General features: G+C 28.3%; 17 protein-coding genes across 38 annotated transcripts; 9 read left to right on the top strand and 8 right to left on the bottom strand.

The window, feature by feature from the left end:
• Positions 1–9,121: 9,121 nt before the first annotated feature.
• On the top strand, positions 9,122–12,817 carry LOC111039294. Of its 2 annotated transcripts, XM_022322746.1 has the most exons (7): positions 9,122–9,780; positions 9,845–10,021; positions 10,086–10,261; positions 10,327–10,497; positions 11,059–11,256; positions 12,154–12,289; positions 12,566–12,817. In XM_022322746.1, exons 1-7 carry the CDS (start codon positions 9,687–9,689, stop codon positions 12,658–12,660), a joined length of 1,047 nt encoding a protein of 348 aa, XP_022178438.1. In that variant the 5' UTR covers positions 9,122–9,686; the 3' UTR covers positions 12,661–12,817. The 2 variants fall into 2 exon arrangements, with proteins under 2 accessions (XP_022178438.1, XP_022178440.1); XM_022322748.1 differs by lacking the exon at positions 11,059–11,256 and having other exon boundaries at positions 9,123–9,780.
• LOC111039295 (probable U3 small nucleolar RNA-associated protein 11) lies at positions 12,663–13,730 on the bottom strand. Its single transcript, XM_022322749.1, has 2 exons — positions 13,595–13,730; positions 12,663–13,530 (listed from the first exon to the last, which is right to left on the bottom strand). Exon 2 carries the CDS (start codon positions 13,521–13,523, stop codon positions 12,768–12,770), a length of 756 nt encoding a protein of 251 aa, XP_022178441.1. The 5' UTR covers positions 13,524–13,530; positions 13,595–13,730; the 3' UTR covers positions 12,663–12,767.
• A 2,301-nt stretch (positions 13,731–16,031) lies between these two features.
• On the bottom strand, positions 16,032–16,933 carry LOC111039286 (U6 snRNA-associated Sm-like protein LSm5). The gene is made up of 3 exons (XM_022322733.1): positions 16,678–16,933; positions 16,298–16,494; positions 16,032–16,206 (listed from the first exon to the last, which is right to left on the bottom strand). The coding sequence occupies exons 1-3, from the start codon at positions 16,721–16,723 to the stop codon at positions 16,174–16,176; spliced, it is 276 nt and encodes a 91-aa protein (XP_022178425.1). The 5' UTR covers positions 16,724–16,933; the 3' UTR covers positions 16,032–16,173.
• A 1,707-nt stretch (positions 16,934–18,640) lies between these two features.
• On the top strand, positions 18,641–23,464 carry LOC111039293 (ATP-dependent RNA helicase vasa-like). 2 transcript variants are annotated; one of them, XM_022322745.1, is made up of 9 exons: positions 18,641–18,871; positions 18,945–19,490; positions 20,160–20,381; positions 21,006–21,182; positions 21,258–21,453; positions 21,768–21,959; positions 22,213–22,385; positions 22,457–22,561; positions 23,356–23,464. In XM_022322745.1, exons 1-9 carry the CDS (start codon positions 18,869–18,871, stop codon positions 23,389–23,391), a joined length of 1,650 nt encoding a protein of 549 aa, XP_022178437.1. In that variant the 5' UTR covers positions 18,641–18,868; the 3' UTR covers positions 23,392–23,464. The 2 variants fall into 2 exon arrangements, with proteins under 2 accessions (XP_022178437.1, XP_022178436.1); XM_022322744.1 differs by having other exon boundaries at positions 18,643–18,871; positions 21,762–21,959.
• A 4,032-nt stretch (positions 23,465–27,496) lies between these two features.
• LOC111039281 (cell division cycle 5-like protein) lies at positions 27,497–34,085 on the bottom strand. Its single transcript, XM_022322719.1, has 13 exons — positions 33,858–34,085; positions 32,153–32,418; positions 31,878–32,008; positions 31,140–31,255; positions 30,866–31,078; positions 30,678–30,812; positions 30,419–30,595; positions 29,445–29,934; positions 28,808–28,926; positions 28,540–28,731; positions 28,147–28,428; positions 27,932–28,060; positions 27,497–27,764 (listed from the first exon to the last, which is right to left on the bottom strand). Exons 1-13 carry the CDS (start codon positions 33,900–33,902, stop codon positions 27,657–27,659), a joined length of 2,403 nt encoding a protein of 800 aa, XP_022178411.1. The 5' UTR covers positions 33,903–34,085; the 3' UTR covers positions 27,497–27,656.
• Positions 34,086–34,559: 474 nt separating this feature from the next.
• LOC111039283 (serine/arginine repetitive matrix protein 1) lies at positions 34,560–46,174 on the top strand. Of its 8 annotated transcripts, none has more exons than XR_002605077.1 (20): positions 34,560–34,798; positions 36,420–36,509; positions 36,613–36,738; positions 36,796–36,966; positions 37,388–37,476; positions 38,103–38,249; positions 39,873–40,007; positions 40,867–41,024; positions 41,099–41,223; positions 41,310–41,563; positions 41,632–41,701; positions 41,812–41,907; positions 42,412–42,497; positions 43,221–43,307; positions 43,399–43,459; positions 43,946–44,209; positions 44,273–44,371; positions 44,452–44,582; positions 45,100–45,617; positions 45,693–45,726. XR_002605077.1 is itself a non-coding variant. In XM_022322726.1 (19 exons), the coding sequence occupies exons 1-18, from the start codon at positions 34,790–34,792 to the stop codon at positions 44,572–44,574; spliced, it is 2,199 nt and encodes a 732-aa protein (XP_022178418.1). In that variant the 5' UTR covers positions 34,560–34,789; the 3' UTR covers positions 44,575–44,582; positions 45,866–46,174. The 8 variants fall into 8 exon arrangements, 2 of the variants coding, with proteins under 2 accessions (XP_022178418.1, XP_022178419.1); XR_002605076.1 differs by having other exon boundaries at positions 43,212–43,307; positions 45,117–45,617; XR_002605075.1 differs by having other exon boundaries at positions 43,212–43,307.
• A 763-nt stretch (positions 46,175–46,937) lies between these two features.
• Positions 46,938–53,210, bottom strand: LOC111039284. 3 transcript variants are annotated; one of them, XM_022322730.1, is made up of 11 exons: positions 52,694–53,210; positions 52,460–52,589; positions 52,053–52,213; positions 51,947–51,983; positions 51,497–51,639; positions 51,176–51,428; positions 50,969–51,106; positions 50,407–50,538; positions 50,207–50,342; positions 49,995–50,143; positions 46,938–48,242 (listed from the first exon to the last, which is right to left on the bottom strand). In XM_022322730.1, the coding sequence occupies exons 2-11, from the start codon at positions 52,578–52,580 to the stop codon at positions 48,040–48,042; spliced, it is 1,473 nt and encodes a 490-aa protein (XP_022178422.1). In that variant the 5' UTR covers positions 52,581–52,589; positions 52,694–53,210; the 3' UTR covers positions 46,938–48,039. The 3 variants fall into 3 exon arrangements, with proteins under 3 accessions (XP_022178422.1, XP_022178420.1, XP_022178421.1); XM_022322728.1 differs by having other exon boundaries at positions 51,947–52,213; XM_022322729.1 differs by having other exon boundaries at positions 51,947–52,213; positions 53,018–53,210.
• Positions 53,211–53,223: 13 nt separating this feature from the next.
• On the top strand, positions 53,224–55,727 carry LOC111039292. The gene is made up of 2 exons (XM_022322743.1): positions 53,224–53,309; positions 53,376–55,727. The coding sequence occupies exons 1-2, from the start codon at positions 53,273–53,275 to the stop codon at positions 55,466–55,468; spliced, it is 2,130 nt and encodes a 709-aa protein (XP_022178435.1). The 5' UTR covers positions 53,224–53,272; the 3' UTR covers positions 55,469–55,727.
• Positions 55,728–59,062: 3,335 nt separating this feature from the next.
• On the top strand, positions 59,063–61,001 carry LOC111039285. The gene is made up of 5 exons (XM_022322732.1): positions 59,063–59,521; positions 59,626–59,736; positions 59,806–60,106; positions 60,184–60,245; positions 60,306–61,001. The coding sequence occupies exons 1-5, from the start codon at positions 59,327–59,329 to the stop codon at positions 60,852–60,854; spliced, it is 1,218 nt and encodes a 405-aa protein (XP_022178424.1). The 5' UTR covers positions 59,063–59,326; the 3' UTR covers positions 60,855–61,001.
• A 644-nt stretch (positions 61,002–61,645) lies between these two features.
• LOC111039282 (DNA repair and recombination protein RAD54-like) lies at positions 61,646–69,609 on the top strand. Of its 5 annotated transcripts, none has more exons than XM_022322721.1 (16): positions 61,646–61,773; positions 61,857–62,022; positions 62,128–62,252; positions 62,366–62,515; positions 62,584–62,780; positions 62,837–62,906; positions 63,539–63,733; positions 63,828–64,049; positions 64,115–64,538; positions 64,633–64,795; positions 64,940–65,141; positions 66,418–66,624; positions 66,689–66,852; positions 67,146–67,335; positions 68,292–68,387; positions 68,637–69,609. In XM_022322721.1, exons 3-15 carry the CDS (start codon positions 62,250–62,252, stop codon positions 68,364–68,366), a joined length of 2,262 nt encoding a protein of 753 aa, XP_022178413.1. In that variant the 5' UTR covers positions 61,646–61,773; positions 61,857–62,022; positions 62,128–62,249; the 3' UTR covers positions 68,367–68,387; positions 68,637–69,609. The 5 variants fall into 5 exon arrangements, with proteins under 5 accessions (XP_022178413.1, XP_022178414.1, XP_022178412.1 ...); XM_022322722.1 differs by having other exon boundaries at positions 61,652–61,773; positions 61,944–62,022; XM_022322720.1 differs by having other exon boundaries at positions 61,652–62,022.
• A 207-nt stretch (positions 69,610–69,816) lies between these two features.
• LOC111039280 (TBC1 domain family member 4) lies at positions 69,817–80,145 on the bottom strand. 4 transcript variants are annotated; one of them, XM_022322717.1, is made up of 22 exons: positions 80,062–80,145; positions 79,550–79,778; positions 78,450–78,656; positions 76,344–76,478; positions 75,999–76,148; positions 75,780–75,901; positions 75,668–75,725; positions 75,459–75,599; positions 75,273–75,390; positions 75,098–75,214; positions 74,833–75,043; positions 74,586–74,757; positions 73,961–74,100; positions 73,751–73,893; positions 73,570–73,686; positions 72,798–72,950; positions 72,533–72,703; positions 72,195–72,346; positions 71,875–72,127; positions 71,622–71,791; positions 71,394–71,561; positions 69,817–71,243 (listed from the first exon to the last, which is right to left on the bottom strand). In XM_022322717.1, exons 2-22 carry the CDS (start codon positions 79,661–79,663, stop codon positions 70,599–70,601), a joined length of 3,657 nt encoding a protein of 1,218 aa, XP_022178409.1. In that variant the 5' UTR covers positions 79,664–79,778; positions 80,062–80,145; the 3' UTR covers positions 69,817–70,598. The 4 variants fall into 4 exon arrangements, with proteins under 4 accessions (XP_022178409.1, XP_022178406.1, XP_022178408.1 ...); XM_022322714.1 differs by having other exon boundaries at positions 79,833–80,104; XM_022322716.1 differs by having other exon boundaries at positions 79,550–80,104.
• A 5,940-nt stretch (positions 80,146–86,085) lies between these two features.
• Positions 86,086–88,997, bottom strand: LOC111039290 (syntaxin-5). Of its 3 annotated transcripts, none has more exons than XM_022322739.1 (6): positions 88,641–88,997; positions 88,245–88,571; positions 87,085–87,341; positions 86,815–87,024; positions 86,541–86,662; positions 86,086–86,451 (listed from the first exon to the last, which is right to left on the bottom strand). In XM_022322739.1, exons 2-6 carry the CDS (start codon positions 88,552–88,554, stop codon positions 86,292–86,294), a joined length of 1,059 nt encoding a protein of 352 aa, XP_022178431.1. In that variant the 5' UTR covers positions 88,555–88,571; positions 88,641–88,997; the 3' UTR covers positions 86,086–86,291. The 3 variants fall into 3 exon arrangements, with proteins under 3 accessions (XP_022178431.1, XP_022178433.1, XP_022178432.1); XM_022322741.1 differs by having other exon boundaries at positions 88,698–88,997; XM_022322740.1 differs by having other exon boundaries at positions 88,754–88,997.
• A 540-nt stretch (positions 88,998–89,537) lies between these two features.
• LOC111039289 (putative E3 ubiquitin-protein ligase UBR7) lies at positions 89,538–93,964 on the top strand. The gene is made up of 11 exons (XM_022322737.1): positions 89,538–89,687; positions 89,757–89,890; positions 90,661–90,718; positions 91,205–91,348; positions 91,405–91,507; positions 92,082–92,128; positions 92,422–92,458; positions 92,518–92,558; positions 92,648–92,788; positions 92,857–93,028; positions 93,100–93,964. The coding sequence occupies exons 1-11, from the start codon at positions 89,538–89,540 to the stop codon at positions 93,255–93,257; spliced, it is 1,185 nt and encodes a 394-aa protein (XP_022178429.1). The 3' UTR covers positions 93,258–93,964.
• Positions 93,965–95,711: 1,747 nt separating this feature from the next.
• Positions 95,712–101,722, bottom strand: LOC111039288 (translocation protein SEC63 homolog). Its single transcript, XM_022322736.1, has 15 exons — positions 101,599–101,722; positions 101,419–101,521; positions 100,907–101,021; positions 100,736–100,841; positions 100,052–100,182; positions 99,692–99,784; positions 99,458–99,619; positions 98,720–98,951; positions 98,492–98,637; positions 98,286–98,433; positions 97,810–98,207; positions 97,287–97,466; positions 96,709–96,840; positions 96,441–96,644; positions 95,712–95,921 (listed from the first exon to the last, which is right to left on the bottom strand). The coding sequence occupies exons 1-15, from the start codon at positions 101,720–101,722 to the stop codon at positions 95,784–95,786; spliced, it is 2,412 nt and encodes an 803-aa protein (XP_022178428.1). The 3' UTR covers positions 95,712–95,783.
• Positions 101,723–102,397: 675 nt separating this feature from the next.
• On the top strand, positions 102,398–110,046 carry LOC111039291 (akirin-like). The gene is made up of 4 exons (XM_022322742.1): positions 102,398–102,859; positions 106,207–106,376; positions 107,718–107,880; positions 109,296–110,046. The coding sequence occupies exons 1-4, from the start codon at positions 102,682–102,684 to the stop codon at positions 109,304–109,306; spliced, it is 522 nt and encodes a 173-aa protein (XP_022178434.1). The 5' UTR covers positions 102,398–102,681; the 3' UTR covers positions 109,307–110,046.
• A 1,236-nt stretch (positions 110,047–111,282) lies between these two features.
• LOC111039296 (peptide deformylase, mitochondrial-like) lies at positions 111,283–112,564 on the top strand. Its single transcript, XM_022322750.1, has 5 exons — positions 111,283–111,456; positions 111,557–111,725; positions 111,814–111,981; positions 112,063–112,183; positions 112,246–112,564. Exons 2-5 carry the CDS (start codon positions 111,564–111,566, stop codon positions 112,434–112,436), a joined length of 642 nt encoding a protein of 213 aa, XP_022178442.1. The 5' UTR covers positions 111,283–111,456; positions 111,557–111,563; the 3' UTR covers positions 112,437–112,564.
• Positions 112,565–113,369: 805 nt separating this feature from the next.
• Positions 113,370–126,556, bottom strand: LOC111039287 (arrestin domain-containing protein 17). Of its 2 annotated transcripts, none has more exons than XM_022322734.1 (6): positions 126,104–126,556; positions 119,790–119,906; positions 118,330–118,550; positions 117,444–117,629; positions 113,965–114,150; positions 113,370–113,664 (listed from the first exon to the last, which is right to left on the bottom strand). In XM_022322734.1, exons 1-6 carry the CDS (start codon positions 126,222–126,224, stop codon positions 113,491–113,493), a joined length of 1,005 nt encoding a protein of 334 aa, XP_022178426.1. In that variant the 5' UTR covers positions 126,225–126,556; the 3' UTR covers positions 113,370–113,490. The 2 variants fall into 2 exon arrangements, with proteins under 2 accessions (XP_022178426.1, XP_022178427.1); XM_022322735.1 differs by having other exon boundaries at positions 118,333–118,550; positions 126,104–126,555.
• Positions 126,557–130,981: the final 4,425 nt, after the last annotated feature.

Genomic DNA, 130,981 nt, shown 5'->3' with positions numbered 1-130,981 from the left:
ACTGTATAACTTTTATTTAGTATAATCATAATTATAGTAGGTATATTATTCGAGATCCGAGGCGGCCGTGATGCCTATACGGAGTTGCGATCGACACACGCAATAATCGTCGACTGACTTATCTACTGCAGATAGCCGCTATAATATTATTGTCGCTTAATCGCTATCAAATATTTATCTATAAACCTTATTGGTCATTAAGTACACGACACCGACAACTAAAAGAGAAATGTGCGTGGAATTAAAACACAACACGGCAATTTATTTGAAGTTTTCTTAGTGTAACAATATAATTTAACTTATTAAAATACTAGACAATGATGATTATCATTCATCACTCATCAGCAATACATTTAGTCAATTTTAGTTATAATTATAATTTGATATTAATCATTATGTAAAAATGATAGACACCCGTAAACTTAATTGGTAATTATAAGGTAGCTTTCCTATCAAGAAAAACCATAGTTCAGTTTAATCGCCTTCGTTCAGGTCACACACTTCTACCTGCCCATGCATACAAATTAGATTTAAATGAAGTCCCTTTCTGCACCTTACATTTAACAGAATGTCTTTGTGATATATCTCACATTTTGTTCGAGTGCCCTTCCTTGCACTTAAAACGCACTATCTTGTTTAACTCCTTAATAGCTTTTAATATTACCCCTAACCTTTCTTCTATCCTTAACTCTACATCTATAATAGTCATTGCTCAAATCCTAGCCTTTATTTCGGAGGCTGGCTTTTGTATATAATTTTGTTCTTCTATTTTAAAAAAAAAATTATTTTTCTGTATTATGTAATAGATGTTGTAAATTGTTATTATCCGTAATTGTTTTTATCTATATTGTTTAATATAATAATTGTAGAGTTATAATTGTATATACAAGAAGCTAATAAAATAAAAACAAAAAAGGTAGCTTTATATAAGGTACCTATAGCCATAGACTTCAGAATTTCTTAACTGCGTGAGGGCAATTATGTGGCCATAGATACCTTATTTTGGTTAAACATATTTAGGGCTCCAAACCCCCTAGCTTAAAGGATCAGTTACACCTATGAATAATATAATAACAGCGTTTTTCGTGGGAATCTCGTACAGATAATTTAAGATTGCTATATAAGTATAGTAGTATTGATCGATCTGTGCAGTTTGATATTATCTCTCGTAAGTGCATATCATACTACCTATTAATATTCAAGATTTTCAAGAAGAAAAATTGGATACGTATCGATACGTACCACCTCGTATCGAAGTCTGAGTCCGATACGGGTCGGTACGTATCGCTTGTATACTGCACGTGTAACTTCTTGAACGCTCAAAATTGCCTCGATACGTATCGATACACTCCAAATTCTTCCTTGAAAATCTTGCTTATTTAAATACACCATATTTCAAGATGTTTATTGCATAATGTATATCTATGACTTTTATTTGGTATGGGTTTGATAAGAAGCTTGCTTTAATTGTTGCCACCTATGTGGGTGATTATATATATCATATCAGTTTAATAACGTATAACTTATAAATTATAATAATAATACTATGAACAATATTACTTATAATAACTTTATAACTACGTCATTTTTTTTTGTGTCGTTTTTGATCTGTCTTTTTTTTACCAATTACCAATGCATTCATAACGTTGAAATGTTATAATAAGACTAAGGAAGTTAGTAAATGTTCCTAAAATATTATACTTACAAAATATAATTTGATAAATTAATGATCGGAACATTATGAGTTTTCTGAGAATTGTGGTCGTTAAATGTTAAAAACGTTCAGCGTAATTGGAAGTAATAAAGTAAAATATAATCTAAATTATTTTTTTTTGATATAGCTCATCCGGTTCAAATTCCAAACATAACTACATTTCTTATAGCATAAATGTATTTAGATAAGACTATATTATATAGACAATACGATTAAATACTACAAAGAAATTACAATGTTTAATTGAGAGAAAATAAAAACAGGCTGACCTGGAATTATACTTTTAAAACTTAAAAAAAATAGTGAAGAGTAATGTAAAATTGTTATTCCAATGAAATAACTGGTACCTACGTGTTAAATAGGATAAACAGGCCAAAAGTCCGGGAAAAAAATTAAGTGAAAAATTGACCGAAATACGTTTTCATGCTTGTCATATACATCATATATTTGTTATCTACCATAATAACTAGAGCTGGGATTTTGATGTAAAGGCATATTTTTTGTCTGGTGTTTTGAAACGTTGGTCTGACGTATTAGATTTTTTAACTATCATAAGTCACAATATAAGAAAGAGGTGTGATCAGTATATTATTGTATATTATAAATTATATTATTTTATAATTTATTATAATATATTGATTTTATATTGTACATTGAATTATTATAATAATTTAACATTTATGTAATTTATATTTTATATTTATTTATCTGTTATTGACTATTGTATATGATATTTTATTGTAACACTTTATCATTGTATCGATTATTATTATATTTTATTATATTTATTATTACCATATCAATTATATCGAAAGGATTATCAGTATATTGTGTTCGACTGTCAATCGTTAAGTACACAAATAAAAGGTAAAAATTAAAAATGTCTATATTATTATAGGATATTATTGACTTTTTTTTCGTGATTCGTTAAATAAGTACGTTCAAATTACGTGAAAAACAAATGTGCGCTGAACTCGTAGAGGGTGGCAGAACAAAATACTTACATATACTTATATAATACATTATAATATTTTATAAGATTATATTATAATATATTGAGAATGTTAAAATAGATCAATGCGTGCTTTTTGAACACGAAAGAGAATTCTTTGTCAAGCATCGTTCCGAAAACATACAATATATCAACGGTCCAATCGGTCCATGCACGTTTAAATATAAGTCATACCATTGTCAAGTGCAAGATTTTATGGCTTCACAGTAAATCAATTTATAAAAGTGGTATAATAAGAAAATAATATATATACACAGTCATAAAACGTGTCTAAATGAGTCGTACCAGCATATGATATATGAACCACTTGCAATCGGTTGGGCCGGACGGATAACCCCCAGTGGGCGATCATATTGTGTCGAAATATATAGAAAAATATTTATATACATAAAGAAAAAATAACAATAAATGAATGAGACAAAAAAAATGTTCGAAAACCATATTATATACATATACACAGTTTATATTATATATCTTATTTTAGCCTTTAGAGCTCCGGGTGGCTGGGTACAATGTGTAATCTTACAGACGACAGTTAATGATGGTACGGTGCATAGGGGTGTAGAAGACCCTACCCGGGCAGACGGAGCCAACCGACGGGTGGTCGAACACATATGTGAATAGGCTTAAAAAAAATAATGATTTCTATCGCTTTCCACACAAAAAATACACGTTTACACGTATAGAATATAGTTGGCGGCTAAAGGTTGGATGATCAGATATAATACATGTTATTATATTATTTTGTGGAATAATGGTTAGTATATATAGCACAGCTGTGCGGCATAATTTCTGCTTTGTCTGCAGGGACTCTGGACGGTTGATTTTATATTTTACTCATAATAATCCTTATGGACTCAATTCCTATACTATTAGTTTCCTAACCCCGGACTCAATAAGTATGTGTCCCGTTTGTACCCTAGACTCAATTAGTATATTGTTTTTTCCCCTTCAGGTATAGGGGCTCAACTAGTATACAGCGAATGGTTGCAAGCCAACATTACAATCGTAAATTATAAGATAGTATAATATGAATGGTGATTGGTGGGGGAAAGCTCCTCACGGGTCTGCTTACCTTTAATATATTCAGCCCCCCCCCCCCAAGTCAAAAGTTGAAATTTCGCCTATGTCTTTGATATTGAGATATTTAATTACTGTCCGTAAGTAAGTCCTTTAGTAAGTACTTTAGTTACGGCTATTTGAATTAAGATTTTACAACGAATCTATTCAATGTTAATTCATTCTAACCAATATTAAAAAACCAAGTGTTCTACTACTAGATTACGCCCTGATTTGAAACCTAGAAGTGAACCTGCGTATAGCAAAGTAGTAGGTAATAAGATTACTCAAAGGAAATCAGTGATATTATACATTATACATTGCTTTCACTGGATGGCTTCTTCCCTCACGTTTTCATGTACAAAATATTATATCACATATTCTTATTGTGCCCAATGGTACAGATTGTATATTTCTTGTTAAAATAAAAATAAAAATAAATATATATACAATATATGTATATTTATAGCTATAATAGGTAATAGGTATACATATATATATTACTAACAGATTCTTTGCATTTCGTTACCCGTTAAAAATGCCAACTCTATATGAGACTCGCTTGTGATAATGCGATCAGTAAATTGTCATGTACTAGCAATAGGCGCATACTATATATGAATAATATGTTTTATTCTGATTGTGTACACGCCGATGAGAGGCGATAAGCGCAACTAAGTCACTTTGGTAGACTATGCACAAAAAAAATATAGAGACATTCTTTTCAGTTTCTACAGATACTGAAAAAAACGTGCACATCGTTTTAAAACCAATAAGACATTAATCACCCCGCTTTAAGTTTAGATTTAAAATATCTGTATGAGAGTAAATGTTTTTATTTATTTATTCGTTTTATTTTTCAACAATAATTTTTATTATTATTATTATCTGCAGTAAAAAGATTCTGGCCAAACAAAATAATAATGGCAACTTATTTTCAAATATTTATTTGTACATAAACGTGTACTATTAACTACATATAATATCATTTATCTATCGTTTCTCAAGTATCTAGTCGTCTCTGTTACGAATCGCGGACGTTTCGTTCGTCCCCGTCAAAAAACTAGTCCACGGACGTTTCGTTCCTGCCTATCATTAAGATAGGACATTCAGCCCCCGAGAGTTATATAGATTTATTTATACCTTCCCATAGGACGTTTGGCCAGTTAGGTTAGGTTATTGTGTTCTAAATTAATTATCCCAAAAAAATAATATAAGTAAAGTAACAAGTTAACAATTTGATTACTTTTATGACATTATTGATAGATATTTATCAAAGGTATTCTTATCGATGGATGGTATTGCTCGACTATTATTTATTTGTCAGACAATTGAAAAATGTTGGAAACTTTTTCTATTTATATTGTAAAGACTAAATAATATTTTATACCTGCCCTGTATACTATATTTGTACATTAGTCTAGAGGTCGGATTTTTATGATTTTACATATTTGTTTCTATGTTTTGAAACAAATGCGGGTAAGTAGATGGAGCTCTGCTGTTCAGTTTAGATTACAAGTGGAATATTACACTATTACACCATAAAGTATGGTGTTAAATTTGAATTTAATTGTATAAAATCGTTGCACACGAAAAACGATTCTGAGGCTTTGATATTACTTAGAAAATTTCATGATATTATAATACAATCAATATACAATAAATTCTCTGCTGTACGGTACGGTCAAATTTGTGTGCCCTTTCCTGAACACGTACATTCGTATCTATATGGTTTTATCGTATATTATATTATGTTAGTTTCTATAAGCTGCTTGCTGTGACTACAATGAATACGCACGTATGGATGGGTCAAAGGTACTTAAATGGCGACCCACTGTCGGGCGTCGGCAAGTCGGTGCCTGTAACAATAAGGGTAGAAAATACTTATAGGTATTGTTATCAATGTATAAAGCGGATATGGTATTGTATTTTGGGTAGAGTTTCTTTAATGCATTATATTATAATAATATTGTATTTTATGGTTACCGCTCTCTTCTCGGGATATTTTCCAAGAAAATGGTTTAGACCTGTCTTTGGAATAATATATATATATGGCAGGTGGAATTTCTTCAATACATTATAATATAATATTGTATTTTATAAGTCTCTCTTCTCGGTATATTTTCTATGGTTTATATGTATAATAGCATTCTGAGAACTGGACATTCGGCATAATATAATATACAAAATCCGAAACCTTATAGTTTAGCTCAGACACCCTGCTGGCGATCGCCCGTGTCGATACACAGCATATGTTATGCCATCTAAAAGACATTTTATAAGTACATACCCGTGTTAAATCTATAAATGTATAATATACTTCAAGTGTATTTGGTGGTCCAACCCAAGGTCCTCGCATCATTTTTTTTTTGGCCCTTTATAGAATACTTACATTTAACATTTTCGAGAAAGTCGGTCTTATCGCTTCCTAATAATAATAACTGCGAGTGTTCCTGAATAGTGAAAGGCGTCAATACTGTTCACAATATCAAGACATTTCTATTCCTCTATTTAAAATAAAATATAAATAATAGTATCATTTTTTTTATGTTGGCAGCAGGCGGCTCAGGTGATTTTACAAAAATGTAAATTGGCCCTCCAACTACAAACGGTTGGACCCCCTACTATGGTTATCGGTCAAAAAGCCCGGGGACAATAAGTCCATTTTGAAATAAGTTGAACAAAAAGTACGGATGAGTTATTTACTTACATACGTACCTTTTTTTTTACCGTGTAAGAACTTATACTTGTACCTGTTTTTTACTGAGTAGGAACTTACATAGTTACATAATGTACCTTATTCTATCGTGTAGGAACTAACATAGGTATTTATTTTGTTTACCTGTTAGGTCTTGTGTAGGAACTTACACCTAACCCATCGCCCCCCCCCCCCTCAAATACGCCAATGCGTGGTCGCGGCTGTTGAGGTGGTAGTGCAGCAATGTGCGAGGCGGTGGACATCACGCCGGCAAGGGGATCTGAGATAAGGAACAGATTAGGGGATTTGATCGGTTGGCTGAACCCGGGGGGCAAAACCAACTCGCACGAACACCATATTGTGTCTACGTAAAAGTATAGGTACTGCGCCAATTCACAAGGGTCTGACGATCGAATCCGCATCACAAGCTGTCAATTAAGTTGATGATGATTGATGACGATATAAAGAAATAGAAAATTAAAAATACTTATTCAGGGAATGACCAACAAATAGAATAAAAAAGTTCATTAACAGCTCAATACGAGTCAAAATATTTCGAAAAACTATTAAAAAAGAGTATAGGAAATGATAAAATAAACATTTTGTGTAAATTTCAAGTATCTATGGTTATTCGTTTCTTGAATTACATCAAAATTACAAAAATCGTTTTTCCCGATTTAAATATTTACTTTCGTCAAAATTTGAACTTAAAATATATATATAGAAAACGCGGGTAAATGGATGTCGGTCTACTACACATTAGAATATGTCTAAGAGGTCGCTGTAATGGATATAATCAAATCTGAATTCACTGATATCAAATCATTGTATACGAAAAACGATTCTGAGCAGAGACGGTACTTCAGTTTAGGATATTTTATATTGTTATTACTTATTATTAATATGGTAGCTAAGTTGAGTTAATATTATTCTTAAATTATCAGTGATGGAAAAAAAAATACATTTTCCTATGTAAAACTGGGCTGTTTTGGAACCGAATCACAACAAACTGATAACCATTATTCTTTGTGTTAATATGCAATTTTGTCTACATTTGAACTTAAAATGTCTGTAAAAAATAACTGTATTCATAAATTTTATATATTTATAAGGTTTGGAAAAAACTGCTTAAGTGGAACTTTGTTTCAAATTTTCAATCCTTCGCTATAAAAATTGAACATCTTATACATTTTTAACTGCAAAATCATTTACAATTGTCAACATTTGAACTTTAAATGCTTATAAAAAAAATCGTGCCTATATATTAATAATATTTTTCAACTAATATTGTAACAAATTATCAAGAGTCTTGTATTAAATTTCCATGCTCTTTGACCCAACAAATACAATTTTATTGATATTTATAGAAAAAAAAATGAAAAAAAAGGAAAATGGAAATGTCCGTCAGCCTAACACGAGTCAAAATATTTTGATTTTGAAATTTTATCAAGTATATGAATTGATGAAATAAACATTTGGTGTAAATTTCAAGTGTCTACAGTAATTCTTTTTTGAAAAGAAATTGATTCGTAAACTAAAAACTAGTGCGTAAAATAAGTCCATGTGAAACGGACCTTAAAGTCTACAACTTATGATATTTTACATTTTGAATTTGAATTAGTGAGTATCTTAATTAAAATACCGAATTTAAACAGGAGCTGATTAACTTGTCTTCTACAGTATTGATTATGAGTGTTTTTACTCTCAAACTGCTCAAGAGACCATATAATTGGAAATACAACAATTTAATTATCATAGAATTTTTCAATAAGTACTATTCATACCCTTTAATCGCAACAATATCATACGATATACTTAGTAATTTACTAATTTTACTTACTAAAAACAGTCTTCGTTCACAATCGTTATTCGTATTTCGTATACAATGATATTATTGAATTCAAATTTAACACATCTATTACAGACTTACGGTGACTCTCTAGCCTCTAGACACTAAATGTTCGACAGAGCGTTACCCGCAGAGCCGCTTTTTAAAATTAAATCAATAATACATTTTTTTTTTAAGTAACTCACGTTAAATTAATAAATTAATAAAACTTATCTTTCAGCAAAACTCAATATCAACTGTTATGATGGTTTAAAAATCCGAAAATCATTGTGAATTTGTAAATTGTTAGGATTAAAATATTTTGAAAATTGTATAGGTAATATACTTTATTTGATTTAAGTTAATTTATTGATAGTAATTTGGCACCCAATTTATATAACTTAACTTATATTTTTCTCACGTGGCTACATTGGTTCTCAGTGGAATCCAATGTACTGAAATGTTCCGTTCTTATATTCTATAATTATTCTAATATTATAGCTATATTTCTCCATTTGAATTTGTCGTTAAGTCTACATAAAATCGACTTTCCCACATTTTTGATATTATCCCCCAAATTCCTAAAAATGTCATATTAAAAAAGAGCATTTAAAAATTTCAATTTTTGGAGAAGTTAAAATCAAAAAATCATAAATGTGGGAAAGTCGATTTCAAGTAGACTTGACGACAAATTCAAATCTGTTTTTAGAATTCTTATCGCTTCATTAGATCAATTGGTATATTTGGCAAAAAACACGTCTAAATTACTATGTCACGCATGTGTTAGACAAAAACAGAAAATGACGGTATCGAATCCCCTTAAATAAGTATCTAGCTAGTTCTAGCCTTCGAGGCATTTTGTTCCATCTATAAGTTATAAGCACAAAATATCATAAGTATTCTCAAAACATTGTACGGTCATTATAAGTGATTATCTTATTTTATTTTGTTGTAATAGTACATACTTTTAAATCAAAAATAGAATGAAAAAAAATAGAATATTGGTGCAATTCTATTTTAAACTTCACGAGTCGCTATGTTGATAAAATGTTATTTACAGTCTTTAACAAGAGATAGTAATAAATAATATTGCACTGTGTTGGGAGGTTCTTGTTAATTAGTTGAAACTTCTTATTAGTCTTTCGCCGTCTTTAAATTTGTTGATGATTGGTAAATGATTACTGCCAGTTTGGATTAAGTGCTTTGGTGAAACCTAACCGATTTGACGCGAGATTTTCGTTCACCACAATTGTAAACAGTAGACACATCTTACATCCGTGGTCGGTGGTTACTAATTCGCATTATGATGAACGTAGAAACTTGTAACAATTGTTAATAAGGATTAAGAAATTCGGTAAACCGGGATCAGCTCAAGATGAAACTCTACCTGGATGAAACGTGTCGAGTGAACTTCCCAGGCGATGCCATTAACGGTATACTCTGCGTACGAGATTGCCTTGATTTCAGTCGTAAGTACCATTTTTTGAATTTTTTTTTGAAACTCTGATGTTTTCATTGAAACTTTGCGGACAGTTGAGCCAAAGATAAAGGTCACTGGATTCACGTGTATATGGAAAGTGGGTGTCGCAAACACTGTGGGGACCACTGGTGAAACCGAAGAATACTCGGTGTTCTTTAATGGGATGGCAGTGCTACGTAAAGAAGATGACACACTTGTGGATAATCCGTCACTGATCAACGAATTAGAAGGTTACTGATATTGCAATAATATTATTGTCTGTGAATAATTGTCTCATTTATTTCATTAACCTAGGTTATTCCAAAATATTTAAGTTCCACATTGTCTTGCCGAACAATTTGCCACCATCACATGAAGTCCCATTTGGTCACACAAGGTATAAACTAGAAGCTCAATATAACGGCTTAACAACTTTGGACTATTTTAGTGTGAACCAATGGGTTAGTTTAAAAAAACGTAATGATGCTACCGTAAGTAATATACTTAATTGTTTTCATAAATAATTCTATTGTATAATTGCTCACACTTTACATAGGTTAAACGTGCAACATTCTCTGTGCCATTCTACGCGTTTTGTCAATCAATTGAAATGATATTAAATTTAAACCAGTCATATTATTTACCAGGTGAAACTGTTCATGTAATAGCTATGATACAAAACAATTCCAGGACTGATATAATTTTCTCTAAAATACTCATTGTTCAGGTGAGTTGTATTTTTTAAATAATATTTGTTTACTTTACTTTGGTACTTATTTGAACTAAAACCATAGACATTATACATTTATACTAGTAGACGGAACATAACTGTGGTTTCAGCGGTTTTTAGTGAGTTTACTGATCTTGGTGTGCAACATATATCTACAATATCTCTACCTCTAGACTACACCATCCTCTCAGGCCCTGTATAGATGCTATGTCTATTAGTATAATGTCTATGACTGAAACAATGAAAAAAGATGTTTTGATTTTAAAAAAAAAGACCATTTCACTTCAATTTGGTTTATGTTACATTGTTTGTATAAAACATAATTTGTTCGATAATTATGTACCTATTGTAAAATGTGTTTAAAACAAAAATTAAAATGATAAAAAGTAAAATTTGTCATTTTAAACATTTGTTATTAAGGATTTTAATATAATATCAAAATATGTGACTTTAAGTAATAATTTCTTGTGATTAGATGTATTTTGGTTATTTGCAGTATACATTTATTAAAATTATTTTTATACCATTCTTTTATTATATTTGCTATACATACCATAGATTACAAAGTACTGGAAGACTCATCATTTATTATCAATGAAACATGTCAGAGTAATTTCAGAAGGAATACGAGGATATATATCTAGTGGAAATAAACAAATATGGGATAGTCACCCTTTTAATTTACCAGCAATTATTCCGACTACGAATACATCCGACAATCCTTTTAACTATTTTGAAGTCAAGTATAAAATTAAGGTTATTGTTATTAATAATCATTGATAGTTTTCTAATTTATGTTTGTTAATTACATTTAAGTTCTATTCTTTTACGTTTTGGTCTGAGCTGGTAAATATCATTGAAAATATTTTTTTTTTTACACTTAAAATCTTATATAAATATACAATAGTGCATTTGTTCATGGTTTAAATCATTTAATTTTGCTTAGTGTTGGCTAATTTTAATATGATAAATATGTAAGTTCTCTACACAAAGAAACTATGATGTTCCATAAAATATTTCAATGGTTTATTTTCTCATGAAAATTTGTGAATTCAAAAACTTCTTTTTTCGCAATTTCTGATGGTCATAGGTACCCTTGAAGATTATATAGATGCTATTCAAATATGGATATTTATGAAAATAAATACATTTATACATAAATAATATGCTTGTTTTTTTCATCAGTATTCTATATATTTTAACTGATTAGTTTAAGTTATTTCATATACTTTTTATTCAAAAAGATATTTTCAATATGTCAACTAAAACAATAGGTAAATTTAGTACATGGTGAATAATTAAGTTTCACATGGACAATTTGTGGAGGAAGCTGATCACTAACAGCACCTCAGAATTTAAAATTATTAACACTTTTTTTTTTATCTTTATTATTGTTTATGCCCTTTTTTTAATTAAAATTTGGAGCAAATCTCTGGTCCAGTTGCGTTTGAGACGACATTGAATGTTTCTAGAGAGAGAAATGGTGTACACAATCATATATTTATTTTATCAAAAAATACTTATAGATTACATATTATCCATATTTTCATGTGGATGTATGCTTGAATGAGAGTAAACTAAAAGAATAAACTTTTTTAAAACTTAGTACCTCTATCTGCTATAAATTTATACTTATGAAATACTTGTTTTCAGATGCTTATTAAATTGAAAAACTCAAATAAGAAAATAGTGTTGAAACAAAATCTATTTATTGGTAATTGGGATAAAAGTATCGCTACCAACGGGAAACGGTTTATAGATATACTGCAAAGTAATTGCTCGACTTATGGTAAGTGATACCTGATAATGGTTGAAGTCCAATTACTTTTTAATACTGCTATAAAAGTATAAATATTTTAGATTCACAAATCCTCAAATTATGTCTACTTAAAAGCTATAAGATTATAATTTAACAGAAGTTTAAAGGTTATTTGTTTTATTATTTGTGTTTAAACTATCAATATATAGTGATCTTAAATCAAGTAAAATATTTGTAGCATATCATCAACTTCTCCAGTTTATAATAATTACTTCTACCACTATGACCATAATTTATTTTTTTCAGAGGTCGGAGTTAAAGATTGTTCTCTTATTAAAGCGGAAAACAATGACATAGATTTTGTACCAAAGTATATGATTTATGAGAAAAGACAAGAATAAGATAAAGTAAATTTGTTAAATATATTGTATATTATTTATAATAGAAGGACACTATTATGTCAACGCAAATTTTTACATTAATATTGTTATAGAAAAATAAATAAAGATTACTTTTTTCTCTCGTATTTCCATTTATAAATTGGTGCTGCATCTTTTGTTGCGGGTTTTATCTTCTTTGGCTGTTCTTGCTTAGAACCGAGCAAATGAGATTTAATTTCTAATTTCCTCTGTACAACAGATAATTCTTTTTCCCTATTAGTTCTTCGTTCTAGTTCTCTATATGATTTTCTCTTTTCGGATAACATTTGCTTAATAGTCTCTTCGTCTAAATCTGGCAGTTCGATTTTTTCCAAATCTGACATTCTCATACGATTAGTTTTCCTATCAATAAGATCTGGATGCGTGTCGATATTTTCAGCTAAATTGCCAAGACACTGGTCATCATCATTGAAATGTATATGACTGTTATTCGTTTGATTAGCTTGATCTAAGAAATGCAATTGAGATTGTAAACGCTCAATTTTTTTCCTCTCCATAGTAGCACGCATATTGATGTATTTCAAATCTCTAGTTTGCATTAGCTTAATTTGATCTTCAGTGTGTTCATCTTCTTCTCGTATTTCTGTATGACGTCCATCTTCGACTTTCGAATTTGTCATATGGAAATAAAACTCGTCTGGATTACGGTTCTGTGCTCGTTTCTTCAATAATTTCATTACACGTTCACGTTCCTGGTGGTGTCTAGCACGGACTTTGTAATCTTTTTTCTTCTCGAGCAACCCATATTTTTGACGAGCATCGGGCTGGTGACGTTCCCTATGAGTTTTCTGATTAACTTTTGAAGCTTTAATCCACGACGACATTTTCAAACTAAACAAATTTTAAAAAAATGTATATTATTCTATTCGTTTAAATATGTCCACTTCATACTTACCCAATTAATGCGTATTTTTAAATGTAGACAGCCGTACTAGTACTTAACAGTTAGCAATAAACAAATAATTATTTATTAGTAATAAGCACAGATATCGAAGAATAATTCTATGATAATATCTAGTATTTACGACAATAAGTTGTGATAATTCTGTTATCCGAACATCCAATTGTAAATAAGCAAGCACGTGGGTTATAGCAGTGCTGCCCTTGAATAAACCTGAAATATTTGGAGTACAATAAATACACAGTTTTACGGTATTTTATTCATAGACCTTACATCCATAATATTGTGATTAGAGCCCGGAATTAAATTATGCACTTAAAAATTGTCAAATGTGCGTACAAAAAGTGGTTATATATGCAATTATATGCATTATTGTATGCTTTATAAAATATGTTTAAAAAAATTAAAACACCATTTTTTTACTGAGAACTGTAATAATAATAAACTGATAAACTGGTACTAAACTTTTTATTAGAAACCAAATACTCAAATAATTAAAATAGTAAATTAACTGTAAATGGCGGTCAATACCTATTGGAAAATCATTTAATATAGAAAATTACACAAAAAAGACTCAGTAAACCTTACAATAAACTTCCAAACTAATAGAACTGAAATCACTTGCCATGAAAAAACAATTTGAACATAAACAATCTTAACTTTTAGACTTGTCATTATAATATTTAAAATAAAAATAGAAAACAACTTTTAAATATAATAAAACATGAAAAACAATGTTTTATAAATTACAAAATTAAAAAAACTAAAATCTACGGTTTATGTTGCATATTATTTTAAATAATGTGTCTTGAACTCTTGGGAAGCATGACAAATTGACAGTCAAAATTAAAAAACCCACCTATCTTGTCAAATATAACAAAATTCTAACAAAATTCTGAGAAACAATGTCAACCACTTTTTCTACAGTGAAATTGATTTATCATTAAGCACACATTAAATTTGCATGTTGTATACTTTTATGACTTAATGTACAATAATCCTCCTCATATGTAAAATCAAATTTGGTATTTGAATTCAGTGTGATATGAACCTTAGACATTTAAAACCCCCATCGACATGCTTACACTTTGTACACACATGCAAATGCATATAATTCCGTGCTCTAATTATGATACATATTTATTATCCAATATCCATATTATTGACATACTAATATATACTAGGTATAAATAATAAAAGATATGTTCAAATATTACACTATATTTAATAATACTTTTACCTATGTAAAAATATGGTGATTGAAGCCGGTAGCCACATTGGTGCCAACATTTTAAAAATCATTAGGCGCTCTTGGTGAAGAGCACCTTCCTCCCTACAGTTCTAAAATAGCGAGTAAAGGTTTCAACCATCCATTTCTTAATAATAGTAATATGGCCACTCATGAGAAAATATGCGGTAGTGTATTTGGCCACTTATGTTTGCAGCACCGTCGTAACTCATAACACTAAAAGACAGCCTGCTTAATGTTATTGATAGTTTAAATTTAATTAGAACATCAGAAATTAAGGCAAACCTTAAACAGTCAGAGAATTGGGTAATCCTCAATCAAAAAACAGTTCAGAATCTTCAGATACATCTAAATTATCATTGACAATGCAAACACAGAGTTACTGGTATTTGCTACATTTCTATACTTGAATCTAACTTACGTAGCTCATCTTTAATACTATCCATTGATAATAAATAATAAATATTAAATGAAAAACTTTTTCTAATTAATTAATTTTTTTAAGATTTTACTTCTTAACTTCACTTGAGCATCCTGGCCCCTGCATACTTGGTACCTATGCCTGTGGATTTTTAATTTAAAAAACTGATCTAGACTGTGATCAAGACAATTATTAACAAAATTCTTTGTAAAATGTAGGTTTTACTAAAAACAATTTCAAGTAAACACTAATCATTATCCAAAATGTAATATTAAGATACATTTCTAAAAATTTTCCAAGAGGTAAAAGAAATATTAATCAGTTATTTCAATCACTCAACTCCTTTTGATAGAACAAAAGAATTTAGAACAACCATAATTAAAATAAATTACATTTATATTTTGTCTTGTCAACAATGTAATTCTAATGAAATTATCAACATTTTCAATAGAGCCCATCAGATCATTTTGTTTTTTTTTTTTTTGTATAAATTAAAACTCTTTAAAAATAGCTTTGTTTAATAAATAAATAAACTTATGTTACAGAATTGATGTATATAAATAAATAAAATTGAATTTTAGAAGAACTTTTATTTTTATTACAATTTCCATGTTCATTTAACATTTTAATCAGTTAATATACATATTTAAAACCTAGTAAAAATGTATTTTTCATTTTTAATAAATAATAAATGCATTATTATTGATAGAATTGAAATAGGCAATGCCTAGGCATAGTAGTTAGTGATATAAAAAAAAAAATTAATGAGTAACTTATTATATTTCAGACTTGAACATTTAGATAAGCTAAAAATGTACACGTTAAATTTAATATTAATAGTTAAACATATTATGTCTGTTCATGACTTGTTGAATGTTTCAATAAAAATGTTAACATGAAATATTATTCACCGGGCATTTCACCACCAGGAACCAACTAAAAACAAACAATAAATATTTAATTAATATTTGTATCATCATAATTTATAGTAAAAATAACATCAGACTCAATATTAAAAAAAAATTACCATTGTTATGTTATTTCCATTTAACAATATTTGATCCAATTTAGTGACTCGCCTTCCTTCGGGCGTTGATTCATATTCTGTTACATCTTCAAGCAACATATTGACAAAATCATCAAACCCCAATAAAGTACCGACTATTTCCTTATCATTTTTCATAACGATGTGAATTCTAGAGCCAATACATTTGTCTACAAGTTCTGAAATGTATCAAATGTATAAATATTTGTTTCTACGATTGGGTAATGTTCATTTTGTTGTCAAAAAATAAATAAATAAATAAACACACACTATGACAAAAAGTACAAACCATTGAAATAGACTTTTGACTAAACTATGGTAAAAAGTACCTATATAATAGCATAACATAATGGGTCACTTACCAAGTGGAAGTAAAGTCGAAGGGTTAGTCGCAACGGAAGTGGCCATGGTAATGGGCTATCTAAGGTTTTATTTTGATATCAGTTTTCAACGATATAAATACTGAGTACCTAAATAATAATATTAAATATCAATGACGAATACTGACGAATTACGATTGACGAGTAAAAACTAAAAAGCAATAAACAATCATAGCACACGAGTCGGCAACCGCCAGTTTAAGATGTCAGCGAACTTGTGATGACTGAAGTAAGGTTGATAGTAGATATCTTGTCACTTCTGATAAGGCGATAACTGAAATACTGCATATTCTATTGCTTATGCATATCTTTAAAGGGGTATAATAAATATATTATTTATTTTTCTGAGTTTCTGACATATTGAAGATACATAATAATTATTATTACTGAGATGATAGTTGTATCTATTAGGCACAACGTAGAGAGTACATATTCTCTACACCACGCTATTAGTATACTAATAGATTCTTTACCTCCGCCATTTTAATAATTATTAACTGTTTTGTCACTTGTAAAGACAAAAAATAGTATGTACTGTGTTTTTAGAGGTTTTGACGGTGTGTTAAGACTTAAGAGTATTTTTAAAAAGCCGTGGCTGTGGCGATTTTAATTTAAGGGGCCTCGCCATGCCTATGGCATTTATTTAAGGGACAACAGTTAAGCAATTTATAATCTTGTCGTTACCACTATAAGGATTTATGTGTTACTCCCATGAATTAAGATATACTTAGCTGTAAATTATTATTATTATTATTATTATTAAAGTGCGAATACCGACCACGATTTAAGGTAACAGTACTCCAAGTATTTTGTATTTACCTATTTAAAATTATTTAAAGCATGATAATACATTGGGTTAAAAACAGTGTTAAATAATATCAATAATTCTGTTATTCATAGGACAATTGGTAATTTGGAATATTTATAATATAATATTATTGTATGTTTATTGTAAGAAATTGGTAAGCGCTTTTTCCCCCTTAGTTTCACGTAAGAACATAATCTAAGGGTTGCATGTAATGTCTCCTCCAGTTTTTTAGTGTAAGTTCAGCTGGGAAAAAAAATCAGGTAAAATTGATTTTATGTAAACTCCGTACGTGAACAAAATCAAGTATGGAATATAAATAAAAATATATTATGATTAAAAATAATGATTATCTTCCTCAATAATAGTTAGGTATGCGTATGTATGCCAAAAAAAATGTACAGAACTTAAAAATAAAAATAATAATTCGTTCGAACAAATCGTCTAAATTGCTATGTGTATTATGTCAAAAATCATAATAAATAATTGAAATAATCATAAAATACATGGCCATGAAGGTATTACAGGTATGAGTGTATTATGTTACAATATTTTGAAATTTGAACTGTGGACTAAAACTATGTGATACAATTAGTAGACAGTTTAACCTCCGAGCCTTATATAAATTGGTATAGCTATTTATAGCGTTTATATCATTATGCAATTAAAGGTTAAGAAGTATTATTAAATCTTACAAAAGCAAGGCTGGAGTTTCCATATACCCATTATAGGTATGAAAATAAAACTGGTGGAGTTTACAATCGCCACGGGTATATCATGAATCATGATTAAATAAAAATTCTATTTTATTATGTCAAAGTAACTCCGATACGAGTCGGTAGTCGGTACGTACGTAACTATTCCGCATCGGTACGTATCGAATTTTTATTCTTAAAAACTTTGATTGCGTTTAGAACCAAGCTTAGATAGTTATCGATCATATACATGGATATTAGAGAATGTAATTCTGTAATTTTCTAATGTCCATGATCATAATACTTATACTACAATACTACCTAGTATATGATCTAATTGACCATAGAACAATATTTTAATTTCTACATTTCAAGCATATTATTGTTGTTCTGTGATATAAGATAGGAAATGGCCAAATTTTTGTAAAGGCTAAATAAAAAAAGATAAGAAGTGTTTTCACCTCTATTCGCGCCATTTCTTATCATGTTTTGTCGAGTAAAGTAGTCTCCACTCTCCGTTTATTAAAATTATTTATGTTTAAGGCTTTGGCTTTAAGATTTTCACCGTTTAAGGCATGCTGATATTCATTGCTACACTGTCTCTGGCCAATGCTCCACAGTGTACCTTTGCTGAACTTTAATAGTCTAGTGGTCGTTTGAATTTGTTTTTAATATGGTTTGTATTTTGAGAAATGTTTCAATAGTAAATATGTTTTTATTTCACTAAAATTATATTATCATTGATTTAGGATTCTCTCAATGAACCGACCTCAAATGAAACTTCTAACAATGAAGGTATTTTGAATACCCGTGGCCGGGGACGAGGATTTTTAATAAAAAGAATGAGTCAAAGACTCAGTTCTGAAAAATCTCTGAATTTATCATCACCGCCAACATTTCCCACAGAAAAGATGAAGAGCAATGTTGTACGACATAACCAAGACGTTGTTAACAAGTCTTGTTTTCAAGACTGTGTATATAATTATGATGCACCTGTGAGATCAACTTATATTCCACCCGAACCCAATGAAAATGACGAATCAATTTACGATGACGGAATCAGTTCTGGTATACATTTTGAAAAATTCAATGATATCGAAGTGAAGGTGAATGGAAAAAATATACCAGAAGCTATTGAAAGTTTTGAAGCATTGAACAATATACCAGAAAACTTAATGGACAATATAAAAAGATGTAATTTTTTGAAACCAACTCCCATACAAAAATATTCTATCCCGATTATTTTATCTGGTAAAGACTTAATGGCCACAGCACAAACTGGTTCAGGAAAAACGGTAATTAAATAATGAAAACATGAGTATTTATGTTTATCTAATTATTTATAGTAATAACAGAATTGTCTGCTGTGTTTTATTTTTATAGAACAATATACTATGCCGAATAAATTCTATACTAATCCATCGAGCCATAACTAAAGCATTTTGGTGATATGTTTTTACTGTTTATAGTTATTGTATAATACCTATTGTAGCTTATAAAATATTACGTAAACACGTAATATGTATAATATTATAAACTTATTAAAAACAAATGAACTAGGTACAGCAGAGTATTTTAAACTTGTTTGTCAAATTGCTTAGTTGAAATTTTAAAATATTGAAATCATTTTTGTAAAAACTAAAAATTTTCGACTAAAATAAAATAAAAATATATTATACAATTTATAAAAATATAAAAAAACAAGCTTCATCTCAAAGGTTTTTTCATGGTGAAAGACAGCTGTAGTTTGTTTCAATCTATCCCACCAAGGAATTAATTATATACCTTATATTTATCCATCCTTTGCAAATAGTAATATTATTTTATTATAATATTCATTTTTAGCAATTTATTCCCATAAAACTATTTCTTATAATAACATGGGCACATGCGGTCCCCCCTCCCCCCCCCCAATAAATAAATAAAAATAATGCCGCTTATTAATTATTATAAATTTATTTTAGGTTGCTTTTGTTTTACCAATCGTACAAAAATTACTCATGGACCCACAGATATTAGTAAAAGATAGTAATCATAGTGAACCTCAAGTTGTTATAATGGCACCTACAAGAGAATTGGCTGTTCAAATTAAAATGGTTGTATTGAAATTGACAAGAGGTACCGGAATTTCATCATTTGTCTGTTATGGTGGTACTTTAGTCAGTCATCAAAAAAATAAAATTCTCGTAAGTAGAATGTTCTTAAATAATAATTAGAATACTATATGTAGATATATAATGTCATGAGACGCTTTTAAAACTTTGACATCTTACACTCTAAGCTCATGATTGTAATAAAAAATGTGATTGGGCCATCTCTGTTTACACAGATTTTAAGTTGAGGTATGATATACGTTTACAGTTTTTATGTTTGTTCCTATTAGATCTTATTACATAATACCACGACAGTAAAGCCGTAAATATAAAACGTTAAATGATTATAAGAAAGTTTAACACAATTTATGGTTAGAAATACTTTTATTTCATTAAAACAAACATAATTATATGATATTCCTATATGATCTTTGTGATAACTATTTGTCTTTCCGTGTACTATTCTCACACATACTCCTGTCAAACTATATGACAGCGGCAGGACTCTCCTTGCATGGCAGTAGTGTTTATATAACAAAGTATAATGTTCCCTCAGCACAATTTGCTTCTTGGGCCCCACATATGTTGTATGTGACTTACATTTCAAATATAATATATTATAATGTTAATTGCCGTCTATAGTGTATGACAATATGTATTGAATAATTGTGCATGTTATGTAATAATAAAAAACCTAACCAATATTTTGTATATTAGGAAGGTTGTCACATACTTGTAGCTACACCTGGTAGATTAAATGAATTTGTTCAGCATGGCTTCATAACATTTTCGTCCGTAAGATTTTTTGTCTTAGATGAAGTTGATAAGATGTTAGACATTGACTCAAAACCAGATATCGATAAAATCTTAGATCATTTCACAATGCCGTCTGTTGTAAGTTTTCATCAATAAATAAATGTAGAGTAAATGCTTGTAAAGTATTGAATGTCTAGTGTTTATAATTTCCAGATGAACAGACAGACAATTATGTTGTCAGCAACATTACCAGACTCCACTCAGCATTTAGCAAAATTGTATTTAAACAAAAATTATTTATTTTTAGCAGTTGGTATTGTTAGTAGCGCTTCAAAAGATATAAAACAAACCTTTCACATGGTTAATAGATTCAATAAACGTGACATTTTATCCAATATTTTAAGAAAAGGTTTACATTTTATTTAATTGAGTAAAATATCTATAGTTTATTCATGTTATAAGAAGGAACTTCAATGGCATCTACAGACTAAGATATAATATATATGTATTATAGTCCTTGGTAACAATTAACAAATAATTGTTGTCTAGCTATGATCTGTCTGTAATTCTGACCAAGTCATTAATGTGTATGCTTGTCGTGTAGTCAAGTCGTACACATCCATGTGCACAAGTTGGCCACCAGGTTCTTCTAAAATGAATGAATTATAATTTACAAGTTAAAATAAAATAAACATTTGATTAATTGTTATTTTTAAGATTCAGTAGGAACTATAGTATTTGTGAAACAGAAGTGGACAGCAGATTTTCTTGCCACATACTTATGTGAAAAGCATATTCCATCAACAAGCATACATGGTGATCGTTTACAAGATCAGAGAGAAATTGCTTTAAATGATTTTCGTAATAGAAAGATGAATGTAATTGTAGCAACAAATGTAGCTTCAAGAGGATTAGGTAAATTTATTCAACTTTTATAAGTTCAATTTGACAGAAAATTCTGTGATGAATGGTTTTTATAATTAAATAATTGTATTAATTGTATAATTATTTTTAAATTGAATGGACAACAGTCCTTTCCAGTTGACTATTTAAATAAAATAGAATCTATAACAATATTATTTATCAATAGTCGTGTGTAAGCAATAATTTTAACATTTGTATTACTTCATTTATATTTGTTGATAAGTATTAACTCTTGGATCTTTAGATATTAAATGTGTGAACCAGGTCATTAATTATGACATGCCTCAAGAAATTGAAGAATATGTGCAAAGAATTGGACGAACAGGCAGACTAGGAAACCAAGGGGTTGCTATATCTTTCTTTGATCCTGATGAAGATTATCTTTTGATAGATCCAATTATAAAAACTCTTGCATCAGTAATGAATATTATACTTTTATTTATTTTAATCTAATTCATATTTATACATTTTTAAATCGTTTGATTTAGGCAAATCAAGAAATACCTAAATGGATACTTAAACTTGGACGAGAAGCCAAATATAATGATGCTAATGATGATTTTGATAAATTTGGAGGCTCAGATATAAGAATTGTAAATAACATTTATATCGTATATTCATTATTGTTTTCTATATGTAATGGAACCTTTGGAACAACAGGATATGGAAATGTTATGTTTATAGCTCAACATTGTATATTATTAATGTATGTCGGGGATCATATTTTTAATCCTGTAACTATAGATATCGTTACAATGATAAAAATATTAATTTTTTTGTTAATAAATAGTTTCTCATTTATTTATTACAATTTTCATCATTGTTTGCTGCATTTAAGTGAAAGTATACAGAAACAATCAAGTAAAATTCAATGTATTTATCAGATTATGTGCTTTTGATACATTGTTTTTCTTGTTTATTACTGAGTGTCTATTTTCTATTTATGTGTTAAAAAATTATTTCATTTTCTATTATATTCTGAGGCACAACTAAATGGGGTAGTATCTATTGTACAACAACGTACAGTAGCGTGCACATGGGTGAATAATATATATATCCTTCCGACTTTTTGGAATATTTTTGTCATATTAAATATACGATGTAGCAATAAAAGTTAATTTTCCACTATATGACGTGGTCTGAGAAATCAAGAAATAGTTTTCAATTCATAAATTTGATAAATATATTTGAATAGTAATAAAGTATTTTACTTGTATTGTTTTAAAATGTAATATCTATTGGTGTAATTCCAAACTAACTTATCATTTAATATGTTTTGGAATTGTTATCTTCTTTCAAAAATAATAAATTATCAATTTAAGCATATTTAATATAAATAAATGTAAATAATTATTATTTATAAAATTGTATTAATTTGTGTTTACAGATATCAGGCTCAGTTGACGACTGTGAAGAATGGTAAATTTATGCAAATATTTGATAATTATTGTTTTTTTTTCATATTTTTAATAATAAATCAATATAATGAAATGTTATATCTTATTCAATTCCTAATCCAACAAGAATTACTTAATTATCTATAGAGTTGCAATTTTTACCTTCTTGATTTGCAATCAAATAAGTATGGTAATTAGAATAAAAAAATCTGAATTATGAAAACTTCAAGAGTTAGTAGTTAATTTGAAAATAATTAAAACCAGTAAAATCCTTTTAAAACTATTAGGAAATTGACCTTAAAAATCTCGGCCAACGCGCCACTGCTTTCTATTTAGCTTTAAATCTAGGTCAAAATATTAAATTTTAAAAATTTAGAAAAATAATTTTATAAATAAACAAACATTTTGCAAATAATATAAAATACAATTTAAGATTTTGTAAAATAATTCAATCACATGGACTAGTAGATAACACTATATTTTCTAATAAAAATCAGCTGAAATATTTTTAAAATTAAATTAGCTCAAGTATTTAACTACAAAATTGCAAGCAGAGAAAACATTTTTTTAGAAAATAAAAACATAATTTTGTGAGTTAATTTTGTTCGTTTGGTAAACATTAAGTGAACTAGAAGCTTTTACTTCATATCATTAAAAAAGGATATTCTATACGAAATAGATAATGATGAAATCATTATTTGAATACTCAAATTAAAAAGCACAGTATAATATATGATAAATCAGTAAGTGGACCAGTACTATTGTATTCTCCAAGGCCGAAATCTCCCCTAAGCCGCCCATGATTTGAGCTTTTAATTTTTGTTGAAATCTATAATAATAAAAAAAATACCAATGTTTAATAATAATATTATATTATTTGACTATAACGACTAATATGAATAAACTAATATTTATTCCGGACGATACCAAAACTACAAAACAATTGTAGCTATTGGCAGTTTATATGGTGTTTGAAATATATATTATTCGTTTCTGCAGCTGTGTGTGGCTGTGTCGTAGTATCAATTCAGTAGGCTGTTATCTGCTATTATAACGAACACTATAATATATAGGTACGCATAGTTTATGTATATTATTCTAAAACTTTTTTTTTTTATAGCTTTTATTTAAAAATCTAGCTCAACAATTATAATGCATTAAAATATTAACAAAGCAATATAAAAACAAATAGAATAATAAAAAAAAATAATAGTAACAGTAAGATAAAAGTTATAACGTACCTACTTTTTTCATAATATATTATACTGAAGTCGTCATTATTCGTTGCTAATATCGTAAAACTGCAGCTGCAGTTATCGTCCGAAATCGAGATCCGGTCACCGCCCGCGGCCGACTTTGTGCACCAGGTTTTTACCCACGAGCTGCAGACTGCAAATATCTCAACCAAAATATCGAGTTGACAACACGCTAGTGTAAAATTAATTTATGCGATTTGTGAAATTTAAGACCATATAAATTGCACGGATATACTTTTGGTTTATTTTTAACCTGTGCAAAAATCTCAAGAGGAATACCTTCGAAAATAAAATTGTACGTCTTAAAATCGCATAAATGAAATATTCTCAAAAACGTCGGTGTTTTCTGAAATAATTTTGGTGTCTCACGTTAAATGGATCACCCCGTATACACCCTTTAAGCGTTTTAGAAATGTTATCTCTTTGACGAAAGCACATCGTAATAATACAGAACGATATATAACTGTGGTGGGAAGGTCGTCCAATCGTCCCACACATAATATTTTACGTCAACCTCACTTGAAAATTCAAAACCTATTTATTATTTTATAAAGGTAGGCAGAAAAATATTTAAATGTACATATAATTTCTAAACGCGAGTGAATATAAACACAAATATAATATCATATCATCGGAGAATGAAAAGCGCTGTGTTACTAAAAATCATTCTAATATATCAACCACTTCATTACCATCGTCGAGTACCTTATTGACTCTCTCGAAGAGTTAAAAATATGCAATTAGGGAGGTATTAATGTATTATGGACTGTATCAAACACTGCAGTAATGTACCTATTTTGCCTATACAATACGCCGAGCAACACCTAGCCTACTTATGCATAAACCAAAAATTTAATTCAAACGACTATCTGATTAACCTTTGCTCTTTTAGAGGACGTGTCAAACCAGAAAAAAAATACCATGAAACTACACTTTCATAATTCCAATAATATGGCTTACTGAAGGGTTTCACATTAAAAACACCATCATGAAAATTGTAGAAGAAAATGTTTACTAGTAACGTAAGAAGTCCGGTTTTTATATTTTTATCAAATAGTCAAATAATTGGAACGACGAAAAGTTTAAAAAAAAACATAAAGTTCATTGAAAAACATTCGACAATCGAAGTAAGATAAGTTGAAAGATAAGAAAAATTGGGCTTCTTATGACTGTAGATAAAATTCTCCTCTACACTTTTCCAACAGGTTTTTTTTCATGTAAACCCTTCAATAAACCGAATTGTTGGAATTACAAAAGTGTGATTATCGGTAAGACAAATGTTAAATTACATTAGATGTGACTATTGGATCAGCCTTTGAATAGAGCGGAAGTAACCACGGTCACCACATACCAACTAGCAGTAGTGGATTTGATAAGTCTTCTAGAGAGAGAGGAAATATTCTTTTAGTACAAAATTTATATTTGAACTCTTTACCTACTAAGGTCTATACTCTATATATATATACACACAGGGTGTCCCGTGAGGATTTACTCATTCCGATATCTAATATTGACGTTTCAATATTTTAATTTTATTAATCTCCTGATTTTTAATCAATTTTTAGTTAATAGGGAAAACACTAAGAACTAAAAAAGTAAAAAACCGGTTTTTGTACCGGCGGGGAGTTCCCCTCTACGGCTAATGGGTATATCCCTCACGGGACACCCTGTATAGGGAAAACATGTATCCAATACTAAAACGATCATTGACCGCTTACAGTAATCGCTCAACTCTAGGCCGCGATTATAACTTATAAACACTCTGGACTTCTATATACAGATTTCTGAAAGAATTTATTATTTATAGGTAGTTTATAATGTCTAGGGAGGAGGGCATGAGCCCTATGACCCACCCTAAACGCCTCTCCTACCAGCTAGTACAAATCAGACATAATATTATGCAATTTAAAATGTATTAATAAGTAATTTTTGTACCTACACACCGTTCAGGGAGAGAACACCCCGACTTTGAGCCTTCTCTAACGACCTCTTGCCATCGAGAGCAGAGACCAGTTCCATTATGGTAGGGTGTTTCAAGGGGAGGCGGAGGACAAGCGATTTTCGTCGGGTCGTGTTCTGTCGCCGGGCAGAGTACACAGTAGCCCCTAACTTAGATGGATTTATATATTGGTCAAAATTAAATAATATTTTTTATAAAGTTATTATTCAGCAATGAGTTTACTTAGTATTAACAAAAACATTGAATTTCAGGGAATCGCATCAAAGATTTTAAAACACGATTATAAATGCCAACACTTGCCACTTGGCAGTAGATTGGTGGAAAAGTAACGAATATCGGGAAATATTCTAACAGCATAATCATTTTTCTGATCTCCACATTTAAAATTTTGGACACTTCCTTTTGTAGAAGTTATTATGTCTCCAATGGAACAACCTAAGGTTTATAAATAGTCAATAATTTTCTCTTGTTTTTCCCCACCATTAATATGATAATATTAACACAAATTAAACTACCCATTTACTTAGTTGTTTGTCAGACAGATTCTATTAATGGGAATCTGGAGTATCCTCTATGCTTTTGTTTACATCAGTTAAACGAACACAAGACTGAAGAGTGGAAGACTGCTGATTGCATTTACTTTTCATCCTATAGATCATTTTGCTATAAGAGTAAGAGGGACAATTTAGGAGTTAATATTCATATGAAAGGTCAATAAAATATAAACATTTTGATTAACACACACCACTTCAATACAACAAGTTTGTAGTTTGGATCAGATTACGAGTATAACATAACATTTTAAAGGCAGAGCTCAAAAAAGTATATTAAACAGTGTAGGATAGAAAATGTCTAGACTTTGTAGTTTTAAGAAGATTATATGATCAATCTCAAACTATAATAATAGACAAGTTGTTTAAGAAATGTACACATAATGTGACGAGAGTTATATTCATTTTTCCCCACATAATTCTGCACAATTTAAATTCTATTTTAAGAAAATGTAAGATATTTAGTATAAATTGGAAAAAATAATATAAATACAAAGCTTATTGCATTAATAACAATTTGATGGTCAATCATTTCCAATTTGTAATTCTTTCCATCGTGTTTCAAGGTCCAAGAATTTTTGTTGTAGAATTTTTTCTCGTTCTTTTTGACGGTCAACATCGTCAGTTAATGACTGAAATATAGTTCATCATTAAAAAAAAATTTGATTAATATTTTTGAAGTGATTATTATGAAATTGTTGTTTAACATGTTTTTCTAAATTACATAATAAACAGTTAATATTTAACAGCAAATATAGAAGAACTACAAAAAATATAAAAATGGTATATTTAAAATCACCTGTAATCGTTTAGGTATGGCAGATTCTTCCTGTCGTTGTAAAAACAGGAAAGTTGATAATTCTAAATGCCCTTGTTCAATCTCATCTACGCTGGTTATGAACTGTTTGATGAGACCTTGAGAACGAGTCTAAATAAACAAAATTGTTGTGTTAAAACGTAAGACTTGGAATAATAATATTTTTAACATCAGTATCATGTATTAAAATTACATACTTGATATCCCCCGAGAATAATTTTAATTTTCTTTTCCATTTTTCCAGCTTTTTTAGCTTCTTTAGTCATATGACCTCTATTCTGTTCCAGTTTCTTTTCTAGTGATTCAATCCTATCTTTTTTACTAGCTAAATTTGCTCTTGTATAACGATTTTGATTAGGCAGGAATAATACTTGTCCCAAACACTCTCCCCACACTTGAGTAAACGAGTCTAATGACAATTCACCATGATTCATACCTTGTTTGACAATTTCCATTTCTTTTATCAAAACTTGTTTTGCCTTAAAAAATATTACATAACGGTAAATAAATAATGTGTTTGCAAATGTAAACCTAATATTTCATTGTTTGTTTTCTAAATTTGTGAATACATAATATATATTTTTAATTACATTTTCCATTTCTTCTTCAGTAAATTGTTGGTACGGGTGCGCCTGTAAATAAGCCAAATGCTGAGACTCGGTTAGGATTGGCTGTTTTTTGGGACCACTTTGAGTAAGTGTGGCAACTTCTGGCGGTAGAGGGCTACGAACAGCATCGTAATGAAGCATTGTAATCATTTCTTGCTTAATCAATTCTTCAGCCTTCATAAAAAATTTAAAAAATATTACATTACCTAATAAGTAATTAATTAATATTTTTTAAATATAATATAATCACCCTTTGAAGATCTGTAAGAGGTGGCTCTGAATTCAAAGGTCTTAAAACAATATTAGTATCTGGTGGACGAGGTAAACATCGTTGAATTACTTGAGATCGTAACTTCATTTCTAATTTGCCTGGAAGTATACAATTTATGAAGTTAAATGCATTTATATTTTCAACAATAGTATAACAGGGCCAGATCTAAAAGGAGAGGAGTGGAACTGGGGGTAGGTATTCATTGATGTATTTTACTTTTATAATTTTTATATTAAGAATATATTGGCTATAAAGCAAATCAAATCCAAGTACGTTTTACATTTCCGTGTTAAATTGATGAACATATCAGTGAAAATTTCATCATCTACAGTATTTTTTTTTAGAGTTACATATAAAATCTAAATACTTGCTAAGTAGATATGTAAGTCATGAAATGAAACTGTTAGATAACATTTTTTAGAGCATCTACTATCAGCATTTATATACTGAAATTATAATAATGAAATATTTAAGTTAACTAAGTTAATTCAATGAAAATTATCATATTTTAGTATTATACCTGGGGTTTAACTTAAAATTCTTAGGTTCAACCATACCACTAGAACATATTGTATGATAATTATAATAAAAGGTGGCTACTTTTAATCATACTTACGGCGAGCAAGAAGTTCTTCAGCACTACGCATCTCGACATCAGACTGATCTTCTACAAAATCTTTTTGAACAACAGTTTCTTCGTCTTCGGGATGGTCTTCAGGTACAACTATTTCAAAATCATTTTTTGGTTGTGGCAATGTACTTAAGCCTGCTTTCAACTGTTCTTTTACTTGATGGTGGTAGTTTTTCATAGCTTGGGGTGTATTTATAATATCGACTTCCATAGAATCTGAACGATTGATGCTTAACTGATCCCTCAAAGGAGTGGGTGTTAGCATACCAGCTTTGACTAGTGCTCTATCACTTTGTGGAGTTTGAAAACCATCATTAGCAGCTTGTGAAAGTGGAGTACCTAAAATTGTATTAGGTGTTGTAATCAATTGTCGTTGTGGGGTGACACCATTGAAATCAACATTTTGCAATTCTGTATTAAGACCTCCTTTAAGAGGAGTATCTACATGGGTTAGAGCCATAATATTTTGAGCGTCCTATAAAAAGTAAATTCAATTTCACATATTAATATAACATAATGTTTACAAAAGAAAAATCTTAGATGCTAATCTTAACAAGAAGTGTTTTAACAGGGATCACAGCTCTGAATCCTTCATTTTGAGTAGACATTAAACTGCATACTTAAATCTTAATTACCCATAACAAGCAAATGTTATGTTCAGAATAATCAAATTAATTATATTATTTATAATTTTGGATTAAATTGAGTGAACTCTAGGGCAACATGTAAGTTTTTTTCTTCATATTTTAATTATAAAGCAAGGTAAGGGCATTTTATAATTGCTCGTTTCTGTGAAATTTAAATGCAATTTAACATTAAACATAACTTGATTTAAAATTTAAATATTGATAGAAGCCTCCTTGAAGGCACTGGGATGATATGCTACGTATAAGTTATGATAAGATAGAGACACAGCATGAGCATATTACGTCTTATACATAAAATTAATTTCAAATTACTTGTAAAACTTTGTCAGTTGAAACAGATGGGGTTCTTGGAGTGCGGCCAGGAATATTATTGATTGATGGTGTATAATCTGACAATAATGCATCTGAAGCTTGTTGAGGACCATTTTCCATTGCTATTTCTCGTGCCATTTCACTGGCTCGCCCCAATTTAACAACTTGTTGCAATTCCTTTAAAATAAATATAATTTGTAATAATAGATCATTTATATTTAATATTTATATAAAAATGTTAAATATTATAGATAATTACTTGATCAGATATTTGTGGTTCTGGTAGAACAAGTTTACTCATTTTCCTAATAGGTTCTTGATTATTTAACATAGCTAAAGGAACTTCATTTTCCTTACGCTGCTTAAGCTTGGCTTTGTCTTTCTTTCTTTCTCTCTAAAATAAAACACAGTTAAAAATAATTCTTAAAAATATAATTAATCATTTACCTCTTCAATTTCAACACGCAGTTCTCCATCTAAATTTTGCTGTCTCAATTTTCTAAAATCTGGTGCAAGTGGATCAACATCCTCATTGGCAGTATCATAAAACCCTAAAGCTGGTTTTTTCTCAAATGGTATTTCAGCATTATAGTCTATACCACGTTTCCGTTTGTTTCCTCTTCCAACACCAATACCAGCAGCACGCAATTCCCTCCGTTTCTACAAAATTAAAAAATTATTTTCATGTACATAATAATTATGTAAGCATTTTGTAAATTACTTGTAATGCAGCGAGTCTTCTAGCTTCTTCTAATTGCTTCTCACGAGCTTTACGTTTTGCCTTTTTTCCCTGTGTATTAGCTAAACGAGCTCTTGCTTCAGACAACATTTCCAACTCTAGAAAATATTTTAAAATATAACACTTTAAAATAACAAGCAGTATAATAACTTCTATTTGACCATTAACTATAAATAACTTCTATAGATTTTAACCTGAATAAAAATTATATTTTGGTACTTTTTTAATGTGGATATTAGAAATAATATACTATTTAAGCTCTATGACGAGCCTTTAAAACAAGAAGTAATAAGAATGGATGTAAATAAAATATGTATTGTTTAGAGAACATTTTTATAAATTTATATTTTACGAATAGTTAAAATGTACATTTTTAAAAATATACTCACAACTCAATTGATTATGACTTCATTAAGTTCATAAAAAATATATTTTATTTAATATTAGAAGTACCTATATTTTACATACATTTTTGCATGAGTAATATCATCATAACTTTTTATCTTTAGTGACTGTCCTTTTTAAATTCTAATACAGAAACACAATATTTTTAAATATAAATAATGGATATTGAACCAATATTATTAAATAAGTTTTTAAAAATTGGGCGAGCAAGGTAATAAACCTAGTGGTAGTTTATTGTTCTCTTAAATTTAAAATGATCCTTAAAAATAAACTAATACATATATATTCATAATTAGATTATAAATAATTAATCACCATCTTCATCCATATCTTTAGGATCGGGACGAGCTGGTTTTGTTTCGGGATTTGGATCAATTTCACCTGGTTTTAATTTTCTTGGATCATCTCCCACTTCCTCACCATCTTCTTTCCTCTGAGCTTGATCTCTGGAAACATGATAAATAAATTATATCAAACAAATAACATTTGTATATTCAAATAAGCATATACTTAACTTTGCTAACAGCTAATAAATATTTAACTAAATAATCTACATTAAATTTAAATATAAATTAATAATATTTACTTACAATAAATATTCATATCTTTCCAAACACTGTGAAGCTGTACGACCAACAATTGGAGCAATAGTACGCCATTGTGTAGGCATGAGTTTAGCAAGATGTAAAAGCTTTTCATCTTCCTCTCGACTCCATTCAGTTTTTTTAATACTTGGATCAAGCCATTCAAACCAACGTGCCTTACATTGTTTAGCTGATTTACGATGTAATAATGACGCGATACGTGACCATTGATTTTTGCCATATTTCATAACAGCTGCTTTAAGAATTTCATCCTGTAAAAAAAAAATTGATAAAATAAATAAATAAGATTAAATAGTAAAATAATACATGAAGTATCATTCTATATGTAATTTACCCTTATCATTTAAATCTATTAACTTAACATTTATCTTTTTTAACTTTTGATTTATTTTTTGAGTTAAAGTGATGTGATTTGGCAATTCATTGGTTTAATTAACTATTATTTTCATAAAAGTTTTATATTAAATTATATTATGATATTGCCATAAAATATATACAGAATGACTTGATAAATTATAAATAACTATTGTTCTACCTAATCATTTTTTATATATTTTACAGACGCTTGTGCTACACGTAAAAAACATTTTTTTTTTTTTTATAATGATGACGAAAAAAATCTTTTATCCGATATAATTTTTTTTTTTTTTGAAAAATTTGAAGTAGCCAATTTGTAAATCTGGTTTATAGAGAAATATTGATAGTAAAAACATTTATTTGAGTCATGTAGGTTAATTTTGGTAAGTTAAGTTTTAGTAAACTTAGTAAACTTAGTTTACTAGTGCTTATAGTAAAAACATTTTCAATTCAAAAAATATAAAAAAATTAATATGAACTTTAAAAATTGTTTTAACCTACTTGTTAAAATCGTATTATTTCCAAATTAATAAGTTTACTTCAAAAACAATTTAAATTTTAAATAATCATAAAAAATAAACCACTAGACTTAGATAAATGTTTTTCCAATTAATTTTTCAAAACCATATTTATAAATTGGCTATTTTAGTGTTGAAAAATAAAAACATTGATCAGAACAAGTTATTTCATTTATGAGATCTATTTGTTACACCATGTATAGTTATAGCATTATAATAATATATAAAAGTTTTTGCTAGGCTGATAGGTAAACACAAGTCATACTCAATAAAAATGATGATAATTTGAAGATTAAAATCAAGATTAATTCAATTTGTTTAAGTATTTTACAAATTAGTGGGTATATAGAAAAAAACGAGCTAAAGACATAACCTGTTACTGTTGTACAGGCACTCAATTAAAAAATTGCATTAAAATTAAAAAAAAATGTTTGAATCTTATGAGTACTAATCTCGTGTACCTATACACTTTCATAATTAGGTATAGGCGTACAGCATATAGAGTGGCAATATTAAATTGCAAAAATGGTTTTCAATAAAGTTAACTCAATGCATTAAACTCAGCTAGGTATAATCATGTTTAAATTCAGTAGTCAAAGGTTTAACAACAACAGAAAAATGTTTTTATGTTAACACACAAAACATTATATTTTAGAACTTGTCAAAATGAAAGTCGTAATATTATACCGTGTTGGATGTAATATAACTTTGTATACACATCGGTAATATTATAACATTCTATATACCAACTCTGAATCACACACTAAGATGTGCTCTGTTTACGTCGATTTTCGTAAACGTTTTTTTAATCTCACCTCGGTGTTCCGCCAAACGCCGCCTTTTATCATGATTCGCGGCATCTTCGGGAATGTTTTTAGCAGCGGTTATTCAGTATTTACACAATACACGCGCGACGGCTGGCACGAAACTAAAATAAACTACAAACTTATGAATTGAGATACCTGTCACCTGGCAAAGCCTATATTATAGGTCTGCGACGGAAAAATTAAAATGCCGAACGCAGAACGAGACTACGAGCGCTTATCAGTTATCAGTTGAATGCGGAAAATCCAGAAGGACTTGTAGCGCTTTACTAGCCACGGTGGCGTTTAAATAAACTAATAGAGTGTTACCATCACGGACCTTATTACAACCACTGGCTTACATTATTAGTTTTTCTTAGTCCTCGATTACAATTAATCATCCATTAATATCATATTATTATTATTATTATAGCCGAGACGTCAAGCCAGTCGTGCACTTCATATTATTATTGTTTTATAATTATTTTGCGTCGTGCCGTTTCATCTTTCCATGAACACCGCGATAAAAATGCTGTACAATATTTATATCGTACGGTCACATAATATTATTTGAACAGATGGCGTGCCGTACTGTGCCGGCGTGGAAATTGCTCTATGGTGGAACCACTGAATCGGCGAAATTGTAAGATATTGTGTAAATGGTTCGTAATTCGTGGCTTCGTGCGTGTTATAATTCATAACTTACAACACTGATCGAAGCGCGACCAATCAGGAACTTCTCGTTACTTTTTTACCATTGTTTTCGGCCGTGTGAGGTGCCGAGCGTCCGAGGCACTCCGAAGTGTCTGCATTCAATTTTGTTTTAATAATGTTAGTAATTTTTAATTAATATTGTACTGTGAATTGTAGTTGGCATTTTGTTGTTGTTTACCGTCCCGAGTGTTTCAATATTCTGATCTGTTGGTTCTAGAACCGGATTCAAGATGTATACGGTGAGTACATTTTTAAAAATATGTTGACTGTTTGCGTACGTCCAAGACGATCCCGACGTTTCACGTTTTTAAACGTAAAATTGTGCGTTGAAATTGTCCAGCATTTGTAATAGTACGGTGTTACCGGAATTATGTGGAACACCGCGAATAGATACTGTCATTTTGCATTTTATAAAATACGTCCATGTTTACCTCTTTGGTCATCGTCTATATTGTGTTGTTGAAATAAGCTGTACAAAAATAGTTGTATGTTTAACTGCTGTATTACCAATAAGGTTGGCCTAATAATATACAATGCTATTGTAAACCTTACTGATACACAATTGTCATCTTTTAATGTTCATACATACAGGTATTATACAACTATACGAGACAAATATTGTTATTTTTTGTGTATGATACAACCTGTATCTATAAAATAAAGGTAGTAGGTAAGCTTAAATAAATAATATTAGGTAAGACCTGTCATAAAATGTATTAATTAACCTAATAAAGTAGTATTATGTAATGGATATTTCACATGGTATACCTCTTTATATATTTTAGGTACCTACCTTACATACTTAAATTATAAAAATAAATACAGTAGATAACAACCAATTATATATTTTATAACATAGAAATTCTTGATTTTTCTTATTTTTAAATTAAATATAAATATGCAGATACTTAAATAAGCAATATAAAATAGGGTGGTTATTATTAGACTTAAAAGTTTTATTTTATTATTATATAGGTAAACAATTCTCAAAAAGTTTTAACATCTTTTGGAATAATTTTTTTTAGATTATTTGAGAAACAATATTGTTGAAAATTAATTAGGCTATTCCCGTTCATGTTGTGATACCAAGAAAAATTAGGTACCCGTAATTTTGAATGACCGTTCATTTTTATTTTATATAGTTCCAAAATCTTGGATGGATAATGTGTTACTGAAAATGTCCATACATACTAATCAAATTGTTTTTGAAAGACTAGTTGTATTAGTAATAGTTATTTATAATTTAAATGACACACTACTCGCAATACCCCATACAATGTTGGTTCACTTATATCAATGTATATATCCATCAGTGTTGTTTTTAGTTAATATACTTAGTTAGATATTATTGTATAATTTTATTTTGCCCGGTGTGTCATTTATGTGCAGTTTACCCAATGAGTATGTTTTCCTGATAGAGTACCTATATTTCTTTTTCCTGTGCAGTTTGTGGCTCCCATTCTATTATAATATAATATTGATTGTTAAAAACAGGATAAGAAGACTTGGGAAAATTTTTAAATACAAAAGTTTAGTTTTCATTTTTTTAAAATTGTATTAGGTATTTACAAAATAGTAGAAATGTCAAAAATGTTCTTTCAACATACATACTGAGAATGAAAATTTAAAATAATTATATAATTATATGCCATGCCTTAAATTAGTAGATATCTACCTATTTTCAAAAAAATAACTTCATACAACCTACCCAGTTGTGTGTACTTTTCTATTCATTGTCATTTGAATGTATTTTGTATAAGTGCTTGAGACAATTAAATTGTAATGACCAGTAATGAGATTTTAATCATTAGTTAAAAGATCTATTGAAATTTTTATAACATACTATTATTTAATTTATAGGGTACTAGTGCTGACCAGGACACTAGATTCAGTGACAAAGAAAAAAAGCTTTTGAAACAAATGAAATTTAGTGAATCTTTAAACGCTAAGGTATAATAATTAATATCATTTAATTATCCAGGTTTTAAATTTGTTTTTATTTATTTTAATTTTCAAATACTAAAATTATCGAAATATATATGTTCCATAAAAGGTTGATATGAATAAAGTAAAGCTAGATACTATCAAACCTTGGATTGGTAAAAGAATAACAGAATTGCTAGGAATGGAAGACGATGTTGTAGAAGAATTTGTGAACAATCAGCTTGAAGCAGATACTGTATGTAAAATATCTTGTATGTTTTACTTACATATTTTTAATATTGCCATTTTTTAGTGGCCTGATCCAAGAAAAATGCAAATAAATCTCACAGGTTTCTTGAATGGCAAAAATGCTCGAGTATTTATGACGGACTTGTGGGAATTACTTTTGTCTGCACAGGAATCTCCATCGGGAATTCCCCCTAAATTTATTGAGCAAAAAAAAGAAGAATTAAAAAAGAAAATGGTAATATTACTTTTATAGTTGTAATTGTTTGTGTTTTTCTTTAGTTGGTTTTGGTTATAAAAAATGTTTTCATCTAGTTCATTTAGTAAGAACAGTTGTGACATATGCTATCTTATATAAATTAAAGCAGTGATTCTCAAAAAAAAATTGAACTGTATGTCCCAGTATTCTACAAATGATCTTTGCGAATACATAATAAAATTGATTTATTGATTTTGAATAACCTTGCTTGTGAATTACTGTTTGAGGACCGCTGCCTTAAAGTATTTAATAATTAATATACCCTATAATTGATAATAGAAAATCATACCAAAATTATTATGCAATTTATTAGTTTATTTTGGTCATTCAAATTTTTTTTTATTAAAACCTAATTTATTATTTACTCTTGGTGGACTAATGTTGCAACTATATTTTACAGGAAGATCAAGAGCGAGTTGGAGATATGATTAAGAAGTTTGAAAAAGACAAAGAAGACAGAGAAAAAGAAAGAAAAAAAGATAGAGAAAGGTAATATTTTAATTTCAATAATGTATTTATTATGATAAAATTTTTTTTTTTCTTTTACTCTTGAACTTAATATATATTAAATAATAATTTACATTATATAAAAAAATTACCCTTATAAGTAAAATATAATTATGACAAATCCTTTCATATTAGATAAGTATTGAATTTATTAAAATTAAAAATTAATTTTTCCATAATAAAACATCATTGTATTCAACTACTTAGTTGTATACATATGTTATTATATTAAACAACCCTGATAAAGCCAAATGAAATTTGAAACATTCCAATCCAAAGCTAATTATTTTTTGTTGAATTCAAATTCGATACCTCCAAGTGATTTACTGAATGATGAGGTGCACTTGACATCTAATATACAGCCAAATGGTTATTTTATGTATATATTGGTGATTTTATACCCAATGCTATTAAGTTAATACTCAAGTTAATAGCATATACTTTATGTAACCAGACAGTTTGAACAGTTTTTTAGTATAAAATGTATCAACTTCATTCAGAACATACCAAATGTCATGTATAATGATCTACCTATCTATCTTTATCACAGCCAAAACATGAATGTTTTAAAATAGTAATATTAATTTTCTACAATTGTATTGCTTTAGAAGAAAAAGTCGTAGTAGATCACATACACGAGATCGTCGTAGCAGATCTAGAGATCGCCATCGTGATAAACGCGATAAGGAAAAGGAAAGGGATAAATATAAAGATCATGATTCAGATAAAGTACGAGAAAAACATACAAAAAGAGAGTAAGTACTGTTTTTAATCAAATCAATAAATTGTTATTCAACAATTTTTATAATTTTGTTTTATGGGTACTAAATGAAGTTTTGAGTATTGTTGCTTCATACAGTTACGATAGTTTTAGGTTCTGAGTAGAGCGGTTAATGTATTGAGTTTATAATAGTATTATATGTGTTGCTTTTTTGAGCTAAAGATACTTTTTAGACTAGAAAAATATTTTAATCTTCAACTTCAATTTCGTAAAGGGTCTGCAATCATTTATGTACATTTTGGAAACTGTTAGTTGAGTCCCAGGTATATAAAGGTAGTAGTGGGTTAATGAGTCCCGGGCTATAAACCTACATACCTGCTCCGGCCTTACCATATAGCAGTATACCGCCCGGACATCTATTGATTCTAGATATATGAACGAACATTATAAATGATTTTATTACACTGGTCATAGCCAAAAATGAGATATTCTAACGCTGTAACTTTGAACAAGATACATATTTACGGATGTATACACACATACATATAAGTCTGTCTTATTGTGTATCAGTTATCATAAATTTAACTTATAGCACTTAAAATCATTTAAAAAACTTAAATTTAAGCAAAAATATTTATTTAAAAATAAAAACTAAAAAAATTAAACTTTACTTTTGCGATTTTATGGATTTTCTGAAAAATAAAATGTAAAGATATTTAAAAATAATTGAAAAAAAATTAATTAATTAAATACGCAGCAATGTAGATAAGATAAGAATTATTTATAAATTTAATTCTATCAAAAACAACTTTGCAGGAAAATACCATAAAAAAAAACTAGAAAAACTGATCAAAAAAGCAAAAATAATCATAAAAACTAGAAATTAGTATTTTTTTTTGGTTTGAATAAATGGATGAAAAAAAACATAAAAAGCACACTTTTAAATTTTATAATTGATCGTGTTGTAACATGACACACTTTCAAAGCAATCTGCTACATTTTCAGTCAATCTATAAAAATAAGCAAATGCATTAAGTCCCGAATCCTGATAATAACATATAGACACATACCTGGATCATTTCACTTTATTTTTACTGGAGTGCTGTATGACAACTTATGTATGTTTGTGTCTTAAAGCTATACAGTTTTAAAGTTGTTGTGTTTTTCTTACATTTAGACTGACATTTTTGATGATCACAATCACATTAAACATAGCAAACAAAACACTAACCGCCGATAACAAAGTTTTTACCGAGAACATAATATTATAAAAATACGTTTTTTTTAAATTAAAGCATAATATTAAAAATGAAATTTATTTTTTAATTCATATAATTTATACCAAGAACATAATATTATAAAAATATATTTTAATTTATGCCATAATTATAAAATTTGACAAATAATAAAGATATTATATATTTAAAAAATGGGATGAACTATGAACATATATAATTTTATTTCCGGGACCCAGTTTACTAATCCCGTAAGTTGATTACTAGAGATATAAAAAGAATGATTGTTATTAGTTCTAGCTATTTTTGTTATCATTCAAAAATATTACCATATACTCGATATCTACTTAACCCCTTTTTTTTAATATATTGTTTTATGTCTGACTTAATAATATATATAAAATGTATTTTTATGTCCTTAGTTCTCGTTCAAAGTCTAAAGGAAAACTTGTAAGTAATGGACATACTTCGCCAACTACAAAAGAAAAAAGTCGTAGTTGTTCACCTAAAAATGATGTTACCTTAACTGAAGAAAAAACTACCAACTCAAAGACTTCGTAAGTATTATCTTAATACTATTATATCTAATGTACATAATATATTCCCTTAGTTAATGTCTATATACTTAGGTTGTATCAAAAAAATATTATTTTCATATACGTGTCAAATATAAGTTGTCCACAATTTACATTAATTATCGTTTTCTTATGTGTAACTGACGAAAAACATAAAAGTGTCAGAGCTATGGCTACTGAGTCGATGTTATTTGGAGCTTATTTTCTTAGATATAATTTATCCAGAAGAGTAGTCAGGATAAAAAAATGTATTTGTGATACACTATTATTTATTCAAGTTAAATTTTAGATTCTGATTAGAGCAATGAATGTATTGATTTTATAATGATGTATGTTTTTTACTTTTGTGTCGAAGTGTGATGCTTAGATCATCAACTTCTATAAAGGTTTCTGGTTCCAAATGTTGTGGATCTAGTTGTTAATATTTAGAGATCAAAATTTGAAAATTCTCAGCACTTTTTAAAATAATGTTGAATGAGAGAGCTTAAACATTTGTTAAAATTTTTCATCATATGGGTACAATAATTTACTAATGAATTCAAACTTTTCAATAATGGTATATACTCGACTCCACTGTAATAGAGATTTCATTAATAGAATGTCAGATTTTATTTTAGATATATTAAATAAATTGGTCAATTTTGTAATATCTGTATTAATTTGTTTTAAATGTAATTTACCTGTAACCATAACTTATTAATTTATTAATGAACATAACATTTAAATGTCTAAATTTTATCTAAAACATGTATGAAATATTAAAAAAAAATCTTTTGTTTGTTTATGAACAATTAATTACTAATCTATTTTCATATCATCAATTATTTTTTTTCAATTTCAGCGTTTCACCAGCTAAAGAAAAAGTAGAAACAAATAATAAACCTAAACCTAAAGATCGATCAGTATCTAGAGATTCTACTAAACGTAGGGAGAAGAGACGACATCATTCTTCTTCATCAAGTCGTAGTTCATCATCATCTAATTCTTCTCTAAGCCCTGGTATTTATTACAAATTTTAAACTAATTTAACTGGTTCAACTATTTTATAAAATATTGGCTATTTTTTTTTCTAGACCGTAAAAAAGATTTTGAAATTCAGAAAAAAGAAAACAGTATCCAAAAAAAAAGACAATACCGAACAAATAAAGATGACTCTTCTGGTAGTGAATCGGACAAAGATAAATCTACAGATAGAAGAGTAATTATTATGAATAAATTAAATAAGAGTGTACCTGTTTTTATAATGAGCGCTAACTAACAATCAAATGTATATTTATTTTTAAGGATCGCCGTGATCGTTCATCTTCTCGATCAAGGCGTCCATCTAGGCATGCTTTCAATCGTGGCCGCTATCGTGAAAAAAGTCGTGATCGTTACTATAGAGATAGAGAAAGGGAAAGGGCAAGAGAAAGAGAACGTAATCGCCGTGATCGTGAGAGGGAACGTAGAGATAGAGAAAGAGCAATTCGTGAAAGGGACCGTGAACGTGATAGGCGCCGGCAGAGAGAAAGAGAAGAAAAATCATCACCTCGAAGAAGGTAACTTGCAGTAAATACTAAACCTAATGGCTTAAAACAATTCTACAAAATTTATATTTTATGGTTAGGAAATCTAGAAGTCCTGAAAGAAAATCTAGATCGGGCAGCAGGCATACCAGATCTCGTTCAAAATCTAAAGTATGTTATAAATTAATAATAATTTGTTCGTGATACCTGTTTAACAGTATTTGTTAATTGTTATCCATTAAGTTATAAGTTTAAAGGTATATAAGTTATGTATTGTTTAGAGGAGACCAAGTGGAAAATCACGTAGCAGGGAACGTACTGTTAAAGACTCCAGTATTGTTTCTCCGACAAAAAAAGATAACTCTTCAAAATCAAAGGTATTATATGCAGGGCTTCAAAACGTTAAACGGTTCAATAAACAATTGAAATTATTAGTAAAATTTTAGTGAATTATAAACAATTGAAACAGATATCGGTAAACAATCGAAAATGGATAACATAACAGAAACGATAAACATTAATAATTATTAATATCAAATAACATAACAGAAAACAATTAATAATTGAAATATGACATTACCAGAAAAAAGAAATATTTATGAAACTGTAACTCAACTAAAATATTTTTGGTTATTTTTGTAAGACTGACAGACACTTGATCATAATGTTTAACTATCCTATAACAGTAAACGGTATTATTTTTTTTTTTCATTTAAGCACCAAATTATACGTATATTTATTTTTATCATTGTAATTAACATTTTTTAGTATTCATGTATATCACTGTTATCACTGATAATGTTAATGTAATTTATACGTAATCTTATTTCTTCAACATGTTATTGCAATTTTTTTAATTGTTTTTTTTTTTTATGTTATAGGTATCTCAAGAAAGTTTATCTAGAACCCCTTCACCTTTTAAGAAAGCTGAAGACAAGACAGACCGTAAACCGGTAAAAGATAGATTGTACGTATAAGTTAATTTTTACTTTTTTTAGTGATTAAACTCAATTAATTTATAATTATAAAATTGTGTTATATTCATATTCAATTAAAGACAATTCTAATTGAATACATACCATATATTAAAAATATTTGTTATTTTATAGTACAAAAAGCTCTTTTTTGCAATGCAGAAATAACTATTTATCTTAATTTATACTCCATACTAATGATGACGATCTATATTTCTTTAAAAACTAAAGCTTGAATCAATGTTTGTCAAATACTCATTATAGTTAAACCTACTCCATTTCTTAGAGCCAGTGATGTAAATTAAAATGTATTTTGAAGGCGTGGACTAAATTGTGTGCATATGTATATTTATTATACCCACAGTCCATAACACAAGGACAATAAATTTACTAATAATGATAAACAATATATTATTTAATATCTTCACAGAAATAGTTTTTATGTCTATAGCAAACATTTATTTTTATACCTCGTACAAAAAATTAATGTTTTTGTGATTCCATCATAATTGACATAGTTGTTATATTTTATGCAAATACTAAACTTTATACACACATATTTTGAAATAAATTAAGATATAATTTTTTTTATATGAACATATTTGTCCTAAGTAAATCATTGAACAGTACTTTTTAGTTGTTACTAAAGAAATTAATTTGTATAATTTTTTTTGTTAAATTAAATAATTTGATACTTATTTTTTTAGGGGTGTTAGAGATGAACAACATTCTAAATTTTCTCAGCCACAAAGATCAAAAGGACAATCTCCTTCATCAGAAAAGAAAAATAACACAGATAAAAAGTAATTATATTTTTATTTAAAATAAGTACCTAATAACTTATTTACAAATTAAATGTTAAATATATTTATATAAATTTAATACTTGTTTTAGAAATTCATCAAGTTCAAGACGAAAATCATCAACATCTCCTGCTATTAAAAAGAAAGATGAAGTGAGTATTTTTTTCTTACATAGCTTATATTTACTAGGGTTAAAGTAGTATATTATTTTTAGATTTATTTTTATTTTTTTAAAGTAATATTTAAATGATGCATTAGAATTTATTTAGATGACCAATTTTTTTTAAATTAATTTTCTGAGATGTAAAATCCGTTTAACATTTAAAACATTAAGGATTAGATACAGTTTAAAAACATAAATAATTACTATTATTATTTGCTCTCAAGAAAGACGATATCGCTACCTTACTGTTTAGACTTTCAATCTTCAACGACCATCAGAAGGTTACCGATCAGATTTGAAAGAATACCTCTTAGAAACTTAAAAATCTAATTTTAATAATAAACATATCATACATTGTAATTTTCTAATATTATTCTAGACTAACATATACATTTTTTTTAAGTGTATATATTAAATGTATAGTTAGCCCATCTATATAAAATTACCAAGAATTATATGTTTTTTTGGTTTATAGGAAAAAACAGAAAAAGTTAAAAAACCTATAAAAAAATCTGACACTTCTGATGCTGAAAACTCCAAAGTTAAAAAAAAGGAAGAATCAAGTTCATCAGATGAATCTATAAAAAAGACTAAAAAGAAAGTTAAAAGAGATTCTAGCTCAGATGATGATAAAGTAAAAGCTAAAAAACGGAAACTCAAGGATTCTACTTCATCTGATGATGACGATTCTAAGAAAAAAAAGAAACGTAAAAAGAGATCGTCCAGTTCAAGTTCAGATGTATGTGCAATTTTTAATTTAGTTAAAAATTTATATTTTTCTTCATTGTATGTACTATTACAGGAAAGTGATGACAAAAAAAAGAAAAAAGACAAGAAACATAAAAAACATAAGAAGCATAAGAAACACAAAAAACATAAGAAACGCAAGACTGAAGAAAGTGTAAATAACATTTTTTTATAAATTATACTTTCTATGTTTTAAAGATTTAAATAATTGCATTTTCTATTTTAACATTCTAGGGTTCTGATGCCAAATCTGGAGATGAGTCAGAACAACGTCTAAGGGAAAAGGCATTGCGTACCATGAAAAAGAAAAATCAGGCTAAACTTGACGGAACTCCGAATAGTAATAGCAGTGAATAACGAACGAGGTTAGTTTATACTGATGATAAAACCTTAAATATTATTTGACTAGTATAAATCTCAATAATTACTTATAAGATACAATATCTATTAAACTTGCATGTTAAACAAAAAAAATAGGTGTTAGAGGTCTGTAGAAATTAAATATTACACAGAAATTTTTTTTTAAATAAATCGTTAATATTATTTAACACAAAAAAATCTGTATATATATAATACAATTGTATCCTAGATGTTTTTTTTTTTTTTACTTTTATTATTACATTGCTATATTAATATAATAATCAATTAATTTAAATACATAAACGATATAATATAAACATAATTTCATTCTATTTTTATCTTTACTGATCATTTTCAAACAGATAGTTAAAAAAACTTATATTTTTGTATTCAAATAGTTACTGGACAACCTATAACCAATGTATTTGTTTTTTTTTCTTTTTAATTTACTCTTTAGTCTATAAATAATATTTTTAGGTAAGAAATTCTTTCTTTTTGTCATATTGATCGTTGTAATTCTAGCAACGAGAATTTGACAGGTTAGCCTACTGTCCAGTCAACAGGCTGCTGACTTGTTGGCAGAGTTATACTTGCATCGTTTTCATAGCGCTGTCTGATCGTTTTTGAAGCCCCACAATTGTTTTCTTTCAATCAACATTTTTAATGAGCAACTACAGTACACCTATCAACATTCATTCTGCATTTCTCCTATCAACATATCTGCAATCAACATTACTTCTATCAACACACCTGCAATCAACACTCTTTCTATCAACATATCTACGTTCTACATTACTTCTATCAACATATCCATGTTCAACATTCCTTCTATTAACACCAAATCTTCACTGCAATCAACATTTCTGTCATCGTCAAATATTCTTCAATACTCTTTCAAGACCATTTGAGTGTTTTGCGATTTCCAATGATTGAAAACTAGCACTTGTCCACTAATTACTCATATCCGTATGATTAGTATAATCCAGAATAAGATGACTTGTGCAAATTTTAATATCTTAACCAATGATAGTTGTGTTATGGTATGCATCCTAAAATATCATTATTTTATTAAATTAACAATAATTTTTATAAGTTTTTTTTAATTTTAATTTTAGGATAAATACAATACCTACGACCGCTGTTTGAAAATGACCAATTGAAAATCTACAGTTGATCTAAAAAGTTTTGGCTTATGACAAATTACTCTATATAATATAATATAATCTTTATTTGTCTAAAATATTTTGCTTTGAGAAAATCTATTTTAAATTTAATTGTTTTGTTTCAGGGCTTATAGTTGAAGAGAATTTGAAGTATTAGCGAAAATTCTGAAGGATGGTTCTTTGAAGATTTCTTTAATTTTAATAATATTTAAATAATAAACAATTTATAACATTAACGCAATTATACACATCTTACAATAAAAATATTATCAATTTTTTTCAATTTTTTTAAATGTATCATAATTTAAAATACATTGTTTAATTTAATGTTTCACGTAAGCAATACAACATAGTTTACATTTAGTAATGTTTTATTATTAGCTATTACAATTAGATAAAAAATAAATATGACTTATATTTTTACTTAAGTATGAATTGATTTGTTTTCTATTAATTTCAATGTTAATGTTGACCCTGTTAAGTTTTAATGTCCAATACACCCCATGTTTAATTTGAATTAGTAAGAAAAAATTCTATATTTGTATGATTCATTTGATTATTAAGCTTTCCGTACCTACAAGAAAAGTTGGGTTAAATGTTTAAAAACAACAATTCAATATTTATAAATAGTTTTTGAGGTGGACTTTATTATCCTACGTCTATACTATATTATACTAGCTGTCCCGTCACTGTGTTGCCCGTGTATTATATAGCTATATAAAAAAATCCTTTTTACCCCCTTAGAGGTGGAATTTTGAAAAATCCTTTCTTAGTGTGCCCCTACATGGCTTAAAGAACCTCTGTACAAAATTCCAAGTCTCTAGACCCAGCGATTTGGTCCTATGAGTGAATAGGGGTGGTCTCCTGTATGTATAGAGAAATATTTCTTGAAGTAAATGTAATGAATGGGTGTAAAGTCAGAACCGAATGCTTGTCAATTATTCCGACCTGTTACCCGTTATTTGCAGAATTAAACTGTAAGGTTTTTAATTAAAAAGTTATCTACAGAAAATATATTTAAGTATTTACATTTTTATAGTCTGTAGAGGATTAGAAAGTGACAGTAACTTATATGTTGATGCTACTTTTCAAAGGTGGTGGCTCAAACATGCATCAATAGAAGTCATTTCAGTTAAATTTAAAATTAATAATGATAATAAAAAAACACTTACGTTATAGAAAAACATAAGTAACAAGTACAAATCAATGTACAATATATTCTTAAATAATAAATAGTACAAAATATAAATTAGCTATTACCATTATCGATGGTATTACATTGCTTGGTGCCAACTACTAAATAAATGTAACACTTAATTTTAACTTATATTTAAAATAAACAAAAATTCATACTTGTCTTATAATATGAAACACAGGGCAAAAAGTTATCTTCCAAAATATTATTCATTTTTTTTATCCATGCTTATTTTGATTATAGTAAGTATTATTTTTAAAATTATTCTATTATAATATTATTTTGATATCTTGAACAACAATTTAGCTACATTGGAAAAAAAAATGGACCCCAATGTCTGCATCATAATTAATAACTGAGACTAGTATGGGATATTTTTACGGTAAAACCAATAACTTAATAATTTTTATGGAAGACAAAGTTACCGACCAATTACAACACTCCTTTTATTTTAATTTGTCAACTATATTTTCTTTTAATTAATAGTTTATTATACTTGAAATTTGAGATCTCATGTGTATTCAATGGGCCCAACACCAGAGTGAAAACACACATCAATGTAAAACGATCATGAAGAATATCAGGAATTTGAAAATATGGACTTAAGGTACACTTAAAAATTCTAAAAATCAGAATTTGAATAAATGTACATTTAAAGGAAAAAATGAGTGAGCATGCTTAAAAAATCACCTTGCACAAACCTGGTCTTCCAAATTTTGTGTGATAAAAATGGTAAGGACATTATGTTGGTTGTTACATTTATAACATTGTACACGAGTACAATGTACTTACTAGCATGATACACATGAATTAAAAGTTCCAAACCGGTTTTTAAAAAACGGGCGTTTTTAGAATGTAGAAATTTGTGTAGAAGATTTAGGTGGAAACGAAAATATTTAATTTGATTAGTTATTCCAAAATATATATACGATTATCAATAAGTGTAACAAAAAAATAAAGATTAAATTAAGTTAGTTAGAAAATAGAATAATGTTTGGTAAATACTTTGTGTGACATACAAGACTAGTACCAATTTTTTTTTCTTATTACATTTGGTTTTTCGTCAAATAAATAATAATTGCATAATATAACAATTAGTGGTGTTCACATTTTTTCTTTAATTTGTACATTATCTTCCACTGTATTTGATCCAACAATTTCAGATTCATTTAAATCCTCATTAATTGAATAAAGTAATTTTTTTGCTAAAATTTGAATGTCTTCATCAATACTATTACAATGTGTAGTTACTAATTTGATAAAGGTTGAATTTTTGTATAAAACAAGTTGATTTTGACTTATGCCACCTACAAAAGATAAAAATATGATAAATACTTTCCTTTATTATTACCTAAAATTAAACATTATTATTATGCATCAATTCAATACTTAAAAATAATAATTATTACAATTAATCAAATAGCCAATAGTAGACTACCTAAACAGTAATATTAATTCTTTAATTTTTTTAATGCTATTTTGATATGTATTTATTGCAAATACAATTTTAAATACATAAAAAATACCAAGTTCCAATAAACTGATTTTATCAGGTAGTGTCTCATGTGCACGATTCAATTAGCAAATTCAAAGTAAATATACTTGCACATAACCTAACTACATTAGCAGGGCCATATTAGGGGGGAGGGAAATGGTGACATTGACACCGGGGGCCAAATATTGATCTATTTAGGGGGCAGCCAGGCACCGCTGTAACCCGGTGTAGAATTATATCAATAAATATTTTTTTTTTTTTAAGAATTTGTACTATGACACGACCTTTGTGAACTTAGCAGTGCAACGATAACGGTTAAGTACTAGCATAGAATATAATGAATATTATTTTAGCATAACCTCGGTTGTAGATAGACAACCATGACTTAACCATAAAGAACTATAACAAAAAATGTGTTAAGAAAAATCAAAAAAGTAGATCTATTGTTTGGTGGTGGGTGGGGTAAAATTTTGGTTGACCCAGGGTGCAAAAAATTGTAAATACGGTCCTGTACATTAGAGTAAATATTTAGAACAACCGTTATACTTGTAAATTTGTAACTCAATTTGGCCAATACCTATATATTATGTATGTTTCATGCTAACATATCCATTATCCAGTGGTCAAAGTGACTCAAAATAAGTGGAGGGACACCTTCCATAATTTATTTAGTTTTCATATATCACTCAAACAGTTAAAAAATAAATAGAGGCATGGAAAATGTGAATTATAAAAAGTGGAGGGATGCCCCCAACCACTTCCAACTTCAACAACTGAACATACCTAACACTGATAATTCAAACACTTCAACAAGGTTAATCAAACCCATCATAAGAATTCTAGTGAGCTTGATTCATCATTGGTTTAAATATTATTCAATTCATATCGGGTTATTAGTACCTTCAACAGACAAATATCCAAATAAAATGTTGTAAATAAAGGAATTTAATAACTTATTATCAAATGTATATGTATTAGTATCTAAAGGAGTGTCGCTTTCATACAAATGTATATAATGTATCAATAAATAAAATATGCCAGACCATTCAAGCCAAGATCAACAACAAAAACAAACAAAAAGAAAATATGAAAGAAAATTAATGTTTGATACAGTTTTTACAATAATGAGTGTTTATGAAAACTAGCTTCAATTTTTAACTTCAGTCACTTTTCTGGTAGAAACTAATTAATGCATTTGAGAGGTTATAATTCAAATGTCACATATATTTTTAAGGTTCAGAAAAAAAAATTAAGAAAAAACGTGAATTTTTAGGCAAAATTTATTTTGATTTTTGGTGTATTTCTAAAAAAAAAATAACTGTAGATGCATCAAGTTGTCAGCGAATGTTTATTATGATTATATATAATCATTTCTTATATAACAAAAAAATTTAAAAATAATTTGACTCTTTTCAAGCTCAAATTGTTATTTTATTTATATGATTATTGTTGATACAAAATGTTTATACACATTACACAATAATTTTAAATCATTGAATTGAAATTTAACACGTCCATTACAATGACCTACTCAACACCTAATGATATGTTACCACGTACCCACCTTTTTTTATGATGCATCTTATTACATCCATGCCTTTCATTACTATTGAATTAAATGTTGTGTGTTTTAAAACATCAATAGTGGTTTTGATCAATTTATCTGTATGATTCTCATCCATAGACTCAAAACTTGTAACATATAAAAGATTTCTAAAAAAAAATAATTAACTGTGATTAGTTAAGTTAATTTCAAAAAAATATTTTAAAACTCACTTGAACAAACAAAGTATAGATATTTCCATCAGTGAATTGTTATCCTTGATTGATTTATCTAAAGTATTTATAAACCATGTTATATGTTTCATAACAGTTTTTGCAGGACTTATGGTTGTATGATTTGGTTCATATTCTATAGTAATATAATGTATATTAAATAATATCTTAATTTTAACTAAAAATCAATATCAACTTACTATATCTACTAAAATTTGCTAACGACCTTACAGCAGACAACTTAACATATAAATTATTAGAATTCAGTTTTTTAAGTAGCCATTCTACTAAATATAAAACATCAAGTTGTTTATTTTTTTCCATAGAACCATCTAAACAAAAAAATTTAAATTTAAAATTTAACTTTACGATATTTATATTTTGTATTACAGCACTCACTATGATGTACCATAATATTACAAAAATAAAAAATATTTAGTAAATTAATTCAAAATATGATATTGATAATATAAATTATTAACATGTCTCAAAATAAATTTGCAATTTTTATTAGAATCTCATTTTCTAACTATAACAATAATACTGATATTTGCAAGATTAGCTTGGTTCATTAGCAAATTAACTTGTCCGCTGTTATTGACTAGAATAATACTAAAATAACATGAATTTGACAAGTTAACCTACTAACAAACTTAATTTTGTTCAACTCTAGATGTAACAAAGCATGAGCCAAGACAATATATTACAGAGACATACTAATATTAATATATAATAGTTAAAAATTCAATGTGTAATCCATACCATCATTGGAAATTAATATTATGATGTCACATATTTTTTTAACAATACGTTTTGGATCTTCTTCTTGGTTTTCTTCATATGTATCCAATACTTCTATTAATATTTTATATTTTTCTTTTAATATCCAATTATAAACATCTAAAAATATGTTTATTTTTCTTTAATATACTTATATGTTAATTTAAGTTCAGTATTTTATGCATTTACTATAAGTTTTAGAGACTTGTTTAATGAATTTAATACAAATGGAAGTAACATTCATTTGCATATTATATGTTTGCAATAAACGATCAATAAAATAACATTTTTCATAATCTGTTATTGTAGTGTTACTTGAGGACTTTCTAACAATATTGATCATTACTGATACCAAGTTTATATAAAATCTATAGTTATTATTCTTATATTCCATGTATTGAATTCCATAAAAATTTAATTCTTCAATCATGTTATCCTGAAACTGTGAAAAATGTACAATAACAATTTTTCTTACATATTAATAGATTATTATTTATTATTCATATAAACCTTGTAATTGTAGTCATTTAAATGAGTCAAATTTAGTAATAATCCAATGACAACAGGTTGAATGTTTTCATTAATGTTTGTTTTCAAAACTTCCATAGTAATTGAAAGACATCCTTCCTTTAATGCACATTTAGTATTTTCCTCTAAAAATGTTTCGAAACAAATTTATACTAATCCACATTTTATTTAATGATAAGTTATTATAAATAGGCAAATTTGTTTTCATCCAAAAGAAACTTGAACAATAATTTTTTTTAATATTGATTATAAATTGGTAATTACCACGAACAAAGATAATATAATTCTATCTGATGTTTAATTTTAGTAATATATTTATGTATACATATTGAGAGTACTTTATTTTAAATATGACTACATATTTTGTTTTATGCATTATTGAGTATAAAAACTTCCAACTAATCTAAAACTGAGAGTAATGTTATTATTTACCATGGTAATAACAAAGATTCCCAACTGCACGACATGTCTGAAGCAAACATTCTTGAATATATTTATCTTTATTAATACGACTCGTAAGTGATTTTAATATATTTACAGTAGACACAGTTATTTTTTCTCCAAAATAATGTCTCGCTAAGTCATCTGAGCATAATGAAGCTATTACATTACACCCAGCAGCTACAACTTGATTGCCATGAATATTAAGCGATAAAGGCAAATATTTAATTAATTTTTCATAATCATCTGCTGACAAACCTAAAAATAGTCATCATATTTATATTAAGCGTTTAAGTATTCATTGAATCAATTTAATGTTATTAATGTTATCACGAATATTACTTATGCAATACTTGTAATGAACATAAAAATTGAAATAAAGTCAAAATTGATTAATATAGAAAAAAATACCTTCTATTATTACCTGGTAAATTGAAAATCATTAAATTATTTTTGAAACTTGTGAAAAATTTAATACACTAAATATGTGTGTAAGGTACTTACATTTTGGATCAAGTTCAGATAATTCATTCAATAAATCCATAACATTGTTATAATCAATTTCGTTTATTTGTTTGTTTTTAGTATTGATATTAAAAGACTCAAATAGAGAAATTTTTTCCATTTTAAAATTCTAAAAAATATAATATACAAATAGTAAATGAATATTAATCATTTTTATTTATAGTATGTTCTTTTTCATCATCCTCATAAACATTTAATTATTAAACCACTAACCTGGTTTTTTACTTGTATTATTATTTTAATAAATTCCGTGCACCCAATTACCGCTATAAACTCAATGTTTTCGATCGATTTTTTAAATCTTTTTAACTTAATACCATTAGATCATTATAATTTAATGTCATAAATCATAATTAAAAAATAATAATATTATTTCAAATATATTTAAAGATATTATTTTAAGTAAACATTGTAAGCAAATACAGTTGGTGTTCAAAAACTAAACATTTCACGAAGAATAATTTTGTTGTGATAGTAATAAACTACGCTAAAGTTGCAGTTTAGTGTAAATAAGAATGAAAAAAATCAACACTTAACTATTATAGGTACCACGATTATAGATAAGAAACTTATCAGCAACTTCCGAGATTGAACGAGCGGATCACCGCAGCTAGTTCCAAGGTAAATATGCGCATGCGTGCACCTTATCACAATGTTATCACAGAATACAGATATTATCAATTTATCACATATTAAATAGTTATCACTTAGAAGTTAGAATAAAAATATTAAAATTNTTGTACAACATGCTCAAATTTATGTGAACACATTTCCATAGTACACAATGTAGCGATGAAAAAAGAATGTAAGGACTTTGATTCACTCCAAGGTACTTAATATAATAATTTGTAAAATATTATAGATAATTAATACATTAATATTTTTCATATAACAGAATTTAAAATATGGAAAAGAAATGTTGAAAAAGAAGATCTGTCTTTCTTTGTTGTTCAAAGAGTGGTTGGAAATAAAACATATTATGCTTGTCATCGGTCAGGTTCTTCCCGAAAAGAAGGTACAGGTAAGAGAATGAAATGGTCAGAAACTTGTAAAACTGGAAAAATTTGTCCAGCTGGAATGATATTAACAAATAATGAAGGTCAAGTGACAGTAGAATTTAGAAGAACACATGTAGGCCATGCATTAAACATGAAATTTTTATATCTGTCAAAAGAAGAAAGGGATGAACTGGCTGGTAGAATTAAATCTGGAGTGACTTTTGAACGTATTTTGGATGATATTCGAAAATCAGCATCTACAGCAGAAAGTGTTGATCGTTTCCATGCTGTCGACAAACGAGACTTGCATAATATTGTAAGAGATTATGATTTAGACAGAGATATTGTACATACAAATGATGCTTTTAGCACAGAAATATGGGTGCAAGAACAGATGTTACTTAAGGAGAAATCACCAATAATATATTTTAAAAACCAGGGATGTGAAAAAGAAGGTCCACTACTGAAAGAAGATTTTATGATTGTAATTATGACACTTTATCAAAAAGATGTTTTGGTAAAATACGCGACCGATCGAATTTGCATTGACAGCACCCATGGAACAACCAGTCATGACTTTCAGCTTACAACATTGCTTACTGTTGATGAATTTGGAGCAGGTTGTCCAGTAGCATTTTGTATAAGTAATAGAATTGATTCGGTGGCTATGTCAAGATTTTTTTTGTCTGTAAAAGAAAAAGTAGGTTTAATTTCAACAAAAGTATTAATGTCTGATGATACTTCAACATACATAAACGCTTGGTCAAATGTAATGATAGAACCACAACATCATTTGCTTTGTAACTGGCACGTAGATAGAAGTTGGAGAAAAAATCTCAATAAGATTAAATCCCTTACTAAACAGTCAGAAGTATACAAAGCTTGCCGTACATTAATGGAAATTATGGATGTAGACCAGTTCCAAAATTCTATGGAATGCTTTATCGCAATGCTTAAAGACGATGACGAAACAAAAGATTTTGGTAATTATTTTGAAAGTTATTACTCTCATAGACCCAAAGCATGGGCATTCTGTTATAGACATGATTTATCTTTGAACACAAATATGTATTTGGAAGCGATGCACAAGAAAATAAAATATTGTTACATGCAAGGCAAACAAAATAGAAGAGTCGACAAATGTATTAGTTTGCTGATGCGCTTCGCTAGGGATATGATGTTTGAAAGGACAATACGAATGATGAAAAATAAACCTACATATCGGATGGAACAAATTGCACACAGTCATCACCAAAGCGTACATATTGAAGACAGCAAAATAACAAATATTAACACACACACGTGGCTCGTACAATCGGCGACATCAGATAAAAGTCCATACTCTGTTACAATTAATAACACAGAAAATTGTATAGGATGTCCTTTGGCATGTCCTAATTGTCATGTGTGTGTCCATCAATTTACATGCACATGTATTGATTACAAAATCAAAGGAAACTTTTGTAAACATGTACATGCATGCATTCGAGTGTCCAATAAAAAATTTGAAATTTCTATTGACGAAGACCGAGAAACATCAGCCTTTGATGAGCATAATCGTAATGTTGTTGAAGGAGTTCAAATAAATTCGGTACATCCAAATGAATCTGTTTCAATATCAACTCGCTTTACAGCTCTACTTAATGCAGCAGTAGGAGTGGCGAATACTGCAACAGATGAAGCCAAACTAAAAGGCATTAAAAAACTTGAAGACCTTGTGCAAATTTTACAACAGGGTCAAACAAATCCAATCAATTCCGGTTCATTTTTCCCAAAAGTATCTAACTTGCCAAGCCACAAAAATATTGCGACACAACGTTTTCATTCTACGAAAAAAAAACATAAAGCATCAACTAACAAATTGACAAAACCAACAGAGGTACAAAAATCCTCTATTCTGGAAACGATTAATAGTGAAGAGCGATCGAGCCAAACAATACATACTGACTTTGATCATGTTTATTATGATGCCTCTTCAAAACCACAATAACTTGTACTACATATACTTATATACTACATACATATTATAAGACATAGATGTATTAAACATCTTTAATTTATTATTTACTATACATAATTTATTAATATTTTATACTTTTTTATACAATTTTAATATTTTTATTCTAACTTCTAAGTGATAACTATTTAATATGTGATAAATTGATAATATCTGTATTCTGTGATAACATTGTGATAAGGTGCACGCATGCGCATATTTACCTTGGAACTAGCTGCGGTGATCCGCTCGTGAGATTGAAGACTTGTCCTGAAATTTCATGAAAGAAAAAAGTTTGATTAGGTACCGGTATTTTTTTTTTCGTTTTTTTTCAGTTTCAATGTCATAGATATTAAGATGTGATATTACAATGTGTCATTGTCTGCGATTTAAGTGATCCCGACTTCTACAGCTGCGGACGAAATACGAACCTGTACGGCCATACTTCATCGGCAACCCATGTAAATAAAATACGAATAGATGCGAAAAAGAGTTAGAAATTAAACAAATCGGATGACGAAGAAAAATTTTTTTTTGGAATTAAAGTCGGATAGGTAGTCCCAAACGAATTTTAGTTGTATCATTATGTTAATTTGACTGTATTCTATTTATTATGGTAATTGGTAATAAAATAATGGTTGGTTTGTCTAGTTTAATGGTACTTTAACAATGTTGTAGTATCCTTGTCGTGAAATTATAATTTACCTACTGTTATGACTAAAAACAAAATAATAAATTATTACAATGATACATCCTTCATTCAATTTTATCAGTGTGCGGACACTCTTAGGCTCATTATTCTTAGATAGAATAGAAACATGTGATGTATCTTAATTTTTGTAAGGTACATTATTTTTAATCTTCTCTAAGTTACTTTGTACCTAATTTATTCAATTAGTTACATATGTATACAATTATGGAAAGGAATATAGGGCAACAATTTATGATGAAAAAAACAACTAGTTGTTAATATAGTACACTAATATAATCAAATCGATCGACTTTTGTGAATCATAAATTGTACAGAATCTCTATGTTATTAATTATTATATTCCATAATCCACGTTACTTTCGATTATAAAGATAATTCAATTGAAAACAGGTTTTGAAGACAAGATTTTAATTGAAACTAAAAACCTTAAAATATTATTTCATTTTAATAATTTACTCTGTATTATTCCGGTTTGTATTCTTTTTTTTTTAATTAATTATTTAAATTACTAAATAGACGACGAATTTTACAGTCATCTACATCATAAAAGTCTAGCATCAACAAAAACACAAATATAAACAGCATCATTTTATTGATAAGCATTTCATCAAAGTCATGTACCTTGATTGTTTCTTTATTTGTAATTTTCTGGTTCGTGTTGATTTCAATTTGGAAGTGCAGAATATATTTCGTCACATGATGGACAAGACTACTGCAGTTGTGAGTAAGCAATTAAAATAAATACTATTATTCGGTAGGTGATTACTGATTACTAAATTGTTATAAATTTATTTATTTTTCATTATTTTCATTTTATGCGAAGTAACTGACCAAGATTTTAAAATAACTATCATTAAAATTTTATATTTTTATATTTTTATAGTTATTGATTATGAACAGTTGTATCCAACAGGCAACAGTTAAGTATAGTTTTGGGGTTTTTTTTCCTAAATTCCAAAACATTATTACTACTTTTATCGATAAATTAAATCAAACACAACTAGATAAAATCGTTTAGCCATACCCATAGGCGCAAATAGGGAATTACATTGGCGGGGGCTCAAGCCCTTTAATATATTCAACAAAAATCCTCCCCCCCCTTTCACACGTCACACCAAATAAAAATATTACTATTTTTTTTATTAGCTACGATTATAAAATGATTACTTATTAATGCACATAATATTTTATTTATTATTAACTAGATAATTGGTTACAATATTAATTTTATTCTTGTGTTGGATTTGGCAAAGTCAATTAAAACTGAGACGCTATCAATATTGATGTCTTTTTCAATATTAATTATCCCTAAACTGCTAAATCTTTCTTGGAGCATCGTTGATCGCATCCATGTTTTCAACCTCCTCATTGCGGAAAATGACCTTTCACAAGTAGCGGAATTGATTGGCAAAGTTATTGCTGCATTAAATAATTTATAATAATTTGGAAAGATTTGTTTGCTATTCAATGAGTTTAAGTGATTTTGAAGAACTTAAAAATCAACATTAACTTTCAAGACATTTTTGATAACCATCATTTCTGATCTTAAAGAATCTTTGGAAACACCGAATAAATCCTAAAAGTTATTATTTACAAATTAATTTTCAAAAGTATACGGTAAATAAAAAGTAGATTCAAACATTCAATAACATTGTTTAGCACAATTTATTAATATAAATACATTATAAATTAATATTAGATTTAGTGTTTATAAAAATAAATACTTCTATAACCGATAAAGTCATGATGCACATGACTGTTTTCGAAATATCGCGCGATATTTATGTTTTCAATGTTTCATAAATCAATTAATCTATAATTAAAATGTAAAAAACAAAATTAAATTGACCATATTCTACACTTTTACAGTCATAGTTAGTAATCGAAAACAACATTTGATTATTAACAGGGACATTAAATTTTAATATTAGAGTAAATATTGGGGGGGGGCTTAGATGGAATCAGGGGGGGCTTAGCCCCCCAAGCCCCACCCTATTTGCGCCTATGGCCATACCCTTGAAACACATTATATAAAAAAAATGTAATTTATAATACATATTATCTATATTTTATTATGAAATTCATCTGTATCCCTAAGAAATTTGAGAACATTTGTAATACCGGCGTTTAGATTTTCAGCTAGCAAAAAAAAAAAAAAATATCATAACCTTTCCAAAAGTTATGTTCTATGTTTATATATATAGCTATGGACTATGGTACCATTTATGGATCATAATTCATAGTTACTACTTACTAGTTAGTATAGATATCTGAAATATACGACTTTTTACGTATCTACAATACCTACTAATTACTATAACGAGACAGGGCAATACAGTGAGATATGAGTTGTTGTTGTATAGGCTACAGTTACCTTTCCAGTTTATTGTACATTGTATCAGCTGTATATTCTATGACCATAACGCACGAACTAAGATATCTTAGTTCGTTCGTTGAACCCGACATAAAGGAAACGTCCATACTAAAGTTTATCCAACGTGGATGTAACGAATTAAGATAATGTAGACCATAGTCGTATTCGTATAATCCCTATCGTGGACAATCGAATTACTCATTACTTTATTCCGTGTTACTGTCGGCCACAATCTATTATCTTAAATCGTGCTATCAGCTTCGATGGCCAAGCATTCAATACTTTGATATTATTATTCCAAAAAGATACAAATTATTTTATCACGATTACACTGTTGAACCTTAGATCATGTACACAGTACACTGGATAGAGGCTATAGCGGTTATCACGCGTGGTCCGTGTTTGAAGCAGACCTGTTCATGCCCGATCATTGCGCATGCGTGAGAAATGAAATAGATCGCGCGGGACGGCGAAGGACCGATAATGTGTTATAGTGAATAGTGATTAGGACGATTAGGTACTGAATGCTTAGATCATGTACTTTGCTCATGCGCAGTGATGACTTCGGGCACGAACAGCTATGCTTCAAGATTTTAAACCATAGCTCTATCCAGTGTATATGATCTAAGTGTTGAACTATAAGAATTGTTAACTCTTAACTTAGTTCATTGTTGTCAGTTGTCTCGTGAAGATGGTTGTCGCGAGTTGTGTCGTGTATGGAATGTAATTTTTAATGTTTAAAGTTCCTATAACTTATTGATATAAAATGGAGATGAACACAACCTACAGTGTGAATATAATAAGCCAAATTGACAAAGAATATAGATCATTTGTCGCTGTTGAAAGATTTAATAGTGGTTCGACTAAGTACTATCAACATTATTATACTCAACTCCTACGTTTTAACGATTGCACAGAGTGGTTTCAACAATTTGATTATCCTATTATTGAAACTGGAAAGGTTAGTAGCTATGTAATACTTACTGCTGATAAACATATTATTATATATCTTTGATATGTAACATTTATTTTAGTACCTGTTATAACACATTTTTTTATTTGCAGGTAGTAATTGTTGAAGTTGACAAAAACCTCGGGTTATGGGCGCGCGGTATCATATCAAATTGTAATAGTTGCAATAATTTGTGCCCTGAAGTTTATTTAATCGACTCTCAGGTATTGTATATTTTGTTCAGTTGATAATTATTGTTTTATTGATTTCATTTGTTTTATATTGATGTTTAGAGATTTACTGACAAAGGCAGCATATTTGAATTGAGAACATGTCCACCCAAATTGTTGCAGCTTATACTCCCAACTTACTATATTAACATAGATCTTTGTTTAGATGATGATGATTTAAAAACTGCAATTGAAATTTTGATTAAGAAAAATCAGTATGGTGAATTAAGTTTCAATTTTACTCCGGAATCTGTTGAAAACAATGTTTACTCAGGAGAATTAATTGTATACCATAAAGTTAATAATTTGTACATACCATTAAAAAAGTTATTAAAAAATGTCCACACAAAAAAATTGTTTGAAGGTAATTTAATAATAATTATACACTTGTTAAATGTTAACTAAATTTTACTAACTAAACAAATTACATATTTTATTTAGAAATTCCACTGTACAAAAACCATCAATATTCAAATTTCAATCCAATAGAATTAAACTATGTGGTGAGTTAAAATTTGATTTTACATAATTTATGAATTCTAAATTTTGTTTTGTTTCTTTAGAAAAATATTTTTATACCAAGGGAACCAAGTAATTTGGTATTTTTAGAAAGTAATCTAGTTTCAAGTTCCTGCGACTTAAGTTTTATTGATGATTTAAGTACAAATCTATCAGATAATTCTGCCAATGAATTTTCCTCTATCTCCAACTACTCTGAAAACATTTGTTATAGTAATGACTCAGATTTAGAAATTCAAAAATTACAAAATAATTGTATTACTACAATAGCAAAACAAAAAGTTTACTCTTCTAATAGTTCTTTAATGAGTAAGAGCAACTCTTCTTTACAATCAAAAAGTTCTAATAATAGTAATTGCACTATGCCAGAAATAAAACAATTTAACGATTTTATTGTAACAAGAATGTCTGAATTGAAGATAGACACAGGATATCAGCAAAATAACAAGTCAATTTCAACGCTGAAGGTATTAGAAACACCTGAAATACATTTAAAATCAATAACCAATGTACAACCTATGAATATTAATATGGACGATTCAGTGATATGGTGGTCTGATGATGATGATGATGACGATGACAACAAGAACTAATAACCCATTGATTAAACTTAATAAAAGAATTAATTGTTTTTAGTTGTAAGTGAACACAAATAATTATAAAAGACCAATTTTCGTTTTTGTAACATATACTACAAAGAATACACCTAATAATAAACAAATATTTGTTTTGTATTCATATTTTAACTGTGAAGTTATTATTGTTATTAATTAATTAATTAAAATTCTTGAGATTTTTTATACAACTTAAGGAGTGTTTTTTGATGATAAGAACTCATGTTTTTCATATGATTTCCTCTTTTTTTTTTGTAAATTATTTATTGGACATTTTTTCTGAAAATGTTTATGTACTTAATTTGATTGAGTAGTTTTTTCATTTGTTAAAATGATTATACTACGCATACAAGTCCTTAACAATAATTTTACAAAAATATAAAATAGATACAATATTGGATCTAGTGTTTATTCACATTTTAATTATCGTTATATATCATGTTCTTTATGTTGTTCCTATCAACACTACTAATAAATTATGGTAGAAATAATCCTTTGGACTATATGATGTGGTTGGCTAGCTTGAGTACCTTCACCAATACTGATGAAATTAGGTATTAGTATTTTCGGTGATTCTTCTGGTGGCTACTCTGTGTTATTATCTCATATTTATTATCTATGACTTACGGCGCGGGAAAATATAAAATTTATCATTGTAGCAATATAATAATAATAATAAATCTTAATTCGTGATATTAATATTAGACATAAATTATAATTAATTTTTAATTCGAACTTGGTAAATTCTAGTTACTAAAATTAAAATACTTATAAGTTGCTAGTTTATTATAAATTATTTAAAATAATTTATAGGTAGTAGTTACTACTTTACTGGTTTTATAAATTTTAAAAATTTCTCAACCTGTCTTAGATTTGCGTTTTTACTATTATTGAATAGGTAAGTACACAATCGAAAGTTTAGATATCAATTTATCGTTTGGTTCGGTTATTCCGTTTTACAATGTTAAAACTATTTGTCAGGTCAAAACATATTGGAGTAAATTCTACCTTTAAACTTAAATAACATAGGATTAGTCAGACCGGTTCTAAATTCAAGTCATTTTACAGATCTATTATGTTATGGTTATAATATCATGGTCTGTATCAAACTTATTGAATTTTGAATGTCGCTTTTCATTGAACAATGGTAAGTTATTTTCATTCAATTTTAAGTTTAAACCATCTTCAGTATTTCAGCCTGTATCAAAATGTTTGAATTGTATAATTTGCATTTTAACAATTTTACCTACAGATACTGATAAATGGTACACGCCATAATGATTAAACTATTGAAGTGTGATTCAATATATTATTTATTGTCTTGAAATTACATTTTAGTTCTGCATAATTCAATAACCATACTAATCTGCAATCATGGTAGGTATTACATTTTTTAAAACTTCTTATGTAGCAAAATAAAATCTTGCATGTGAATCAAAAATATAATATTATATAGTTTGTTTCATTATATATTTTAATGGCTTATTTAGCGTCGAAGTTTAGCTCCAAGTCAAGTGAATAAACGACCTTTAAGTGATTCAAATCAATCTAAAAGAGCTTGTGTGAAATATAGTGACCAGTCACAAAAAACTGATCAAAATTCAAAAGAAGATGACAAATCTATGACACTTTCTATATACGTTAGTATATAATTATTACTGTAAAAGTAATAAATAAAAGAAGTTATTTTAATTAATATTTTTTTAAGGAACAAAATATAAGAAATATATTATCAAAGCCATTTAAAGTACCAATAGCAAATTGGAGTGGTAGCAGTTTCAGTAGGGCATTAGGTGTTCGCCGTGATGGCATTCGTCGACCTTTACATGACCCTACTGCTCCAGATGCTCTTATTTTATATATTCCTCCACAAATTAGTGCCCATGACATTTTAAAAATGGATAAGTATGGTATTCTTAAACTTAAAATAATTATTTAACTAATTTGTCTTTTTTTTTTAGAGACAAAATATTAGTTAATGTTGTTGTTGATCCAGCGTTATCAAAAATACTTAGGCCCCATCAAAGAGAAGTTAGTATATATTTTAAATATTAAATTAAAAGAATGTTTCTCATGAATTCTTAAGCATTTTCTTCTCTTCAAACAGAAATCTTGAACCATGCTCATGTTTTTCATTGACTAGACCTCTCTCAAACTAGCTGATATTAATCGCCATTGGTAACCATTAACTTGTTAAATAATTAGTATTATTAACCCAATCTGTTGGTTTTTCAATGAGGGTGATATAAAACAAAAGTTGATTTCCCAGAAGAAAGACGTATGCATGTCAAATTGTTTTATATTTGTCAGACACATTAAGCATTATTGTTAAAAATGAAATTGTTATAAAACATTTTGTCTTTTAACTTTGATCATTTTTTTTTTATACACATTTAAATGCAATAACTGTTTTATTTTTCCCAAATAATTGCATCCCCATTTCAGGTACACTTTACTACCCATTGCCTTAATATTTTAGTCTTAACTTCCGGAGAATGTAACCCAACATCATCAATCTTTAAAATAAGAGTTTAAAACTGGTGAACTAAGTTTTGGGGGATGGAAAACTTAAAGCTTTTATAGTGTTTTATTCATTTCATTCATAAAAAGTATTGACTGATTATTTTTGAGTAATTTGTTTTTTAAACTTAATCATTTTTCAGGGTGTTAAGTTTATGTATGAATGTGTTACTGGAGTACGTATAGAAGGTGCATATGGATGCATCATGGCAGATGAAATGGGATTGGGAAAAACTTTGCAATGCATAACCCTAATGTGGACTCTTTTGAAACAAGGACCAGACGCTTCACCAACTATTCACAAAGCTATTATAGTTACACCTAGTTCTTTAGTAAAGGTAAAATTTAACTATAAAGTAATGCAAACCAATTTCGCTATCATGATTGTATATTAATTGTTAATAAACATTAAAATAATATATTTTATTTAAGAACTGGTGTAATGAAATAAAAAAATGGCTTGGTGGTCGAATTGGAGCTTTACCTGTCGATGGAGGAGGCAAAGAACAAGTGGACAAAGTAATAACTGGGTTTGTTCAAGCTAGAGGACGTAGAACTGTTGATCCAATTTTAGTCATATCATATGAAACTTTTCGTAGTCATGCAAGTTTGTTACAAAATGCTGAAGATATAGGCCTTGTGTTATGTGACGAGGTGAATATAATCTTTTTCATCTCGATTTATGAAAAATAATTATAATTATTTTAATACATATTTAGGGACATAGATTAAAAAATTGTGAAAATCAAACTTACCGTTCATTAATGGCTTTAAAAGCAAAACGAAGAGTTCTGTTGTCAGGCACACCAATCCAAAATGATTTACTTGAATATTTTAGTCTTGTTCATTTTGTTAATGAAGGCATCTTAGGGACTGCTCAAGAATTTCGTCGTCAATATGAAACACCTATTGTACGAGGTCAAGATTCCTGTGCTACTGATTCCGAACGCAAAAAAGCAGCAGAGCGTTTAGAACAATTAATATCATTAGTAAATAGGTGTCTAATTAGACGTACCTCAGCATTACTTTCCAAATACTTACCAGTTAAAACTGAACATGTTGTTTGCATAAAATTGACACCACTACAAACTGATTTATACCTTCATCTTCTTAAATCTGATATGGTCACAAAATCAATTAAAGGTATATTAATTATTTTCAATAATTTTTACTTAAAATATTAATATTTTAAAGTTTAAACAAAATGTCAATACTATTAGATTTTTTACATTTACAGGCAATGATGGAAAAGTTACTAGCAATGCATTAGCGGCTATCACATTGCTCAAGAAGTTATGTGCTCATCCAGATCTTATAGTAGATAAAATAACGAATGGAAGTGATGGATTTGAAAATTCAAAACATTTACTACCTCCATCATACATAGCAGCTCAATCCAAGTAATATAACATTTATTATTTTGACCTAAAATCATAAATATAAATTAATAAATCAATAATGTAATTGATTTTTTGATTTCAAATTGTGAAGCTTTACTACCTTTATATGTATTAACTAGTTTTAATTGTGTTATAATTTTTCAGAAAAAAACTCATGATTGAATTATCATCTAAATTAATGGTCCTTGACACAATGTTAGCTGTTATAAAAACTACCACCACTGATCGTGTAGTATTAATTTCTAATTACACTCAAACATTAGAATTATTTGAAAGACTCGCTAAATTAAGGAACTATACATTTGTTAGATTAGATGGATCCATGACTGCTAAGAAAAGAGCAAAAGTATGTACTATTATTCTACCTATGTATTAAAAAACATTATTATTCAAATTATTTAATAGTACCTATACCGGAGATGGCGAACCTATGACACGTGTGTCACAGAGTGACACTCTCACACTATTTTAGTGACACCCACGAATATGTAAGTTTGATAATATTAAAGTTTTTGAAAAAAAAATTGAAGGGTTATCAAACTAGTTGACATGCAGGAAAAACAAAATCCTATCAAAATTTTTATTTGACACGCTGTTACGAAAAAGTTCGCCATCCCTGACCTATACTATTAATTTATTTATAAAAAAAATTTATATATTTTAAGATTTTCTTGTTAATATTATTTTTTAATTTGGAATAATAGTTCAAAATCAGTGCTTTCGGCTCTGTTATATATTAAGGGTAAGTGTACCTCATAATTGAGTTAGTCACTGTAATGGATGTGTTAAATTTGAAGTCAATGATAAATCATTTCATTAAAAAATGATTCTAAGGAAAAGACGGTTCTGAGTATAAAGTATAAAATTTAAGTTATTTTTTTCCAAAAACATTTCTACATCGACTTTATTAATAATATTTAATTATCTTAATAGTTATGATTTCAAAATAAACCTACCATAGAACAGTGTATATAGATTAGTGATATACATAGGCAATAGCTAAAAATTAATCTAAATATTTTGAAAATTTCATTGTGCTACATTTATGCTACATTATGTAAAATAAAATAACAAACTAAAATTTGAATTCTTTGTTCAAATATTTAATTTTGTCAAAATTTGAACTTCAAATGCAATAATTCTTAAATGTTAGTCTTTTGATGAATTTCATAAAAATGTTAACTTTAAAAACATAAAAAACATTGTGTCTATATTATGAATATCTTTGAATAGACATCTTAACAACTTAAAAGGGTTCATTTATTACATTTTCAAAATTTTTATCCAAAAAATAAAAACTGAAAAAAGTTGACAATTAAAATACCTATAAACAGAATAAAAGGATACTGATAGTAAATGCTATGTTAATATGAATATTCTGTGAAAATGTCAAGCCATATGACTGCTTAGAATGTAACAAAGTTTTTTTTAAATAATCTTTAAATACCAGCTACTATTTATATTAAATTTCCAGTATTTAAGTAATCAGTAAAGAACTTCAATTTGAAATAACCAGTAAATCATACTAATGGGTATCTACATTTATTTTTAATGTATCATGGAATTATAATAATAAAATAAAAATTTGTTACTGTAATAACTATTATTTTTATTTTGAACAGGCTGTAGATGATATTAACAACCCTACTAGTGGTGTTTTTTTGTTTATGTTGAGTTCAAAAGCTGGAGGTTGTGGATTAAATTTAATTGGTGCTAATAGGTTAGTAATGTTTGATCCCGATTGGAATCCTGCTAATGATGATCAAGCAATGGCTAGAGTATGGAGGGATGGCCAAAAAAAACCTTGTTTTGTGTATCGATTTTTAGCTGTAAGTTGTAATGAACTATTATTAACAAAATGTATACAAAATAATTAATTTGATACATTTTTAGACTGGAAGTATTGAGGAAAAAATGATGCAAAGACAGGCACACAAAAAAGCCTTAAGTTCTAGTGTAGTTGACTGCGAGGAAGATGTTGCAAGACATTTTACAGTTTCAGAATTACGTACATTATTTAATCTACGGCAAGATACTATTAGTGATACACATGAAAAGTAAAAAAAACTTTTTAACATATAATAATCATTAATTTTTACTTCTATAAATTATAAGTATAAAATCTTAGCTAAAATATAGTGTAGTGTCAATTATTTTTATCTCGGGGTGAGGGTTGGTAGGGTTGGTAAAAAAAACCTTTCCTTGATCTTGATTTTTAAACCTCTAAGAAAAACATTTTTTCAATTGTCCAATAGACTTATTCAATGTTGTTTTTAAAAAAATTAGTTTGTTTATTGACATATACTATATTTTTATATTACTTTAAATTATAATACATTTTTATTTTTAGAATAAAATGCACCCGTTGCATTAATAATATCCAAACAAAACCTCCTCCAGTTGATAGTGATTGTACAAATGATCTTTCTTGTTGGCATCATTGTGCAGATAAACGATGGCTTGTTGATCCAGTACTAAAACAATGTTGGCATGCTGGCATTAGTATGGTGTTTTATCAAAATTCTACAATTCATAAAGAGGTATATTTCATCTTTATATATAATAAATGTAATATGTTTTCTTATATTTATTATTAAATAATAAATACCATTATTAGTTATTACTAGTGTTGGATGTAGTAGCTCAATACAACATTAAAACTAGTATTAAAATTCCTAAAAATGGCACTAAAAACCCTGAAAAAAGGACTAATAATTATTTTTAAAACCTCATTGCTTGATTACCAATTTTGTTTTAATAATTTTACTTAATTTTATCTAATATTTAGTCGAACATATTTATTATAATAAAAAAAAACTATAAAAAATGAATTTTGTTTATTGCATAGCGTATGATAATGTATAGCTGACATACCTTCATATTGAATCAGTAGAAATAAAAATAAAATGTAATTATTAAGTCATAAAATAATTCTATGAAATCTGTGTTAGGATTCTTAATGTATAATATGTATATACATTATAGAGTAATCTGAAGGAAATCTTCGAACAACGCCAAAATCTATCAGAAAAAGTTTGAAATTGCCAATAAAAAAAATGTATAAGTCAATACTGATATTTGAAATATTGTGAGACAGAATGACAAATATCAAAAACATAGGTTATTAATTTAATATGAGCGTTTCTAACAGTCATTATTAGACATAACAAATAAATTGATTTTTACTTAATATTGAGTTCAACTATATTTTAACACTAATAACAAATTGCTTATAAAATTATTTTTGCGAAGAAATGAGTAATAAAATGATTTTTATCACTTGAATTATTAGTGGTGATATTTAAACTATACCAAAAGGCAAAAGTATACATGCTTACCACTTTTAATTTTTTAAAAATTATAAATTGAACATTTATTATTTTTAATTTGTTCATGGCTAACACAAATGTATAACGTATAAACCATTAATGAATTTATGATTTAAACTTTATTCATGTTTGCTTTAACAACTCAAAAATTATATTGTATTTCTTAGAAACCAATTGTTGAAGAGGTTGAAGAGGATAATGATGATTTTGACAAAAAGGAAGAAGAAAATAATATAACTTAAAATATAATATGCTGATCGAAAGTATGTATATTAAATAATTTATGTCAATTATTATATAAACACATGTTTACGTTCTGTTAAAGATAATATATAATAAATATTAAATAATGATATTAGATTCATTATGATAATTAAGTATCTAGTACTTATAGCCTATTTATAAATATACTTTAATATACAAAATATACTGCCTATTTTGTATGTTGTTAGTGGAAGTAATACTGTGAAATAAATTCATATTTAATTAAATGGTATACATTTATAATTTAGGCTTAACAGTTTACATTTGATCATTCTAAAAATATATGGCTGGGTATCGCAAACCAAATGCATGAAGAAACTCATAAAACTATCAGTCTTTTTAAATGTGTGGCAGCAGGACATCTTTAAATTTAGAGCATGAATGATTTGATGGGAGAAAAGAGACATTTGCAAATCAACCAATCAACCCTTTATCTCTCTTTCTCTTTGTTCAGTCTCCTCCATTACCATAACGATCCTATTAAATCTTAGTCATAGATTGTATTCATTAATATTGGAAATTATAATTATAAATATTGATTAAAATAATCATGGTTATTATGTATGTTGCATTTTTTTTGTTCCTATAAGATGGGAAAGAAAGAATCAATGATTTCATTTCCTAATAATGTAGATAACTACACTGCCTGAAAACAGATATTATTTAAAAAAAAAAGCAAATGTGTGGTCTTAAAGCACACTAAACATCAAAAACTCAAGGACAATTTGTAATTCTTTTTACTAATTTGTATTGATACATTTTTTTATACTTTTACCAACTATTCCAAGGTGACCTCTGATCATTCATTCATTATTGAACTTAATATTTTAGGTTTTTGGATTTGCCCATGTGGATTAGTCCCCAACTTCTTCTACAACACATATAATTTTTTTTAAAGATATTTATTTGTGCTGCTTGAAATTGTTTCTGGGGCCAAGCCAAACCATCCAATATAAGACACTTACAAGCGTTTCAGTCCATATGTCTTAAACAAATAACTGGAGCCTCCTGGTATATGACTAACAACACACTACATAAGGATCTAAAAATCTCAACTGTCAATGAAATAGCTACTAAAAACAAAAAGTTTCGCTCCAAACTACACCTAAACCAAAACCCTCTTATTTCTCACATGTCCTATTTAACCATCCTCAGCAACCCTCATAGAAGGTTAAAAATAAAATGGCCAAGAGACACCCTTGCCTAGCACAAAAAAAAAAACAGTCTCCATTGAGAACCCATCATTATTAGGAAGTACTGTTGATGGACGGTTTTCCACCCTCAAGTCATTCAAGTCATGTATTATAGTATTATACTACCTTATTATCAAATTTACTTATTGTATTACTTGTTGTATAGATTGTAAATATTGCTTTAAAAATGAAAAATAAAATTGTTTTACTTGCATGTGCTCCTGACCTCTTCCTATTTTTTATTTTTTTTTTTTGATTCTAATAAGTATGAAATAAGTTCATTAATAATTTCATTTTTTATTTATAACGTGAGTTATTCATTTCTACTTCTTGAAATGCATTTTCTGCGGGAGTCGTTTACTCGTGTTCCCTCCCAACTCATTTTTGTTTCTTTTTAATGATAATATTTTATAATATCATATTGTATCTGTAGCATAAACTGTTCGGCTACTAGTCACCTAATCATGTTATGTAAAAATTTGCTATGAATTTGTGCACTTCTAGGTTTGGATGTCTGAACAAAATTTTTAATTTTGATCATCCTAATTTTCATTTATTTCAATATAAATGAAACTTGGTCAATTTATTTGGAGGGGTTTATTTTTTTATAAGTTTTATAAATTTAATTAATAAAATATAACTTACATAAATAAAATTATAACAGTAGTAATACAATAATTGTTTATACAAAATAAAATAAACGTATCTGCAAATTCAATATAAGCAATAAGAATTTAACAATTTCAATGGAAATAATTTCTTTTTACTACCTATTTGTTAAAAAATTGTTTTACAATGTATCTTAATTAAATAAAATTTGGTTTGATAACATACAGGCAACGTACAGTATTCACAACATACAAAACTATTAAAACAAAACATTTTATATTTAATTGAGAAAAATACTAATAGAAATTATCACAAATAATAAATTAGTATAAATATATTAAATAAATGGACATTTATAGTTACAATAAAGTTGTACACAAAAGTATACAAATGAAAAATGAGAAATGTTTAATTACCATTAATGGTAGAAGTATTTAGTTCGATATTTTCATTTTTGTCTCGTTTACAAAGTGAATCATCTACATCTATTGCAACAATGTTTGGTAAAATAAAATGACCATCGCTATTGCTACGAATCGGTTTAATTGTTCGCAATTTTGTAGTTCCAGAGTAACATACATTCACATCTTCACAGTCCAGCGGATGCAATCCATTATTATTTAAATTACTTTCATTACTAATTAATTCATAGTTACTCTTTGTGCTTTTTAAACAATTTTTCTTATTCACCTCTTCCTGATTTATTTCTTCTTTTATTGATTTTTTCAATATGTTTTTAGAGTCTGATAACGATTTTTCCAATATAGGTTTTATTCTATACGGTATCTCTAACTGAGGCTTACTGAACAAATTATTAATGTTTGTTTGCTTATTATCATTTCGCCGATTTCGGCTCATATTTATTTGAGAAATCAAACCTAATACGTCTGGAGGTATTTCTATGTCCGAATGAGCATAAGCTAGTTCAGATACAAAATTTCCCAACGTTGCCACAGTAAGCTCAAGACTTTTAACTTCACTTTCTAACCGGTTAATAGCTGAAAGATTAGAAGATCTGTTCATCTCCAAGCGTCCATTATTTGTTATTGATATCTATAAAACAAAAACCATGGCATTTTCATCAAACAAATTAATTAAAATTAAGCATAAATATTTTGGTTAAACAAATTCTCAATACTATATATTTTATTATATATTCAGCGATTTTTACATTTATTAAATTATCATAATTATCAAATTTACCTCGAGTTGTTCGTGTAGAATTTTATTTTGTTGCATTAAACTCTTATTCATTTCCTCTAAATGCTTAATTTTTTTAGTTTCAGGATTCGGTGAAGATAATTCTTCTTGCAATACATGATATTCGACTCCATATTCCATTAATTGTTTTGATAAATCAGTTGTAAATACCTTATAAAAATATAAATATACTTATAATTAAAGTAAATTTATATTATTATTTAAACATACTTGTTTAATAATTTTGTCAATGATTTCACTATTTACAACAGGGAAATCATTTTTAATAAAGTTCATTATTTGTTCCATTCCATCGCATGCAAGCAGATTATCTTTGTGATATGTCAATAATGATAATATGATACGAAACAGAACATCAATATTCTCAAAGAATAGTATATCTATAAAAAAAAAACAAAACAAATTTATCAACTTAAACATTTTTAGAGCTTAAATTACTTATAATTAATAAGTTTTATTATACCAAATATACGAGCAACAAATCCTAATGGAAATTGAGAAGCAAACATTGTCAAGAACCAAGGTGCAGCATACAATGTTGGAGGAATATCACAATTGTCAAAATGTGCATAGAGGTCAGGGTGATGATCATGAAGAAGTCTAGATAATTGGTAAAGTTGAACTTGCAGAGCTGCCATATCAGGAAGATATTGTTTTCTTAACGAACGTCTAAACATTAAATGTTTTAGCATCATAAAGGCTTGTTCTTCAGACATCTGTAAAAAAATATTTTTTCTACAAAAATCACACCAACTAAAGTACTTCCGTTAAAGTATCACTCACATGTAATAGTAAGACGCCCGCTACAAAACATAGTCCTTGACAATACCCAACTTCTGGATCTAATAAAGAATATGCTTTGAGCAAATTGTACAAAGCTAGTTGTCCAGGACCAAAAGGTGACATAAAATAAGTGTGATTTGGAAATGTTCTTCCTGCGATTTTCATAAAAATAATATATTCAACATGTAACTAAATATTATAAATAATACAAATATAATATCAACAAACAATTAATTTAAATATTCAATTTTTATTCAAAGTCAAATCATTTAATTTAAAACTTGAAATTCTAATTATAGTATGGAATAGTAAAAAATATATACTTGAACACAACTTACCTAAATCTATAAGAATAGCATGTTGGTACTTAGTTAATTGTTTTAATAATTGTTCATATGGTACATTAAAATTTGGAAACTTTTCCAGATCAATAGGAGAAGGTGCAGTTGTGTTACAATATAATTCAGCAAAAAATATCCAAACATCTCCTCTTTTACTTCTTGGAACTCCTGTTATATTATTGTATAAATGTAGACTTGTTATTTTGATCAATTTCAGTAATATTTATTATTAGATAATATTTTTGTTGAAAAAAGATGTTACCTTGTCTTATAGCTTGACGCAACATTTTTGCATCAAATTTACGATTCTCTTTATTTACTATTGTTTCCCACACACCCAAATATTCTCGAGCAGATGAACCAATATCATCATATTCCAGTTTTATTCTTTTAACTGTTGCTTCTTCTTGTCTTTCTATAATTTTCAAATATAATATTATCATATTACACTTTTTAAAATAAAATAATTTATTGAAACAATACCAAACACTTTCTATATTTAAGATTTGTTTGTGCTGTTATGAACCCCTAATCTATACATATAAAAATGGAGCCAAAAATGTATAACAATTCATCAATTGATAACTGCTGGGCTGATTTGACTCAAATTTTTTTTAATTGTTCCTAATTGCCAGGAGAAGGTTTTTATAAAATTTTTTTGATGATTTATTTTTTGAGTTCCGGAATGTTTTTTCGAATTGAAAAAGCTACAGAAAGCTTAAGCTTATAAATTGTCCATATGACATAATTAATCGTTAAAATGTGGCTGTTGGCTGAGTTACGGCCTCTAATCAGGATGTATACATTCAAAATAGTTAATAAAATTAAAATTAAACATATAGAGTGTGCACCTAGCAGGGTCTGCAATCCACTGCAGAGTACAGATTCATAGCCTACCTGATAATATACTGCTCACATTTTCACATGCGAGTTTTATATAGAGTCTAGGATCAGCTTGAAAAAATATAATATTGATATAATAGATCTTAGTTTCAACACGAAACTACGACAGTTAATTTGTTAATTTTACCAACCTTTTAATTTTGCATTTTCTTTTTCCATTCGAATTAATAACACTTGTTGATTAATTGCTTTTTTCCACAAAGCTCTTAAATCATTGGCATCTAATTTTTTTTTCACATTATCAGTATCTAAAACATCAAGATTAAATAAAAACTCAAATGCCACCGCGATGAATTGAAAAATTCTAAGTACCTTTTGTTTGTTTGTTAGGAGTGACCACATTTTTGAAAATTGCTTGACGCCAACTCCCCGGATTCAGATCATTTTGTTCATCAGAATCATTATCTGAAGTTGAAATCATAGAAGATTTTGGAGACTGACCAACTTTCAAAAACCTAAAATAAATTATTTATAATGTTTGTTACAGAAGCAGTTTTTTTTATTATAATCCTATAAACTAACATATTCATCATTGACGCTGGGCTGCTGTGAGATTTAGTTTCAGCCAAATAAACTTCTGATTTATTAGGATGTGCTTTACTATTAGATATTGATTGTTGTACTAGTAAACGCGAACTTAAATCAGATTTTGGAGAAGGTTCCTAAAATAAAATAAATTATTTTTATATTCAAATTAATAATAATAGTTAATGTTATGTAAATGAGAATTAAATGTTCAATATATCATTTATTATACTATTTCTATAGTATTATGATAAAATCATTAAAATTATAATTTAAAAGTATACAATTTAAATAACATATTTCTACAGAAAAATCGATATTTATTTTTATTGTTCTGCATGGTGGTTAATTTGAATAACTCAAAATATTAATGTTTATAGGACTATTCATAGTACAATAATTAATATTATATTTAAAAACCAAGGGTTTTTAAAAAAAGTTAATTTCATAAGTTATACAATTACTCATTGTAACTAAAATAAACAAGTTAAAAAATAAAAAGATTTTATATTGCCTCAAGAAAAATAGCAACTCAACTTCAGCAATAATAAAATAAAAGTATTTGTCGTGGATTTAAGATCTAAATTTTGTAATTTGAACTTTCCCTTATTAATATATTTACTTTATAAAATGCAATATTATTTGGCAAAGAATTTTCTTTGATTGCAGCTATTGAGCCTACATCATCTTTTGAACTTCTCCTTTTCATAAGTTGATCAAAAGAACTAGTTAATGAACGTTTAGCTTTCATGAAAATTGTACTTCCGCCAAGATATTGATTTAAAAATTCATGTCTAGAAAGAAAAATCACAGTTTATTGAAGAAAATAAATACTATATAATAAAAAATATAAAGTCCCACTTCCATACCTATTTTCAGCTGAATCATGAACATGCCTCATCTGTTTGCTTTCACAGTGTGTTCTTAACAACATTATAAGTAGTTCATTTTGTTCTTTAAGACTTATTTTACTTAATGTTTCTAAGCCGTGTAATTTGGTTAGAACAATTTCTTGATCGTCTTCAGGTAATGTTTCTAACTGTTTAAATATTACAGTTTGAATTTTATGTTCACTAAGATCTGAAAAAAATATTTATTAAAATTGCTAAACTTTTACTAATATTCTAAACATACTTTCAATGTCAGAACATAATTTATGAAACCACACCATAGGACAATGTTCACAAGATACTATTACTTGTTTTTCTTTCTTCAAAGCTTCATTAGTGCTATTGAAAGCCAAATTGATTGCTAAATAGGTAAATTAATATATTAAATTAAGTTAATAACAATATTAAACATTAAAAACCTGTGACTAGTTCCATTGCAACAGACTCCGATTCACATTTAAAAATATATCCAATACAACTTTCACTTGATGAAGAATCTCTACAAGTAAAACCAAAATGTAATTGATTTCTAGAACCCTAAATTAAAATATAATTGCATTATATAATTATTATAATTTCAAATTGGTTAATAATTTATATTAAACCTGCACGCAGTTAATTATGTCTTTCAATTGTTTATGCAAAAGAATTTGTTTGCGATCTGGGCTTATTAATCGTAAGTCGCTTCGACCAATTTGAAAAACCATTGTTCTGTTAATTTCTTCTGCTATATTAGTGTTTTGTCCCTTAAAATAATAAAATTTCATATTGAAGTCTAAAAATAATAATTTGTTATTATAAAAAGTATACATACATTGCTCTCTAGGTTTTTAATTGGATAATTTACAGATCCAGATCTTGTTCGTGTAATCCTATATCAAAAATTACATTCAATACAATTCAAAACAATTTCAAAATTAATTTACTCTAATTCTTTAGTTTGTTTTTCAGCTCCAAATGAATAACCTTGGCTTTCAATCCCAGGCGATAAAACTATCATTGACCCACGTCTTGGATCTGAAAGATATGTTGTGTTTTGATCTAAAGACTATAATCAAAAATATGAAATGCTGTATGTTTTTATACTGAACTATTATTAATTAACAGGAACACTAGTGTTATTAATACTAAAATATTAAATTTACATTTATTTGGGATCCTCGTCTTGAAGTATTAGTACTATTTGACTTTTTACTTTTTTCCAATTCGTGTAAACGAAATTTTTCTAATGCATCATCAATAAATGAATTTGGAACTTTTTTTTGTGACACTCTAATTTTACCAACATATAACACCTAGAACAATAATAATATTTTTTATTTTTTTTTTCACTTAACAAGAAACAATAAAATAAAAAAAAATGTAGTATAACCTTCAAACCTTGAACATAAAAACATTAGATAAAATACAATATTGTCAATTGTATTTATGTAACACTATATAATATTTTTAAAATTTACATACTATTTTAGGCAGATATTTATAATTACCTCAAAAAAATGAGAAGAGTTCGGAGATATATCAGCACACAATGAAGTTAATGTCTGTGCATTACTTAAAGAGCGTCCAATACTTTGTAATGATTTATGTGAATTTTCCTTCATTGTGGAAAACAATTCTATTACCTAAAAAAATTTTTTAAAAAAAATACTGAAATCTGAATATTTTCAGGCCACTGTTGACTAAAACTAATGAATTATTGCCGAACAAAACAAAATACTTTCTAGGCATTCTAAATTTAGAAGTTGGAAGGTGTTCAAATTGTCTATACATTTAAATACAGTATGTCATACATTAAAACAAAATTAGATAACATCTATCATATACAACATATTTCAAGTTAATTTATCATTAAGAATGATAAAAAAATTTTTCGTTAGTTATTAGAAATTTTATATTTTTGGTAGAAATTTTTATTAAACATATGATATAGATGAATGCATTTTCAGATCATCTTGATATTTTTTTACTGAAAAACAATATAATCAAACAGAATAATAAAACGTTACTAAATCAGCTGCAAGTTAACTAATTTAGATTATATTTCAAATTAAATTGAACTTTACTTTAATTTATACGTGTAATCAAATCTTTAAATTGTATGTATAAAAATATACAAACTAAAAAATGAATCAACCTCTATCAAAAATTATATGTGTGAGTGTAAACATTTCTTGTTCATTTTTGAAATTTAAATAAGGTTACGTCTTTAATTTATATTAAACTATTATAAATGAAGAAAATAAATAGTAATTATAATTGATATTTAATAATTTAATCAACATATCAATAATATTATCTTTTTAAAAATTCTTTATGTACCTTGTAAGAAGACTTAATTAACAACAAATTAAGATTGTTTTTTTAAATATATCTTATATTTAAGCAAAAAAAAAACTATATATATACCTACGGCTACATTATCTATTTAAATAGCAATTTTTTTAAGCATATCAACTCTTAACTTAAAAGTTAAAGATACCATTGAATTTGAATTATTGAAATACTAAATTGTAATATTTTTTAATGTTAACTCTTACCATACATTACTGCTATGATTTTGTTAACCACAATTAAAAATATAATTAAGTGGTAAGCAGTATAGCATTAACTGTTCTAACTTCTAAGAAATTATTAAAATTATTATTAATATATTATATAGTTATAATAAAACAATACCATTAATTGTATCATTATATTTTTAATGGGAAATCTAAGAAAAGTCATTGTCATTAGAAGTTCAAGAGTCAAGGCTACAGAATCTAAATACACGACATGTGATATAATAATCATAAAATATTAAACTTCAACAAAAATTTAAATGAATGAAATGATTAAATTAAATAATGAAAAAAATGCATAAACTATGGGTACAGATGAGAAAATTTATAATTTTAAAAATGTTTAAGATTTGATATTAAAGATAGTATTTATTATATTATATAATTATTATATTAAAAATTATAATTTTTATTTATACAATTAAATGTTCAATTGTATTAAAGCATAAACTAAAAAACTTAGTATAATAGGAAATTATTTTTTAATAACATTTTATGTTTTTACATGTTTTTTATAAACAACATGCAGCAGTGTTCACAAAATAATACTAGTTCACCTTGTCCTTGGTCACAATGAATAACGTTAATTCATGTTCCTAACCAACATGATTATTTGAACTCCTATTATTTTCAATGTTATTATTGAGGCCTTACCCATACAACTAGCCATTTAAATTATATTATTTAGATGGACAGAGTTTAGTAGTAATCACTAAACATTTAAATGAAATTAATTTTATTGAAAAATTAAAAATCATCTCTATGAGTTAAATGCAATTCAGTTATTATTCCATCCTTTTGAAGGAAACTAAAAGTTTATTTTTTTATAAAATATTATCACTTATTAAGAACAATTTGTTTATTTATAGATTCATAGTACTAATTACTGGGAACATTAAATATTATACAACCTGCATAATAAAAACAATTCAAAAGATAAAACAAAATACATTCATTATTATGAGACACTATAAGTTACAACTAACATGCCATTTAAATATAATAATTATTTAAAATAAAAATAAATGTCCTTACTTCATCTGGTTGCGTTGTATTGTAAACATGACAATGAACGTTGTTTTCATCTGCCATATCTCTGACTGCATAAAAAAATGTAGCAACATCGCTGTTTAAAAATGCTAATCTGGTTATGTACTTTAACTCATGTTGAAACAATAATTTGTTTTTACTATCCCAATTTTCATAGATTACAAGACTGACATCTTCTATTCCAATTCTCACCTTTTAAAAATATTATAAAATAACTTTTTATTCAAATTGAATATCAAATATTATATATAATGTTTAAGGCCAAGTATTAATTCAATATAAATATATCTAGATAATTTATTAAACAATGACTACTCAATTGTTAATGGAAGTAAACACTACAACATATAAAAAATGACTAATCCCAGTTATTTTTTAAATCACCAAATAAAATCAATTTAACATTTCATAGAATTTTAATATCTTATTAATCTCAATATTCATAATGACTAATGAGAAATAAATTTGAAATTAAAAAACTATTGTTATCCTAATAAAATAAGAGATTATATAAGATTTACTGCTAGGTAGATAACTAACTCTAAACTAACAAACTAACTCAATTATTTTATATTTATTTTTATTTTTTAGTTATTAAATTTTCAAACTTGAAACAGCATCCAAAATCTCTTAAAAATACTGCAAGTGAGGATTCTAATTTGCACCTTCCACACAGCAAATCGCCTAAATCTGGATAGAAAGTATTTCAATGCCTGCTAATCCTGACAATCTCAAATATGAATTCAATATGGCTTTGATAAACATAGGTTTAGGTATTTAATCAAATATTTAAACACTTTGTGTACTATAATGTTTAAACAATTTATGAGAAATTATTAACTAAAAATTATAGTACTATGTTTTTGTATTAACTTGTTTTTAATTTTTTTAAAACATGAATTATTCAAAAATTAAAATTTATTTTTAATACAGATGCATTGTATTTACAAGTCAGTCCAATAGTTAGCCATAATTGAAAATTGTCAATAAATAAAAGTATATTTAACACATAACACATACAAATTTTGGAACCTAATAAGTAATATCATTAATCTTTAGTTTGTACACAAAAATATTACACTTACTTTTTTGTGATAATTATTTTTCTTGATCTCTGCAATAATCCACGGGATCATTGGGTTTGTCAGACGTTTGTTGACTGTACAGAAGCCCAAGTGTTCAACTTTATATAGTTTCATTTTGTTGTTTTGTTAATATTATCTTAAATAGTTATTCCAAACAGTCATTGCTTTAAAATAGTGCAACATAAAATGCACTAAGTTATAAATCATCAGAATTCAGATTCCTAGGTACCTAATAGAAAAACCATTAATTCATGTACACGATATATCAACCAGAAAAAAATACCCAATAATTAAAAGTTCGTAAGACTATTACGTCTAATAACGATATCATGTTCAATTTTAATTATCGCAACACGCGTCACGAGTTGTAACTGTTTAATGCATCTAATATAATTATAATATGATTATTAAACGGTCATTATAATTTATAATTTTAGCAAGTTTAAAAACAAAACTGTAAATTGACTGAAATGATAAGAATGTTATGTACACAAAACACAGAAACCACTTACTATCAAGACGTATCAACTGACGACTGATGAGGAATGAGATAGGACATGTGCGGCGAATGGCGACTTCATTTTAGTATTTGACATAATATTATTATCATCGTTCATCAACATAATATTATATCGATTATGCATGGAAGGGGATCATTTTACGAATACTCAAGGCTACTGGGCCTCAAGTACTTCTGTCTTCTGGCTACTTTTCATTTTTCATGAACATAATTACTATGTTATTATGTCTATAATGCTACTCTCAATATTTTCCGATTTTTATTGCATCACGATTCACGGTGGTTAATAATATGACGGATAATATTATTTTTTTATCCTTTCTAGAATAAAGCGGTAAAAATATTTGCGATTTGTGTAGACCTTTTTTGTCAAATTAATATCTCAATATTTTAAAGATTATTTTTTGGAACAAATGCACATTTCCACCCAATGCAAATTTTTCGACTTTTTTTTGGGAACTCATTTATATTATTATCTAAGTGCCATGGTGCAATCAGAATTTGTCGGTGGGACTTAGTTTCGAAGTTATGGCCTTTGGAAGTTAGCAATTTTTGCGTTTTTTACTTATTCACGTATCACTGTAGTTTACTAAGTATTACGAATATTAATTGTTTATTATATGTACTCTGACAAGTTAAGAATGCTGATGCAATCAGAATTTGTTAGCCGGACAGTCTAGTGATGTGCAAATTCTCTGGAATATAATTATTTTTTAAATATTGATCTATGTTAATGTTTCAATGTGTTAAATTAAACTAATAGGTAGTTATGACCATAATATTTTATATCCAAAAATATTACAGTCTACAGGAAAATAAACTTAACTTACTAAGTTATACACTCAAATTTCATTATGAGTGTTATAAGTATTTATTATATAGTGACTCCCTTCACCTGCCAGCACCTGTCCAGATACTAGGGTCGTAAATCCCCAGACTACAATATTACTCACAGCCATATGAAAAAGCTGCTAGATGATGGAACAAATATTATTAAATTATTTTATAATACTTATTTGTTTATGACAGTATTAAGTAAAATTTTGTAAAAATTAATTTTCCGAAAAAAAATTACGTTTCTTATAATATTTTGAAGATAGTGTAAATATAATTATTAAAAGTTGTTTTTACATATTTTATATTATAGATATAATATTATTTTAAATTTTAAATTTTAAATAAAAATAATTATCAAACAATACCTAATGAATTTAGTTACTCACAGTTCATTATTTGACTGTTTCCTAATATTGTAGCTTTTAGAATTAAAAAAATTCGGAAAATTTAAAGGAAACGTAATATTTATTTCAGTTATTTCATTTTTAATAATAACGTAATAAAAAACAAAATATTATTGTTTATGTTTGAAAATTATTTATTATATATTATGTATGTATTAATTTTTCAATGATAATTTTTAATTTTTAATTAAATATTAATAATGTGGTATAATTACACTAATAGTATTCAAAAAATCTTAACTGTTCAATATCTATTTGTATGTGGTTGTAAGTAATAATATTGTAATCTGGGAATTTTTTTCTTAGAGTCGGCGATTTTTATTTGCGCAAAACAAATAATACATATATATTATAATTTATAGGTAGTAATTCGTTACATTAGTCACATAACATAATACATGTAGACGAATTCTGTAATTATTATTGCTCAGGAAAAAAATATTATTCATTTTTAATTTGTGATTTTTGTAGAGTATAATAATTAATAACTGTTTGAACTCTATTATTTAATGATTTCATTCGCCAATAATTTATTGTTGACTGTAGACGAATATTATTGAAGGTACGTCCCAATTTTTCTATACGTTCTACAATTATGTAATAATGTAATATGTATTATAGTAATACTTAGTAACAATAGAGGCTATAAGTAGGTACTATCAGTACAATTTAAAATTTGGGGCCTTGGATATTGTCCATCTCTATTTCCTGCAACTCTAACATAAATCTATTTTGTTTTCCCGAAGTATGATAAAAAGGTACACAATTAATTTTTTATAATACCATATTATGTCCATATAAAATAGTACATAGGTGGGATGTTTATTTTGCTATCATTGTAACGTTTTGGTAGATAGTGGTTTTATACAGTGCGGGTGTCTATTTATAAATTATAATTCAATACATATTTCCTATAGCTTATTATAAGTTATGTATAAATTATTTAACAATTTAATGATAACTTCATTAATGTATATTATTGCGAACTGTGGCTGCAAATAGTTTTTAATGTGTACCTACCTATATTTAAACATAATTCTTGTGACTTATTCACTTATCGTTTAAAAAATAACAAATCGTATTAACAATTTGTTCAATATAGGTGGTAGTTACCTACTCGGTTATTAAATTAATTGATACTTATATTATGTAGGTGTATAATATTACATTATACTTAATAGCTACCTAGTATGCATACCTCCCAAGCCCCAACAACCCAGCTGTATTCATTACCTACTCGGTGATCCACACGCGGATTATTCCAACACGTGATTTAGAATACTTATTTCCATAATTTTCATTGTGAAAATTGTTTACGTGGTATAATAAGGGAGGTACCATCATATTTAAAAATAGTACAAGGTACCAATGAAAATATAAATTATACGACTGTGCTGAGTTAAGTATGGATAATTCAAGGACGCTCATCTGATAATCTGTTCAGAATTATTTATTTATACATAGGACAATTGATGATTGAAAAAATTATCTATTAATTTTAAATCATATTATATTAAGCTATATAGGCATCTCATTGATTTAAATATATGTTATTCTATATCTGTGGCCGCACGCACAATACAATTCGTCCATAGGGGGAGGGAGGTTACCATTAGGTAAGTTACCTAACCCATCGGGCATCGGTAGGCTATGGTAAGTTTTATACAACGTGTTAAAGCAGGGGTATTCAAACTGTGCGTCGCGGCTCCCAGGGGCGTCGCGGGAGTAGTTGTCGAAGGGAGCCGTGTAGTATAATTGAAAACCAATAAATATTTTTACGAAAAACGTTTGCCAATATCATTGAGGCACACTGGTCGGAAAACGTTGAATTGCCTACAACAATCATTCGCTAAATATAGCTTTAATTTATTTTATACATGTAATATTATGGTTAAATTAATTATAAAATATAAATTACAATCATATTAACATTGATTTTTTTGTCATTTATAATTTGGGAGCCGTCAACGTTTTGTGAAGACTTATAGGAGCCGCGAGATGAAAAAGTTTGAATACCTCTGTGTTAAAGCACTATGTTAAAGTGTAATAACAGAACAAGAGTCTTGTTACAAGACATATAATTTATTAATGTATAATACCTACAACTTGTTTTTATTTTTCTTACCTAAATCATATTTTGAAAATGTCGTTCATTTTGTTTCCAAAGTTGATAAATATTAATATTATTACCTATGTTAGTATATCATAGTATCATACTATTCGGTTAGGTTTATTATTATAATATAGAGGGTAAGTAGGTAGTTAAGTGAAAAACAGTGTTACTGTTAACGTTCCTTTTATATAGGATGATTTTATTATATATATAGGTTCTTTAAATATAAATAGGAATTTGTTCAGTTCCTCGTTCATTTAATATTAAAAAGAACTCGTTCAATTCCTCCTTCCTCTAAAAAAGTATCTGGTTTCCGCCTTAGTTTACATTAATACTTTATAAAATTATTTTAGTATACATCCTAAATATTATTTCAAATATTTCTCTTGTAGTGACTAGTTAATAATAAATATATATTATACTACACATTTACTAATCAGAACACCGTCATATGTGAATTAAAATTTGGTAGTCTTGTCTATTAGTTTAAAAACATGAAAAGTAAACGAACATTTTCTCCCCGAATGTTTTTTTAAAACATTTCCGAGAAGAACAAAATAATTCTAATATTTACGTTTCTATTCCTGAAAATGAGAAATTAATTCCTTCCTTCATTCCTCCAAAAAGGAATCTTTCACGCTGGTGATAAATCATCAATCCATGTCATCCTATATTTGTAATAGACATTTTTGAAATTATATATAAATATAATAAACGATATACTTAAATAATCTAAGTACCTATAATTTTTGGAGCTTATACTGCTTAGTGCTTGTAGTTTGTAGTCATATAAAAATACGCTATTTTTACTATCTACTATGCAATTATAACGTACAACACTGACTAAAAAATACAAGTAGGTAGGTACCTATAAAATATAGAGGTCAATATAATAAAATAAACATCATTATTTGGAAGTTGATCGCCATGTAGTATTGGTTATACCTATATATGCATGTATATTGGGTATGTACCTACCTTGCTACCTATACGCATATTGCATATATTATACAGCTATTGAGATATTCTACACATAATATTATAATAAACATATGTATTTCAGAAGTATTATCAGCTGATCATATGTGACATAGTTACAACTCACATGAGTGTTATGAATATACCTATAGATGAAATATTATTCTTTGGATATGAAACTTAGGACTATACGAACTAATTTTTTAAACGTAGCGTTTGTCCCTGGAAAAATGTATATAAATGCATACGACGAACATAATACTACCAAAACTTAAATTATTATTACACGATAGTTATTATCAATGAAAAAATAAAAAATATTTGGTGTTCAAGATTACAATATAACATACTATTGCTATACGTAACCACATATTTATGTACTAGTGTTCTACCGATACTATTGTTTTATGCCGATACTTATATAGTCGTTGATAGGTCCGTTTGTTTTATTTTAAGAGTAGGTACGTTGTACCTGCATGTCTTGTCTCCGTCATCCTAACACAGTAACACATCATATTATACCAAAATAATAATATACGTCCAATAGTTCCAATTTCCTGTTGTTAGTTTAGCTTAATTAATATTTGAGTGAATTGACCTAATAAAGATACCTCTATCTCAATAAATTGTATTATAAATTATATAGTTAGTACTTACCTACCAACCTGCGAATTTACGATACGTAGTACATTTCTATTTTTATCCCTACAAACTTTGGCGGAAATTCATTAAAATTTTAGGAGGGCTAACATTATTAACGACAACGTGAACTGGGCTTCGATTTCATCATATACAATGAGAACTTTTCTGTCATGTGGGGGGGGGGGGTCTAAGCCACCCTCCCTCCGAGTTTCCACCCATGCCTATACAAAGGATGTGAGGAATAACATTTGACTATTTGAGAGTGTCAAACAGAAGTTTTTGACTTTTACAGCTTTTTGGTTAAGGGTGAGGTACGTGTCTAGGAATTTATATTATCGATCACGAGCTTAGAGATATTTAGCAATTTACACCTACTTAATTTTTTTAGGTCATACAGCCTTATTAATAGTGATATTTATTTTTTAAATGTTAACTGAATTATTTTACAATAATAGTCATGATAATGTTGAAATAATTTTAAATAATATTTTTATTTAGACCTTTATCAGGGTTGGCACAAAAAAAAACACACGTTGCTTCACTGGGTAAAATAGAAATCCAATCTTGATTTAATTTAACTAGTGTTCAGAAATGTTAAATATTGCTCAATAAAAAAGCATTACAGCTAATATATGGAAGCAATTTTCGGTGATGTGTTTATTTTTATTACCTATGTGTGAAATCATAATGTATAAGATAAGATAATTATGACGGAGCATTGTAAAATTAATAGCGGGCCAATTGTTAACATTTCTTAAGTTAGTGGTGCCGTTGCACACCCTGCTCCTCCCACATGACACCCCTGGTTCAGAATAGTACAGACTACCTACCAAGCAAAATATTTAATACTCACACAAGGACATAATATAAGACCTATTCGCTAAATATACCTATAACGTACTGAGTGATCCATTTAACATAAGACACATATTATTTCAAAAAGTATTAATGTTTAAATTTAGAATAATAGTTACATGAATTAAATCGTTAGTCAAATATAAGGCATTTAACATTATTAATTAGTAACTACACACATGTAATATTATGAGATTAAAATTTATTAAAATTTAAAATACTTTTAAGCAATATTATAACAAATAATTAACAAATGTGTAATAATAAAATGTAATAATAGGTTATATAGTATTTATTTATTTTACAGATATTTCATAATTTTGTAATTGGACAACAGTGTATGGATTAACAACAATTTGTCTAGATATGAAAAAACAAAGTAGATATGCATGTTTACGAAATAAATACAACAAAAAATATAAAAAAAAATATTAAAATACCAAATATTTTTATCATTAGCCATCGATTGGAAGTAACTGATTGAAAGTAACGTAGTATTTGAGTATGAGCCGCTTCAATACTCAGTTCAGCATCTTGAACATTGGAATCGATTCTGGAAACAATAAAATGCATTACATTTTTAAATATTAGATTGCTAAAAAATATGCATCTATTTGACTATAGTCATTAAGTATTTTATACCTCTCAACCATTTCTTCTTGTTCTTTAACCATATGTGCAAGTTGTTGAAATATTCCTCCCAATTCTACAATAGTTGATTCAATATTTTGCATGGTCTCTGCCCTACTGTACAGATATTGATCCTACAAAAAAAAAAGTGAATGACATAAACCTACTACGAATCTGATTGAAAAATATCAAACGAATATGATCATATATAGCTTATACTTTCTATATGCAAATATATTATTTGATATTAAACTTATTTGTCTATGTATAACTAATTTGGTCATACAGTATTATCATAAACCGCCAATGCTTGTGTCTGTTGTGTGACTTGCTGTAGACGATCTTGATCACCATTATTATCCATGTTGATAGCACATTGATTACTAGACATTAAAAGAGAATTGTGTCTTGGAACTAGAGCTGATGAGTCCGATAATGCAGCTAAATTATTTCCTTGAGAAAATTGATCTCTTCTTGATTTGGCATGTTTTAAATTCTAAACCAAATATTTTATTAATTTTAGTATAATCACTACCACAGTTTAACAGAAACTTACTTTTGTTCTAATTTCAAGAACTTGTTTAAATTCATTTGAGATATTTGCCAACTTTGATTGTAATGATAATACAACACTAGACTCATGTGACAATAAATGCTTTCGTCCAACATTATTCTGAGTAGCTTTTTGCAGTTTAGCAACTTCTTGTAATTTTGCAATTTGCTGATTTAAACTATTCAAATCCTCTTTAATAATATAAGTCAACTCTTGAATTTCTTGAGGTCTATCATTAAATAACGATTTCCGTTTGGCAACTAAATATTATGTGTAATTAATAATAATTTAATATTTTAAATAAAATACATTAAAGTATTGTGCATGGGAGCCTGCAGGGTGGTACTAGAGGGAACCATGCCCTCCCACTATTTTAATTATTATTAATCTTTTTATCACTTGTAAAAACAACGAAATAGAATGTTCAGAGTTAAAAGAGATTTTTGAGTTTGGCTCCCCTGTTTATATTTTTACAGGCGCCCTTGGTATTGTTTGTTAAAAAATATTAATAGTTACATCAAATTGTTGATAACAATTATTAGCAGCAATAAGATGGATCTTTTTTAAATTACATTTTATTTTATCTATCTAAATTTATTATTTATTAATACTCCGATTTAAAAACCATAATTCAAAATATCTGGATTATTGTCTATAGTGACAGTTAGTTCACTAAGAATCACAGTACAACTGTACAAGTACTACTTTAACAAAATCATGTTTAACTAAATACAATTAATTATCTAGTTTGTAAATTGTAATGCAAAGATAAAAATATGTCCGATGGTGTGGAAAGAACTTATTAGATACAGAAAATCACTGTTGTCCATTTGCACATTACTCTTAAACATAGGTACCATACTTATAAAACATAATACCTATTCAAAATTAATGTAAAATAAGGTCTATAATTGCAAGTCATAAACTGACCAAACAAAAATATCAAACAGCTTTCCATGTATATCACTTTTTAACCAATTATTTTATAATTTCAGTTCATAAGATTTTGAATTATTAAATCAGATACATTAAAAAAAAAAAAAAAATAATAACATTGGCAGATACATTGCATTTAGAGTTTTTAACTTTCATCGAAGTACCAACCAGTAAAATAAGAGCTACCTAACATGATTGTAAAATTAAATTTATTCTAAAAAACTTACGTAACGTCAATTTTTCTAATTTTGCATATGTATTACTAATGTTGTAGCCAACACTTTTGGCTATCATCATAAACTCCCCATAACTTTGAAGAGCTTTAACTTTTTTTACATCACGAACTTGCACAGCTCTTGCTATTTGTCGACCTTGAAGTGATCTGACTGCACTATTGAATTCAGCAGTGCGGTCTCGTGGCATTATTTTGCCAGATTCTTTTTCGCCTGAATAAGCAACTGAAGACTCCTGAGTGGTATAATTATTTGTGAACGGTTGATCTGAATCAGAATTTCCTCGTCTTCTTCGAGTAGTCATTTAAATAATATGATATACTAAAATAGTAAAAAGAAAATGTATAGCTAAATTATTTATTAGTACCACAATTGAAATACATCATGTACTTCGTAGTTTAACATGACGTTCATGGTACACGGATGACACTGGCATTATAAATTTACTTTCTATTCGTTATCAAACTTCAAGTATATTCGTAAGATTTCCAAAACTGTTTTACCTGTTAGTGATTTCATTAAAATCTCTATAAATGTCAATAAAAATGACACATCAAAATTCTATTCAATACTTAAATATCCAAGTTGTATCACGGTATCGAAGTTAATTAGACTTATTGTCTATATGAAATTATAACATTCTTGACGAACCAAGATAGTATATACCTAGTTTCACAGTATTTAACCATATTTTTATTAATTGCTTTTATTTTCTTGACAATAGCTGCAGCTCACAATCACAGATATAATGATAAGAAAAATTATCAAAAACACGTAGACGGTTAGGTTAAAACCACAGAATAACCATTCGATAATTATCTGTGATAACTATTATTCAACGGTTACAACTTACAACATCCAGGTAAGCCTGCCGCCATACTGAAAGTGGAGTGCTGCTAGAGATAATAAATAATAATATTGTGTTGAGCGCGGGCATAAACAATAAATAAGCAATAACTGCAGTTTACAAACACTAACATACAGCTGAGCTGCTGCTGTAGGCTTGTACTCGAGCGCGCCAACAAGATACGATTCTGTGGTAAGTGGTAACGACTATTACAGTTACAACTTACAAGCCACAACAGCGAATTACAACCAACGGACTAGTGGCGACCTGTGCAACTGAAAGCGCTGAAAGCCGGATTGCCAGAGCACCAAATACCGATTCGTGGAAGAGACTACGATCGATTTTACGATTTGCAGTCAATACTACTAACTCGTTAGTCGCTGTCTGCCGCTGGTTGTTAACTGTTACGCCATCGTCCGAGTTTCAACCGTTTGAAAATCATGTCGGAATCCGAGGGCAATTCCTTCAACGAGAACGAAGACGATCATGTGGTCGGGCTGGTCGAGTACATTAACGACCAGAATGCTGAGATCGAACAGGCTGATTTGATACTGGAGGCGTCGGAAAGCGACAGTTGCACTTATTCCTTGGTTTGTGGACCCTTTCTGTTAAAAAGTGCCATGGTTAGAATATGTTTTATTTGAACCTCCTTGTTACAGGGATACATGAATCGACAAGCTTTGTACGCTTGTCTGACTTGCACTGAAAAAGACAAGTTGCCTGGTGCTATATGTTTACCCTGTATGTACCAATGCCACGAAGACCATGACTTGGTTGAGTTATGGACAAAAAGGTAAATCCAATTTGTTTTACACTGAGGTATACAATTTGCACTTTATGATTCAAACATTTTTTAAGTATCGACCACAGTCTATAGTTATGTACTGACTGTTGACTCGTATCAAAGTTTGAGTCTTATTCGTTTGTATCGCTTGTATATTCCGCATGTAACTTCTTGAACTCTCAATATTATCCTGATACATATCGATACAACCCAATTTCCTTATAAATCTTTATCATTACCCATTTTCCATATTTCGCGTTTATATTTTAAATAAAACTAATATGATTAAATTCATATAAAAATAGTATGTACCAAATGAAGCCCCTTTTTAGAAAGATGAAACACAACATTTGCCATATACACGACAATATATTTATTGTGTTGTGTTGATTTGCTGATATACCTATTAAAAATGTGTTTAGAAATGTAATACCTTTTAAAAATAAATAGTGAATTATAATTTTTTATTTTTATGTATTATATTATTTTGTTATTAATTAAATAATGAGTCAACAATAATTTTTATGTATTAAAAAATATTTAATAGAATGCTTGCCTGCATGTGTTGTTTCCATCTTAATATTAATGTAAAAGATTTTATCATAGTTGATTACTTAATTTTAATTTATTTTTAAATACCATCCTTGATTAATTCTATTTTAAGTTTTATACATTTTATTAATATGTATGTTTTTATACAATAAATACAGGAAGAAGTCTTGCTCCTGATTGTATTTGGTAATCATTGACTAATTTATTTTTATTTTACTCTTTTAAAGGAATTATCGTTGTGACTGTGGAAGTGATAAGTTAACATCAGAATGTCAATTGGAACCGGTAAAAACATAATTTAGTATATAAATGATATATTGTGCTTTTACAGATGATTGTATTGACTTAAGTTAATAAGTGATTATTTGTATCAACTATTATTTACTTCAGTTATCCGTTATTAAGATAGAGATATAGAGTTTGTTATTGTTGTCTAATTAGTAATTTGAAATGTTTAGTCTATGTTAATCATTGCCTACTTTTTTTTTTGAGAGGGGGGGATCAAGTTACATATGAACTCATTTCAGCATGTTTGAAACTAGTCACTGTTATTCTAAATTACCAATATAATATACATAATTAAAATAGTGTTCTCGTTGCAAAAAAATATTCAAAAATAATAACAATTGATTATCAAACACAGGTTGATCAAATTATTTTCTTTTTAATTTTTTCTTTTACACTTAGTATTTTGTAGTACAATAAATAATAAATTTGAACGAAAATATTAATTTCAATATTTATAAAATATTGTTTCTATTTATGAACTAGTCAAAACCAGAGGCAAATGACCGCAATGTTTACAACCAAAATTTTAAGGGCTTATATTGCATTTGTCAACGTCCTTACCCTGATGCTGAAAATACTGATGAAATGGTACAATGCATTGTTTGTGAAGACTGGTATCATAGCAAGGTACTCATCAAAATTAAATATTTTTAGACTCGCCTATTAACAAAATATTTTATTAGCATTTGGGTACTAAAGATATGAATCCTGAAGATTATTCCGAAATGATATGTTCAGGTTGTACATCAAAATTAAGTTTCTTACCAGCCTACAATCATTTAATTGGTAAGAATTTATTTGTTCTAACTTTTAATATCTAACATTAAAAAAAATTGTCAATTATAGACGTACAAGTATAAATATAAACCAGAAATTGAGGCATGCACATTTTTGAAAATATTTTCTTTTATAGCCTTTTTTTTTCTTTTAACTCAGTGGTTTTGCAAATAAAACAAATGTCTTTATTATAAAAAATACTTATAAGAGAGTTACTTATTTTCTTCGTACTAGTAATTTTAATAAATATTATTTGTCAATTAAAAATTGGGTACAGATATTATATATATGACAGATATACATTTAAAAATGTTCGGGAACTTCTAGATTAAGAATTGAAGACTTTTCTCTTTTGTTTTTGTTAACATTGGTATGGATGAAGTGTAGGTGATAAATGTATAAACAAACTGTAGTTGATAAATTTAATAAAAATTCATTTAGTTAATCCAGTTATTTCAGTACCAAAAATCATAATATATTATATATATATCAAAATAAGCAACCATGTAAACAATTTGAAAAACTCTTATAAGCTAAATATTTATTTACATTAAATTATTAGTTATTACATATTATTTTGCAGTGACTGATGATTCTGTTCAGAACATCGAAAAAGGTGATGAATCTGAGGTATGTTTTCAAATATTTTTTTTCTAATTCATAATTATTCTCATTTCTGTATATAAAATAATACTTTTCTTCAGATATAACTGACATACTTCACATACATGAAAACAAGTGTTGATGACGTATGATATTTGTTTTCTAAACAAAAAAATATTCAGTTAAACAACATAATTTATACCAGAATAAAATTATTTATTAATGGTTTATACTTAACAAAGAATTATACAAAATATTAAATTGCTTTTCTCTAAAAATATTTTTACATCTTAATTTGAAAATAAAATTGTTTTATATAGGATGTGGATGTTGTGGATACGATTAAGGAATCTCAAGGTAACTTTTAGACTGATTATAAAAAACTTTAATTTTTACACCAAAATATTCATTTTTAGATGATGCTGTAAATGGTTTAAATGACATATCCAAGGACACGGTATGCTTTAAAAAACTGATCATTTTAAATTACTGGTTTTATTTGATAAATTTCATATCAAGTTATGTTCGTAATTAAATTTTTTTTAGACATCTGACAATACTAAAGCTGGTACTTCTAGCGGTGGCAATTGTAAATTGTTAAATGCAAAAGACCTAAAGAAAATCATTGGTAGTTCTTTCTGGGTAGAGGGTTGGCGTCAAGAACTTTGTACTTGCTCTACTTGTATTGTATGATAACAAGATAAATATAAAATCACAATGTATTATAATTGTATTAATCTTGATGTATTTTTTAGGAACTATATAAGACAGAAGGCGTTCCATTCATTACTGATCAACAAGATACCTTACAAGCATATGAAAACAAAAGTCGTGAAAGAATGATGGCTAAGAAAAAGCAAAGTGAAGATGGCCTTTCCAAAGCCTTATCATCTATGGACAGAGTGGCCGCAGTGGAATTAGCTCATCGTTAGTATCTCTGGTTTATGTCTACATTATTTAAATAATGAGACTTATCAGTTAATTTTTTAATATTTCAGAGTATAACCAGTTCAAAGAAGAACTAGGAGAGTGGCTAGGCAGCTTTAAAGGTGATAAAGTTGTTAAAGTGGAAGACGTGCAAGAGTTTTTTTCTGGTGTGCAAGCGAGAAAGCGTGCTAGGATGGATGATGGAATTCCGCCAAGTTTCTGTCGTTAATTTATTGCTTAAACCACATTTATAATCATAGTTTTAAATACCAATCAATAAGATAATATTTTAAGTATTTCCTAGTATCTTAAAAATTTAATTTAATTTAATACATTTGTATTCTTTACTCATATATCAATAAAATATATTATGTCATAATTCATAATATATTGCTAATGGTCATGGTATTCTTTATAAAGTAGTTTTAAATTTAATATTAACAAGACCCTTATGATAGTTGATTCTCATTGATGCCTGGCTGACAGTTATTAAAAAATGCGGAAGTTCTAATCATGTCCACTTTTTCTGTGCAATGTGCAATTTTGTGCATACACATATTATATAGTTATTCAAATTTAAAACTCATGGTCTGTCTAATGAACAATTTAAGTATTAAAATTGTACAATATAGTTTATTTTTTAAAATACATTTCTTAGAATATGAATTACTATACTATTTCGTAATGTCATACACTATAGTTCATTAACTAATACAAATATAAAAACAAGTTTCATTATGCCATTGAGAGATGATTACAAAAAAAAAAAATTACTTGTTCCATTTTTTATTGCTAAGAAAGAAAAGGTGATACTAATATTAAGTACTTTTATTGGTGGTACAGATTACTGTAGAATTGTCAATAATTTATTTATACTATTTTGTTTAACTATGATTTGACAATGTTTATCAAAAATAAAGTAGTTTTAACTGAGAAGTTAATGATCTCGTTCAATTTCTTCTAACTTCTAAAAAATGTGTGTAGTGTATGCAGGTAAACTTGCACTTATTCTGTTGTATATTGTTATGTACTTATATGGGTATTTAATAGTTGTTCTTTTTTGACGAACGATAGCTGTATCAGCGTCACACATTTAAAGTTTAAAAATGTATTTTAATAGTAAGAACAAAAAAAGAACGAATATAGTTTACAAAATAGATAATGACATTTTCATTGACTTAGAGAAAAATAGAAAGATCAATGTTTTTTATATGCATGGACATAATAGACTTTAGCAAGTGGATGTTTGCCAGTAGTATATCTTTAATTCACGGTTTCTGATGTGTCAGAAATACATCATGTCTAGTAGTTAAATAGTTTAAAAGTACTTATGATCTGAAAACAACGAACTGTTACTCCAGCCACACACCATTGGTTACAAGGAAGGCAAATCAATGGGGATGGTCTGTAAAGTTTACAGTCATTTGTTAATTATCGCATAATAAATAATAATTTATTTATATTTATTTTGTGCTTTTTAAAACTATGTAATTAGTTGTATACTTGAACTGTATTATTTATAAATTAATAATATTTTATTAGAAGTCCTAGGAAACAGGACAGTTGAGTGAAAATTAGTTTATAGGGTGATTCATCAATCATGCTTTTCAAACACTCTCTTTTTCTTCAATAATGTAAGTTATTCAAAATCTTTAAATATATTTAAAGACCATCATTTTCAATTCTTGAAATTTGTTGTACTGCAGTGATACGAACATCGGTTATCAAATGAGAACACCTCTTCAACTATACATTACACATTAGATAATCTTTCTAAAATTGTTGACTCATTAAAATCAAAATTTAAACAAGTAGTTTTGGGTTATTCAACTTTGTGTTCTAAGGTTAAAAGGTCCATGATAATAATATATGACCATATGGGGGCTATGGTGATTTTTAGAAACTATTGATATCAATAATTTGTAAAAATGGCCTAAGTTATAATAAATACTTAATTTAATTTTAAGTCTATTTTATATTTATGTAAAACCAGTTTTAAGGACTATTATCCTTAATACCAACATTTGAATATCTAAAAACTACTCATTCAGTTTTTGAATGAAGTACATTAAAGTTTTCAGAAAAGTTATCCACTAATTAATTTACAGTGAAAGAAAAGTTCTCATTTGAAAAAAAACAGAAGTTTGAATCCTCACAGGTAATTCCTTCTGTGGTACAAAAAATTCAAGAATTTGAAATTATGATCTTTGAGCATATTAAGATTCCAAAAATCTGAATTTGAATAAATTCATTATTAAAGGAAAAAATGGGAGTGAGCATGCTTGGTGAATCACTCTGTATATAACTTGCATAGTTACAAATTTACAGTTACATGTAATGGAATACTTAAAATTCTTATTTGGTAAATAAAATATTAAGAAATATATAAGTTGTATTGTTACATAAGTGAAAAGTAGGTAAAAGAATAAGGCAGAGGACTAAATATATAAATTTATTATATTAATAATCGATTTAAACAAAATATATTTTATCAGTCAAATAAAAAAAGCATTTCATTTTTAAATTAAATTTAACATTGAATATAATATTATGAATAGTAAAACAACATTAATATCGAAAATATTGCATAATTACACTATTTTGTTGATGAATATATTTTTCAAATTGCTTTATATGTAAAGCCTTAAAATAATATTATCATAATTTATATTATTTTACTTACTTTTAACTCTACTTATTGTTTTGAACTTCTTTGTTTGTCAGGTCACCCAAAGCTTTTATATGTTTATATTATTTAATCTTCGACATCTTCATCGGTAGTAAACTCTGAAATATCACTTTGCTTATCTTCTTCTTTAGTGTCATCTTCTTCATCAGAAATATCCCACTGTGGATGTTCTGTTAAAGGTTCTGGTGCTTCTTTTACATCCAACTGAAAATAATAATGCGTAGAATTACATATATGTTTTTAATTGTTAATTGAATAGGTATATTTTTAATTTGGGAAAACTAATCATGTACTTTATAGAAGGTATTTACAGATTTTATTACTACAATGGTTGACAAAGAATTTAAAAGAATCTGCTAAGATTCAGTATATTATTGTGATATTTTAAAATCATTTAACACTTGAAAATTCTGGTGTTTAATTTATATTTTCAACCATGATTTATAGGTTTGCTACCGAAAATATTTTTAATTTGTATTTCTAATAAAAAATATTTTTCAACGCAAAGGCTTAACTGACTGAATTTATACTAATAATTATACTGACTAAGTAGTGAATACTAATAATTAATACATGCAATTTCATGCTTGTTATATAACTATTTTGTTATGATTTATAAAAAATATAATATAATTTTTAGATACTATTGAAACTAATAATTTAAGTAAACACTTTATAAATTTATCATATGTCCAAGATTTTTTTTTTAAAGTAAGCACTTACTTTGATGTCATGCATTTGATCAAAACCAAAGTATGAATCTGACCTAAGACAAACAGCAAATACATAAACTCCAGGCCACCTAGGAGCTGTAAATTTTAATTGAATTTCTTCTTCATCAACAAGTTCAGTGACATGATATGGAACAGTTAATAATGTACGACTTTTTCGATCACTCAAATAAACCCACCAATATTCATGTTTTTCCTGTTAAGATATTTAAATTATTTAAAAATATAAACAATAATCAATTAGTTAATAATTTTTATACCTCAGGAAAATATGGGGAGTGAACCAAATGTGACTGTTTAGTTCTGCCTTCAAGTACTCTGTCTTTTTTATTAGCTCCAGATTGAAATTTGTCCCAATCATCATCATCATCGTCATCATTATTTGATGGTGCCTATATAATAAAGATATGCAATATTAAATATTCTTAAAAAATCAATTGGTGCAACCTATATTATATATTTGTATACAACAATGGGAGGGAGTGAGATTAAAATGTGAATGTATGGCAAATCTATGTTACTTCTTAAAATTACAACATTTTTCATGGGGATTCTTACGCAAATATTATACATGTAAATCCTCGATTGTTTTATAATTACATGCTGACATATATTAGGTACATTTACATATAACACATGATACACATTAAATTATACTATTAATAAATTATTTTTCTTCTTTTATCACATTTTCATAAAAATTACTTTACGAAAAGTTTAATTTAGCATACGAATTTAATGAGTTTTAAAACTCCAAATCTGTCATTTACTCAATATTTCTACTTTCACAAACAACCCAGAGTTGATAGTTTTTTTGTACAATAATTATTATAAGTACCTTTTTTTTATCATCAGCTGTTTCTTCAGCATCTGTCTTCTCTGATTCGTCTCCAGAAGCATCACTGGAACTTTCGTTATCTGAATCAGAGTCATCATCTGATGACGCGTTACTATCTTTTAATTGTTCTTTATCTTCAGGTTTATCATCTTCAGTTTCTTTAGTTTCTGAATCTCCCAACTATAAAATTAAATTAAATAAACACGGAATAATGTAAATGTTTATTAATTGGTGATTATGATTTATACACGATGATTCTTATATTTTTTTTATGAGAAATAATAAAACTTCAGTACCTTCAAATGTCAATTTTAGCAGTAACTAATTCAATTACAAAATCATTTAGAAATAAAGAATAAACGTGAAATAATAATTATAAAGAGAAGCATTCGATTATACAAGATTAACTAAGTAAAAATACAAGGGAATGGTAGTTAATAATTATGCAGCTCCTATCAAGTACCAATTTTATTATTGCAGTTTACAATCAACTATAAATTAAATAATTCAAACTAATACATACTTTTGCTTTTTCCAATTTTTCTTTCTTTTTAATTTTTTTCTTGGCAGATGCTGACAAAGTAGCTTTTGGTTTTTTGACATTTCCACTTTTTTTACCTTTTCCAGATTGACGTTTTTGCTGCCAAATACCTTTAGTTACTTTTTTTTCTTTTTCATCATCTTTTGTTTCTTTATTTTCAATATCTTCATTATTTTCTATTACATCTCCATTAGACAAAGGTTTCTCTGATTTTTCTGTTTTTTCTATTTCTTTAGCAGCATTTTTTTCTACCTCAATATGATGCTTGTCTGCATAAGATTCGTCACCAAACAATACCCTCATATCACGTCTTTTCAACTGCACAGTCACAGTTACTATAGCTCCAGCTGTATAAACTGTAGTAGCTTCATCATCAATAACTGAATAAAATGTTATAACATAAATATTACATTTTAAAGAAAAAATCAAATTATTATTATGAACAAATCATTACATACCTTCACAACGAACTTTAAAGTCTATATAAGGCATTCTACCCAATACTTTTACTAAATCTTCATACTGACTATCGGATAAAAATTTTAATGTGCTGCGCCTGTCTTCATTTTTTAATTGAGCAAGATGCTGAATACTTCTAACACGTTTCTACAATACAATGACAGTAGTAAGAAATTAAGTTGTTTAAATTAACTACACAACCAACCTTTTTATTGTCGAAATGTTTTATGTGATCTTCTGTAATGTATGGTAATTGCATAAATGGACTTTTATACTCCCATAATGCTTGGATCACCATGGGACAAAGTTTCATACAGTTTTCTATGGTTTCAATATTAAGCAAACGAGGCACTAATAAGCAAAATAAAATAATCAATTCATTAATTGTTTATACACAGGTATACACTTTGGTATTATTATTAATCATACAAACCTCTTTGAGCATATGCTAGTAAAATTAATTGAGAAACGACACCAACCATTTCTTGTATTAAATATGGACATTTCTTCACAATGTACATACGATCTAAATCTAATGTATCTGCCTTTAGTACTAGGCGAGACAGATGTGCATGTATCAAAGCTCTAGCTTTTATTGAATAATTATAGGATAGTGGTGGTTCTTTTTGTGCTTTTTCTCCAAAATTATACAGTTGTTTAATAAGCTGGAAAATAAAATGAATGTTTAATAATTAAATTAATCAAAGCAAAGAAAAACAAACACAAATTAATACTGTATTCATTTAATCAGTATATTTAAGTAATAATAATACATCATAATGAAAATTACGAAAGCAACAAAAATGTTATTATTAAATTAAGTATATGTTTGTTATTGCTTTACTAGACAACCTTGTGTCAGGACTTCAGGAGACTTTTAATCTAAAACTTCAATATTATAATTATCAACTTATTTTACAATATTGTTAAAAATGAACTTTAGTGAGTTATGATATATTAACTATTAACTATGCTGCTATTAATTGTAAACAACATATATTACTGTTTATTTTTATTTGGAAGTTTTTTAACAAACAAATAACATAATAGGTACAACAGAGGTGATAACAAACAAGTACCTTAAATTATATAGGACAGTTACTTTAAATAGATAAGTTATTCTTATTTCAATTCTATAATTTTTATGTAACCTTAAATGTTTCTTTCTTACTTGAGGCATTTCATGTTCATCTGAAGATCGTTCAACAATTTCACTATTGTATTTTTTTTCAAATTCTAATGAAGCACTTAAAATCATTATAACTCGTTTTAAAGGTATTGAATTTGATTTATGCAAAAAATAATAGTACATCCGAGACGTTTCTAATAAAACCTACATATATAAAAAAAAACAAATAATAAGATTTAACATTTTATTTATATACTACTCGAAGATTTTTTTTACCTTATCTCCAGAATATCTGATAGACTTATACCACCACATACCGACTGTAGTAGGCAGAGCAATCATAAAAACTAAAGCATACAGTCCTAAGACCTAAAAAACAAAATGATTTATATTTTTCATTATTTATAAAATCTTATATCAATACAATATTATGGATGTCAACACACACAGTAATCTGCTCGCTCAAGAATACAAAATAACCTTTAAATTATAATTGGGATGTATAGAAGATACGGTAACAGGTTTAAATGCGGCTATATAGAATAGTTGTATACATGTTTTATCACAATTTATTGTACAATTATTAAAAAGATCTAATTACTGTCAATGTAGTTAATATATAATAATTATTATTACCCAAACTGAATTTTCTTTCTCTACAATCCATGACGGTAATGCTATTCCAAAGCTCATTGCACCAGGGCCATCTGGATTACCATATTTTTCCCAATTTTTCCTGGACTCATCATCAGTTAAAGCTTGGTAAGCTAAATTAATTTAAAATCAAACAAATTATTAAATTATACATAATGTTATGAATAGTATTAAGCTTATTAATAACAAATAGGTGTCGCCTTGGAAGATATAAACATTATTTTTCGAATAAGAAAGCATAATTAATCTTTTACAGTAATGTATTAAATAAGAACACAAAACTATAAAAGTAATTGTAGCTTAATGAACTTGCAGATAATTTACTAAATCTGCAAATGAACTCTCGACAGGCTGGTACCGACAAGCATGCATTCTCTCTCTCAAAAAAGTTATCCATCAGCGGTTAATGGAGTCAAATATAATATAATCATAACAAAAATAGTTTTGGTCTGGCGAAATACTTAAAACATAATAATATACAATGTTTTGGAAGTTCATACAGAACCAAAAAGATTGTAAATAACACTTTCTGAATCAATTTGATTGGTTTTGGTATGTTTTTCACTATTTATAATACACTGAACAATGAAACTATTGGTATATTAAATGCTGGAAACTATAAATTACCTAATATTTATATTTTGAAATATTTCTATTAAGTGTTACCTTTTGTAAGCTTCATGAATTTTTTTTCATCACCAGTCTCTTTATCTGGATGATAAATTAATGATAACCTTCTGTAAGCTTTTTTAATTACTTTTTCACTAGTTCCCTATAAAATTAAAAGCAATTTTAAAATAATAATAAAATATATAGTAAATATTAATGAATACTTACAATTGGAACATTGAGAATGTCATATGGATCAAAACTTGCGCTCTCATAATCAAACTGAGAAACTTTGTAGGCGAGAAAAGCTAACAACACCCAGCCAGCAATAATGATGACTTTTCTAAAATATAAATACAATTCAATATTTAATCAACCACGGGTCTCACAGACCCTTAAAATACAAATATCTAAATTTTTTTTATGATAACTCAGTAGCATTTTTTTTCATATAGGACGGTAGTTATTAAATATGGAGGTACAGAATAAATAAAATTATATTTTTTTACTGTACTCTCAAAAAAGTATAATCTTTGATTTTCAGAACAGGAATAGTGGTCATTGTTAGGTTGGGCCTCAGATGGGTCACAAAATGGTTACTTAATATTCACAATATGAAGAACAGAGAATTTGTTGTGGATTGAAAACAATAACAAAATTAGTGTTTTTCCTTAATCCTTGAGAGAATATTCTGCATACTAGGTCTAAGATCAATACTAAGATAAAAGATAGGCACTCACATGAACGTCCTTTTCATCAGTTCCCATGGTTTAGTGGACTGCAAGACGAGTTTTTTTTTTCGACATCCTGGACAATAACATTCGGACGCCAACGCTTTCGGATCTAAAATTCAAAATATTATCAAAAATTAAACGACACACATTGATCGTGATGAGGCAGCAATCGACGATCATCTTTACCTTCTTTCTGTTTTCTCGGCCACCAGTAATACGTGCCGGGGACCAGCAGAAGAGCAAGAAACGACAGAAGAAAATAGAAAAATGTCGCTCCGCTTTCGTCGTACTGAAATTTTTGGCCGGCCATTATTGTTGTTTCGGCTTGCACATAAATCGAACATTTACTCCGGGAGCATGGTGCGGTTACGGGTTAATTTACATAATTTGAATAATCAAAATATTGGTCTACGATGACAGCGATAATCAAACGGTACCTAACGATAAATTGTTACACTTGAACGTTTGTAACACGTTACACGTCACATAAACTACACGACGATAAAAAATACCAACCAGGTGTAAACGTACGCACGATAAAATATTATTATATTGGTGGTGATAGGACATATCGCCGAGATGGCCAATGGATGAAGTCCGATGTCCCCGCTCACCGCCGAGTCTTCCTGGTTCCCGTTGTGTACATATATATCTTTGATCGCGGCGCTCCTCGGACGAGGTTGATAACCGAGGTTATCACTTATTCTGCTGTGTGTGATAAAAATATGATACGACATATATTTTCCTGGAGTATAAGACTCGTCGGCGGCCACGGTGGTGGTTTTTTTATTGTTCTTCCACGAGACGTGGTCAATATCAGTAGGTTGGTCACGGCCCCACGGTCTGGGTTCGACAATCATGCACGGTCTACGACGTGTATCGAGATTCGAGGGTGAGGGTCCCGGACCCCGGTTGGTAACACCGGACCGAACGAGCAGTTATTTAAATAAGTTTTCACGCTGGTCGTCCTATGTATTCTCTGTACTCCGTCATTTCTGTTTCGCACTCGCTCGAGTCGCTCCCTCTCCCGTCCGTCCGTACGTTTTTCATTCCGTGCGTGCGTGCGTGAGTGCGTGAGTGTGTGTGTGTGTACCTACGAGACTTGCGTCGTTCCGTTACCCGTGTACGATCCTGTAGAGAAGCCATTTTGTTCCGTGCTCCAAAACACTTCTCGTCGTTTCGGGTATTTTTTACGGATTCATCTCGCCTACAGCCCGTTCCGCCGTCCCAACGAATCGGTTTCTCTGTGTTCGTACGTCGAACAACGTCATGGCTTGCGCCACGCTGAAACGGTCGTTGGATTTCGAACCCCCTATGTGCAGACCGACGAAGAGACAAAGATGCACGCCTATGAGCATATCGCCTTCGAGCTCTCCCCCAAACAGCTCCAGATCCGAATATGTCTCGCCCCATTTTGGTGGTGATGGCGTACCTAAAATCACAGCAGGTAAGGAGAGCGAATTTATTTTTGTTTCGTAAACGGCATTTGAATTATAGTGATGATGATGATTATTATTAATTCTGTTGTCGCGGCGGTGTCGATGGCGACGTCGTTTGCTATAAATAAAAGCGATTTATACTGGTTGGCAATTATCGTCCAACCGCCTGTGTCGCTCGATTTCGTATTTTAACTTTAATCGTTGTGTTCACAAAGTAGGTGGGTACAGTAAAACTAATCAGACTTGCCAATAACTAATAAATTGGCAGGTATCGTATTTCATTAGTGTTGATTAAACTTATTTGCAGGTTTAAATGATTAATATTGGTTTTGCGACATACACCCTATGTAGTAGATATGTTGGGACTTGGTGTAGCTATTATAAATCCTAAATGTGATGGTACATAATGAAATGCCTAATACTATCATAGTATCATCGTACCTATATTAGGTGATCTGCACAATTTATTGTAGTGTAATGAGTTGTCTATTACAATTGATCGTTATTTTAATTACCATTTGCTCGCTTATTGTGTTTAAGATATGTCCCAATTGGTTACCTACCCATACGACTTTATATGTTTATATTAAATCAATCAATTATTTTGTTTTCCATACTAGGGTATACAAACTACCTAGGTAGACACTTTCAATTACTCTACTACTGGATTATATACGTGCCTAAACCTAAAATTGAATTTCTTAGAATTAATAAACTAGAAACACTATTTAGATTCTTCTCTATAACCATATTTATTATTGAAAATTAATATAATTGATGTGGCAATTTTCTTTAAACTTAATTTTTTTAGCAATATACCCACTAGTATATTGTACTTGTATAATTTTCTTTCGGTTTCTATTTATCTTAAAGTTTCAATTCTCGAATTTGAAAGTATTAGAAGTTTGGTGTCCTATTGAGAAAAAATTAAGAAGACGTTTCGCGGAAACTTGTCGACATACAACGATTAAGATATAGCATTGTTAGCTATGTGTTGCAGCACCAGTTCGATGTAATTTTCTGCGGTTTTATTTTAAAACATACTTGGCATGTTCCAAGAACATTGGTTACCGAGTGGTTTTGTTGTAAAACACCTAACCTAACAAAATTACAGAGGTTATTCAATAAGAAGCCTGTTTTTTATTTTTTTCGACAGTTGATGTTAGGACTTACAACTTTAAAAATCATAAATTGGGGTTCTTACAGAACTAGATTTTAATCTCCATATCTGCTATTTTGTGCAAACATGTTTTTATAAGACATTTTTTGAGTAAATATTTTGATGAGCCATCCTCTGAAGTCATGATTTCATATCAATATCAGTGTACCTGGCTGCTTGTGTATGTTTTTAACTATTATTTAGTTAAATTTCATATCTTGATTACATATATTATATTATATGAAAATTTAATCAATTTAGTTATTTTAATCAATTATAATGCAGTGTAATGTTACACTTCAAATGTGAAATTATCTACCTAATTCATGATATTAACATTTTTTTTTCCATTTATCTAGAAGTTTTTATATGTACCTAATTATCCTAATTGCGGAATCTAAATTTAACTTAATGTGTTTGAGATTTGTTACAAAACAAAAATATATTGATAAAACGATAATAATATCGTAATAATCTAGCTAGTCATTAATAAAAAATTATATTATAAATATTCTGAAGTGCATACAGCAAACATTACATCATTTAAGCTGCTTTTATGAATAAAAGTAGACTGTAACATTTAAGTTTGTGTGAAAGTTGTTTAAAAATTTATGACATTTAAATAAAATTTTTTTGAATTTTGTGGATTCAATAAAATTTAATACTAAATCACGAATGCATGGTCGGTACTCATAAACGTTGATATTGAGTAATGTGATGAATATAAAATAGTTTCAATAATATTATCCTACCTATTTTTCTAATATTGGAATAATAGGTTTTATCAGTGGAGTCATCTTAAAATTATTGATTGTACATTTTAATTCATGGCTTATCTTAAGAATTGCAATTACAACTTACTATTTACAGTGATTGAGTGTACTTACTCGTACAAAGAAATAATATGATAAGATAACTATAAGATAGAAAAATTAAGCCAATACTATTTTTTTCATTTTGTATGTTTATAATAGGGTGTATAAATGTTTTTTAGTTTTAAATTTGTATTTATAATTATAATACCTTAAATTACCCATCTATATGAAAGCGAGTAAGCATACTAACCTAACCCGTAGATTTCATACTGTTGTATTGTTATCATATAAACATAGAAATCTGTACCAGTGGCGCCGGACACTTATGGCAAGTAGAGTGAATATTTTTGAAAAGAGGTAGGCCTAAGGACCAAGCTGGGTGACTTCCCACCTCTTAATCTCGCATGGTTGGGTAGATAGTACTCTCAAACAGGGTTTACCCCAGTGGGTTAATACAGGTTTGGTGCCACTGCTCTGTACTGTAAAACTATTGAAAGGAATAAAAATTTAAAGTGAATATGGTTTTTATTACAATTGTTCCTCTATGTTATTCTACATTCCATATAATGCTCTATGTGATGATGTTAAACAATCAATACATTTTATATTTTTAATATTAACACTAATAATATTTTATGTCAAACTTTCAAAAACATTACTCTCTATAATTTTTATAATAGCTATGTTATTTTACTCTCGGGTTATCTACTCAAAAATCATAAAAATAAACACAGTTTTACATGAATACATTTAGTCAATATTTTGCGTGGTTCTGAAAGTAAAAACAAATATTGCACCGACATAAATTGGTCAAAATATATCTTATTAACATAATAATGAATAATGATAACAATACCTATTGTTTACAGTATTTAGAAAATAGGTACTCAACAATTCTATATAATATATAATTCTTCAGGTCTTAATTTTAAATTACTATTACTGTTGGATTGTCTATGTTTCAAAGGAGTTTTAACAAAGTTGACATTTTAATTATGTCCAGACTTCAGGGTGCTTACCTAATTAAGTTTAGAATGTCTATGAATCAAATGTTAACATTTATTTTTCTGTTGTGTATATAAGTTTAAAGTTCTTTTCCATTTTTAAAAAATGTCTTAAAAGAGTTTTGACTTTTGACAGATAATATTTAAATATTATGACACCTATCCTTATTTAGATTTAAACTGTAGTTGATAAATACTGATTTCCAAAAGCTGAAAGTTGGTGAAAATAATTAACCTACCTAGGTACCTATTTAAAAACAAAAATAGAATATCGAAAAAAAACCTAAAATGTTTCATCCCTAAATAATATTTATATAAAGTTGAATACAACTAAATACAACAAAATTACCTATTTAAAAATATTTTTTTTTTTTTAGAAATGTTGTCTGCTAGTTTAACTGAAGAAGTTCAAAGGATGCGTCGCAAGCGTCAGCTTAACATGGAATTATCAGAGAATCGTAATTTGGATGACAGTTCTTCAGATAGTTCATCTGAGAATACATTTCCATCATCAGCCAAAGACAAACCGCTCTTCACTTTTCGCCAAGTATATTTAATAATTATTTAAATACTAAAAAAAAATTGTAAAAACAGTATTTACTTTGTATTTCTTTTAATTTACAATTGTTGGAACTTTATGAAACTATTGCACAAATGCACATTTATGTTTTCAAATTTCCTCATGTTTTTGAGTACCTACCCAATTGTTTTTCATAATTTATTTCAATGATTTACGTGAGTTTAATTTGATGTATTAGTTTGTAAGTAACACTTGAAGGGAACGGACTAAAGATAAGTAGGAGTAAAACATAGAAAATTGTGTATAATTTTTTAGTAAATAATCCAGCAGTTGATGGTACAAAACAATGATGGCTTACATCAAAAATAGGATTATTAGTGGTTGGTTACAAGTATTTTATGAAAGAATGCCATTGAGTTGAAAGGGTAGATTTTATAAAGCGGTTGTGCGGCCTATTATGTTGAGGCATAGATCGGAATGTTGGGCAATAAATAGAAAAACAGAACAGAGGGCGAGTATAGCGCAGATTATGTAGTTTAAATCAGGGGTTGCCAACTGTTTGGTCTTGAGAGGAATATTGATTGATTGTACTAAAGAATATATCCTAATATTGGTTGATTGTGTGGGTAATCTTAAACACACTTTAACACATTATTACGGAGTAAAGTATTTATTAGTGATAAAAAAGTGTTCAATTTTCCAATGTAGAAATAATAAAATAAGATAAATTATTAGATCTTCAATTTATTGTTATACTGCATGTATTAATATAAATAATATACCTTAATAAATAGTGGTCCCCATATACTTAAAATTTTCAATGTAACTCACTTGTAAAAGCTTGATAGAAGTGGTATAAGAAGAGCATCAATTGTAAACTAAATGAGGGAGAATAGATTAAGATAGTTATGCTATGATGATCATTGACTTGGAGGCAGTGAGATTGGCTATACAAATTAATGTAGAAAGAAAGATAGGAAGAGGAAGACTAAAAAATAAAATAATGACACGGAAATAATAGGTAGTATGAGTATCAAAGAGATATAGGACAAATGGTAGCTGATGCAGTGTCTGGCTGACCCCATAATGTTGGAAGATACGGCAAAGCTAAAGAAGATGAAGAATACATACAAAATTTAGAATTTTCTCTACCCAATCTTTAGTTTGTATGTATTAAAACAACATGTTGCATTTACACAGCGTTCTCTAAAATTCCCGTCTTAAAAGCATATCTGCAAAGTGTTAATTATTATATACTTCATTAAGTTGATATTATTTAATTTATGATTTTTAAATTAAATACTGGTTTTTATTTTATAAAAATCTAAATACTTACTGGCTACATACTAAAACATTTTTGTTTTTTAGGTAGGAATGATCTGTGAACGTATGTTAAATGAACGTGAAAGTCAATTACGTGAAGAATATGACAAGATTTTAAACATGAAATTATCTGAACAGTATGAAGCTTTTGTTAAGTTCTCCAATGATCAATTGCACAGACGTTTTGAAGCAGCTGAGGATCCAAGCTGTAAGTTATATTGTGTTGATAATATTTGTTTGTGTATTTTCTTTTTCTTAGGTAATAAAATATTAATATTCAAATAGGTACTCTTTAAACTCAGAAAAATTTAAAATTATTGTATACTACTCAACTATACTTATATTTTCATAATCTCTTTTTGTTGTCAATAATTAGATATTTTCTTGTGGGGACAGATTGGTTTAGCAGAATAGTTGCCTAAACTAGCCTTGTGAAATAAAGCTGATCCGTCTATGCAGATGGTAACGGTTTAATACTGCACAGCATAACTTTTCTAGAACTAACAGTCTAAACTGTTTTAAAAATGAAATAGACCAACTATTATCAAACCATTCTAATTTTCCAGACTTAATATTATTTTGTTTAGCAAAGAAGAAAATGATCTATTCTAGTATTTAGTGACTTTTACTTTCACGCACAAGCTACACATAATATTTTTTATCGACATTAAAGTGATCCTTAATGAACTGTTCCCTGTATCTAGATTCATCAAACCATTGCAAGGCACTACGGGTATAACTCAACTACCATATTTACATATTTGACAAAACTATAGATACGTTAAGCTATATTAATCTGGTTTGGACAGTAACTTTTTGACCACTTTCTATAGGGGGTAAATAATGATTGAAGGTCCCTACAAAGACCCCCCCCCCCACACACACACACACACACACACTCTTAAGCTGTGACGACCTTAAACCATTATCAAATTTAAACTTCATTGCTCTGATTATCAATTTCAGTTCTAGAATTCTAGTCTAATTTCTCATTTAAAAATTTTAAATTTGTTAACAAACATCTGCCAAATCGCAGATATTCTTTAGTGCTTCATAATTGATTAACTAACTTAACTGTTGTACTTAATTTCAAATGTCATGGCATAAGTATTTTGAAATGATACAATAATTGTTAAGAGGACGTGATACCCGCATGTGTTGTCTCCGTCTTACAAGTGCGTAACATAGCAAATTGTACACTCAGCAGAACACGTGTAGCATCGTTAATTTAAAAATTTAAGTGAATTGGCTTCTTATAAAATCGAAAGGTAAGATTATTATCTAGGCAACCTCATAGGCTTTTTATTATATTTTTTATTTTAACGTGAGTTATAAGTATTTTAAGATGTATAAAAAATTTACAATTTTAAAATACTCATTACTCAAGTTAAAATTAAAATATAATAAAAAACCTATGAGGTTGTTTAGATAATAATCTTACTTTTGGATTTTAAAAGAGGTCAATTCGCACTAATTTTTAAACTAACGGTGCTGCACGTGTTCTGCTGAGCGTAAAATTTGCTATGTTACGCACTTGTTAGACAGACACAACACATGCAGGTATTACATCCTCTTAAGATTTATATTGTGTAGATTAATTGATTTATTTTTTTATAATTTCAGATTTGTCTTAACTCTACAACAACTCCAAGCGATGGTTTTGAAATTACAATAAAATTTTAGACGCACTTAATAGACAAAATAATTATTCAGCCTTAAGTCAACAATCGACTGACTAACAATGTTTTTTTATGTATTATACATTTTTGTAAACTCGATATTATTAAATTAATTTAAAATATATGAATTTCATGATAATAGTAAAAAAGTAATAATTAATTTAAGTAATCATTAAGCTAAGATTGTTTTGTTTGTTTTATTCATTTTTATATTGCGTAACTAAAAATGTTGGATATTGGCTCAAAATCATGTTAAAACTGGCTTAAGATATCTCCTTATTCTATTTAAATAATAATAAAAAAAATATATATATACACAATTTTGTAACATATTTTCAGTTAAATTATAAAAATTAAAAATTGTAATGATTTATTTATGTGAACAAATATTTTTTTTCTCAAACTCAGTTAAAATTTCTTTTAGTGGCTTAACACTACTTATTATTAGAGCTTGCCATTCTGATTTGTACGACTGAATTTGATGACATTTTATATATATATATATATTTCAAAGGTTCCCAAATTTTATAAGAATAAAAATTTTGATTACGCCACTTCCAAAGTACTAATGTTTAAGTTATTTTAAAGCGAGTTGTTTGAGCAAGATTAAAGAGACAGTTCACTTTACACTGTAGCTTGTTCATTCAAAAGGATCTCGCACTTAATAATAATAATTATTAAACATATATATATATATATTATAAGTAAAGGTATATATATATAGATTTTTTTTTTGTAAATGATAAGTAAAAATTATTTTTTCTATTAGGGCAACATGTAAATTATTTTGTTGGGAGAAAATACTTGTATAATTTAGTTTATAATACAAATTAATAATAAAAAAAATTTTAATTAAAATATCAGACTAATTAGTTGTATTGTATTTGCATTTTTTTTTTTTTTTTAGACGTGTGAAATAAGAATTATGAACTAAATGTTTGTGCTTCTTAGACACATAAGGTCGTCTACAATGTTAACCCGGAATAGGTTTATTCGCAGTATACTCTGCCTGATATAATTATTTTTATTTTAATAATTAAAAATAGAAATGCTGTCTTATTGTCTAATAATTATTTGAAAATTGTTATATTTTTATGAAAATACAAGCATTTAATCTAAATAACCATTAGTTACCGTTTTGAGGGAATTTGAAATTTGTTGTGACTGTCTACTGACCGACCTATTCAATAAATACTATAAATGTATTAACAACGGACATCAATTCAATAAGGTGATATCTTGTTTTACATAAATAATATAACATACATAATATTATAATATGTATATATAATAATATGATTACTTCCTTAATTTTTTACACACAAGAATTTCGTTTGGAAAAATGTCAAGAAATTAAGTATAAAATATAAATTTTTTGAAGAATTAATTGATAGAATAATAAAGATATTATCTATTTGTGGATTCACCACTGTCCACTACTTTGAATTTTGAATTTATATTTATGTTTGACCTTGTGTTATAAACATTTGGATATTCTTGTAAGACAAATTATTAGATTGTCAGTACTGAACAGTATAACTTAGAATTAAGGTTATTCTAATTCAAGGGTTGAAAGTTTCATCACACTTATCGAAACATTCTATTTGGGTTTAAATAAATGTACCGTGACTATGGTGCCTTGTCATGGATACCGCACTCAGACTCCATAACCATTCATTGTTTAAAATAAAGTGTACCAGATTCAGATTGCGGTCTTACCCCAGATTGAATAAAACTAATAACTATAATTATTAATTAATCTGTGGACCTACAACTGGTATGCAATTTTTAAGACAATTCTGCGATTTCGTCTTATCTTATTTAAATCTTTATCTCAAGATAACGAAAATGCTAAACATTGATAACGAACCATTTTATCATAATTGAAAATATTAACTCTTGGTGGAAATACATTTTTTAACTTTTAAGTTATAACTTATAAGTTTTAGTAACTGGAGACCGTTCTCCCTTCTCCTTACTTCGGACTCTCGCAGTGTTCGGTATAGGGAGGTTTTCGACTTAAAAAAGTGTCGGACGAAAACACTTTTGAACTAGCCAAACAGACTTTTTGAAACTGACCATTGGCAATTTCTCTGGGTAGAAAGGTAAATTAAATTTTATATTTCTCATCAACTAAAAAACGTGTAGTTTCCTATAAAATATTATCTAGAGTTCATCCATTGATCTATATGATCTGTGTTACAGTATTATAATGGCGTTACGATTCATAAAACGTACTTACAATCGTATGTTTCTCGCAAAAGATCCGATGCCACCTTATGCGAGCCATGTGGTACAGATCGGTGATCCGGTTCTACGAAATAAAGCTTCCCCCATTCCTTTGGAGAAAATTGGGACCAAAGAATTACAAAATGTAAGAACGTTTGGTGAGCGGTAAGCATTTTACAATGTAGTAAATTGACATTTGATGAATTTGTATCAAACTTATTATTATTATTTAGCTTATTTACATAATGAAATCACTGATGAAAAAATCAAATCTAATTGGCTTGGCTGCACCTCAAGTCGGTGTACCGTTTCAGATGTTTGTAATTCATTTTCCACGTCCATCCCATTATTTTAGCAAAGAAGAGATACTACTTAAAGGAATGGAATATGTTGAAAATCAAGTTTGTTGAAAATTGTATTAGTAGAATAACTTAGACTTTGAGCTAACACATTTAATTAATGAAAACTGACTAATATTGTAGGTTTGGATAAATCCTGAACTTAAGGTTTTGGATCACGAAAAAATTATATTTAACGAATCCTGTGCAAGTTTTAAAGGTTATTCAGCAGATGTACCTAGATACAAACGCGTGCTTCTAACAGGTAAAGTCACATCATGTTTATAATTTATTTCAATGTAATTTAACTAAAATAATTCAACTTAGGAATTGATGAAAATGGAAAGAAAAAAACTCTAGATGCAAAAGAATGGACGGCTCGAATAGTTCAACATGAAATGGATCATTTAAATGGAGTGATGTACAGTGATCGCATGGTGCTTGATAGCCTATGTTGTACAGGATGGCACACTATTAATCAATTTCAAGGATTTGTAGAACTTCGATATGAAAATTAGGAAAATTGTGAATTTTCAAAGACTTAAGAATCAATTGTCTTTTTATTTATGCCAATGAATGAAAATTGTTTATTACCTAGTTACTATTGTTGTATAATAAAACTTCTTATCAATAATTGATTATTCAATTTTTACTGTCTTATTATATTGGTAATGTTTTTATTACAAAAAACTGAGTCAAGTATGTTTTAAATGGTTACTTTTAATTAGTTTAATCATTAATATACGACCTTAAGATCATAGTTATATTTAAATGAGCATATTTTGCTATTTATTGAGCAAATAAGAACAATGTTAACATTTTTATACTTAAGATAACTCCTTGGCCTCCACACGAGTTTAAAACTCAGTGAAGCCTAGTAATCTTAACCGATTTTAAATTTAAAAAAATAAATATTTCATATTAATAAAATTCACCTTAATTGTCTTGGTTACCATCTAAATACAAGACATACTGATCCAATTTGCGTGGTAAATGCTAGCTTTGTCACAGCAATAAAACCATAGCTTACCAATTGTTTAGTTGATATAATTTTGGTATTAAAATATTGCGGGTTTTCAATAAATCTATTTGTATGTATAAACTATTAAGTCTATACTACATGGAATAAAAATTCATAATTGTTCTATGATATATATTGTGTTACAGTACTAAATCATTTAATCATAGTGTAATATTCGGTGTTGTTGGATTTTCAATATTTTTTTGTTCATTAGAAACTAGAAATTGCTTTTAAAAACATTTTATATTTATTGAATTTTGTACAAAGTTATTACAAAATAATTTTATTAATTTATATTACAGTAATAATTACATATTATTACATATATTAAATATAGATTCATAATAGTTACATTTTGATATCAACTTTCAGAGATTAAGTTGATCAAAGTTAATCAGAAAAAACCAGGAATAAGTAAAAACAGATGAAATTGTTTAATTCAAATTCTTAAATTTTTGTTTAATATTAAATATTAAATATTGATTAATTTAAAATATAATAAGAAAATTGGTTAGTTGACTAATACATATCATTTTCAGTAATTAATTTAATCATTTAAAAGTCTTTTCTTCCAACCATGGTCGTAGGATTGGCAATGTCGATGGATAATGGGTCCCGAGTTTTCCATCGAATGATCCATCTTCGGTTCTAAATGGATAGGTACCCATCATAATAGGAAGTTGTAGTTTTACATCCTTTTCCATGTTATTCGGCGATATGATGAACTATAAAAAAATGTACAAAAAACGAATTATTATTTTGACAGAAAATAATAATATACTCGGGGGAAGTTTTTCTAAATCATTTTTATTCGTCCAAAGTCTGTATGGTAGTATGGTACGTTTCAAATTTCAGTTATCGTATACCTAGCCACTTATAATGCAAGTAATTAACTACTAATCGTAGTTGTTGTTTTTTTCCATTATTATTATATAAAGTATATTAACCCTTTTACTATAAACGATAATAATAATAAAAAAATTTAACCTTGATTATTTACTTGGACAATACATAAATCCACTTACATAAATATCATATTGAATGTTTATTAGATGACACCCACGGAGGTTTGTAGGCGGCAGTGGTGGCACGTACAGTTGTTCATTGTGCCATTGGTCCATTTCGTTAGGTCTGATTTTGTCTCTTTTTAACGAAGCCAATTCTCTGGTCTCCGATTGTATTATTTTACTCTTGGCAAAATACTGAATGGTCTGAAATGTATTGAGCACAAACGATTTAACTCGGAAAGTAACGAAGAAGTTAAGTCGCTTAGAATGCAATAAATAAGTTCGACCATAGGCGTAAATTAGTGTGGAGTAACCCTCCAAATATTTGTTAATTTTATACTTCTAGCAGCCCCCCCCCCCAAGTTTTCAACCATATTTAATCCAACCCGTTCAACAAAATATTTATACAGCTGATAGGTAAAAAAACATTGTTAACATTACAATAACACTGGTTTAACAGTTATTTTCTATACACCTGCACCGAAAGTTCAATTTTCGATAATGTTGGAAAGACACCTTTTTTCGTCAAGCTGGCGGTAAAGTGGAAATCCCCAAAAGTGCTGAGCGTAACCAGACACTGAAATCTATACCACGGTCCTTACAAAACATAAACTTTTGGTTACATCTTAATGTGGGTTCACACTGCACTGTGTCGTGTCGTGAACTTTCAAAACATGATACCACTCGATACCATAAATGAGTTCTTCATTCAATTTATATCAAAATAATATTTGAATTCATGTATTATCACTATTAAATCAGTAGCCACAAGTTCAAAAGTTGGATAAAATCAACTTCGTGGTATATAATATATTCGTGGGAACATCATGGTATTCGTAGTAGAATCCGTCAAATTGGTGGTAGAAACCAGATTTAACCACGTGATTGGACCAATCTGAGCACGGCAAATTTCACGACACGACACGACACGGTGCAGTGTGAACCCACCTTTAACTCATATTACTGCCTCCTTGCACGACGCGTACCTAAACATTTTTCTTTCATGTTGTCATAGAATCGCCCGGTTGTTGCATAGATCCATGTATTACCATTTACCTCTGCCTTGATCGATGAACTCAGAGGCGTGACGGAAAATAGAATCTATATCTATGTGTGGCTCGTGCGGGAGAGCAATTAATAATAATTATTTCAGTCTTGGGCGATATGCGTCTGGTAATATAAAATTTTGCTATTTCGATTTTCGAAAAAAATCTAACTTGTTTTTTTGCTGTACCAAATACAAAAACGAGAACTGTGGACTTTTTGCTCGAATTTAGTAAGTATGTTTTATATTTGGAGATTATTAATTTTCTGCTGTTGAGTTTAAAAAGTAACTAGTTACTAGGTACGGCCTATAGCTTATAACTACACGCAGGTACAAGGTACTTATCAAAAGTATAATTACCCAACAGTGGAGCCGAACGTTTTTTAAAAAAATTTTGTGGAGCGAAATATAAAGTTGTTAACCACTCACCACAGCAACAACTTCCCAGTTATTTAAATTTATAAGAAGTGAAGCAATCGCTTCACACAGTAATATATGAGTTCGGCGACACTGCTATAGGTACCCACTACCCAGCCATACTTATTCAATTAACCATAATATATGATATCTATATAGCTGTGATTATTCTATTAAACTGTCTATATTTTTTATTTATTTCAATATAGTTTTCTAAAGTACCTAGCAAACTTCTTGCAGTGAGCAACTAACAGTGTTCGGAATGTTCACTAAAAAAACAATTTCGTTCACGTCCGTATTTTTTTTAAATGAACGCGTTCACGTTCACTGTGAAAAAATGAATGCGTTTACTAGGCCGTTCATTAACATTTTTAAAATATTTTTAGAATAGTAATTAGGTACATTAAGAAAATATTAATAGTAAATAAAATAATTAATCTACATATTTTAAACATATGTTTATTAAATGGCAAATAAATTAAGCGTCTTAAAAATCATTAAAATATAAACGTCGTTTACGTTAACGTCCAATTAAAAAAAAAACAGTGACATTCGCTTATCGTTCACTGAATATGAACATGAGTTCAAGAACGACGTTCTTTCCAAACATTGACAATTAATATAGGCACACCGCGGCAGTGTTCGATGGTGTGAGGAAGTATTAGGTTCAAATCTGGGCAAGTTCTATAATTTTTTTAACTCGTCAAGTTGAAATTAATATGGACAAATTTAAGTTAAGTTTAAATTTAAAAGTTACTTTTCTCTTTTATGTTATTTGTTAAAAGTTAATTTGAAAAAATTAACTTAACTTAGTTAAAAATAAGTTACCTTTTAATTCGTGTAAAATTAATTATCATACCTTCTCATTTTAAGATTAACAAACAACATAGTATAAAAGGTCTTATACTATTTTTTTTTAAATGTTTGTAATTGTATTAATTACAGTAGGTACTTACATAGGTACTTAAATCAACTAAAAAATTCAACAAAAGAAGTAAATTATTTCAATGAATTTTTGTTACTTAGTTATTTACTCGTAAATCGTTCAATACATTTTATAGGTGGATAGTTCTACTTATTAGTTATTACTAAAGTTAGGATGTTGATGAACTAAAAAACACACAAAAATGCAAAAATGCCCTAAAAACTTCAAAAAATGATCTAAAAATCTAATTAAATAACTGAAAAAACGTATGTATAATTACTATAAATTATTTCAGAATCACTTTTTTATATCAGATAAATGCTCACAATAATAATTTGCTGCCTTTATCCATGTTCCCTAGTGTGCGAGTACGGGTTCAGGTGGTAAAGGAATTTCTATAGTTTTAAAAATTAATATTAATATATATTAATATTATTATATATTATTATGTTATTACTATTATTATAATATATTATTTATATTATTATTATTAATTTTTATTATTAATCACAACAAAAACCTCACAATAATAATATTAAAATGATTTTTTTCATTTTTTGAATGTTATACAAATGTTCTTCAAAATCTAAAATTGGAGAAAAATACCCCCGACATTATACAAAAACTACAAACAATGACCTTAAATTAGGAAAAAATGACTTAAACATTTTGAAGCATAACATTAAAAAAACAAAAAAATGCATTTATAGCTAAATATAACTGAAAATGCAAAATAAAATGAGAATATTCTGCATGAAGGGAGCATGAAACAAATTTTTATCTAAGAAAGCGATGTATAGAATCAAAGGAAAAAAATGCAAAAGTCATCAACATCCTAACTCTAGTAATTACGCTATTTTAATACCTATTGAAATCTTAAAGACAGAAATAATGCAAAACACTTGTGACAGCTTACAATTTAGAACCTACTTAGAATACAGAATAAAATAAGTAATAACATAAATAGTATTTGATTTTTCAGGCAATTATTTTTTATATATATGTAAAAATCAAAATGCAAATAAAAGTAACTCGTTAAGTAACTTAGTTAAAAGCAACTTAACTTTTTAACTCGTTAATGCCCAGCCTTGGTTTATGTTTCTTACTCACCTCCGTCAGCGTAGCTCTGGTCGATTTAATGGTAACTTTGCTGTTGTTGGTGACCGTAGCCGTGATCTCAATGGTTTCACCTGGCACATAGGCACCCTTGTCTAGGCACACCTGGCACTCGACCAGACCGGATCCCAGGCACATGGCCTTTGATAGTTTGTGATCGATGTCGCACCGGAACGGTTCCTGCGAAACAATAGTCGCATCGTTGCTCAGACTGATACCATCAAATCGCACCATCAGTACGATAGTAAAATGTGGCCTGACGTTCGATTGTCCGGTGGCGGATTCAAGAGGGGTGGAAACACGGAGACTATCACTCACTCATCCTACAAAAACCCATCCACTTTCAGGGGGACGTAGTCTCCTCGTCTGAGATTATCGGTTGTGTGATGGAACGTATTTTTTCCATTTTGGAAATATTTTATGGGTACGATAAAATTTTATTTACAAAATTTTTTTTCTAAAATGATACAGTTTGCGACCTTATGACGTATTTAATATGTATATGCTATATTATTACATATAATATATGTATAGGTAGATAATAAAAATGTTTTTCGATTTTTAATACCTACTCAAGGTGGATATATCCTTATATCTACTCAACATCATCCATCTCAGCGATTTAGGTGCGTGAAATGTAAGAAACATCCAATTTTATTTGTACATAAAACATCAGACCAAAGGGTAACCGATCGCCCCGCTGTCCTCCCCCCCACACCAATGAACACCTCGATGCATAATATTGCTGAATCCACCACCGGCAGGAAATGTTGTTACCTATCTAACTATGCAAGTATCTAAGGTACACCGTGCATAATACACAATTGAGTCATAGCATTATTATCATATTATTATTATTATTGCGTGTAACATGTTTTACTACAGATAAAATGGACGGCTCCATGTTGAGATCGATCGGGTTCATGACGATGAAAACTTGTTGGTTCTTGTGCGTGAGCGAGTTGGGCTCCCGGAGTGCAGCCTTGCAGTAGTACTGGACCCAGCCGGACTTTCCCAGGAACGTGGACGGCAGGCCCGGTGGCAGGCCGAGTTTAAACGGAAAACTGTGAATGCCTGGTGACAGCATCACTGGCGGTTGTCCTGCACACGCCGCGGAGGACATTTTAATTATTATTATATTATGATAATGTAACCTTGAAAGTTGGCGTGGTCGGAGGGCCATTCGTGTATAAGACCGTAGGCGGGCTTGAGAGTTTATTTATTTCTTTTTAATAGGAGGGTCGTCTTATTATTTTATTGACTATATTATATAATAATATTGTTTCATTCTTGTATACGTAATATTTTTCGTTCCAAAAACTATTAACATTTTTGAAAATATTTATTTTGTATAATTTTTAGTCGTTACATTTTTAATTCATCATTCCCCCATACGTATATCTTATTTTATATCCATAGGTGCATACGCCGATGGTACAATAATAATATGGCTTCTACGCATAAGCGCAATGTAAGGGGTGCTTGAAGGTGCTTAGCATTCCTAAATTTGTTCATATTAATTTACATTTTAATAGTCATTATGCAGGTATCCACAACCATAAGATAATAAAAAATAAAATAAAGGGGCTTTAGCAGCCCCAGTTTTTTCATTGAAATTGCGCCCCTGTTTCTAAGTTCTAATAAAGACCTAATGCTTGCCTCCAAAGTCCAAATATATCTAAAAACACTCTGATTTTAAAGATTCAATGTTTGTCCAATTTCTGGTCGAATCAAATTTTTTACGAGTAGATTATGAGTTATAAATGTTTATTTTAGATGAGTGAAGTGTAGTGGTGCACGAGTACCTCACATAATGTTGGTCCACACTACTCCATTCATCTAAACTTTAAAGTTTAAAACTTATAACTATAATTAACTACAATCGTACGAAATTAGATTCGTATGCATCTAAATACTTATAGTTAATATTCTGCTATGGAATATGAAATTTAAAACGTATTTTATCATTCAAAAAGTTAAAAAGACGATAAAAATAGTAAAAATACCCTACGTTTTTTTAGAAAAATAATTTTAAAAACGTTGATACTTTTTTAAAACAATGAGTTTTTTCTTCGTTAAATGAACATGATATATTAAAATTTGTTTCTTCATTTCTTATTCCAGATTTTGAAAGTTTTTTTTTTTAAATCACAAATTTTGGAGGACTTGAGCTAAAATGTAATATGTCCACCCTTATTAAGACCGCTGACGGTTTTTATTAGCGCTATTATAGTATCAATCACATGCATCCGCATTTGAAGGAACTTTGCTAAATTAATATTCATTGTCTTTCCTTGATATCTCGAGGAGTTATCGCATAATTAATAATATTATACATACCCGGTTCTCCGAGAAGTCTCATTCGAAAATCGATGTAGTTTTCCTTATCATAGATCCGCTCGCGACGTTTACTTTTCAATCGCACTACTCCTTCGCCGATCACATGGAAATGTAGGCCTGTTTCATAAATAAATCAAATATTATAAAATATGTCAACCGATTAATCCGACGACGGGTTTATAATAGTTATGGCGAGTATGATTATTATTTATTGTATGCATTATTAATGTTTACGATTTATGATCGCTGCAGTGATTGACCGACCACACGCTCTGTACCGTAGCAAATTTATAGTTTTCAATTATAAATACCTACTCCAAAGCTATACAATTTGTGATTTTGACATAATACATCTACTTATATATATTATTATATAAGGTTAATTGTGCATTTCATTTCATCAAAACTAGTCACGGCTGAGCTACTAAGGTGATGTTCCGTGAATCATTAAACCGCAGCCAGGCTGCATAGCACTTAATCTTTAGCAATTTTTTTTATTATGACAATAAAAATATTTTTTCATCCCGTTGATACAACCTATACGTATAATAAATAGGTATTGGGAAACAATTTATTATTATAGAGTTAGACTGTTTGTGATTTTGTATGGTTTTTGGTATAATCGTCAACATGTGACGTCAGCCATGTATCTCAAAAGCCGAGTGACAAACACTTTTTCAATTTTTTGAATAAGAACAAATTTATTTTTTCACATATTGTTAAAGAAAAACATAGTCTATCCAAAATTTTTAATCTGTAGAAAAATTTTTTACCGTCAATTAAAATAAAAGTACCTAAGTTGTGTTAAGTATTTTGAAGTTTTTTCATAATGTGTATTTCGGTAATGCATTTCCTCGCACAATTTTAATTCAGGGTACCTGCTGCAATATTTACTATAGTGGTACCTCTAATCGGAAACACACTGCAATATATGCTGATGATCAAAAATCAAGTAAATATAGATGCAAATAAATAAAATAAAATACAATGCCGAACATTAATTAAAAGAAACATTTTCATTTAGTTCTAACCTATGGGCTATGACATATCTACCTGTAATTTCAAATTATGTTTTAAAATTTTTAGCGCATGCAAATTCAAGTATTCAAGTGCAATGAACATAATAACCCAATCTTAAAAAAATATATAAATGTGATCAGTATGGTCACACGGAAAATAAACTGTCTCATCAAAAATATTTGGTAAGTAAATAGTATTATATAATGTTACTGCTGTCCCACTCGATGTTGCAACTAAAAATGGCTTGAAAAAAATAACCAAGGAAAAAAACTAACTTTCTATAGAATATTTTAAAATTGCATATTATTTTTGATATTTAAAAAAAATTGAAATTAAATGAAATAATTGTTTTCTAGACTCGGCTATTTTATCAGCGGCGTACAAAAAGTCAATATTTTTAAAAATAATATAAGTTAATAATTAATCAGAAATACAAAAACTACATTTTTATGCAAGTATTTACCTACAACAATGTATTTGTTTGTTTTTAAACAATATATGCTGACATTGTAATCGTGTGAATACATATTATGCATAACATATAATATAATCTTCAGTATGGGGGACGAGGTGACCGAGTGGTCTGACTCTTCCGCTGCGACGCAGCCGGTCGCGGTTCGATCCTCGGCCACCGGGCGGCATTTTTCTCCGGACAAGTCGCGGTGACCGGAGAGCAAGTGCTGCCATCCCCCACCCCCGGGGCATGGCAGAAACCTACGGGTGCCCCATTCGAAATTCTGCCAAAACAAACACACACGTGTTCCCCCTACCGTTCCAACAAACCATCAATACAAAAACCTACAGTACCTACTAATAGCTAATGGCCACAGTTGCCGGGCTCAGGATCAATAAAAAAAAAAAAAATCTTCAGTATGGAGTTATTTTTTACTTAGTTTTGCCGGGGTCATTTATTAGGGGAATCATTAATGCTATAAATTTGGTATGTTATTCGCGCGTTCTTGCAGTTCATTATATGGTCACTTCTCATTACTCACTGTAATAATTTATAATTATTATTGCCGTGCCTTGCACAACCAATTGAGAATTTAACGGATTCTCGTTGATTGGTCCGTTACAATTTTAACGATCCTCAAATAGTATCGAACGGTCATGCAGTCATGCGACTTGGTGATATATACTTATTAGTTATTACAACAACTAAAACATAAAGTCTAGCCATTATTATAACTGTAGGATGATTATATTATATATTGTACTGACGTTTATCGGTTATATAAGTATAGGTGCTTCAGCTAATTAATGACGGCGTTGCTTCGAAACGAATGAAAATAAATTGACATTTCAAAATAAGGTCATTTTGCGGCTTGTATACCTAAGTCTGTAGCAAGAGGTACAAAATGTTTTTCTATAAATAAAATTAGTGAAACTGCAGACACCGTGCGTACAAAATAATGTTGCATCACGTTTGCAGTGTCATGAATGTTACAATATTGTTGTTTTTTTTTTACCTTGTTTTGCTTGAAACCTACATATAATTATTCCGTTTACTCGTTGGTTGAGTATTGCAGGTATTTAGCTCAAAATTTATTGATGATCTTCGGGGAAAAATAAAATACCAATCTAACAAGTGGATACTGACTGGTTGGACGGGTGATAGGTATATAATATATATAAATAATAGATACAACAGTTAAAAAATATCGAGATATCTTGATCCTAGACACCTGGACACCGTGTTGTGATCCGTAAGTTTTAAAATAAATAATTTAAAAGATTTGAAATTTACAGCATAATAACATATTACTCTAATCCAGCCATTATAGGACATCCGTAGTAGAGTTGGATTTGTGGTGCAGTAGGACTAGATATAAAATTGCACATCATATTATAAGTAAGCATAAGCTAAACTATAGAATATGTTATTAGGACCTGCCAAATGATAAATATGAAAAAATACTAATTACAAAATAAGTTTTTAATTTTAAATTCTATTAAGTCATTATGTTATTCATCGCAGTCAGTATTAGGTGAGATTATGACCAGACTAGCCTGATCCATAGTTTCGACGATGTAAGTAGACCTGTTGCTAGCTAATGTTATATTACCTAAATCTGGATTCAGTCGATGGCCGTACCAATAATATTACAATATTTTAATCTAAAAATATAATTTAATACAGCAATCTATCAAAGTGTGTAGGACGTATAAGATTATGTTTATTTAAATGGATATTCATTCATTTATCTTTCAATCGGCAAGTATGTTATTTTTTTATTAAATGTATCATACCTAATACACAATGTTCAAAAAAGAGTAGGTATTATTAATTATCTATCATTTCAAATTTAAATTTAAATTGCTCTCATCTCAATATTACAATCATATTTTTATTAGTTGTCCAGTATATTGTCCTCGACGACCATAGTGCTTAATGCCTATAATAATTAATCTATAGTTATCAATTAAAAACTACAAATGTACAATAAACTATTGATCTGATACTTTCTTTTTTATTATTTACTTAAATGTTCACGCAGTTAAAAAATCTTATTTTATACTGGTTCTGCTGTTGAAATTGTACAAGGACTGAAATTTTAAATAATATTATACATGCTCACAGAAGACAGAAATCAAGACATCGTCAATTTCCATGTTATACGTTAGATGGCCTAATGTCGTTAGGTTATGAAGGTCAAAAAAAAAAAATAAACTGACAATTATTAACCACGCCTCAAAACTTATTGTGACACTGCAGGCACAATAGGCACATATTTTACGAGATTTACTTAAGACATACATAATATTATGAGGAATTAACTACGATAGATTATTTATAATATACGAGTAGGTATCACCTACATGGCTATATAATAATTTAATACAATAATGTGTGTTTACTGTTCAATTGTACATTTTTTTTGTACTTTCTAGCTCGAAGATTAAAAAAAAAAATTACTTAGTGAGTATTTACTATATATTATATGCATTGTTAGAATTAATTGTTAATTAGATTATAATAATTTTCAATTTTTAATTCACAGTACCTATGACAAGTAGACAGGAAAATATACGTATACCTAACTGAATAATGTGCACATGGCACATCACCCTATGCAGGACTAAATACCTTAATTACATTTCGGAAGGTGGCACCTTTTGAACCTTGTTGATTTTTTTTTTTTCAATACATTTTAAGTTTAATGAACGATTTCTAGCGAAATAATTTGAGAAGCAATGAGAATCATATTATATTAGTTATCATTGATCTGTATGCGGTAAAATGCTAATTGCTAGAGCAGTGGTTTTCAAACTGGGTGCCGCGAGTATCCACTAAGTGTGCCTAGGTTTTTCCATAAATTATCGATTGCATTGAATTGTTCATCTAAAAAAAGGTCAGTGAGCCATGAAAATTTTTTGAAGTGTACGGTGTGTCGTGTATAATAAAAGTTTGAAAACCACTGTGCTAGAGAGTAAAAACATACCAAGTTCAATAGTACTCACTACTCCTATTAGGTAGTAGCTAGGTACTCGCGTACTCCCTACGATCGTTTACGAGTTTTCACATATTCTAAGTTCTAAAAAATAAGAATCCTAATACGCGCAACATTACGACTTTTTTTCATATTTACTCTCGTGATATCTCGCGTGGTAGTTCTCAAAAATAAAAAAAGTTTAATTTGAATTGATAGATTAAAAAGATAACTCTGTGAACTGCAGATTATAATATTAGTTCTCAAAATTAAAAATTTGAACGCTCAGTAGAATTTTTTTTATGTATGCATAGTATCGTAGTGCGTAAATAATATAATATCGTTACTCAAGTTTTTGTTTGAAAGACTTATTACTGATACTCAAACAACACATTTTTTTTCATAAAGAAATCTGTAATTTGTTCACAAGCGTCACTAGTGCTCTCCCCTCGGGTCTATAAAATGTCTATGCCGCCTACAATAATATATAATATAATTTATAATATATCGCATGTATACCTACCCGCCTTGCTTCTATATACATTATTAACAGACGTACATACAAACGAATCAGACGTCAGACATGTTTAGGCAAGTTGTTAAACAATTCACATATGTAGGTATTGTGATATATTATAATATTATTTAAATTTATAACATTTCATATAAAATATATTATAAAGGAATTCAGAATTGCACACAGAATTTCTGTAGCAGCAATTACCTACAATGGATTTCGGGCATTCGCAAGTCTTTTCAAAACGAAAGTTTTAAGCCGACAAAACGTTCGGTTTCCGCGATTTGCACTTCGCAAAATACAAGACTATACGGTGTATAAGACACTGCTGTAGTGAAAACAAAGACGCGCGCAATAATGCGTTGAAATTATATCATATACCTATATACTGTGCATGTATATATATAATATATATTAGATAGGTACGAGTCGACGAGGCGTGTGCCGGGCTGCAGGTTTTTTTTACGCCTACTCCGCCAACCGGTAGGATAATATAATATTATACACTTTCACTCACGGTTACAACACATATTATATTATTATAAATTATAATATTATATGTACTTATAGAGATTTTTTTTCACGTACTCATACATGTAGATACATATACATATATATTTTAATAAATCGCGATCGGCCGAGTGACGGAAAATGCATTCCGTCGGACGAGGAAATCATGTTGAAGTAGGTACTTATAGGTAGGTACGCACAAGTAATATCTATTCATACTTGTCAAACATATGTTTTTATGAATTTCAATCAAGTAGGTGGTTAAATATAAACCTACGTTGAAAATGAACCTTCGTGAATCGTGGAGACCTCCATCATCGGCTACATCAAATTTTTTTTATACTGCTCTGTGACTATAATATATAGGTACGTTTTTACATGAATATTGCATTTAAAATTTATTGTAAATTTAGCGGAGCTGACAGAGACGATACAGCTATGTCAACATAGAATTTATACCGTAAAAGTATTATACTTGGGCCTTTTTTCACAAATTCGTGCTTTTAAAATAAAATCACGAATCGAGTATTTAAAAACTGAACAAGTACCTATGATGGTAATATTTTACAGACATACCAGTCTGTATGCCAATCATATGATACCATGACATATATGTATGTACATTATACATATTATTATTATGACAATATGACGTATGAATAGGTAGGTACCCAGCATCCTTATTATTGCATATAGCGTCTGCCTGCAGCTAAGGTATTATATTTTAGTGTACCTATTATATTATTATTGTTTTTTATGTTACAAAAAATAATTCGTCTGCGACAACGATGTCTGTTCGTCTTATTATTATGTTATATTCATATTATTATATTTACCCAAGGCCTGCGTGTCGTCCTTGAGCTCCACCAACACTCTGCCGCTAAGAAACTGACCCGGGAAATACAACAGGTTGGTGTTGTCGAACAACACTACGAATTTCTCGAGTTTTCTGGACATGATGGATATCAGAGATAGGTATAATACAGGTACCTACGTCCGGCGATGTCAAAATAAAAATTCTCGACGGAGGTTGTGATGTAATTACTTTTGTGTATCGCGATACGAAAATAAACTATATTATACGTTTTATACTATTATTATTATTATATCCTCTAAATAACACGGACGTGATGTTACGATATCATCGTGTAGACAAATAATATTATAATATAATATCGCGAACGAAGAGCAACCGCCGACGTGCGCACATCCTCCTCCGAGCACCGTAACGCGTTCACTATTTTATCATTATTATTATTATTCTTGCTGGACCGAGGCAAGTTACGGGGGTATCGTTCACTATTATAATAATACGCGTTGCATGGTACCTAAGGTATTGTCTGTCCGCCGACTGCAACGACGCGTCGCGGCCTAGGACCGGTCTGGCCCAGCCCAGAGACACCTGACCGTCGTCGATTATACAGAGTGATTCACCAGACATGACGTAATGTGCTCATTTATTCGACTCCTGATTTTCGGATTTTTTTATGTACTTACTACACTTAAAGACCATAAGAAACTAGATTTTTCCTTAGATTTTTTTCGTTGCTGTTCTATCGGTATGTTTATCCCCATTTGTTTACAATATTTTAATGATGAAGATGTATATTATTCAAATTCTCATTTTGTAATTTGGTATACTTTATTTTTTATTTTTCATATATTATATTGTTTAGGAGTATTCTGTAGCGGTACGGACTGTTATTTTTTTTAAATGAAAACCACCATTTAAAAACAACGTACATACTTAATATGTTAAAGAGTTGATATTTTTTTGAAAATGTTGATGTAATATCGAAATTTCAACGAGTAGTTTAACAGTTCTCATTTTTATTATTCTTATTTATTTATTTTCTTACAATAACAATGTACAATATATCAATATTACATTAAGATTAACAATGAACACTTTAGTTTTGAACATTAATTTGAATAGGTACTTAAGGATAATATCAATGATGATAGATTTAGAATATGCACAGGAGCTATTATTAGATTTTTTAATCCATCGAAAATGTAAAATGGCAATATATTAAAATAATTAATAACTAATAAGTAATAAGTATAGTAGACAAAATATTCCATTTGTATTATATTTTATGTTAAACCATTATAAATCGTCAATGGTAAAGTAAAGTGTAAGAACTCTGAAAGTAATAGTTTGAATATCTATTTCGATACGTCGAGTACTCGAGTCAACGTTTTAAAAAGTCCTACAATAATAAAGGTTAGTTTAGATTTAAACAAAAAAAGGTTTTTTATAGCCAGATGATACTCATTATAAATAGTATAAAAATATTTGTATTTGAAAATTTGGTATTTTGATGTGGATGCTTAAAAATAAATGGTAGGTAAGCATACTCGATAATCACCCTGTATATGGTAGGTAGGTGGGTATATTATAGTCTATACATTAACCTGCATACGTGTTATATACTTATATACTATTCCGAAGTGTATATTACCTATTTGTTAATTACATATATGATATATATATCATATATATTAAGTACACACACAGTATTGCAGCTGTTGCGAACTGCTGCAGTCGACTCATTAGCAGTCGGAACTAGAGGTTTACTTATTTAGTTATCCATAATAGTCGACTGTATATGTATAATGTATTGATGTTATTATGGCCAGGCTGTTGTTGGGATTATTTAATTTTCAGAGAATCTTAACTTTTTCTGTAGATTATCTCGTGAGACATGCTAAAATAAACCAGATCAATGTTAGGTAGGTAGATTGGAGACAAAAAATAATTTTAATGATTTTAATACGTATTTTGAGTGTAGAGTGAGTTAATAATTAATAAATGCATATGGTATAAATGATATAATAATATATACATTATACATAATATTATGCTAATAAATATACTGAGTACTAACCATTAGGTAATTAAAATTAAATAATAATTTATTTTCACTTTTCGTGAGACTACTTATTTACCAGTTATCGGAGGTATATTTTTGAATTTTCCTTAACACGATTCTGTATAATTAAATTAATTTTATATTTATGTGCAAATGTGCAATGTTTCCAAACCGCATACATTTTACAACTGTAAATCCAAGTTACAAAATTATTATGTACCTATACATATATTAAAATCTATAGAACAAACAAATGATACAGAAACATTATACATATTTTTTTGGCAAATAATCGGTTGGGAAGTAAAACTTCGGAAAATATTTTTTCTGAAATCAATTTATCTGGAACTGTATTAGTATTTGTAACATATTTCGTCGGAAAAGTATATGCTCAAAAACGTAATAGGTATATAAGTTTGAAAATACAATTGTAGAAAAATATTATTTTCAATTTTATTTAAGCTTATTTAATTGAAACGTATTTTGTGGGAATAGCTAGTATAAGTTCAGAAACGTATTTGTTGGAGATGTATTTTTTTATTTGTATAAATAACATATAAAAAATAATATAAATTTTCGACGAAATAATTTCCATGAATATAAATTTTCTGATAAGACATTATCCACTACATTACAGTTCCATCAACATATGAACATAATATTTTCCATAAAAATATATAGGTAGGGTTTCTTATCGAATTTGTTTCCGATATAATATTAATTATTTTAAACGGATAAGGATTCCAAAGAAGTATTTGTCAATAAAAATACAGTTTCAATTTTCAACACCATGTGTTTCGGATGGGTTATTTTTCCACAATATACTGTTCCAAACCAATATAAACTACCAACATTTATGCGTCTAAAAATTTTTAACGAGTTTAATTAACTATAATATTTTATACAATATCTACTTATTACCTTTCTCATAATAATGATAGCATAATATTATGTATAATATATAATATATAATATATAATATTATATTTATTTTTTTTTTTTAATTCATGGTACAGCTTCAACTCCTAGGGTTATTAGCTTGCAACACAAAATGAGGTATATCGTAGGTACATATTATATTATTTATAATAATAATGATATTATTATGATACTAATTGTCGAGTAAATTCTTACCCTTGAACCTGCATGTCCATTGTCCAGCTTTAATTTTGAAAAAAACAAAAAACATAGTGTTATCGTATACTTTAAATTTGACAATGTCGCAGCCTATTATTTAGTATACGCAGTCGTGTCACAAATAATCTTAATCGTATACGCAACCAGGTTGGATTCCACCGGTGTATATGTAGCTATAGGTAGGCCTAAAGTATACTTGTTTATGGATGGGCCTCTATATCTATCGAATTTAATAATAACTACTAAATTATGATTTTATTGTTCAGTTTTCTTTAGCAGTTTTTTTTTTCATAAAAATACAAAGAAAACGTAAGTTATCAAACTCCTAAAAAACGCTACTCAGTCATCAGTGGCTAACCTAGGGCTATTTAGTTGAGGATGCTGTAGCCCCTCCCCCCTCACATGATATTGCATGAAAATTAACCCGTGGAGGCAATGCCCCGCACTCTACATATATATATTCATTTAAAGTCATACAAACAAAAACAAATATTTATTTACTCAAGTTTCATTTTTCACTACAATTATATACTCTCTATAAGTGATTGTAGTTCAGCGCATATACTGTAAATTGTGTATGATAATCGTACCAACGTACAGACATAAATCGTTTCCCATATGTTTGACATAGGTATAATATAAAATAATTATAAACTTTTCCAAATAAATAAATAAGAATTACAGTTGAATTTTAAAAGGTTTGTTAATATTTTAGGAATCAATTTTATTGCATTATTTATTTCGGGGGTTATTACATGTCTTAGTGCCTCTCTCCCCCTAGTTACGCTCATGCTGTAAGACAGTCAGTCAGCACCGCCCACGGACTTTAGGGACGACTGAAAAGCACCTAACAAATGTATTATAATATTACCTACGATTGTTTATACGATATGCATGTATACAAACCATGCATGTGTGTGTGGGATTTGGTAACAGATCAAACGGTTGTAAACGACCTAAAATGGTGTTCCTTAATAATTCATGCACACAATATACATACATATATAAAGTAAGTATTTTATTATACATGTAAATATAATTTTATTTTTCCCAGAAATATGTTTATTATTGTATAGACTTATATAACCATAAATAATAAATATATGGCTGGATGAGAATAAAATGAATTATAGGTACCTACTTACACGGGCAATGGGCATACGATATGGCTTCAAGAGTTGATGTTAAGTGTTAAGTGCCCATAATATTATTGGTACCTAGGTAAGCAATAATAATATGTGAGATTGCCGCTGTTTGGTCACTTGCGAATATTCTTCTTTTTTTTTATATCGAAATTTCCTGACGAAAATATTATAGGTACATCGATGCATCGTTACACTACTTATAATAATCGTCACATCCTCGACGGTTTTTTTTTTTTATACACATCGGCGACAAGTACTGAATATTGTACTGCGTTCCTATGTACGTGATGCACATGTTTTATCAGCTTACGTTATTGTAAGTATACAGGGTGTTCCAAATTTCATGTGACAGCAGATTTCAGCATGTTCTACTCAAATTAGGAAAAAATGACCTATGTGAAAACTTATTTGAATCACATACTCTAAACTAATTTGATATTAATTTTTTTTTTTATTAGTTAAAAGGGGGGGATTTTAGGGGTAACTTTTAAAATTCAAATGGGAATCTATATTTTTGAAATATGATTGATATAGGATTTTTTTTTTAATGAATTTT

This window comes from Myzus persicae, unplaced genomic scaffold (genome assembly GCF_001856785.1).
Source record: "Myzus persicae strain clone G006 unplaced genomic scaffold, MPER_G0061.0, whole genome shotgun sequence".
NCBI lineage: Eukaryota > Metazoa > Arthropoda > Insecta > Hemiptera > Aphididae > Myzus > Myzus persicae.
The sequence above is the reverse complement of the archived record's forward strand: the minus strand, read 5'-3'. Positions and strand labels throughout refer to the sequence as shown.

Excerpts from the sequence above, each read along its gene's own strand:
- LOC111039294 (XM_022322746.1), top strand. The coding sequence starts at position 9,687 with ATGAAACTCTACCTGGATGAAACGTGTCGAGTGAACTTCCCAGGCGAT. Across the intron at positions 11,257-12,153 it reads AAGTCAAGTATAAAATTAAG|ATGCTTATTAAATTGAAAAA; the intron begins GTTATTGTTATT and ends ACTTGTTTTCAG. Across the intron at positions 12,290-12,565 it reads AAGTAATTGCTCGACTTATG|AGGTCGGAGTTAAAGATTGT; the intron begins GTAAGTGATACC and ends TATTTTTTTCAG.
- LOC111039295 (XM_022322749.1), bottom strand. The coding sequence starts at position 13,523 with ATGTCGTCGTGGATTAAAGCTTCAAAAGTTAATCAGAAAACTCATAGG.
- LOC111039286 (XM_022322733.1), bottom strand. The coding sequence starts at position 16,723 with ATGGCCACTTCCGTTGCGACTAACCCTTCGACTTTACTTCCACTTG. Across the intron at positions 16,495-16,677 it reads TTCGACTTTACTTCCACTTG|AACTTGTAGACAAATGTATT; the intron begins GTAAGTGACCCA and ends GATACATTTCAG. Across the intron at positions 16,207-16,297 it reads ATGGAAATAACATAACAATG|TTGGTTCCTGGTGGTGAAAT; the intron begins GTAATTTTTTTT and ends GTTTGTTTTTAG.
- LOC111039293 (XM_022322744.1), top strand. Across the intron at positions 21,183-21,257 it reads ATTTCACAATGCCGTCTGTT|ATGAACAGACAGACAATTAT; the intron begins GTAAGTTTTCAT and ends TATAATTTCCAG. Across the intron at positions 22,562-23,355 it reads GAGGCTCAGATATAAGAATT|ATATCAGGCTCAGTTGACGA; the intron begins GTAAATAACATT and ends TTGTGTTTACAG.
- LOC111039281 (XM_022322719.1), bottom strand. The coding sequence starts at position 33,902 with ATGCCGCGAATCATGATAAAAGGCGGCGTTTGGCGGAACACCGAG. Across the intron at positions 31,079-31,139 it reads GAAGACTCGCTGCATTACAA|AAACGGAGGGAATTGCGTGC; the intron begins GTAATTTACAAA and ends TTAATTTTGTAG. Across the intron at positions 28,429-28,539 it reads CTGAAGAAGAAATGGAAAAT|GCAAAACAAGTTTTGATAAA; the intron begins GTAATTAAAAAT and ends ATATTTTTTAAG.
- LOC111039283 (XM_022322726.1), top strand. Across the intron at positions 36,739-36,795 it reads ATCAGCTTGAAGCAGATACT|TGGCCTGATCCAAGAAAAAT; the intron begins GTATGTAAAATA and ends GCCATTTTTTAG. Across the intron at positions 43,308-43,398 it reads AAAAATAACACAGATAAAAA|AAATTCATCAAGTTCAAGAC; the intron begins GTAATTATATTT and ends TACTTGTTTTAG.
- LOC111039284 (XM_022322728.1), bottom strand. The coding sequence starts at position 52,580 with ATGGAAAAAATTTCTCTATTTGAGTCTTTTAATATCAATACTAAAAAC. Across the intron at positions 51,429-51,496 it reads TAAATGACTACAATTACAAG|TTTCAGGATAACATGATTGA; the intron begins GTTTATATGAAT and ends CATTTTTCACAG. Across the intron at positions 50,343-50,406 it reads AGCAAATTTTAGTAGATATA|AATATGAACCAAATCATACA; the intron begins GTAAGTTGATAT and ends ATATTACTATAG.
- LOC111039292 (XM_022322743.1), top strand. The coding sequence starts at position 53,273 with ATGAAAAAAGAATGTAAGGACTTTGATTCACTCCAAG. Across the intron at positions 53,310-53,375 it reads GGACTTTGATTCACTCCAAG|AATTTAAAATATGGAAAAGA; the intron begins GTACTTAATATA and ends TTCATATAACAG.
- LOC111039285 (XM_022322732.1), top strand. The coding sequence starts at position 59,327 with ATGGAGATGAACACAACCTACAGTGTGAATATAATAAGCCAAATTGAC. Across the intron at positions 59,737-59,805 it reads TTTATTTAATCGACTCTCAG|AGATTTACTGACAAAGGCAG; the intron begins GTATTGTATATT and ends ATTGATGTTTAG. Across the intron at positions 60,107-60,183 it reads CACAAAAAAATTGTTTGAAG|AAATTCCACTGTACAAAAAC; the intron begins GTAATTTAATAA and ends TATTTTATTTAG.
- LOC111039282 (XM_022322721.1), top strand. Across the intron at positions 64,050-64,114 it reads GCCTTGTGTTATGTGACGAG|GGACATAGATTAAAAAATTG; the intron begins GTGAATATAATC and ends ATACATATTTAG. Across the intron at positions 64,796-64,939 it reads TACATAGCAGCTCAATCCAA|AAAAAAACTCATGATTGAAT; the intron begins GTAATATAACAT and ends ATAATTTTTCAG.
- LOC111039280 (XM_022322717.1), bottom strand. The coding sequence starts at position 79,663 with ATGAAACTATATAAAGTTGAACACTTGGGCTTCTGTACAGTCAACAAA. Across the intron at positions 75,726-75,779 it reads AAACAAACTAAAGAATTAGA|GATTACACGAACAAGATCTG; the intron begins GTAAATTAATTT and ends TTTTTGATATAG. Across the intron at positions 72,951-73,569 it reads AGAAAATGCAAAATTAAAAG|AAAGACAAGAAGAAGCAACA; the intron begins GTTGGTAAAATT and ends TGAAAATTATAG.
- LOC111039290 (XM_022322739.1), bottom strand. The coding sequence starts at position 88,554 with ATGACTACTCGAAGAAGACGAGGAAATTCTGATTCAGATCAACCGTTC. Across the intron at positions 87,025-87,084 it reads TTCTTGAAATTAGAACAAAA|AATTTAAAACATGCCAAATC; the intron begins GTAAGTTTCTGT and ends TATTTGGTTTAG. Across the intron at positions 86,663-86,814 it reads TGGCGGTTTATGATAATACT|GATCAATATCTGTACAGTAG; the intron begins GTATGACCAAAT and ends TTTTTTTTGTAG.
- LOC111039289 (XM_022322737.1), top strand. The coding sequence starts at position 89,538 with ATGTCGGAATCCGAGGGCAATTCCTTCAACGAGAACGAAGACGATCAT. Across the intron at positions 90,719-91,204 it reads CAGAATGTCAATTGGAACCG|TCAAAACCAGAGGCAAATGA; the intron begins GTAAAAACATAA and ends TTTATGAACTAG. Across the intron at positions 92,459-92,517 it reads TACGATTAAGGAATCTCAAG|ATGATGCTGTAAATGGTTTA; the intron begins GTAACTTTTAGA and ends ATTCATTTTTAG.
- LOC111039288 (XM_022322736.1), bottom strand. The coding sequence starts at position 101,722 with ATGGCCGGCCAAAAATTTCAGTACGACGAAAGCGGAGCGACATTTTTC. Across the intron at positions 98,208-98,285 it reads CTTTAAAGTTCGTTGTGAAG|TTATTGATGATGAAGCTACT; the intron begins GTATGTAATGAT and ends CATTTTATTCAG. Across the intron at positions 96,841-97,286 it reads CAGCTGATGATAAAAAAAAG|GCACCATCAAATAATGATGA; the intron begins GTACTTATAATA and ends TTTATTATATAG.
- LOC111039291 (XM_022322742.1), top strand. The coding sequence starts at position 102,682 with ATGGCTTGCGCCACGCTGAAACGGTCGTTGGATTTCGAACCCCCTATG. Across the intron at positions 102,860-106,206 it reads CGTACCTAAAATCACAGCAG|AAATGTTGTCTGCTAGTTTA; the intron begins GTAAGGAGAGCG and ends TTTTTTTTTTAG. Across the intron at positions 106,377-107,717 it reads CGCTCTTCACTTTTCGCCAA|GTAGGAATGATCTGTGAACG; the intron begins GTATATTTAATA and ends TTTGTTTTTTAG.
- LOC111039296 (XM_022322750.1), top strand. The coding sequence starts at position 111,564 with ATGGCGTTACGATTCATAAAACGTACTTACAATCGTATGTTTCTCGCA. Across the intron at positions 111,726-111,813 it reads GGACCAAAGAATTACAAAAT|CTTATTTACATAATGAAATC; the intron begins GTAAGAACGTTT and ends ATTATTATTTAG. Across the intron at positions 112,184-112,245 it reads CAAACGCGTGCTTCTAACAG|GAATTGATGAAAATGGAAAG; the intron begins GTAAAGTCACAT and ends AATTCAACTTAG.
- LOC111039287 (XM_022322734.1), bottom strand. The coding sequence starts at position 126,224 with ATGTCCAGAAAACTCGAGAAATTCGTAGTGTTGTTCGACAACACCAAC. Across the intron at positions 118,551-119,789 it reads GAGACTTCTCGGAGAACCGG|GACAACCGCCAGTGATGCTG; the intron begins GTATGTATAATA and ends CGGCGTGTGCAG. Across the intron at positions 114,151-117,443 it reads CCAGAGCTACGCTGACGGAG|ACCATTCAGTATTTTGCCAA; the intron begins GTGAGTAAGAAA and ends AATACATTTCAG.